The sequence below is a fragment of the Bufo bufo genome, chromosome 6 (assembly GCF_905171765.1).
Source record: "Bufo bufo chromosome 6, aBufBuf1.1, whole genome shotgun sequence".
NCBI classification, from domain to species: domain Eukaryota; kingdom Metazoa; phylum Chordata; class Amphibia; order Anura; family Bufonidae; genus Bufo; species Bufo bufo.
In genome coordinates this window covers 119,512,500-119,622,927 of record NC_053394.1, presented here as the reverse complement: position 1 = coordinate 119,622,927, position 110,428 = coordinate 119,512,500, and the positions used below count along the sequence as shown (strand labels likewise).

Here is a 110,428-nt window from a genome sequence, read left to right as displayed (position 1 = left end):
CTGACGTCACCAAAGGTCCTTTAGCCCACAGCTCATCATTAAAGAAGTAAAGAAGAGACCGGGAACTACGCGAACAAGAGGAGAAGGTGAGTTAATTTTTTAAATATTTTTTTAACCCCTCCAGCGCTGTTTTACTATGCATTCTGTATTCAGAATGCTATTATTTTCCCTTATAACCATGTTATAAGGGAAAATAATAACATCTACACAACACCTAACCCAAGCCCGAACTTCTGTGAAGAAGTTCGGGTTTGGGTACCAAACATGCGTGATTTTTCTCACGCGAGTGCAAAACGCATTACAATGTTTTGCACTCGCGTGGAAAAATCGCGGGTGTTCCCGCAACGCACCCGCACATTTTCCCGCAACGCCCGTGTGAAAGAGGCCTAAGTCTCTGTTCCAGTGATCTGCAACCTTGGCTCTCCAGCTGTTGCTAAATTACTACCCCCAGCATGTCCTGACAGCGCATGCTGGAGAGCCATAGCTTGCACCCCACTGCTATATTCCTGCCAATTGCATGCGAGTGTGCCATCTCGGGGACGACTGATGCTGAGAGTCACGCATTGCCAACTTTACTCATTGGGGTAAAATACAAATGATAATATGCGGTACGCGGTTATTACTTCATCTTTGTTCATGGTCTGGTACATACAATACTTCTCAAGGCAAGTATGAACACCATAAAATTCAAGACAGATATCATAGTTTTATTCCAGCCGCCTCTCGGCATGTTTGCCGTACAGCCGCTGGAACTCCGGCCCGCCCCTGTTATAATCAATGGGGCTGGAGCGGTAGTCCGGGGGCACGCGTGTTCACCCGCCGGGACAGCCTGCCGGAGTTCCTTGCCGCTAGTGTGAAACTACCTTTAGCCTGGTTTAAGACGGCCATAATACATCAGCATTTCAACACCTGCATCGATTCCTAACAATATACATGCTGCGGTTTGTTCTCCGGTATGGGAACACAACTAAACGGAACGGAATGCGTTTTGGAGCATTCCGTTTTGTTCAGTTTTGTCCCCATTGACAATGAATGGGGACAAGACTGAAGCGTTTTCGTTTTTTTTCCGGTATTGAGCCCCTATGACGGAACTCAATAACGGAAAACTAAAACGCTAGTGTGAAAGTAGCCTACACTTTGCTTTTTTTATTCCGTGCAGAAATTGACCTGCTGTGCAGACATTGCAATCCATAGTGTGTCAAATTCTTTGTGCGGTTCTTTTGTCCGGATTTCACCCATTTCAATGCAAGGGTGAGATCTGTGACAAAACCGCATAAAATCCGCACCAAAACCAGCAAGTAATATGTGCTATTTTTGGTACAGAAACGCACGGACATCTGTGCAAAATTTCTGCAGGTAACCTTAGAATGCCAGTGATCGCACATAAAATCTGCACAAATATCCTTCTGTGCGTTTCTGCAACATATCCGCACCAAAATCTGCGGATTAGATGCGCATTTGTCGCAGATTTCCCAAATCCGCAGCTCAACCCGCAAATATAATTGACATTTGGAAATCCACACGGCAGGTCAATTTCCTCATGGAAAAAAACCTCACACAGATGAAGGGAACAGAATTTCTGCCACAAAATCTGCCGCGTGTGAAGGCAACCTTAGGGCTCATTCACACGAATGTATTTTATTTCTGTGTCCGTTTTTTTTTTGTGTGGACCGTATGTGGAACCATTCATTTCAATGGGTCCACCAAAAAAATGGAAGTTACTCCGTGTGCACTCCGTTTCCGTATGTCCGTATTTCCGTTCCGCCAAAAAAATAGAACATGTCCTATTATTGTCTACATTACGGACAAGGATAATACTGTTCTATGAAGGGCCAGCTGTTCCGTTACGCAAAATACGGAATGCACACGGACGTCGTCCGCATTTTTTGCAGATCCGTTTTTTGCGGAATGCAAAATACATACGGTCGTGTGCATGAGCGCTTACATAGCCAAACATTCATTGTTTTCCTGCAGTCCTGGATAAAACCGCATTGTGGTTTCACAAGGAATTGTACCATATGACAAGCTCGGCTCTGCTGCGCTGGCAATGAGTGAAGTCTGTCAATCAATGGAGACTTTTTATTGGCCTGCATGTTAGAAAGTAGACCCAATTTCTTACTCATTTAGGTGGAGTTCACACTGCTGACACTTACTGGTGAGGGGACACTTGGCTGCAGCCTATAATGGGCTATTGATTTCCTGTCATCACGACACCATTATTGTAAGCGGATGCCCTGTAATGATCAGGTAGTAAGTGGTGCAGTAATAACTTTGTCATATTCCTAATGGACTGTGGGGCCAGCACTGTGGGGTCATTACTCTTCTCGTCAGGAGTCACGGGGCAGCGCTGGATGTGGTGATAACCCAGGTAAGGAGCCATATACGCATAATCAGCGGTTACTAGGGCCACCCCTATTCAATTAATTGGTTGGATGTCATGAGCAGTAGTTAAAGGGGTTATCCGCTTTGACAATCTTTTTGTTAAAAAGTTGTTTTTTTTTAAGATAAACCAATTACAGATTATCTGCTGTCATCAGTGAAGCAACTTAGCAGTAGGTGTTCAGTTCTGCTGCAGCGCCCCCGCAGGGAGAATGATGCATTACTCAATGCCCATTGAAATCAATTTTTGTATACTAAATGGGGCACGCATCTTTATATATTATATAAACAAGGCCTCTAATGTTAATTCTTAGAAAGCTGCTTAAAAGCTCTGACACCGGGGCGGACATATCACCTGTGCAGCCGGTTCAGCTGCACAGGGGCCCGGCGTGTTAGGGGGCCCATTCATACTAGTGAGCGCATCTAGAAGCTCCCTCTAGTATGCAAGAGAGAGGAGCTTACTTACCCCTCCAGCCTGACTGCGTACAGCGCGCACTATGACCTGACGCTGTACGCGCGGGCTGTTGGAGACCAGCAGGGCAGGCACTCACATCAGGACACCCCGGCGGACATGGAGAGTAGCGGAGCAGGAGAGGTAAGTTTTAATTATTTATTTTTAGTCTGATCTGAGGTCTGATGGGGGGGGGGGGTCGGTCTGTCACATCGATATGGGGGCCTGAATAAATAATTAAGAACTGATATTTGGGGAGGGGGGTCCTCCTCACTCTGGGGGTTCTGAGCAAGTGACATATGGGGGCCTGCCTATTTTATATACTGGTAGACATGGGGGGCACTATGGAGGGGGAAGAGCACTCTGGGGGCCCTATCTTGTATACTGGCACACATGGGGGGCACTATGGAGGGGGAGGAACAATATGGGGGCCCTATCTTATATACTGGCACACATGGGGGGCACAATGGAGAGGGAGGAGCACTATGGAGAGTGGGGACCCTATCTTATATACTAGCACACATGGGGGCAATATGGAGAAGGGGGGACAGGAGCACTATTGGGGTCATTATATAGCGGAATTATACTGGCACACATTATGGGGGCATTTTATACCGGCACATTGTCAGGCACCATGGGGATAAGGGGAGGCACACTATTGGGGCACGATATAGGAGTATTTTATACTGGTGCAAATTATAGGGCACTATGGGGACCTTGTCTCAACTGGGGGCACTAAAAGGTTTTTTGGTCACACAGTAGGGGGCATTGGCACACATTATGAGGGCACTATGGGGACATTGGCTCTACAGGGGGCACTAAGAGGAGGTATTTTTTATACTGCCACACAACAGGGCATTTTTATTTTTACTGTAACACATTATAAAGAGAATTATTACTACCGGGGGCATTATGGTTGACTTTATTACAGTTGAGGGACTATGAGGAACATGAATACTAGTATGAGCACTATGGGAGCATTATTACTTCTGGAACACAGTGGGATTTTATTACTGTAGGGGCACTATTATTACTATGTGCTGTCTGGTAGATAATTATTTCTGTTGGTGGTGGGGAGCAGTATTACTGTGGGGGGCACCCTGGCACGGTATCAGCTTAGCACAATTATTTTTGGGGAACATTATGTTTACACTATTAGTGTCGGACTCTTTTTTTCTGGGCACAGTTATTTTTTAGGACACTGTGTGCCAATAATTTTTGAAGGGGAACTATCTGTGTGTAACCTGTATAGGGAGCACAGCGGGCACAGTATTGGGGGTGGCAGGATGGGGTGTTCAGAGGATGATGGAGAAGTAGGAAACTAAGATGTCTGTCTGTCAAACTCTCCAGAGAGAAGGGATGGGTGAAAGAAATCATCATGGCGGTCTGGTCTGAAAGGAGAAGATGAGGACAGAGAACATCTACATCAGAGGAGACGTCACTAGATGTAAGAGGTATGGGGCGCTGTATTAGGCTACTTTGACATCTGCGTTAGTGATTCTGGTAGGCTGTTCCAGCAGAGAACAGACTGCTGGAATTCACTGGATCCGGCACTGCTGGATGCAGACAGAATGCCCGCCGGCCCCATTGACTATAATGGGGTACGGCAGAGATCCGGCCACAATCTGGCAAAAATGCAGAGAATCAGCGGGACTGCATGCTGCGGTTTGTGTCCGGCCGATTCCTTGCATTTTTTAGCCGGATCAGGTGGCCGGAGCGTAGTGCCGCAGGTGTGAAAGTAGCCTTACCCTATATGTTTTGTATTGCTCTAAGTAATGTTAGGACGGAATAGGTTAGGTTGCAAATTTGGCTTGGGGAAGGGGGGGGGGCAGGCACGCACATTCTTTGCACAGGGGCCCTCTGCTGTCTGTGTCCGCCCCTGCTCTGACACGAAGCCTGTCCAGTCTCGTTAGTATAATTACAGCCTACTGCAGCCCCTTTAGCTTGAACGCGGCATAGCTGCATCAGAACCGTGACATGTCCGCACCATACAGTCGTACCCTTAGTATTAAAGCCCCAGAAAAAAAACAACTTTCAAATATTTAGTGGGGAATTTACCACGCGGGGACTTTTGGAAGTCAGATTTACTTTGGGTTTGCACTGGCAAAAGTTGTGTCATATTCACGTTTTAAAACGGTGCGCATTGTTTAAGTTGGAGCATTTTTAATCCTAACACATTTGTCTAAAAATGCTAGTCCAGTATTTATAAGCCGCCCCACGGCTGGAGTGCGATTGGCAATTTTTTTGGCTATTTTTTTTGAAAAGGTCGTAATGATGATTCTGGAGTAAAACTAATTAAAGGGGTTATCTAAGACCTATTCAGATCGCCAGACATGGCAGACCCTCACAGTTGATGATACTGTCCCCGCCGCTGGATTCGGTCCGTGTGGCTCCTGCTCCAGTACTTCTGCCCCCCTCTGCGGAGAGCTCAGTGTAAGGCCCCTTTCACACAGGCAAGAATTCCGTGCGGGTGCAATGCGGGAGGTGAACGCATTGCACCCACACTGAATCCGGACCCATTCACTTCAATGGGGCTGTTCAGATGAGCGGTGATTTTCACGTATCACTTGTGCGTTGCGTGAAAAACACAGCATGTTCTATATTCTGCGTTTTTCACGCAACGCAGGCCCCATAGAAATGAATGGGGATGCGTGAAAATCGCAAGCATCCGCAAGCAAGTGCGGATGCAATGCGATTTTCACGCATGGTTGCTAAGGAAACGAGGGATGAGTTACCCGGGACCTCATTTACTTTATTATTTTCCATTATAACATGGTTATAATGGAAAATAATAGCATTCTTTAATTCAGAATGCTAAGGGTACTTTCACACTAGCGTTATTCTTTTCCGGCATAGAGTTCCGTCAAAAGGGCTCAATACCGGAAAAGAACTGATCAGGCATATCCCAATGCATTCTGAATGGATAGAAATCCGTTCAGTTTGCATCAGTATGCCTTCCGTTCAGTCACTGTCAGGCGTTTTGGCCGGACATAATACCACAGCATGCTGCGGTATTATGTCCGTCCAAAATGCCTGATCAGTCTGATCAGTCGCCGGAATGCCGGTATTAATTCCCATTGACTTGCATTAGTGCCGGATCCGGCATTGCAAAACAACTGAAGGACGGATCTGTCCTTCCAATCTGCGCATGCACAGACAGGGAAAACTGTGAAAAAGACTGCAAGACGGATCCGTCCATCCGCATGACAAGCGGAGAGAGACGGATCCGTTCTTGCAATGCATTTGTAGACGGATCCGCACCCGGATCCGTCTACAAATGCTGTCAGTTGTCACACTGATCAGCGGATCCGGCAGGCAGCTCCGGCGACGAAACTGCCTGCCGGATTACACTAACGCTAGTGTGAAAGTACCCTTAGTAAAAAGTCCATTGTGGGGTTAAAAAAAAATATAATGTAACTCGCTTCATCCACTTGATCGCGCAGCCGGGCTCGTCTTCTTTCTTCTTCTTCTTGCAGGACCTGGCTGGAAAAGGACCTTCGGTGACGTCATCACGCTCACCACGGGATGAGCGCGGTGACGTCAGCGCAGGTCCTGCTGAATGAAGATAGAAGGACCTTCTATCTTCATTCAGCAGGACCTGCGCTGACGTCACCATGCTCACCACGTGGCGAGCACGATTACGTCACCAAAGGTCCTCTTCCAGCCAGGTCCTGCAAGAAGAAGATCAAGTGGATGAGGTGAGTTACATTTATTTTTATTTTTAACCCCACAATGGACCTTTTACTTAGCATTCTGAATAAAGAGTGCTATTATTTTCTATTATAACCATGTTATAATGGAAAATAATAAAATATACAAAACACCGATCCCAAACCCGAACTTTAGTGAAGAAGTCTGGGTTCGGGTTTGGGTACCACAGTACGCAAAACGCATTGCACCTGCACGATAAAAACTAAACATCATAACCGAATCGCAGTCAAAACTGAATGCAATTGCGTAACTACTCGCACTATTTTCCCTGATCGCAGACGCAACGCATCCGGACCTAATCCAGACACGCTCATCTGCAAGGGGCCTAAAGCCTCATTCACATGTCAGTGTTCCACGGACACACACGTCCCCATTCATTTTAATGTGTTTTAGCACGGTCCGTGGGTCCATGTTTTTAGCACAGATGCATGCTCTATTTTGTCCGCGTTCACGGATCCATCACGCCCATTATAGTCTATGGGTCCATGAAAGCCACGGATGCAACATGAATGCCAATTATTTATTTTCCAGCTGTGCAGGGTCAGTGAAACACGGATCCTTCACGGATGCATCACTGACCACCTTCTCGCAGATTTGAGCACGGACACGGAGGTGTGAATGAGGCTTAAAATGGCAAAAGTTGTCCTCGAGTAGGCAGGGAGTGATAAGAGCTTATTCACACACCTGTGTCCGTTTTGCACCTGTCACCTCTCCTGACATGTCTTTTTTAATAAGTACTTGTATTCCACATAAAATAGCATCTTTTCTTATGACTGCGTCGTGTTCCTGTTAGGGCTCGTTCACATGACCGTTGGTGTGCTGTTCCCGTATTGTGGTCCGCGTTTGCAGATCCGCAATACATGGGCACCATTCCATTGTCATTCCGCATCACGGATGCGGACCCATTCATTTCAATGGGTCCGCAAATCCGGAGATGCAGAACGGAAGCACGGAACGGAAGACTACGGAAGCACTACGAAGTGCTTTCTGGGGTTCCGTTCCGTGCTTCTGCACCGCAAAAAAAAAACGCAATTAGACTTACCAGTAATTCCGTTTCCTTGAATCCACCATGACGGCCCACAATGAGATTGACCCTTGACCGCTGTAGGGGCAGGAACACATGAAGAGAGTTTAAATTCCCCCCACCCCTCCACCTCCTCAGTGCTTTACAAATTACCCAAAAGGTGGAACAACATAATAAAGGATATTGATTCATAACCCTTAATATATTATCATCTATATCTTCCCCGTGTATTATTATTATATACATATAAAAAAAAATTTTTTATTTTTTTTTGGGGGGGGGGGGGGGGGGGGGGGATGGGAATAGTACGGGCCGTCATGGTGGATTCAAGGAAACAGAATTACCGGTAAGTCTAATTGCGGTTTTTCCATTTCATCCACCACGACGGCCACAATGAGAGGTAACAAGTGACTAAGTGGGTGGGGATATCGCCTGTAAAACCCTCCGGCCAAAAAGAGTCTAATTCGAGTCCGGAAGACTAAGACGATAGTGTTGCACAAAGGTATTTACACGTGACCAGGTTGCAGCCCTACAGATCTGGTCCAGTGAGACACCTCCTTTCTCAGCCCAAGAGGAGGCAGTGGCCCTAGTGGAATGGGCTTTAATGACTCCAGGGCTGGCCTAATGTTCGCGCTCCATGCGCCGCACCTACTCCCTTGGCCGGTCACGTGACTGCAGGGAGGACGCTTAACACAGCGCACGAACCTCCATGTTAAGCCGGCACCCCGGACTGCTTCCCGATGGGAGGAAGGAGGTCTAGAGGTAAGGGAGGACCGTAGGCCCCAGCATAAGCCGGGACGAGGGTCCTTGTTGCTCCATGCTGTCCAGCCTTAGCCCCTGCCGCGGGAGGACAGCAGGAGATTCCTGTAAAAAAACTATATTGAGTTCGTTGTCACAGCCCTCCTGACAGGAGGGCTCTCTCCACATGTTGGCCCCTGTAGGGGCAGGAAAGCACTGAGGAGGTGGAGGGGTGGGGGGAATTTAAACTCTCTTCATGTGTTCCTGCCCCTACAGAGGTCAAGGGTCAATCTCATTGTGGGCCGTCATGTTGGATGAAATGGAAAGAGAGAACATGCTCTATCTTTTTGCGGAACGGAGGGATCGCCGACCCATTCAAGTGAATGGGTCTACGGTCCCCATGCGCCTGCCCCACGGAAGGTGCCCGTGCATTGCGGACCGCAATTTGCGGTTCACAGCACGGGACACCAACGGTCGTGTGAACGAGCCCTTATTCCTTTCTTGAAGTTTATGGATAAATGAATAACTTGCTGTTACCATTTCCCTGCATTGGACGTGTTGGGGGAGTACTCTCGCGTGAAGAATGGCACCAGTTCTGCCCAGGTAATTATTGCACAGCAAACCACACCCTCTTCGCCACCACTTGCCTTTGGAGTAATAAACAATACAAAATACTATCTGTACAGTCGTATCGTGCGAAGAAGTACAAAAACACTGGTTGGAAAATTGACAGAAAAGTTTCTATTTGGTTTTTGGTATAGCAGGCATTGTCATGCATATTTATTACAGAAATGACGATCCCATTAGAATATTTCTTCAGCAGGATGTCACTTTGTGGTAAGAGCGCTGATGTTTGTGAGGTAATAGGTTACTGTCCTCCATGCTCCAGGACCCGCTCCGCAGGCGCTATATACTGCTGGTCCTATAAGCCTAGGTTTTGCGCATACACATTTTCCCATAAGTAAAGATGAGAGCTCCTCCAGTCCAGCAGATGGCAGCAATTACATTGTCCTATATGTTCATTCCGCCAATTATAGGCCTTTCATGGGGGCGTTATAATCCAGTATGGATGGATCTTCTCCCCGCCATTCTTTGTAGCGCCACAGTTGGGAACAGAAGATAAGGCTGTATATATACTGTAATAATGGTATAGTAACAGTGCAATTAGGAAGACCTGCCCTGCTTCAGGAAGTCCATCGTCTTCAGGCTGATGCCATAATGTCCAGGCCCGTCAACATCCCACATTTTAAAGAGTTGCACAGGATTACGAAATCTGTTTCTTTGTCTGTCAGAGACAGTGCCACCCTTGTCCATGGCTGCGTTTAGTATTGCAGTATTTAAGTGAATCGGACTGGGTTGCAATACCAGGCACAGCCTAGAGACAAGAGTGGTGCTGTTTCTCAAATAACAAGAGGTCCCCTTTTTAATCTTATACATGGTGGCCTGTTGTACAGCTATTCCCACCCTTAAAATGTGGTCTGATGACAGCAACTTCCGGCGTCCCTTTGGTACAATCTGCTCAAAGCCCTGTAGTCAGCACCATGCCATACGCTTCATATAATTTATAAACCAGTTCTTTCTTTTCCTTCTCTGGTAGAAAGCTGGACATTGCTGCATTGATGTTCTGAAATCAGAGAGAAGGGTGAGCCAAGCATCCATGTCACGTAAGGAAATACAAAAAAACTCCTGACTTGGGCCTCATGCACACCACCACATTTTTCTTCCACGTCCGATCCGCATTTTTTTGCAGATCACACACGTACTCATTAATTTCTCTGGGCCGAAAATGTGCGGCCAGCACACATCTCCGCATCCATGTGGCGATTCCGCAGATTATAGGACATGTCCTATTCTTATACCAAACTGGATAAAGTCATGTGCATGAGGCCTTGGAAAAACAGGAGAACCCTTTCTGACTTTTCAGGACGGCGATAATACCGCAGCATGCTGCAGTTTTATCTCCGGTCCAAAAAACTGAACCAATGCCGGATCTGGCTCCAGCATTTTTTTTCCATAGGAATGTATTAGTGTCGGATCCGGCATTCAAATTGGCGCATTGACGGATCCGGTATTCCGGTCTTCGCAGGCGCAGACCTTTTAAAAATGTGAAAATAAATAAATACCGGATCCGTTTTGCCTGATAACACCGGAAAAACGGAACCGGTAATGCAATGCATTTTTCTGACTGATCAGGCATTTTTGTGATCAGGATCCTGATCAGTCAGAAAAAATTACATGCGTTTGCATAGTTTGCCTGATCAGGCAGGCAGTTCAGGCAACGGAACTGCCTGTCGGAATCAAACAACGCAAGTGTGAAAGTACCCTAAGGCCTCTTTCACACGGGCGAGTTTTCCACGCGGGTGCAATGCGTGAGGTGAACGCATTGCACCTGCACTGAATCCAGACCCATTCACTTCTTTGGGGATGTGTACTTGAGCGGTGATTTTCACGCTTCACTTGTGCGTTGCGTGAAAATCGCAGCAAGCTCTATATTGTGCGTTTTTCACGCAACGCAGGCCCCATAGAAGTGAATGGGGCTGCGTGAAAATCGCAAGCATCCGCAAGCAAGTGCAGATGCAGTGCGATTTTCACGCAAGGTTTCTAGGAGATGATCGTGATGGGGACCCGAACTTTGTTATTTTCCCTTATAACATGGTTATAAGGGAAAATAATAGCATTCTTAATGCAGAATGCTTAGTAAAATAGGGCTGGAGGGGTTAAAAAAATAAAATAAAATTGAACTCGCCTCATCCACTTGTTCACGCAGCCCAGCTTCTCTTCTTTCTTCTTCTTTGATGATCTGTGAGGAAAAGGACCTGTGGTGACATCACTGCGCTCATCACATGGTCCATCACCATGGTGATGGATCATGTGATGGACAATGTGATGAGCGCAGTGACGTCACCACAGGTCCTTTTCCTCAAAGAAGAAGAAAGAAGAGAAGCCGGGCTGCGCGAACAAGTGGATGAGGTGAGTTAAATTATTATTTTTTAACCCCTCCAGCCCTACTTTACTAAACATTCCGTTTAAGAATGCTATTATTTTCCCTTATAACCATATACAAGGGAAAATAAAATCTACACAACACCTAATCCAAACCCGAACTTCTGTGAAGAAGTCCGGGTTCGGGTCTGGGTACCAAACATGCCGATTTTTCTCATGCGCATGCAACGCATTAAAACGCTTTGCACTCGCGGGGAAAAATCCTGCATCTTTTCCCGCAACGCAAGGGTTTTTCTGTGATACACATGAGCTCCATTACTAGATTCTCCAGACTATGACTCTGCCTTTCCTGAGTCTGTAAAAGCTCTAATGACTGCCATATTGGTTGTCACGCAGCTTTTCCTGAGGGCTCATGCACACGAACGTATTTGTTTTCCGCGTCCGTTACGTTTTTTATGACTCCGTGTGCATTCCGCTTCCGTATGTCCGCATGGATGTTCCGCAAAAAAGATAGAACGTATCCTATTCTTGTCCGTTTTGCAGACAAGGATAGGCATTGTTACAATGGATCTGCAAAAAAAAAAAAAACGGATGCGATAAGGGTGTCACACGGACGTCATCTGTATTTTTTGCGGACTGCAAAATCCAAATGATCGCGTGCATGAGCCCTGAAACTTACCGTATACAGCATTAAAAAAAAAAGTGGATGGAATTTTTAACAACCCGACATATGAGGGCGACACTAGGATTTATATTTACTGCTATATACATAATATGGAGGCCCAACTTACCACTCGCTTAAATTCATCTTCAGTGAAGCCCATGTGTTTAGCTGCTATATTATAATCCACATCCAAAGTGGATCTGAAGATCAGCGGGTCGTCTGTGTTCAGGGAGTAGTTTGCTTTGTCTTTCATAAATCTGCAGAAAAGGGAGAAACGTCTCACGTGTATTTAAACATGCCGCCATACTACACAAAACGGTATAACAGATGCCATAGAACTTCCACTATTCACTACCTTGATCCCCGTGTCATAGACGCCATTGCGTTTAATCTTTTCCCTCTAGTTTATGTGACCAGTTCAGTAAGGTTTCTGGCGGTATTATTTAGGTTATGTATAGCACTGCAAAGTGGTATTTAGAGATGAGCGAATTTCATATTTTGAAATTCGTTCACGCTTCGTTTGGTGGTAAAAGCAGAATTGCGTTATGGATTCCGTTACCACGGACTATAGCGTAATTTTATGACGGAATGCATAACGGAATGCCTTTAAAGGCATTTCGTTATTCATGCCTTCATAATAGAAGTCTATGGTCTGCAAAACGGATGCGTCCCGTTTCTGTTATGCAGGGGAGTCCTCTCCTGCATAACAGAAACGGGGCGTATCCGTTATGCAGCCCATAGACTTCTATTATGACGGCATGAATAACGGAATGGCTCTAAAGGCATTCCGTCATAGAATTGCGTTATGGTCCATGGTAACGGAATCCATAGCGCAATTCACCTTTTACCAGTAAACGAAGCGTGAAAGAATTTCATAACATGGAATTCGCTCATCTCTAGTGGTAATGTTTGGGCACTGTGTAGAAGCTTTTACATGCCACTATATAGCAGTTATATTTGCACTGTACTGGCTGTGTCATGTAGGGTCTATATGTATCGGACACTGAATAGCTGTATGTGTATATGTAGACACGATATGGTGGTAATACAGTGCACTTCCTACACATGACTGCGGCATTCACTAGCCATGAAGCTGCAGGACTTACTGTTTCACAGGATGTTTGGTGAAGTCTGGGTCACAGGCCCCGGTGAGGTAACTGGACCATGGACAAGTCTATGAAGTACAGAAGAAGAGGGTCAATGGACATTTCAAGCTTTTAGAGAAAGATACATAAATGATGACGTGATTGTACAGTAGTACTGCACAATAGGCTCATACTACACTGTACGCTTCACTATCCCTACGTCTTCTATCCCATTCTGATGATAAGCGGAGCAGCACATTTCATTTTGCATTCCCCACCTTCAAGGAGCCATAACTCTTTTAATTTTCCATTCACATAGCAGTGGCAGTGTGTATTATAATGTCCCCATCCTTTTCCAAAAAGTATTGACAGGATTATATTCTACATATTGCACCTGTCGGAAAACGGCTTCTTAACCCCTTAAAGGAGTTGTCTCACTTCAGCAAGTGGCATTTATTATGTAGATAATAACAACACATTAGGCTACTTTCACACTCGCCTTTGGTGCGGATCCGTCATGGATCTGCATGGACGGATCCGTTCAGATAATACAACCGTCTGCATCCGTTCAGAACGGATCCGTTTGTATTCTCTTTAACCTAGCCAAGACGGATCCGTCTTGAACACCATTGAAAGTCAATTGAGGACGAATCCGTTTTCTATTGTGTCATAGAAAACGGATCCGTCCCCATAGACTTGCATTGTGTGTCAGAGCAGATACGTTTGGCTCAGTTTCGTCAGACGACACCAAACGTTTCGGTGTCCGCCTCCAGAGCGGAACGGAGGCAAACTGATGCATTCTGAGCGGATCCTTTTCCATTCAGAACGCATTAGGGCAAAACTGATCCGTTTTGGACCGCTTGTGAGAGCCCTGAACGGATCTCACAAATGGAAAGCCAAAACGCCTAAGTGAGAGTAGCCTGAGGCTGGGTTCACACTTGAGCGTTTTACAGCGCGTTCAAACGCGCTGTAAAACGCTCAACACATGAAAACCAATGCTTCCCTATGGCCCTGGTTCTCACTTGAGCGTTTTACAGCGCGTTTGAACGCGCTGAAAAACGCCCTACGCTCAAACAAGTTCTTGAGCTTCTTTGGGGCGTTTTGACGCGCGTTTGTGGCCATAGGACACTGCAGTCAATCACACAAACGCGCGTCTACTATTGTAAAAAACGCGCATAAAAACGCGCGACAAAAACGCGCGTTAAACGCGCATATCAAGGACGCTCAGGTCTGAACCCAGCCTTAGGCTCAATTCACACCTGAGCGTTCTCAAAGGAGCGCTCTGTATGCGCGATTGTACGGGCGTTTACAAACGCGCATACAGAGACAAGCGTACACACAGTGTCGCGCGTTCCCGAAAGTCTATAGTACGGGAACGCGCGACAAGCGCCCAAAAAAACGCTCCTGTACTTGTGTGAGCGTCGGGCGTTTTACAGCGCGATCGTACGCGCTGTAAAACGCCCAGGTGAGAACCATTCCCATAGGGAAGCATTGGTTTCTCCTTGTTGAGCGTTTTACAGCGCGTAGGAACGCGCTGTAAAACGCTCAGGTGTGAATTGAGCCTTAGTGAGTGGCTTGTATTGACTTCCTCTACATAATAAATGCTATTTGCTGAAGTGAGACAACCCCTTTAAGGAGCCAGCAATTTTTTTTGTTTTCATTTTGCACTCCACACCTTCCAGGACCCATAACTTTTTTTTGTTCCGTTCCCTTTTCCGTTCACGTAGCTGTATGAGGGCTTGTTTTTTGCGAGACAAGTTGCACTTTGTAATGCCACCATGTTATGAGGCATACAATTTTGTGGGAAGCTGGAAAAGCAATTCCAATTTGTGTGGAGTTGGAAAAAAATGTAATTTAGCCATAGTTTTATGGGTTTCATTTTTAGATTTTACCTTCAATGTCCGGGTCAATACGATTACAAGGATAACACAATTATATTGTTTTCTCGTGTTTAAATACTTAAAAAAAGAAATGCAAACGTTGAAAAAAAACAAGAAAAAATAACTATTTTCTTTTCTTATTTACGTCACCATACTCTGTCACCCCATAACTTTTTTATATTTAACTTTACTGAGCTGTGTGAGGGCTCATTTTTTGTTGGATGATCTGTAGTTTTTATTGATACCATTTTGGAGTGTGTGTGTGTGACAATCCATCTACACTGTATGTCATCCATATTCCACGTGGATTGCTAGACTAAAAAAGGGATTTCTGGAGCATCTCCTTCCAATAGGTGCCATCTGTGTTGTCAGTGGTTTTCACAGACCCTTAAGATGGATCTACAAGGCCCAATTTTTGGGCCAATTATTGGGATGACCATTCCTGTGAATGCTCATTCCTGACAATCTGCCCGTCTAAATGTGCCCCCGATGAACGAGCAACACTCATCAGATGATTCTGTCATTCGTGCAGGCACCACCAATTATGACTTCTGAGCAGCAGATCGTGCTGTCTAAACCGAGATCTGCTGCCCAGAAACAATGGTTCTGTATGAGGACGAGGGATGGCAATAGCGATCCCTCGTCCTCATACCGTGAAGGACATTGCTGCATGTCAATACAATCGGCTGTAACATTGTGCGGTGTAAACCTGCCTTTAGACATCAATCGGCATCGCAGACTAAAGAACTGCATGTCTGCTTCTTTTTTTTCGCTTCAATTTATAGGCCTAAGGCCTCCTTCACATGTTAGTAAATCATGGACGTTAATGGGAGTATTCACACATCAGTGGTTTTACAATTAGTACAATCCTTTTTGGCATTGACGTCCCCACCCATCCCTTGGTTGAACTTGATGGACCTATGTCTTTTTTTTTATTAACGATGTAACTATGAATACGGATGACAACACGGACCAAACACAGATCCGTCATGGATGTATTCCCGGTCCGATGTCATCACAGAGTCATGATGGCATCCGTAAATACGTCCATGAGGAATTGGTGGTCCTAACCTATTTCCCACTGGTCATAATTATTAGGAGGAAACAAAACATTTTAAGGATACATGGAGAAATGGGGAAAATTTAGCTTCATAAGGCGAAATTTTGCTCTGGTCACAAAGGCCCAAATGATCCCCTGGTCATAAAAGGGTTAAAGAAAGAGGACGCCCTGCGTGTCGGTGCTCCTGCAGAGATGCCATTACTTATGACAGTCCATGATTGTGAATACATTACACACCTCAAAATGCATCTTCTTATTGAGTAGCTCCTTGTATAGGTGCGGGTCTTCTATGGTGTGGTAGCCGTGTCCAATCCTTTCTGCCTTTAGCACCTCCACGGCCTGGAATACAATACATCACAGTGTCACCAAAGGAGCGGTCAGGTCCGATACGTCCCACACACCATTTACCTCTCCGTTCCCTTCTTTACTTTCTATTCTTACCTCCTTCACAACACTTGGGGGCCCGACTTCTCCTGCATGTACTGTTCTGTGGATGCCACATCTTACAGCTTCCTGCAACCAAGGAGAAGTTAAAGGGGCCTTTTACCAGCACAATATCCCATATCTTGACCCACATGAGAAGCACAGACGTCTTATTACGTTGGCGCTATAGGGGCGCAGACATATCAGCTGCACCTGATGCCTGAGGGGGGACGACGACAAAGGTCCCTCTGCCACCTATGGCACCGTTATTACAAATGGCACAGGGTAGGTGGAGGGACCAGGCGCTTTACTCTGGAGCTCATGCACACAACCGTATCTGTTTTGCGATACGCAAATCACGGATCCTGGCTGTGTACATTCCACCATTTTTTTTTTTTCAAACTTCAGTACAAATGTCCTATCCTTGTCTACAAAACGGTCAAGAATAGGACATGTTCTGTCTCTTTTTGCTGATGTATGGATGTGGACAGCCCACTGTCTGCATCTTTTGTGGTCCCATTGAAATGAATGTGTCCGCACCCGATCCACAAAAAAAGAGGATCGGATATGGACCAAATGTATGGTGGTGTCCATGAGCCCTTACACTGCTTTCCAGACTCAGGTTTTTGTGCCATAATATAGTGATTCCTGTAGATTGCCAATGAAAACCTTTGAACCATTTACAATTCGATATGTATTCAGGTATTATACATCATCAGCTCTTTACCCCGCTGTAAAATTCCTGCACTTATCTGTAACAAACAGAGAATTTACAGCCATCCCATAAAATAGGTGTTCCCAGCAGGTTGGAATGTAACCATATAGCCTTGTGTCAGCAGATATAGCTAATTGAAGGTTGGCACCCGCCGCGTACGCAGGTTTTCTCAAGGGGGGGTATTCTTGCCGATGCGACATGTTAGTCCTGGTGCAGAAAAGTCAGTGCGGGCCATTTATTAAGGGATTTACAACTATTTTAGTCGGAAAAATAGTCGCAAGTCAATTTTTTTTAACTGGCCGTGCGACAGTATTTACACCATGTTAGACGGGGCAGGGGCAGAGTGGGGCCATATCGAGGGCCGGGTCTACTAACATTTACCAATAGGCGTATTAGACAGGTCTTACAGTAGCGCAGGGGGGAAACTAAGACTGGCATAAGAAGCCAGTCTTAGTAAGCGTACCCCAGTCTGTTTGCTACTCGGTATCTGACATTTCAATTCAGCCTCTAGTTAAGTAAATGCAATGCCAGGCACAGCCTATGGACAGGAGTGGTGCGGTTTTCAAAAATAAGAGGGACCCATTTTCTAATCTGAGACAAACCACTTTAAATTTTGGATTATTAATAAAGAATTAAAGAGAGATAGTAATTCTTAATATACTGCAATGCATACAATGCACCACCAGGTGTCAGCATTGTTCTGATAAATTATTATATAGACAAGAGGTCAGCAACCTTCGGCACTACAACTACACTCCCAGTATGCACATCGGCTTTGCTGTTATTCCCATAGAAGTGAATGGAGCATTCTGGGAGTGGTAGTTTCAGAACAGCTGATCGGCGGGCAGGGTTGCCAACCCAATAATTTTTTTTTTTTCTGGACAACTTATCCCAAAATTACAGACAGACAGTAGTGTAGAGCAAATGGAAGTTCACGAAGTGGACTTCGATCCAAATTTCAGGAAAAAACAGATTCACCATTAAGCCGAATTTCCTTGTGCTTCGTGGTAACGTATAGATTTTCCCTGAAATGGCGGTAAAAAAAAATCATACTTACCTCATCTATTTGAACGGAAAGAGACCGCCGCAGCCACCGAGCTCGAAGATCCTGCGCGAAATCACATGCACAGTGATGTATGACGTCATCACGTGCCGCACAAGATTTTGCTCTGGATCTTCAAGCAAGATAACCGTGGCGACCTCTTGGCACTCAAATGGAGGTAAGTATGAGTAATTTTTTTTTTTTTTGTGGATCAACCCCTGAAAGGCCTTAATATTAGTCTCTGAGGCCGCAATCAGAGATAAACACGGCATCTGAGGGGTTCAATGACGAGGGGCGGGGCAATCGCCGTTCCCTGTCATTGCACTCGCTATTTACAAAGAAATGAGAATTGTGACAAAGTAATTAGTCACAAAGCAAATTTTTGGGGAAAATTCAGCGAAGCAGCCGAATCTAATTTTTGAGAACTTCGCTCAGCCAGTATCAGCTGTAAAATGATGATAATTACCACCAAAATAATCAACTCCACCACCACCACCCTCAAGAAAATCACGGACACACCTATTTTTTCCAGACACAGGAAAAAGGTCACCAATTTTTACAGACTGTCCAGACCATAGCTCCCAACTTTTTGGACGGTCAAAGAGGGGCACTTAATTGTGTGAAAGATCTATTTTTCCTGCCTATTTATACACAATAGCGCAAAAAAATTTTGAATACAGAAATTTCTAAAATCTAAATTGCATGGAATAATGAAAAAATATACAAGGCGGGCTTTAATATACAAGGTAGGAACCAGACCAACACTTTCTGGATCAATGTTATAAATGTCTACACCTCAGATGAAAAAGAGGGACATTTAAGGAGTAAGGAGGGACAGAGGGACTTCGGTAAAAAGTAGGGACTGTCCCTTCAAACGGACTTGCTGGGCACAAGAACCTAGAATAATAAAGCGGCAGCGTATTCCACAACTCTGAACAATCAGAGACCTTCAAAATGATAAATACTGTAGTACAAATGGCTGAAAGGAGAGTCCAAAGGGCACGGACCATAAGAGCTGACGATCTAAAGCTTTGCATTGATCAGTCTGTTCTTAGACTGGATGGATACCAGCTGCCTCCATGATGGAAACACACATTTGTTATGATGTTTGGTCTGGTCATAGGACACAATGTGAGAAGCTCCATCCAGAGACGAAGCTCCTGCACGCCCCCCCAAACACACACAACACTTTCATACCAGGGCCCATTCACACAGTGTACTTCGTGGCTTAGCTCTACTGAAAGGAGCAACGCCACGAGTGGACAGCACTCAAGAGGCGGCTGTCTACCTACCGCACCAAGAAAAGACATGTGCCATATTGGTGCAGTTGCGGCTTTAAATCACTGGCCCTGAAAGTACAGCGCCACCTCCCAATGAAAACAATGGGAGGCAGACACCATACAGCCAATGGCAGAAGTTTGGCGCAGCGTCCAGGCCAAAAGTCCACAGTGGGAACAACCCTTGAAGTAGTTTTTGACCACCTGGGTCTGGCTGTGACTGCAACTCTAGTGACATGATCTATCATACATGGTAACGTACCATATAAGCAGGGCTAGACCATAAGTGGGATTCAGAAAGAACATTTTTTTCTATTCACAAACAGCAAGCAGAGATCTGGTAAGGAATGGTTACACAAAGTTAATAGGAAGTTGCAGGACAGACTCGGTGACTACACTGCCTGTAAGTATTTCCCAGCGTGTAACTTCCGCGTTCCAGTAGTCTCTGTACAATAGACATGTACTAAGCTGTGTGTCACCCGTCCCTCACGGACACGCCTGTGCTCGCAGCTTACTATACTGTATAGTCAGTGGTAAAGCAGTCATCTCATTGTGTTACCACATACCAGGGGAGGGCTCTGCCCAGCACCCAGGACTGCATTACTATCCTCCTGCCTGAGCGACACTTTAGGGTGAAGTTCTCACATTATGTATTTGTTCCAAAATTTCTGTTGTGGAATCTGCATTGAAATTCTGCAACAACGTACAGAATACAATGGTAGCGACATCTCAAATCTCATTATTTATCAAAACTTGTGTCAATAGCAACCAATCAGATTCCGCCTTTCATTTTCTAAAGGACCTCTGAAAAATGAAAGGTGGAATCTCTTTTGTTGCTATGGGTAACAAAACCAGTTTTCCCTTACAACAGTTTTGATAAATGACCCCCTGTAAGTGAATGGGCAGCATGTCCCATGTCTAACCCGCAGCATGTCCTATCTAGGGTTGGGCGATATCAAAATTATTCCCACGATAATGATATATATATATCGCGATAAATGCCCATTTAGAATTAAAAAAAACCTCAAAACATGTACTGGTGTTTCCGTGTTGCCCCCATACATTATAATGTCTCCTTGATGTCCCCATACAGTAATATCTCTCAGTTGCCCCACCAAGAACAGGGTCACCGTCCCCCCCCCAATCTGATGTAGCGGCCGGTCGGGCATGCACCCTACTGCTCCATTCATTCTTTATGGGAGTGCTGGAGATGGCAGCTATCAGCTATCTCTGGCACTTCCATAGACAATGGAACATGCTAGCAGAAAACCCTGATAAATGGGTTGTTCAGAGTGTGCCCATCATAGGTGCACATTGTCAGGAAGGGCACACTGGCATCATAAACATGCCTTTCAGCCAAATAAAACTTTGGGGGGGGGGGGGGGGGTCATTTACTAAAGACCGGCGCTTCCCATATGGGTCTTAGTCCCTACACACTACAGCCATATTACCGCAACCCCAGAGCACAGCGCCTGTTATATCAGTCCCGGACTCTCCGCGCAGCAGCCACACGGAGCACAGCGACTGTTATCCAGCACCAGTCTCCTGACTCCGGGGGTTTACATCCGCTAGATGCCATTTCTTTGTGACCTAATGGACCTGAGATACTTTATTAGGCTACATGCACACAACCGTATTTATTTTGCATAAAACACGGATACCAGCCGTTTGCTTCCCACACTTTCCCATCCCACACTATTGTAAAAATGTCTATTCTTGTCCTCAAAATCAGTTTTTGAGGAACGGACATGCGGACAAATTGATACAGACAGCATCCGTATGACGTCCACGTTTTTGCAGCCCCCTAGAAATGAATGTGTCTGTATTCGATCCGCAAAAAATGCTGTTTGGATGCAGACCAAATATACGGTCATCTGCATCTGTATGTTTTTCCCTTTACGAAACTCTGCGCGTAAAAATCGCAAGTGATCCGCAATGTGTGCAGGTAGTCTAAGGAGCTCTACCATCATGATAACCCCTTTATACATGTGCTATCAGTGCCCGTGGGAGACCCGTCTATTGGCCAGGGCAGACAAGGAGCAGATACTGTGGAGGCATGGTTCATTTTAATACATCAATGTAGAACACTCTGTGGTCGCCCGTAGTTTCCCCCAATTACAGTATAACAGTTGACTAGTGGGGATTACAGCAGCCTGACCCCTAACTGATGTCCAGTCATTGCCACAATTGTCCAAGAATCATGAAGTAATGTGATACTGTAAGACGAGGTGAAACTTTGGCATCAGATAGTTATTAGTAAGGACACAAATCACAGAGGGGGATCAATGTGCTGTAAAATCCTCGTCCTCATACGTGTGCCAGGTCTGGCATCTACTCCAGGATCTTCATATCTCAAAATATTTCTTGTACAAACAACTCACTTATAAATATGAAGCCACAGAAGGTCAGAGGCAGCAGATGAACATGGTGTGGGCCTGTCCGAGCACAGAGAGCTCTACTGTTCCCATACTGGGCACTGAAATCCTACACAAACACAACATGGCCGTGGAAAGGAACTCAATGGGGGGAGGCGAGGAAACACCCACAAACCTCTACCACAGTCATCTGCACCTTAGGCTCTCCAGTTGTATTTTTGCGACAGCTGCTGTATACATTAAGTATACATTAAGTGATCTATGGTTCCAACCAGGCGGATGGTAAACATCCACCTCATTTTATACTGCTCACCTCATATGCCTTTCTGTGCCCTGGAGCCGCCTCAAGGTCCAGAGATTCATCACCTGCCAGGTCAATTGCTACTACAGTGTCGTTTTGATATTTCTTGCAGAGTTCTACCACCTCTAAGGACCAGTCTGTAAAAAGATCAGAAAGAAGCATTCAATGTCAAGGTATAATAGACTTCACACCACTGAGACTGAACGTAACATGGTGTCACATCATAGGGTCAACCAGAGCAGATTCCACCTTGGAGACCTAGTGGACCTCCACCACCCACCTTCCCTGGTCAGTTGTTATAATCATAGAGAATCGGGGATGGAAAACCAGGTCCCCTTTCCACACAGGTCGATGTGATGCAAGGCTGTTATCGCACCCACCTGGTTGGAACCATAGATCACTTGGAAAGGCTTGAGTCTGGCACTGCCTGATGCCAACATGGGTGTGACCAGCAGAGTGTGGGGGCAAATGTGGCTGCAATGAATACATGCGGCTATGGGCAGTGGGAATTTTCATGAAAATCAATTATGACATGACATCATAAGCATGTCAATATAATGGGCGACTAATGTCAACAACTGAAATTAATACCTGTTAATATAAGTTATATAAAAGTAGGAACTTCTGGTAAATATTATATTCCACTCCCATCATGCCTCTAAATATATCAAAAATGTAATTTAAAAGGGTATTCCTTTTTGGTTTATAGAATAGGAAATTTTATATATTTAAAACAATTTTCCAAATATGCATGTATTTAAAATTTTGCTTACTTTTCTTATTTCAGGTTGTCAGCCCCTATCTGTACAGTACAATGGTATAACCCATGTATCAGTCAGTCCTGTGTAATGCATCCATGGCCTAACTGAAACATGGCATCAGTCATGTGACACTCCACTGACATTCAGTAAGCAATATGGCATATATGTGCTGGGACATCACACAGGACACTTCTATGACATAGGAGTAATGGTGTAAACCATTGTGGCTATTACAACTACGTCATTGTATGTGTGTTTACATGGCTGCCTGTTTCCAGTTGATAAGTAAAATGGTTGCCTGTCTCTAGGCGATGTAGTCCTGTTGTTAAAAAGTTAACTGTAAACAAAGAAAAAACACATACAGGTGAGACAGAGAATGTTTGAAGTGCTTCTACACTGACACTGGCAGGCATGATGAGGAGCTACTTCTGGCAGTAGTACTGTATGTACTTTATTTACCATAATTTTTACTCTATAAGACGCACTTTTTCCACCCAAAAGTGGGAAGAAAATGTCAGTGTGTCTTATGAGGTGAATACTAATAGGTGCTTCTGGAAGCTCTCATTAGTACACAGTAGGAATGGGGAACTGTGAAAACAGCGCTCCTGGTGCTGGCTGTACTCACTGCTCCCTGGGTGCCACTCTGCACTGTGCCACGACTGCATACAGCGTCATGGTCACGATTCAGCGTGGCGCCCAGAGATCAGGGAGTGGGGAGTGCATGAAGAGAATGCTGGATCTGTGCGTGGTGAGTGGTAGTAAGTTCATTTATTTTATGTCTAATCTGAGGTCTGGTGAAGGTAGGAGGTATGATGAGTACTGGGGTTCTGATCTGAGGACTGATAACAAATGGAGGTCTGATCTGAGGTGTGATAACTATTTAGGGCCTGATCTGAGGTCTGTACTGAGGGTCTAAATATGGGGGTCTGATGAGTATTGGAGGCCTGATATAAGGCCTGATGAGGAATGGGGTTCTGATCTGAGGTCTGATAACTATTTAGGGCCTAATCTGAGGTCTGTATTTAGGGTCTGATTTGGGTATCTGATGAGTATTGGGGGCCTGATATGAAGTCTCATGAGGAATGGGGGTTTGATCGGAGGTCTGATGAGCATTGGGGGTCGGAGAAAAGATATCTTTTTTTCTAATTTTCCTCCTCTCAATCCTATGTGCATCTTATGGTCAGGTACAGCAAACAATACGGTATATGCATCTCAAGATGCTACTATTCACATGTTAGCTATCTAGACAGTAAACTGAATGCTAGAGGTCACACAACAGGATTGAGGGTCACATGACTGACACCATCTTTAGTCCTATTTCGACTTTATACAGATGTACTTTACAGGACTAAAATGGGGTGTACCATTTGTGCGATTATAATAAAAGTCTGAGAGCAAAATTTTTAAAAAACATGTATATTAGAAAATTGTATAACTGCCTATTCTCTAAACAAATAAAATCATCAAACAAATGTAATTATTAAAGCCGGAACATGGGCTCACTGATGCCCTCTGCTGGGGAAACATTTTGATTGATGATTTACCAGGAGGAATAGGGAAGAGGAATCGTTGTGAACATAATTCTGGTTTCTAAAATAGTTGCCGCTATTCATGCCCAATTAGCCACAGGTCTTACAAAGACAGATTACCGACCCTTATTCTGTTTGAAATAGGGTGTGCAGTTGTGGATGTTCCTCTCCAAGTCTGGAGAGGTCTCTGACAACCTGTGTGGTTCAAGGGTTTGTTAACAACCTTAAGTGAGGAGTTCTTCTAAATTCTTCATTTCGACGTCAACACTAATCCTGTTGCTGTTTAGAGCTGTTGATGTTCCTGCCCAACTCTATAAATGACTCAGTGTTGTTGCTTTCTTTGGACTTGTCCTGGTCCCATGAAAACAATTGCTGCTGACAAGTAGCGTTTTTGGACTCCTAGGTGGAGCGGGTCAGTCAGTGCAGCACCAGCCCTGGGACTGGATGACAGGTGGAATTACGGATTATATAGGAACTCCGCCTTGTAAGCGATGGGCATCATCCTATTACCTGCAAGTTATGTACGGTGTATTCATAACATCACTCACTGATTTCCAGTCAGTTAAAGAGATATTTATCCGTCAGCAAATGTAGCTTAATCCCTGCATAATAAAAGGTTACACAATGTCGGCCTTTGTGTATTGATTTCTCAGAGTTTCTGATATCTCAGCAACAGTAAGCAGAGGATGAAATTCTGTACTGGCCATCTAATTGAGCTCAGTCTTATAATTCTTCATTATAATTCATTAATAATCTCTGCCCCAGTCATATTTGACCAACTCAACAAAAAAATGTATGTGAGTACTTAAAGGGCATCTGTCACCAGGTTTGTACCTATAAACCTGGCTGACCTGTTGGCAGCTGAAGGCATCTGTGTTGGCCCCATGTTCATATGTGCCCGCATTGCTGAGAAAAATGATGTTATAATATATGCAAATGAGCCTCTAGGAGCAACGGGGGCATTGCCATTACACCTAGAGGCTCTGCTCTCTCTGCAACTGCTGCACCCTCTGCATTATGATTGACAGGTTCAGGTGTGATGACGTTTTCACCGCCTCTTTCGATCACAGTGCAGAGGGCGCAGCAGTTGCAGAGAGAGCAGAGCCTGTAGGTATAATGGAAACGCTCCTATTGCTCCTAGAGGATCATTTGCAAATATTAAAATACCATTTTTCTCAGCAATAAACATTACTGATAGAGCCCTAGTATTTAAGGATAGGGTCTGTTCCACAGGACCAGAGCATTGCAAATGTGGTGGCAATATTCAAAAATGGGTCGAAAGGTTATTCCGGAAACTATAGGCGAGTAAGTTTAACAGCTTTTGTGGGTAAACTGTTTGAAGGTTTTCTAAGAGATGCTATCCTGGAGTATCGTATTAGCATGGGTTTATGAGGGCTCAGTCCTGTCAAACGTAATCAGTCTCTATGAGGAGGTAAGTTGACTTGACCTGTGTGAGTCAGTGCATGTTATATATCTTGCCTTCTCCAAAGCATTTAATACTGTGCCACATAAAAGGTTAGTATATAAAATGAGAATGCTCGGACTGGGAGAAAACGTCTGTATGTGGGTAAGTAACTGGCTCAATGATAGAAAACAGAGGGTGGTTATTAACGGTACATACTCAGATTGGGTCACTGTCACTAGTGGAGTACCTCAGGGGTCAGTATTGGGCCCTCTTCTTTTCAATATATTTATTAATGATCTTGTTGAAGGCTTGCATAGTAAAGTATCAATTTTTGCAGATGACACTAAACTGTGTAAAGTAATTAATACGGAACAGAACAGTATACTGTACATATATCCTACAGAAGACAGTATACTGTACATATATCCTACAGAGGACAGTATACTGTACATATATCCTACAGAGGACAGTATACTGTACATATATCCTACAGAGGACAGTATACTGTACATATATCCTACAGAGGACAGTATACTGTACATATATACTACAGAGGACAGTATACTGTACATATATACTACAGAGGACAGTATACTGTACATATATCCTACAGAGGACAGTATACTGTACATATATACTACAGAGGACAGTATACTGTACATATATCCTACAGAGGACAGTATACTGTACATATATCCTACAGAAGACAGTATACTGTACATATATACTACAGAGGACAGTATACTATACATATATCCTACAGAAGACAGTATACTGTACATATATCCTACAGAGGACAGTATACTGTACATATATACTACAGAGGACAGTATACTGTACATATATCCTACAGAAGACAGTATACTGTACATATATCCTACAGAGGACAGTATACTGTACATATATACTACAGAGGACAGTATACTGTACATATATACTACAGAGGACAGTATACTGTACATATATCCTACAGAGGACAGTATACTGTACATATATCCTACAGAGGACAGTATACGGGACATATATCCTACAGAGGACAGTATACTGTACATATATACTACAGAGGACAGTATACTGTACATATATCCTACAGAGGACTGTATACTGTACATATATCCTACAGAGGACAGTATACTGCTACATAGGGATCTTGATAGATTGGAGGCTTGGGCAGAGAAGTGGCAGATGTGGTTTAACACTGACAAATGTAAGGTTATGCACATGGAAAGGAATAATGCAAGTCACCCATAGATACTAAATCGTAAAACACTGGGTAAGGCCTCATGCACACGACTGTTGTGTGTATCCGCAGCCGTTGGTCCGTTTTCCGTTTTTTTTTTCGCGGACCCATTGACTCTCAATGGGTCCGTGGAAAAATCGGAAAATGCACCGTTTGGCTTCCGCGTCTGTGATCCGTTTTTCCAGTCCGTGAAAAAAATATGACCTATCCTATTTTTTTCACGGACAACGGTTCACGGACCCATTCAGGTCAATGGGTCCGTGAAAAATCACGGATGCACACAAGATGGTTATCCGCGTCCGTGATCCGTGTCCGTTTTTCCTATCATTTTCAATGCAAACTTGACTTAGTTTTTTTTTTCACTTTTCATGTCCGTGGATCCTCCAAAAATCAAGGAAGACCCACGGAAGAAAAAACGGTCACAGATCACGGAACAACGGAAATCCGTTTTGCGGACCGCAAAAAAAAACGGTTGTGTGCATGAGGCCTTACACTGACATGGAAAAGGACTTAGGAATTTTAGTGTATTTTGCATGCAGGACTTTTGTCTCCGCTCCAAAATCATCTTCTGAGCGGAAACCTAACGGACCCCATTATAGTCTATGGGGGTCTATGAGGTCCGTAGGCTCCGTTCGGCTCAGTTATGAGCCGAATCCGTCCTTTCCGTTTTCCTGCTACTATAACGGAGCAGGAGAACGGAAAGGCTGAACGCTGATGTGAACATAGCCTTAGCAATATTCTTGGGATGTCTGGTGTGAATCGCTTTCTTGAGGTCATGCCACAGCATCTCAATGGGGTTGAGGTCAGGACTCTGACTGGGCCACTCCAGAAGGTGTATTTTCTTCTGTCTAAGCCATTCTGTTGTTGATTTACTTCTATGCTTTGGGTCGTTGTCCTGTTGCAACACCCATCTTCTGTTGAGCTTCAGCTGCTGGACAGATGGCCTTAAGTTCTCCTGCAAAATGTCTTGATAAACTTGGGAATTCATTTTTCCTTTGATGATAGCAATCAGTCCAGGCCCTGACGCAGCAAAGCAGCCCCAAACCATGATGTCCCCACCACCATACTTCACAGTTGGGATGAGGTTTTGATGTTGGTGTGCTGTGCCTCTTTTTCTCCACACATAGTGTTGTGTGTTTCTTCCAAACAACTCAACTTTGGTTTCATCTGTCCACAGAATATTTTGCCAGTACTGCTGTGGAACATCCAGGTGCTCTTGTGCAAACTGTAAACGTGCAGCAATGTTTTTTTTTGGACAGCAGTGGCTTCCTCTGTGGTATCCTCCCATGAAATTCATTCTTGTTTAGTGTTTTACGTATCGTAGATTCGCTAACAGGGATGTTAGCATATACCAGAGACTTTTGTAAGTCTTTAGCTGACACTCTAGGATTCTTCTTCACCTCATTGAGCAGTCTGTGCTGTGCTCTTGCAGTCATCTTTACAGGATGGACACTCCTAAGGAGAGTAGCAGCAGTGCTGAACTTTCTCCATTTATAGACAATTTGTCTTACCGTGGACTGATGAACAGCAAGGCTTTTAGAGATACTTTTATAACCCTTTCCAGCTTTATGCAAGTCAACAATTCTTAATCGTAGGTCTTCTGAGAGCTCTTTTGTGTGAGGCATCATTCACATCAGGCAATGCTTCTTGTGAAAAGCAAACCCAGAACTGGTGTGTGTTTTTTATAGGGCAGGGCAGCTGTAACCAACACCTCCAATCTCATCGATTGGACTCCAGTTGCCTGACACCTCACTCCAATTAGCTCTTGGAGATGTCATTAGTCTAGGGGTTCACATACTTTTTCCACCTGCACTGTGAATGTTTACATGGTGTGTTCAATAAAAACATGGTAACATTGAATTCTTTGTGTGTTATTAGTTTAAGCAGACTGTAATTGTCTATTGTTGTGACTTAGATGAAGATCAGATCACATTTTATGACCAATTTGTGCAGAAATCCATATCATTCCAAAGGGTTCACATACTTTTTCTTGCAACTGTATATTTAAAGAAAACCATAACTATTTCAGTATGGCACCTTTAAATATTTGCACTAGGGTTTATACAGACAGGGGCGGACTGGCCATAGACCCTACAGGGGGTCCGACCAAGCCCTTTTCATTTCTGATAGCCAGTTTGTGTTGGCACTGCCAAATTGTGTTGCGCCATTTTTTGGGGCCATAAATGTTTTTTTTTTTTTCTAGGGCCACTTTAAGTTCCAAATCAGCTCCTGTATACAGAACTAGAAGATCAAAATATATTGAGACAATCCTCCCAATATAGAGGATCCCAATATACAGCTCATGAATGTGTAGCCCTGGAGACTTTGAAGCTCAATACTGGAGGCAAAACTGCCCACAGCTACCAGTCAGATCACTATTGACTGGCGGTTTTCAGACCCTGTTTTTATTACATAGGGTTGTTGTCTTACTACTTCCAACTATGTAGACACATGGGTCTGCAAAGGAGCTGTATAGGCAAAACTGTAGACTTTTTTTTAATCAACATTTGCAAAGTTGCTTGATTTATCACTTTAGGTGAAATGTAATAATTTTAAAATGTTGTCTTCCTATCACATATGTCAATTTGCAAACCAAAATAGAATATTCTTCATCTAGACCCATGTACTAAGCAATAAGCCTAGCCTGTGACTGACACATGGGTTCAACATAGGGTATACTTTTCTGATATCTACAATACAATGTATGCCAGGATAGAAGATAAAACAGAGCAGCGGGGGTTGGAATACATTACTTGGCATGTGCCGCATGCAGCATAGAATAGACCTGGCTTTGATGTTGAAGGCTTTTTCTCCTTCTCGTAATCCTTGATTAACAAGGTTAACTACATCATCCGGTGTGATGTCCCCCCTGCGGAGACAAGAGCGGGTACAATGACAACATGGCATCAATAAGAGTATTGCAAAGGTCACGGAATCAAAGGGGTGCAGCTGCCACGGCTATGGCAGGCCCTAGGTGGCTCTGTGGATAACTATCTACTCTGTCTATTGGATGCACCAGACTTCTGTTTTAGACCAATAGTCATACACAAAGAAAAAGAATCGAGCATATTGCAAAATGGACCACCCCTTATGTCACCATCCCCCATGCCAGATATGACAATAAGGTAATTGTCTTTAGCATGTACGTGTGTGTGAAACAGGGAAATTAGGGAATCTGCATACAGCTCTACAGAATATACTATAAAGTGGTACATGAAATTAAATGGCTGGGAATATAGTAAATATTAGAAGGAGGTGGACATGCCATGAATCTTTGCGATAAGTCTATAGTAGGTCCATGGATATCTGCACCATTAGGTGAGGAATTGATACTGCAATCTAGAGGTTGGTTATAATATTAACCCAAACGCTATTGGAGGAGTCCACAAATATAAAAAAAAAAACATCACTTACTCTTTCTGTCCCCATGGGATAGGGTCCACTTTGGAGTTGGCCAAAAAGTGAGGGCTATATCTGACCTCCACATACACTACCCCTTCCTTGGCTTTCATTTCGAGAAATTCATAGGCGACCCTCTTAATGGCTTCTCTGTCACCTCTAAAAGAAGAAACAAATCGGTCACCACATATGGAGCATCGTTAAGTGTTTTTAAAAAGTACAGGATTCAATTTAAACTGCTCATTCTCACCCACAAAGCTCTCCACAGTGCTGCACCCCCTACATTTCCATCTACCATCCTACCTGTGCTTTACACTCTGCAGATGACTTATGATTAACATCCACCATAATTAGATCCTCTCACTCCCCTCTCCAAGAGTTCTCTGGAATGCCCTACCCCAAGAAATTAGGATAATTCATAACATCCACAGTTTTAGGCGCGCCCTAAAAACACATCTTTTTAGGGTGGACTGTCACATCCCCTGATCTAACTCTTCTCGGTTCCTCATCATTCCTCAGAGCCTGATCATCATCCAACTGTATCCACCACACTCCATATCGGCTGGTGAGGCTCATGCAGCTCTATATCTACTCCCCTATTCTAATATGGCCGGACCACTGTACAAAACAAACACAATTTACCTTTTGTGTCACCCCTATCTCCTCATAGATTGTAAGAACTTGCTCTCATTTTAATTGTTGACTTGTTTGTTGCTATGTAAGTTATGACTGTTTGAACATGAAAACCCTCATTGTAAAGCTCTGTGGAATATGTTGGGGCTATATAAATAAAGATTATTATCACTATTAAAGGGAATATATGGGATAAGAAAAGCAGGGCTGCAGTCTTCTAGAAAATGAAATGAACTGCAATAACAGGAACCGCAGAGGCGCAGCTATAGGAGGTGTAGTGGTAGCAGTTGCACCTGGGCCCTGAAGACTGGGGCAACCCAAAAAGTCTCACTGCCCTATAAGCATACACCAATATGCTAAATGCCACACAATGGGCTGGGCTCTTCTACAGATGGTCCACCAGAGTACCAGACGATCCTCTGGCGGGCCCAGGCTCTGACACAGTCATACATTCCTAATACAATAAGGCCCCTAAGGTCCACAACTTGAAGCTGACTTTACAGCCAGTCATTTACCACTAGTGTCTATTTTTTATGCAATGGAATTAAAAATGAATAAGCATATGTTCTGTATAACTTGATGGTGGACCTAAGGAACCCCTGTCCGACACTGATTGGCACTTCAAGTTAACCCACAGAAGCACAGTCTTCTGTACAGACGAGCCATTGTGCTTGTAAATAATAAAGGGGGCACAACTTTTTTTTATTTTACACACTTATATAGCGCTGACATATTCCGCAGAACTTTACAGACATTAGCATCACTCGCTGTCCCAATGAAGCTCACAATCTAAGTTCCCTATCAGTATGTCTTTGGAGTGGGAGGAAACCAGAGTATCCGGAGGAAACCCACGCAAACATGGGAAGAACATACAAACTCGGAGAGAACATACAAACTCCATGCATATGTTGGATTCGAATGCAGTGCTAACCACTGAGCCACCGCGCAACTTTCCTTTTCCTCTGTATCTTTCACTGTGTTCAAACATTAAAGGCCTGTGCTAAGAATAATCCATCAATGTTAAAGTTCTGGAGAACCCCTTTAACAGTGACAAACAAAATGGACAGTGACATTGCAGCCCTTTGGGATCCAAAAGCTTTACAGAGGGTCAGATAGAAGCTGCATAACTCAAGCCTAAGGTATCAACATCTGTTGCGAAAACAATCTTGTGGCCCTGACCTAATTTACCTCCCCTAGATTTTTCATTGCATTAATAACCCCAAAAATGACATAAAAACAGACCAATAATTTGCCCCGGATGTGTTTTCTTCACTGACCACTGGGAACATCTGGTGTTTAAATTGTTATTAATAAGATTTAAATGTAAGAGAAACTAGAAATTGTAATGACAGAGCAGAGCTGGTGAGTGACTCACGCTATGGCAGGCATGTAATAGTTGAACTTGGTCAGAAATTCTGTGAGAGTGAGAGGTTCATCATATGATACAATCCGAAGGAGTTCTTCTGCTGTGTCTGCTGGGATTTTGATCTGCCTCCGCCTGGATTGAGAAAAAATGTTGATTAGTAGAAAATAATAATACTTTCTGAAGCCTCAAGAACAGCTAAAACTGCTGTACAGTATGAGGACACCACGAAACACCTCACATCTCCGAAGCACCTCCATACCATGACCAATGCATTGCTCTGTACTGATAAGGAGCAAGAACCCCAAAACAGCTGTCTGCAGATGGGTGTCTCTTCATTTTGGAGGAGACCTTGGCTTGGCTAATATTTCTATTCGCGTTTCAAGGCTTTTTATTAGGTGAAGCATTGACTTACAGGATAGCTGCCCATGATTCACTTCAAAAAGACAGTTTTCCTCCTAGAGGATAGCTAATAGATTAACATTTTCCCACATTATTATATCAGTTTTGCCACCATGGACAGAAAGGCCTGCTATTAGTTTTCCCCATTCATTACTTTTGGGCCGATTCCTCACCCCGCCTTTGCTAAGTAAGAAGCTCTGGACCAGGTTTCCCCTAATCAAAAGCAAGAGGGTTAAAACAACTAAGTCCAAGTCTCTTCTCCCCAGGACCCAATAGCAGCTACATGGTCTACTTTGATGATATATGAGGAGGTGAAGCCTTTCTCAACTTACCCTCCTCTTTGAGCATGATGTAAGGATGTAATGATGTAAGGGGGGGGGGGGGGGGGGGTTAAAAACAAATCTGGTAAATAATTCATGAAACAAGGAAAAAGGTGGCATAAGTAGTACTAAGACACATAGCCCCATCTTAACTTAATACAAATTCACCAGTAAGGTAAAGATGTGAATAATCTCACACTGGTTGCAAGGGACTTATTGTCGGACAACCCTATAATAAAATATAGTGCATCCATAGCAACAAATCTGTCTCCAGTGGGTTCCTCTGCAAAAAGCTGGACTGAGAGCAGAAAAGGAAAAATTAAAATCAAGCTATGCCAATACATACCAGCTAAAAGTAAGCTTTTTCACAGGACTGTGACGTGAGCAGAAGGCAAAGAGATATGAGATTGGGTGAATATAATGGGATACTCTTTAGGGTACCGCTTAATTTGAAAACCCATATGTTGATATGTATTTCATTAGCAAGCTGCTATATAAATCAGATTATTCTAAAGTAAATGTAGGTGGAGAGCATCCTTATGGTTCTTCAACTTATGTTTCAAAATTATCAACTTTAAAAAAAAGAAAATTGTGAAGGGAGAAGCAGTTGTCCTTTAATACATAAAATAATGTTACTAATAACAGTGCACGGCATGATAGTTACTTTGCAAATTGCATGATTGTCTCTGGTTTGAAGCTTCCATCCAGGTGAACGTGAAGCTCAACCTAAAAAAAAAAAGAAATAATATAATAAGATTTTTTAAAAAGCACACAAATATAATTAAAACACTCTATGCTACAATACCTAAAAGCAAAGGGGGGCATTTATCAAAGTAGAACTGGCTTAGTTGCCCTTAGCAACCAATTAGATTCCACCTTTAATTTTTGAGAGATCCTTTGGAAAATGAAACGTGGCATCTGATTGGTTGCTATGGGCAACTAAGCCAGTTCTACTTTACACCAGTTTGATAAATTACCCCAAAAGTCTACAATGGCAACTCCGTACACAGAATGTATTGGTCATTTCCAAAATTGCAAACACAGTACCAACAAATTGGAATTCTACTGTAAGCTGCTGATCATTTCCATGTGGTCCTGAAATAAGTCTGGAGGACTGAACCAGGAAAACTGCACTGATGCTAGATTAAAAGTATTTCACTGTAATAAGTAAGTGTCCTCTCCAAACATTTGTTGCCCATTGGGTATGGCGTTTATATTGGTAGTGGTGCAGCCTCCCACTACGTGTGTGTGGGCACTGCTTAAAAGCACTTTTTATATTATTAAAAGCACTAGGTTGTAATGTATGATTTTGTATGTATGTATCTGCAAAATCCCTGTTAACAGGCCTATTAGGTGTAATTTATACATCCCAACACTAGATGGGGATATAGTTCAGATCCTATATATATACCTAGGTCAGGCCTAGTGAGGAAATTAAAAATGTAGTCAGAGAAGAGAGCAGATCTGAGGTAGTCAGATCAGATTAGTGGGAGGAAAGATAGAGTGAAGACTCCATAACACAGATAAGTGAGTAGTGTTATTCGCTAGGAGGTGATACTCAGATGTGAAGCGCAGAAGAGCATTTTCCTTCTGTGGCCGGACTATAGACTTGCATCCCTGACCAGTAGGAGAAGAGTTTGCCTCCCTGGAAAAGAAACAAGCATTCCTAGGAATTCATCGGTGATAAGAGCCATTATTGAGGGCCACAGACACCTTTGCATGGTGGAGGTTTATAGTATCAGGCAGCCACACCATACTTCTGAGAGACAGTTGAGTTTTCCTGTCTAAAATCTTCAGCTTGTAGGGAAAGACAAGGAATAGGATCCAACACATCTAAAGGAACCAGGTACACCTAACCCACTGCTCCAAAACCAAGAAACCTAAACAGCTTAAAACAGTGGATTTGCAGAATTAACTCTGTACCATCTAGAGACTGCATAATTGTACTGCTGCAACCAAAAGACATCCAAAGTAAAAGTTGTGAGTTGCATCTTACCACTGTCTACCTCATTATTACCATTATTGGTTGTACCACCATTAACGGTACTGGCGTCACGACAAAAAACAGCCATGGACTCAGCCGCAACAAGCACCCTAAGCACCCTTAACATCAAGGGCACCTCAACCACCATCTTGGCTGATGCTTCCTACCACAGAGCGTGCCCCGGAGGATTTCGTGCTGTCCACCTCAACACTGTGCTTCCAGCCCAGGGAGGCTATCTGCTAACCGTGAGTAAACTGATGAACTGTGTGTTATATCATTTGGCCCCTCATCGGTCCACCGTGAACCTCACGTGTTGCCCCTGTGACTGGCTGGCTGCAGTGGGACACACTTTAGTTGTTAAATGGTTCTCACCAAGCCACTAGCTGAACATGTCAGCAGGGTCCTCATCACTGGACTCACACAGTATGACTGGACAATATGTGCTACAACATGTGATGAAGATATACACACAATGGCATCAGTTCTCTAGTCAGTTTTTGTATTATTCATAGTATTCAAATTGAATAGTCATGAATGATGCTCTGTTGTTTTAAAGGTATTTCTTGAGGCTCTTTATTGAAGTAAAAGATGACTTTGGATGGCAAAGAAAACAAACAAGCCAGCCTTCCATTGTGGACATATTACAAAAAATAACCAACTCATTGGCGAAGACAATTTATATTTTAAAGAACTGAAGGACAGCCTGCAACAGGACAAATGGAGACATTGACGGAAACAAAAAGAAGGACATTGAGGAGCATGAAGACCCAAACAGAAGACAGGACATTCAGGAGAATGGTCACCAAGACCAGTGAGATTAAGGCCAGATTTAATCTACAAAAATGATGATCTACATAGTTATATTAATCATCCAGCTGCCCCTAATCTCCTAGCCTTCCTGCAGAAGTGGTAGCTGCAAATACAGTGAAGGAGTTTAAGCATCCATGGGATAGGCATAAGGCCATCCTTCATATAAGATAGGGCCAGGGGCTATCCATAGTACACAGTATATTGGGCAGACTAGATGGGCCAAATGGTTCTTATCTGCCGACACATTCTATGTTTCTATGTTTCTATTCCCCTTGATAGAACTTGGGCAAGTTGTTAATGCCGTGATGAATGACCTCCAGGAATATGATTTCAGCTAACAATTAGTCATAGATAAAATTTTTGTTGAATAACATTTTTGCCACTGAATTTCGAAATGATTTATTGGCCATGAGATCTATATTAAAACAGATGTTTGGGCTCTTTACTGCCAAACTGTGAGTTCTGAATCTGGTTCCACCTTCTCACTGGGGAATGCAGCTCTGCCATTAGAATTACATCCACAGCTCCCAAAGAGAAATAAAACACTCAGTCCATGGGGAGCCACTAACTTTCCATTATGAGCAACAGCGCAAATGGTCAAATTGTTTTCTACTAAACAACAAAACAGCTGTTTCCTATATAGCAACAAAAATAATACCGAAGATTGTGCATTCCCAGGTGGCAATATTTACCAATTTCTCATTAACATATAACATTACTAAGGATAATTTTGGTTGTGCAGTTCACTATGAGAAGTCTACCGTGTCTTCACGTGAAGAATGACAGCTGTGCAGAGACAACGAGAAAACTAAAGGGCCACATTTAGAGCATCTTGTTTAATATATGTGTGCTGTCCCAGCTAACAACTTCTGCACTACTGTACAGTTTATTTAATTGTATTAAGTGTTACCTACTATGCTTAGTGTACTTTGCTGCTATTTAGCGGCCATGGTTATTTTAGTTTTTTTTATAAAAATGTTATTTTTCTAAAGACAAAATACATTTCACAAAGACTTGAGAAACAGTTAAACATAAAATACAAAACATGTCCTGCAAAGGAAAATAGCATTAAAACCCATCCATGATCCAGTAAATAAGTTCTATAATCACAGTTATATCTTCAAACTAGTTATAACAGGGATCTTTTATGCATCTTAAGATTTGCAATCAATATAACATAGTGGCGAAGCATTGATACATCAGTGTTGTCCTTGTAGCAGTCTACCTAATGTACCATTTAGTTGCTCTGTTAAATACCACTGAGTAATTTTAAAGGGCTTCATTACACTCCCAATTTCTGAATCAGAAAGAATTTGTACTATAAAGCACCTCCATTTCTTGAAGAACATTCCCACCTTGCTCTCCTTACATCTCTCTGCTTCTCTTCGCTCTAGTGCCATCAAAGCTTTCATCTTTTGTAGGATCAATTCTCTGGAGGAACCTTAGGCTCAAGCCAATTTTGTAATATAGATCTCTTGGATACCATACTCAAAACATGGAAAAGAACTCGCAACCTCCCTTCTAGTGGACCCTCCCCTCTCATATTCTCCCAATAGTGGAATAGATAAATCATGGGTTGCATGGGGATTTCAAGGTCACAGATATCTTTAATAATATTCACTACTTTATTCCATAAAGAAGAGATCTGTGGACAAGCCCACAGACCATGATACAAGTCAGTCTGTGGTGTGTGACATTTCGGGCAACTCATCAGTCTGTTAGGTCTGCTAGATGCTGGTGGTAAGTTAAAAGTGTAAATGGCATTATGCATTATTTGAAAGTGGGTATCCCTCCAAGTTTCATTTAGTATAGACTTCCTCAGTGCCCACCAACGTTTTAATATCTTGTCACCTGCTTCCTGATCCTCCAATATCCATGCCCATGGACTGAACGCCAAAATGGGTAGTCCATCTCCCAAAGCACCCCTAACTTGGGAATATAGGAAAGATATATACTGAGGACCTCTGACATCAATAGTAGGCAAATTAATGGAAACCCTATTAAAGGATAGGATTGTGGAACATCTAAAATCCCATGGATTGCAAGATGAAAAACAACATGGGTTTACTTCAGGGAGATCATGTCAAACAAATCTTATAGATTTTTTTGACTGGGTGAATAAAATAATAGACGGTGGAGGTGCAGTAGACATCGCATATCTAGATTTTAGTAAGGCTTTTGACACTGTCCCACATAGAAGACTTATCAATAAACTGCAGTCATTGAGCATGGACTCCCATATTGTTGAGTGGATTAGGCAGTGGCTGAGTGACAGACAACAGAGGGTTGTAGTCAATGGAGAACATTCAAAACAAGGTCATGTTACCAGTGGGGTTCCACAGGGATCTGTACTGGGACCGATTTTGTTTAATATCTTCATAAGTGATATTGCAAAAGGCCTCGCTGGTAAGGTTTGTCTTTTTGCTGATGACACAAAGATATGTAACAGGGTTGATGTTCCTGGAGGGAAACGCCAAATGGAAAAGGATTTAGGAAAACTAGAAGAATGGTCAGAACTCTGGAAACTGAAATTTAATGTGGATAAGTGCAAGATAATGCACCTGGGGCGTAAAAACCCAAGGGCAGAATATAGAATATTTGACACAGTCCTGACCTCAGTATCTGAGGAAAGGGATTTAGGAGTAATTATTTCAGAAGACTTAAAGGTGGGAAGACAATGTAATAGAGCAGCACGAAATGCCAGCAGAATGCTTGGATGTATAGGGAGAGGTATAAGCAGTAGAAAGAGTGAAGTGCTTATGTCGCTGTACAGAACACTGGTGAGACCTCACTTGGAGTATTGTGCGCAGTACTGGAGGCCATATCTCCAGAAGGATATAGATACTCTAGAGAGAGTTCAGAGAAGAGCTACTAAACTAGTACATGGATTGCAGGATAAAACTTACCAGGAAAGGTTAAAGGACCTTAATATGTATAGCTTGGAAGAAAGAAGAGACAGAGGGGATATGATAGAAACTTTTAAATACATAAAGGGAATCAACTCGGTAAAGGAAGAGAGCATATTTAAAAGAAGAAAAACTACCACAAGAGGACACAGTTTTAAATTAGAGGGGCAAAGGTTTAAAAGTAATATAAGGAAGTATTACTTTACTGAGAGAGTAGTGGATGCATGGAATAGCCTTCCTGCAGAAGTGGTAGCTGCAAATACAGTGAAGGGGTTTAAGCATGCATGGGATAGGCATAAGGCCATCCTTCATATAAGATAGGGCCGGGGGCTATCCATAGTATTCAGTATATTGGGCAGACTAGATGGGCCAAATGGTTCTTATCTGCCGACACATTCTATGTTTCTATGTTTCTATGACCTGCCCCTCTCTGCAATATCTTGTCAAAGCTGTTCTGTTTCATTTCTTTTGAGGGGCCAGACAACCTATCGGTGACGAACTTATAAATTTGAGCACACTGAGTGTTTTTGAAGTGAGTCAATTTGTATTTACCTGTATCTTTTGCCCTATAAGATGCATTTTTTTCCCCCCGCGTTTTATGGGGCAAATACTAATGAAGCGCTTCCATTTTGGAAGCGATTCATTAGTACTGGAGGACCGGGAAGCGGTGAATGATCTGTACTCACCGCTTCCTGGCCCTCCGCTCGGCTGTCTGCTGTACAGGGCTGCGCACCATGTGACCTCACTGTGCGCAGCCTTCACAGCTGACAGCCGAGACCCAGGAAGAAGAGAGAGAGCGCTGGTGGTGAGGAGCGGCGGCATCCAGGAGTAGGAGAGGTAAGTTTTTTTATTTTTTTTTATTTGCTCTGATGGCTAACATGGGGGGCATGATGGCTGACATGGGGGCATGATGGCTGACAATGGGGGGCTCATGGGTGAAATGGGGGGCTCATGGGTGACATGGGGGGCTCATGGGTGACATGGGGGCATGATGGCTGACACTGAAAAACATTTTTATTATTATCCTCCTCTAAAACCTAGGTGCGTCTTATGGGCCGGTGCGTCTTATAGGGCGAAAAATACGGCATCTCTGGTTTCCTGGTATGTCAGCCACCTGTTCTCTAAGTCATTCATCATATGCTGAGCCGAAAGTATCCTTTTCGCTTTCCATTCCTTAAAAAGGCTATTGTGTCAAATGTGCTCAAATTCTGGATGGTTCCATAATGGCAAATATTTAGACATTCCATGACATAAAAGTTAAACTGCATTCTGATGGCTTTCCATGCCGCCCAGGTATGTCTAAAAAGAGCCGAGTTTCTAAGGTGCATGGGCACATCTTTCAATCTCAAATGCAGCAGGGTACCAGGATCCCACGGGGAGCAGAGATTTCCCTCTAGAACATAGTCTTAATGATGATTTGTGTGTCTAATCCAATCTATAATGTGCCTTAGAAGGCAGGCCAGATTATACAATCTAATATTTGGCATATTCATACCTCCCTTCCATTTGAGAGCCATAAGCTTTTTTATCCCTATTCTAGGGCGTTTCCCTTGCCACAGAAAATGCATCATCTCACTATGTAATTTGGTTATGTCTGTGTGTTTAATCAGTAGAGGTAGGGTTTGGAGGGGGTACAGGAGTCTCGAGAAGCTCATCATTTTAATTAAATGAACCCTTCCCAAAAGCGATAGAGGTAAGTTATGCCACCTACATAATTCTTGTGTTATTTTGAGTATTAAGGGCGTATAATTAAGTTTGTATAAAAAGTCTGTTTTATTTCCCACTTTAATTCCTAAATAAATTATGTAGTCTCTTTCTACCGGTATGCCACATAACATTGGACTCTGTAGAGCCCCATCCTTTTTTTTCTTTAATTGCAAGAGTGCGCATTTGGATATGTTAATTTTAAAACTGGAAAGTTTCCCAAAGTCATTAATGCTGTTCAGCACCTCTTGAAGATCCTCCTGGGGTTTTTCCAGAAATAAAATAATATCATCTGTGAAGAAGGCTACTTTTAACTCCACCTTCCCAATCTTAATTCCTTAAAATTTTCCCTGGGACCTTAGATACCTAACCAAGGGTTCCACCGCTAAATTGAATAACAAAGGAGATAGAGGGCAACCCTGTCTGGTCCCTCTATATAACTCAAAGGGATCAGATAAAAAGCCCTGAATACCTTTTCTAGCTTGTGGGCCTGAGTATAATTGTTCCAAGTACACCCTAAATGAGCCCTTCATCCCCAGCTTGTCCAGCACCGCCCTAGCCACTCCCAGTGGATGTTGTCAAAAGCTTTTTCAGTGTCCAGTGTGACCAGGGCGGGTGTTGAGGATCCCTCCTCCCTCCCAACCAGCACATCTAGGGCCGCTAAGACCCTACGAATGTTTGTGACCGCAGACTCCCTTTCACAAAACCAACCTGCTCTGGACTAATCAAAGTCGGGAGTACTTGTGCCAAACTGTTAGTCATTAGTTTTGAAAAAAATATTAGATCCTGATTGATGAGGGAGATCGGGCGGTATGAGGCTGGATTCTCAGCAGATTTACCCTCTTTTGGGATCAATCTTATATGTGCCATATTCATTTGTGATGTGAATCTCCCTCCCTTCAAAATTGCATTACCCACACAGGACAGTAAAGGTGAGATCTGTACTTTTAGTATTTTATAGAAGTCTCCTGGATAGCCATCGGGTCCCGGGGTTTTATCCCCTGGAAAATTGGTGATTGTGGTTTGCATTTTCTCTGCCGTGATGGGCCCATTAAGAAGGTCCATCTCCTCTGAAGATAGAGTTGGTAAATTTAAACCCTCCACGTAGTTTGTCTCACCTTCTCTGCAATCTCTAGGTTTGGAGTATAAGGTTGAGTAATAATCTCTAAATATTTTCAAGATTGCCGCCGGAGTGGATTTTAAATCCACTTCAGGGCTACGCAGCTGGTAAATAGGTTGCGTCAGGCGATGACCTTTAGCTAAATTTGCCAATAATCTTCCTGCTTTATTTCCATACTTATGTAGCTCTAGCTCCCATTGAGACCTATAGAAACCCTTCCGCCTCTCCGCCCAGATTTTAAACATCCTTCTTGCCTTAATTCATGCCTGTTTACATTGGGGCATCTGGGTCTGCACAAACTCTCTATAAGTCTTTTGTACCTCTTTGCTAGCTTTAACGTATTGCATCTTGGTAACCTTTTTAAGTCCCTCTACATGTGAGACAGGCGGCCCCTTAACACTGCTTTGCCCGCCTCCTAAAACAACAGTGAGTTCACGGCCTGCTCTTGATTTAGAGAGCTATATTCTAACCACCAACCCTTCACCAGCTCAGCGAAGTATTCATCCTTCGCCAGAAAGGACCGAAATCTCCATACATATTTTGTTCCCCTCGGGACCGCATCCAACAGGGTTTAAATGACTGGCGAGTGATCCGATATAACTAGATCCCCAATATATACCTCATGCACCCTAGGGAACAACTGGGGATCTGCCAACCACTAATCAATTCTAGACCAGGAGATCTGCGCGTGAAAGTAGTGGGTATATTCTCTATCATCAGGATGTGCGATCCTCCACACATCCAATATGGACGTATCTTCCAAGAAAGAAGCTAATATCCCCCCACCCCCCAATCTCACAGTGGTTTTCGACTTACTTGTCCGTTTGCGGTCCTCGCTAGCATGTACCACTGCGTTAAAGTCCCCTCCCAACAACTTGTCTCTAACAGGGTCTTGCAAAAGTCTGTCTCTTAGGGAAACAAAAAAGGTCTCTGGGTTACATTAGGGGCATACACATTATATATATTAAGGTCTCCACCTGGATCCTTGAGACTCACCACCAACAATCTACCTTCGTCATCTGTGGTCTGACTGTGTACTCTATGGACTAAATTTCTGTGTATCAATGTAAGCACCCCCGCTTTACCCTGGACTGCTAGAGGCCCAAAGACCTTCCCTACCCACAGCTTAGCCATTCGCTGAAAATCAGATTCCCCAAGGTGCGTTTCCTGCAGAAGGGCAATATCCGCGCCCAGTCGCTTGAGATGGCGCAACACCATCATGCGCTTCTGCAGGGAACGCAGGCCTTTAACATTCCAAGTAATTATCTTAACCATTATGCATAAAAAAGTATCCCCCCCACCCTTGCAGTAACGAATCATGGTGGTATACTATCTTACCGCAGGACTAACATAACCTGAACTCCAACTTGGTAAAGTAAACATAATACTCTTAAACTAAATGGTATTCCCAATATGATGTAATGAAATGTCGTGGCCTTCTCTTTTTTCTGGCATCTTGCGACACTCCATTCCCTCCCAGCTTAATCTCACTGGGGAAGAAAGCTTTCCAATGTGACTGATCCTTCATAGCTCCGTGACCATTAGAGGTATATCAATGTCACTTGACAAAAAGTACCTTAACGTCCATGTCTCCTGTGGTCCTTAGTAGACGTGGTTGAGCCGTCCATTACTCGTCTTGCTTGACCTGAAAGTGATTCAGATGGTTTCCTCTGTGCAGTACTTGGCTCACTCCTGACCGTCTCACCCCCATCCTCTCGTTCTAATTTATATGGGCCCTGGGCGAAGAAGGCCTCTGCATCTGAGGCAGAGTCTAAATTCTTGTAGGACCCATCTGCGCACCTTGCCCATAGCAATGCTGGATATAGTAATTGGAAGCGTATGTTGCATCGACACAAAGGGCTACAGATTGCGCTGAAGGTTTTCCTTCTTTTGGCAACCACTGCGGAGTAATCATTAAATAGCATAATTTTATGACCTTGATATTTCAAAGGTTCTTTGCGAGCCCGCTAGGTTCGGATGATATCGTCCTTGTCCGTGAAATCTAAATATTTCATAATGACTTGCCTCAGTCTCGGAGATCTATCCATATTATCCTTGGGGCCTTCTGCCGCATTCAGATTTGGGCCAAGTCGGTGCACTCGCTCCACTTTCCTCAGGGTTGCTGTTAGGCCTAATGCTTTTGGTATGTCCACTTTGCAGATGCGCCTTCACTCCGAGCCTGGAATTCCCTCTGGTAGGCATACCAGGCACAAATTGCTGCACACACAGGACATTTTTTCCACTGTTTCATTTGCTAAAAGTTGCTCCTTTATAGGGTAGAGTCCTGGCCAAGTTTTCACCTCCAGTAGGAGAGGAGATAATCCTAACTAAGACTGCGCCCCTTCTTGCCCTGGGCCCCATAGCAGTCGCATGGTCAGCCGCTATAGTAGTTACGCCCCTGTATTAGTATTTCCACTGCATCTCCATCTTTGGAACACCTGGTGTCACAATGGAAATGATTATAGCAAGTTTGTTATCTTCCATTGTGTGTGCAAGAGAAACTGATTGCAATTTTTTTTATAAAGGTTGCCATATACGTTAGTATAAAACGAACATTCGTTGGTTGAAATTTAACAATGAATGGTTGTTTTAGCTGAATATTGATAGACCATTATCATTTAAAATCAAATCAGCCATGTTTAATATTCATATCCAATAGTTGGACAAAAGATCTTTGAAAGAACGTTCCCAGAAAGGTCTTTTGTCCATCGCCCGATTTTATTGAATATGTATGGCCCCTTTAAACAACTGTAATGGCCAATAATAACTAAAATGTGAGGTATGAAGATGAAAGACGGTACTCTATAAAAGTCCAATTCTTACTTTATTGTTCCACATAGGTACAAAAATACAGGCAGACGATAGGGGTGCAGGACGCCACACAGACACCATGGTGAGTGCCGTCTTTCATCTTCATACCTCATGTTTATTTGACTCTATTGAGACTGAGCAGCACTGAAGTCTGTTTTGAGTCCTGGTGTCACCGCTGCAGAGTATGTTCCTTGGATGCCGTGGAGGAGAGTTGGAGCAGTGCCGTCCTGTCTGTTGATCTACTTGTGCACATAACTAAAATCTGTATGGCTGCATCTATGAAATTAACGTTAACCAGATGTCTGTTTGTTCAACCATCAACAAATGTCTATCTGATCTGTATGGCCACCTTTAACCCTTTTGGACTTGGTGGACTGGGCTTTGGGGGCAGAAGTACCAAAGAGGCAACCACTGAACGTAGATGCTGTTGGTTCTATCAAGTTTTATGCTAAGTTTGTTACCTCTGTCATGCACCTACCAAGGAAACCATAAGAACAGGCAAAGCATTTTTTGGGGGAAATGGAACCAACCATAGGTTTCTGCCAACCTTCTCCCCTACAATTAATGGTATAGATGTTAGTCTGTCTTTCCTAAAAAATAAAAAGAAGCAGCACAACGTAAATCCCATAGCCATGGGTATGAATTATAATATCCTCAAAGTGCATGCAGTGTCGGATCCTGAATTCTGGGTCCCGTAAGATAATATGTAGTGTTGAGCGAATCAAAGTATCTGAAGTGGACTTCGTTTCGAAATTCAGGTCGATTTGCCACAAAGCCAAATTTCCTCGTGCTTTGTGGTAACAAATCAATTTTAACAATTTGATAAATTTAACAAAAAAAATAAATGAAATCATACTCACCTCATCCATTTAAGTGCGAAGAGGCCGCCATGGCTATCTTGCTTGAAGATCCCCCAAAAATTAGTGTGCGCGGTCAGGGCCGGTTTTATACAAAGTGTGGCCCTGGGCAAAATCAAAAGTGAGGCCCTAAATCTTGTAATGATGTACCAACAACACAGATACATTCTGTCGATTCCGGCGCTCCCTCATAGATTTACAGCCCATAAAGCTCCTCACACAGTTCTTCACCCTCATGGTCCCAGAATATGCCACATGCCCTTCAGGGGATTCCTCTTCAGGTGCGCTTTCCCCCAGAAGAGATCAGGGAAAGCACCCTGTTCTAAAAATGAGTCGCAACCTGTACTAGGCTTCCAGGCTCATTGTTAGTATATTCCAGTTCAGGCCACTAAATGGCAGCACTGAACTGTGATAAAGTGATTTCTATACAGAATAATGGAGCAATTTACATCTAAAGATTATAAGTTGTGGTCCACTTGGGGGCCTTAACAAAAAGAAAAAAATATGGATATAAAAGACCATAAAAATTGTAATCACCCCCATTCCCCAAAATAAAAAGAAAGAAAACAAAGAACGAAAGAAACAAAAAAATATAGAATTATGGGCATCGCCGCATGCGAAAGCGCCCATACTATTAAAATATTTTTATAAAGTTAGCCCATATGGTGAATGGCATAACAGAATTTTTTTTTTAAAAAAGGCTGTTTGTAGTTTTTTTCATCACTCTGTCTCCCAAGAAAATTGAATAAAAAGTGATCGTCCCGCAAAAAATGAACCCCCACACATCTCCGTGGACATAACTTTAAAAAAGTATGACGGTCAGAATATCGCGATGAAAATAATTTTTTTTTTTTACAAAGTGAGTCCTGATGAGTCTTAGCTTGATGCAGTGAGCAGGCCTATAGAGGTCCTTAGTGGGAGGCTGTTAGGGTTGCCACCTTTCCCAACAAAATATACTTGTTACACAAGTTAAAAAGGTTAGTAGTGTGGGTTAATACGGGTGTTATTTGATCATATTTTACGTTTTGCTCCATTTTTTTTCTCAATAAAATCAAACTTTTCACTGTTGGGGACACTCTGTGTACTTAAGTTTCATTTATCCTCTATTTTTAAAATGTTTCTGTGGGGATTCAAACTCACAACCTTCTACATTAAGGGCAAAAACCTTAAAGAGGACCTTTCATCGGTCCAAACATTGTGAACTAAGTATCATGACATATACAGCGGCACCCAGGGATCTCACTGAACTTACTTTTATCCCTGGGCGCCGCTCCTTTCTCCCGTTATGTCCTCCAGTATGTTCGGGGACTTGGTTATAGTAGGCGGAGACTGCCCTTGTTCTGCTGGGCGTCACCTTCTCCTAGGCTGTAGCGCTGGCCAATCGCATCGCAGAGCTCACAGCCTGGGAGAAAAAAACTCCCAGGCTGTGAGCTCTGCGCTGCGTTTGGCCAGCGCTATAGCCTAGGAGAAGGAGACGCCCAGCAGAACAAGGGCAGACTCCGCCTACTATAACCAAGTCCCCTAAGTCTCCGCCTACTATAACCAAGTCCCCGAACATACCGGAGGACATAACGGGAGAACGGAGCGGCACCCAGGGATAATAGTAAGTGCAGTGACATCCCTGGGCGTCGCTGTATATGTCATGATATTTAGTTCACAATGTTTGGATCGATGAAAGGTCCTCTTTAACCACGGGGCTGTAGAGCTCAATGCAAAGTCAGTGGTGAAAAACCTTGTAGAAGTTTTTCTGAGCTCTATAGCCCAGAGGTTAAGATTCGTGCCCTTAATGTAGAAGGTTGTGAGTTCAAATCCCCACAGAGACATTTCAAAAATAGAGTCTAAATTAGATTTATATACACAGGGTGTTCCTAATCATAATGACAATGCTTAGGAATACCCCTTTCATGCTCATAACACTGACTCCATATATGGACATATGCATATATTGAGTCAGAGCAGGGACTCTTAGGCTATAAGCACACGACCATTGTGTGTTTTTCGGTCTGCAAATTGGCGTCCGTGTGCGTTCCGCAATTTGTGGAACGGCACGGACAGCCATTAGTATAACTGCCTATTCTTGTCTGCAAAACGGACAAAAATAGGACAGGTTATATTTTTTTGGCGGACCACGGAATGGAGCAACAGATGCGGACAGCACACTGAGTGCTGTCCGCATCTTTTGCGGACCCACTGAAGTGAATGGGTCCGCATCAAAGCCACAAAAACTGCGGTTCGGATGCGGACCAAAACAAAGGTTGTGTGCATGTAGCCTAAAGATGGGATATTCCCCACTCTGGATTCCCGGGAAGACTGAAGCAGGGGGCCCCTCAGAGGATCGGTGCCCTGGGCAATTGCCAAGTTTGCCCCCCTAGCGCCGACCCTGTGCACAGTGACGTATGATGCCACCCGCCAGCCAGCGTCATGATGTCATCCTGCACCTCACAATATTTCGAGCTGGATCTTCAAGCAACATGGCTGCAGCAGCCTCTTCATGCTCAAATGGATGAGGTAAGTACAATTTAATTATTTTTTAAAAGATTAACCCCTTAATATTAATCTCAGATGCCGGGATCAGCGATGAACGCAGTATCTGAGGGGTTCAATGATGGGGGGGCACAATCCCTGTTTCCCATCATTGCTCCCTCCAGGGGCATTGCTAGGTTTTGTCCCAGGCCCCAAATGTCCTGCCTGTCAGATAGATAGAACTGTATTGCCATCCTCATCCTTGAATCCTGCAAGAGCTGAAGGACCTGTGATGACATCACAGGTTATGTGATCAGTTCTAAATGCAGTAGCTGAAAAGGACCTGGGATTATGTCACCATCATGTGACTAGTGCAGATGAGGACCGCTCAGCAGTGAAGAGAAGTCCTGGTAAGAAGCTGTGGTCAGGTCTGCTACATGAGGAGAGGTAAGTGAAGGGGTACATTACTCAGTGTGAGAGGCAGAGCAATGTTGGGAGTTATTTAACTGGGGCTGTATGTTAGAGCTGAAGGGAGGGAAGTTATTTACATGGGATAGTGGGGTGGAGTGATGTTATTTACATGGGACTGAAAGTTGAGGGAGTGATGTTATTTACATGGGACTTTATGTTGAAGGCAGCTGTGGGACGGAGTGATGTTATTTATATGGGATTAAATGTTGAGGGGTAATGTTATTTACATGTATGTTGAAGGCAGCTGGGGAGGGGGTGATGTTCTTTACATGGGACTGTATGTTGAAGGCGGCTGGAAAGGGGGTGATGTTATTTATGTGGGACTGTATATTGGAGCTGGCTTTAGATAGAGAGGGATGTTGTTTACATGGGACTGTATAATGGGGGGGGGGGGGGGGGGGGAGAGATGATGTGATGTTATTTTCATGAGAATCTATGGCGGAGGGAGGGAAATAGTGTTATTTACATAGGACTATATGGTGGAGGGGCAAAGGAATTATGATTTCTGAGGACACTAAATTGAGGAATATAACTACAGGAGGCATTATAAATACTGGGGGCACTTCAGGGTGAGCATTATAACAGTAGGGGGTATTATAAATACTGGGGCACTTCAGGGTGAGCATTATAACAGTAGGGGGCATTGTAGGAGCATTTTTAATCCAGGGGACATTATAGGCATTCTTACTACTGGGGGCTACATAGGAGGGACTTATACTGTAGATCCAACTTATTTCTACTAAGAGCACTATGGGGGGGCCTTATTACTACCGAGGGGTCTGTAGAGAGCTTTATTGCCACTTGGGGAACAATAGGAGGGCTTTATTTCTACTGGGGGCTCTGTGAGGGCATTATTAATACTGGAGGGCTCTTGTACTAATGGGGGCACTCTTGGGGAGCGTTATCACGGTTGGGGGCACTGTAGTGGGCAGTATTACTAATGAGGGCATTCTAGAAGGGAATTACTATTGATGGGACTTGGAGGAGCACTATTACTATGGGGGGGCACACATTTTTCTTCAGGATAGTATTTGGGGGTATTGGGGAGCACAGCGAGCATCAGGATAACATTGTTGGGACTCGAGGTTGGGGGATGATGATAGAAAAGTTAGGAAGCTACAGTAAGATGTCTGTGTGTCACACTCTGCAGAGATGAGGCGGCTGAAAGAAGTTGTCCGGACTGAATGAAGAAGATGATGACAAAAAAGATCTACATCGGAGGAGACGTCACATGGGAGATACTGGATGTCCCAGGTATGTGCTGCTATATAGCTGTATAGCAAAATGTCTTCAGTGCCAGTGTTTGTGGGGGAGAGGGGGGCATCAGTGGACTTAGAAAACTGGGCCATATGCATTGGGGCTTGGGCGCTGGATCTTTTGAGACCCTAGCAACGCCCCTGGCAAAAGTAATTTGTCACAAAGCAAATTTGTCTGTAAAATTCGGCAAAGCAGATTAATTACATTTTTAAGAACTTGGCTCATCTCTAATAGTATGCAGAGAAGACTGCAGCACTCTTCACTAAATGCAGTGATAGTTCATTTATATATCAGAATCAAACATAGCAACGTTTCAGCTCCTCAGCATCTTTTTCAAGCCTTCCAGTCTTGGAATGGAGGAGTATAATGGGACCAGTATGGGGTTCCATTCTCATTCCTGTATACTCCTGTTAAAGATTATCTATGACTCAGTTTGTACAGGACTAGGGAGCATAATTAGTACATGGTGGTATTAGGTATCATTTAACACCTAATCATTATATGTCATAAGAAACCTGCCCAGTTTGCTGAGCCAGGTTCCAATTGAGTGGACTATGATCCATTCTGTCTTCAAAAACACATTATTATTTGCTGAATCACACAGAAATTAGCACTAGATGATTCGTTATTGATTAAGACCAAAGGGTAAATGATAATAAATAGGAGAAAGTCAAATGTCATCTGTGGAAGGTTGTGTCCTGTGTCCCCTATGAAACCCTATAACAAAGGGGTAACTGTGCTCCCGAAAAGCACCATTCCCCTTTATCTTCTGCCTCATCAGGTGAATGGGAGAGTTCCTATTATATACTCAGAGATACGAAGTGTTTGAAGAAGGGGCATGGTGCAAATATCTTATGCTTTTCTTCTAAGGAAATAGAAATCACTGTGAAGCAAATAAGCATTAATGATACCATTAAGGCTCCATTCACACGTCCGTAGCGTGTTTTGCGGATCCACGGATCCGCAAAACACGGACACTGCAATGTGCTTTCCGCATTTTGCAGACCGCTTATCGCCGGCACTAATAGAATATGCCAATTCTTGTCCGCTATTACGGACAAGAATAGGACATGTTCTATTTTTTTCGGGAAAGGAAATGCGGACCCGGAAGTGCGGGTCGGCATTTCCGGAGCCGGACTACACATCGTGCAGCCCCATAGAAATGAATGGGTCCGCAATTCCGTTCCGCAAAATGTGGAACGAAATTGCTGACGTGTGAATAAGGCCTAACAGTATTGTCCAGGGTCTGAATTTACTAGAAACTGCACCACTCTTGTCCATGGGGTCTGTCTGGAATGAATTGCAATCACTTCAATGAAGATGAGCTGCAATACCAGTGTAGAGGGAAGTGCATATATTGTATATATATATATATATATATATATATATATATATATACAGTCCTGATCAAAAGTTTAAGACCACTTGAAAAATGGCAAAAAATCATATTTAGCATGGCTGGATCTTAACAAGGTTCCAAGTAGAGCTTCAACATGCAACAAGAAGAGATGAGAGTGAGACAAAACATTTTTTGAGCATTCAATTTAATGAAAACAACGAATAAACTGAAACAGGCTGTTTTTCAGCTGATCAAAATTTTAGGACCACATGCCTTTAGGGCTGTTTCACACGAGCGGATGCCGTGCGTGACATCCACTCCGTGAATGACAGCCAAGACCCGATGCAGACTGCAGAAGCACGGAGCATTAACCTGATTGATAATGCTCCGTGCCTCTCTGTGATCTCTTTACGATGAAATCACAGTGGCAACTTTATCTCACTGTGATTTCATAGTAAAGAGATCACAGAGAGGCACGGAGCATTATCAATCATGTTAATGCTCCGTGCTTCTGCAGTCTGCATCGGGTCTTGGCTGTCATTCATGGAGCGGATGTCACGCACGGCATCCGCTCGTGTGAAACAGCCCTTAAAAGGCCAAATCTGTGCAAAGATGTGGATTCATTGTCATTTTCTGTCAGGTAGCCACACGTTGTGATGGCAAAAGGAAAAAAACCTCTCCCTTTTTGAACGTGGTCGGATTGTTGAACTGCATAAGCAGGGTCTCTCACAGCGCGCCATCGCTGCTGAGGTGGGACGCAGTAAGACAGTCATTTGGAATTTCTTAAATGATCCTGAGGGTTATGGAACAAAAAAGTAAAGCGGAAGACCCCAAAAAAAATTATCAGCACTTAGCCGGATGATCCAAGTGGCTGTCCGTCAAGACACTGGACGATCCTCGACCCAAATTAAGGCCCTTACTGGTGCTGACTGCAGCCCCATAACCATCAGACGGCATCTGAGACTGAAGGGCTTCAAAAACAAAAAACGTCTTCAAAGACCTCGTCTCCTTGAACGCCACAGAACTGCTCGTTTGGACTTTGCAAGAGAGCACCGAACATGGGACATTCAAAGGTGGAAGAAAGTTTTATTCTCTGATGAGAACAAATTTAACCTTGATAGTCCTGATGGTTTCCAACCTTACTGGCATGACAAGCAGATCCCACCTGAGATGTTTTCTACGCGCCACAGTGGATGGGGCGCCATAATGATCTGGGGTGCTTTTTCCTTCAGTGGAACAATGGAGCTTCAGGAAGTGCAGGGGCGTCAAACGGCCGCTGGCTATGTCCAGATGTTCTAGAGAGCATTCCTCATGACTGAGGGCCCTCGTCTGTGTGGTAACGACTGGGTTTCTCAACAGGACAACGCTACAGTACACAATGCCCGCAGGACAAGGGACTTCTTCCAGGAGAATAACATCACTCTTTTGGCCCATCCTGCGTGTTCCCCTGATCTAAATCCAATTGAGAACCTTTGGGGATGAATGGCAAGGGAAGTTTACAAAAATGGACAACAGTTCCAGATAGTAGATGGCCTTCGTGCGGCCGTCTTCACCACTTGGAGAAATGTTCCCACTCACCTTATGGAAACGCCTGCATCAAGCATGCCGAAACGAATTTTTGAAGTGATAAACAATAATGGCGGAGCTACTCATTACTGAGTTCATGTTTGGAAGTTGGCTTTCTGTTTGGGGGGGGTTTAGATTTTTTTTGGAGGTGTGGTCCTAAACTTTTAATCAGCTGAAAAACAGCCTGTTTCAGTTTATTCGTTGTTTTCATTAAATTGAATGCTCAAAAAATGTTTTGTTTCACTCCCATTTCTTCTTGTTGCACGTTGAAGCTCTACTTGGAACCTTGTTAAGATCCAGCCATGCTAAATATGATTTTTTGCCATTTTTCAAGTGGTCTTAAACTTTTGATCAGGACTGTATGTATATATATATATATATATATATATATATATATATACACTCACCTAAAGAATTATTAGGAACACCATACTAATACGGTGTTGGACCCCCTTTTGCCTTCAGAACTGCCTTAATTCTACGTGGCATTGATTCAACAAGGTGCCGATAGCATTCTTTAGAAATGTTGGCCCATATTGATAGGATAATATCTTGCAGTTGATGGAGATTTGAGGGATGCACATCCAGGGCACGAAGCTCCCGTTCCACCACATCCCAAAGATGCTCTATTGGGTTGAGATCTGGTGACTGTGGGGGCCATTTTAGTACAGTGAACTCATTGTCATGTTCAAGAAACCAATTTGAAATGATTCGAGCTTTGTGACATGGTGCATTATCCTACTGGAAGTAGCCATCAGAGGATGGATACATGTTCTCATTCTGTTTACGCCAAATTCAGACTCTACCAATGAATGTCTCAACAGAAATCGAGACTCATCAGACCAGGCAACATTTTTCCAGTCTTCAACAGTCCAATTTTGGTGAGCTCGTGCAAATTGTAGCCTCTTTTTCCTATTTGTAGTGGAGATGAGTGGTACCCGGTGGGGTCTTCTGCTGTTGTAGCCCATCCGCCTCAAGGTTGTGCGTGTTGTGGCTTCACAAATGCATTGCTGCATACCTCGGCTGTAACGAGTGGTTATTTCAGTCAACGTTGCTCTTCTATCAGCTTGAATCAGTCGGCTCATTCTCCTCTGACCTCTAGCATCCACAAGGCATTTTTGCCCACAGGACTGCCGCATACTGGATGTTTTTCCCTTTTCACACCATTCTTTGTAAACCCTAGAAATGGTTGTGCATGAAAATCCCAGTAACTGAGCAGATTGTGAAATACTCAGACTGGCCCGTCTGGCACCAACAACCATGCCACACTCAAAATTGCTTAAATCACCTTTCTTTCCCATTCTGACATTCAGTTTGGAGTTCAGGAGATTGTCTTGATCAGGACCACCCCCCTAAATGCATTGAAGCAACTGCCATGTGATTGGTTGACTAGATAATTGCATTAATGAGAAATAGAACAGGTGATATAATTCTGTATATCAGCCTAGTTATTATGCTCTTCACCACCTTCTGTTTAGGGATTGTTTATGTGTGTGGTGCCATGGTGTATCTGGGGGGATGCTCTCATTTACACCTTGGGCAGAAATTCCTTTGATTTCTTTGTCTGTACAGATCCTGAGCTAGCCTCAGGGGGCCAATTAGCAGTTATCTGTTACAGTCTGAGAGCATGCATTCCGTCACACACACAACATGATGTCATATCCCTGAGCCTTAGGGTCTATTCACACGTCCGTAAGTGCAATTTGCGGATCCACAAAACACGGACACCGGCAATGTGTGTTCCGCATTTTGCGGACCGCACATCGCCGGCACTATAATAGAAAATGCCTTTTCCACCGTTCCGGACAAGAATGTTCTATTTTTTTCGGGAACGTAATTGAGGATAAGGAAGTGCAGATCCGGAAATGTGGATGTGGACAGCACATAGTGTGCTGTCCACATCCGTTCCAGCCCCATTGAAAATGAATGGGTCCGCACCCATTCCGCAACGGACGTGTGAATGGACCCTTAGGCTGAGGAGGGGGAGGTGGGCTGCTATGGGCTTATATTAGCCCAAGCCAGGACAAAGGCTCATCACCACAAACAGAGGAAGGACACACATGCAAGAGTGGACCTGAGATGAGCTGAGTAGCCCCTCCTGAAACAGAGACTATGAACATTGGCTGAGTATCATTAACCCCTGTACCCTTGCATTTACCACTACCTTGCCATAACCCTGTATTATCAACCCTTTCCCACTGCCACCAATCCATCTATAATAACCCTTTCATCCCCTGCATTGCCCTGTAATCTATAACCCATGCAATAATCCCTGAACCCCTGCTATACTCCTGCCTTAACCCCTGCTATCCCTGCCTTGATTACAATATTCCCTGCCTTGCATTAACCCCTGCAATACTCCTCTCCAACATTGATATCCCTGGCCTGCATCGTCTTGTGATATTAACCCTTGCAGTGTAACCCTTAATACATTGTAGGGACTGTATATAGCCAGGTGGGTGGGTGGTATGTTTACGTGTGTATGTAAGTGTATGTCTAGATAGATTTTGGGGGTGGAATGGTAGTTGGGAGTGTGTTGTGTTAGTGTAGTTAGCTGTTGTATTATTATTAGTGCTGTTAGTGTTGTACTGGGTGCGTCTATATGTATATATATATTTATATAACCATTGATATAAATATATATATAGATATAGCGTAAATTATTGACTGTAAACTTGTAATCGTGTAATAAATATTTTATTGGTTATATACAGTTTATAGTCTTTTGTCGCCGTAACGCAATTAAAAGCACGTTATTCAGGTAGTTTGTATTTATAGTATAAATAGGTGGAGTCATCAATAGACGACTCAAACCTATTTATGAACATTAATTATTGATATTAACCCAAAATATTAATAATTAATATTTCCTTTAACAACCAGACACAGTTTCCGGGGAAATAAAAGCAGAATTAACATGACCCTGCCATTGCCATCTAATCTTGAGAGTCACTTGACAGGAGATCCGATGAATTTTGGAGTCCATCCCTATATTTTTAGAATGCCCTGTGATCTCTTGCCAAGAAGCAAATATTGAAATTGTGAAGATATGATTTAACATCTGAATCTAAAACTAATTAAACAACTGCTTGAAATGTATTTACTCATCACATTGGTAGTAACCTGGGGTCACACAGAGAATTCTTACCTTACATTCCATGATTTCCATCATAGATCTCAGTCACCTTCTTGGAGATTGTCCATTAAATTGCAAAGTTATACTAGGTAAGGGATATGCTTGACCTATGGGTGGTGTGTGCCGGGCCTGCTACAGTCAGTGCTGGGACATACTGTATTTAAAACATTACAACCTTACATTAAGAGCTCATACACACTGCTGAATTTTGACTCAGCAATCTCAGAGTGGTGCAGAGCTATAATACAGCAATCATAGAAGTCTATAGGACTCTACCACTTCTCCGAGAACCTCTAATTTCATATCAAGGAATAGTGATTTCTTATGGGAAAAAAAAATCATGCCATGTTCCCTTGGATGGAGTCCACAGAAGAAAACCCTAAATGGCAGTCATTGAAGAGTTTCTAGGGACTTTTTCTCCTTAAATGGGTTATACAGGGATAAAAAAAATGCTGCTGTCTACTATAAACAGCACCAATTAAACCAAAAAAGGTTACATAAGAAATGCGTGAAGCAACAAATGGCATAAACCCCTCTAGCAAAGCTAGCTCAGAAATACTGGGAAAACCTACAAACAAACACTGAGACTAATTAGCTATAAAAATATGAATTTTATTAAAGTACATGTTAAAAAGACATATAATGTGAGATGACAGACATATCAATATCAAAAGTGAGGTACAACCCTGGGAGATATATGTAAGGGGTATGACATAAAGAGGAGCCTGGGAAGAGGATGTAAGGATAAGTGTATAAGATGAGCATCATGATCAATAAAGTGCCAAGTGCCATATAAGTAAAGTGCATGAGCAAACCCTAAGTGAACAACAAAAATCGCATCCCTGCCCTACTAAATGGCTCACAGATGGTACATATTGTAAACTAAATAAAGGTATAAGTGGTCACATACCGTTAATGGGAATGATATCTCCACAGGAAGACCGCACACCCCGACGCGCGTTTCGGTGGAAACCTTCCTCTGGGGGTACCTATATAAACAGCACCAACCTGGTCCTTGAGTTGTGTCTTGTATTGCATCTCAGCATTAGTAAAGTAAATGGAGCAGAGCTGTAATTCCAGACGCAACCCATGGACAGGTGTGGCGCTGGTTTTTGGAAGAAAACCTATGGTACAGCACATTTGGCCAGATCATGCTTCCATTACTGTACCCTATGATTCAGGGGGGTCTGAGCTAATGTGTTCCCTGCGAAGCGCAATATCAGCACTATTAGTTTCTTTCAGACTCATCCTTTTATAGAGATGCATGTTTGTTCACTCCAGGTGTGCATGACCATGCATGGTGAACCGAAGCATTGCACCATGTACACAGATCATTTGCAAGACCTATTCAGATTAATGGTAGTGTTGCAGAAATTTCTGCTGTATGTGAATATCCTCCTCTAGATCCAGGACAATCTTCTAGTAGGCCAGTCGGACTCCAAAACTGGAATATTACCCTCAAGTCTTCTGACTTGGAGGAACAGCACATAGACATACTGAATTGGCAAGCATGGGAGCTGTCAGTTTAATTGTTAGCATTCCAAAATATACAGTATAATCCTGACCCTTGCACTGTTCCAGGTGCAGCATTGTGGGGGATGTCCTCTTACATGGGAATCACACTAAAAGCCAGAAGTGCTTCATGGGTAAAAGTAAATAAATAGGACATTCTTCTTCCAGACCTCTGGCTTGTGTACTGAAGGCTTTATGTTGTCAAGAACGTCAGGGTCAGCATGTTCAGAAACGACCCAGCTATGTAAATATCACCTACGTGTCTTTGTTCCTCTAAAATTTTCCTTCCTTGCAGCCACATTGCAAGAGCTCAGGCCACTATACTCTACCATGGCCTTTGATATGAAAGGGAAGAAATCTCTCTTTTCGCCCATTGGCCGCTATTTCTGATAGGAGTTGAAGCGAGACATTAACATTTACTCCAAATCCACAAAAAAAAATCTAATTCTTTCTTACGTGTATCCTCTATTAACAACATATACAAACAGGTTGCCATTCAACACTCATTTTGTCATACCTCCAGATTGACATTTACTCATTAACTTCTGGTGTCCCAACTCCTTGGTGACACATTGCCCAGTCCCAATTGACTTACTGGTATTGGGTACAGTAAATGATGAGCCAGTGCTATTACTAACTCAGAGGTGCTATGTTCATCCACTAGTGATAGAGTAGTGCTTATTTATCCCTGGTGACCTAATGATGTTAATTCAGAGCCCCGGTGAGCCAGTGGTGGTGTGTGCAGTATGTGGATATTCAATAGTGACCTAAAAGTCCTGCCCTAGCACTGCTGTGTTAAATCCGATGAAACCCAGTTTCCTTGTGTCCTATTTCTGAAGGCTAATTGTTCATGTGTCCTGGTGGACCAGTTGTATTATGCCCAAGTATTATTGACCTGGTAGTGCTGCAATCACTACCTATTAAACATTTCCTTGAAAGAAAGTGGTGCCCAGTAGTGTGATGACCATTTTTAAGTGTGGAGTGGCATGTGAAGACCATGGTGACCCAGTAATGTGATTTAAATCTTCCAATGCTGATTGGGGCTTTGTCTACAGTCTCTGATGATCCAGTTATAGTTCTGTATGGTTCAGATGGTGTTGTGTTAAGTCTCTGATGACCCGGTACAACAAAGTCTATTCAGCCAATTAATATAGCATTAAGCATATAATTGCAGCCTAACCTACTGAACTAAAGAACACATTCTTCTGCTGGGCCACTGCAACAAAAGTGCTTACTAAACATAAAAAACTACAACAAGTAAAAAAAAAAGAAGAAATATTTTGCAATCATGTGAGAAAAAGTAACCATAATCATCACTTTCCGGATATTTGTAGAGAACAACAATATGATAGCTTTAACAAACTACATATCTTGAAAAAAAATTGCAAACATAACAAAACATGAATAACCATAAAAATACTCAGTGTAATGTTTTCTGGGGTTGTCCAGATTAGTAAACCCTCTTGCATATACCCTATTGGGGAGTTATGAATCAATAGAAAAGGGTTCCCTGTTCAGGATCTGCATATCAGATCACATCTACCGCTTTGGAGGACCTTTCCTGTCCACACAAGACAACATATTGGTATAAATGGGCACATGCTCAAACTTTCCCTGTGGTGGAGCTGCAGGAAAATTGAACACTTACTTTGCTGTTCCTTCACAGATTAAAACTGACTGCTGGGGGGGTCAAAGCAGGAAGACATTTGTGTTGAGCTTATATTCAAGGGACCCATCTCAAAGTAGGTTTGTTCAAAGTAGACAACCCCTTTAATGATTAGTTTCAACTTGGTGGATATACTAGGTGTTGTTCCATCTGTCCAATTAAGGTGTATGGAGGTCATAGAAGGGGGTTTCCATTCCACCGAGGACAGCCCCTAAGGAGCCACAACAAAGAGTTATTCCAGCTTCTTTATTTGAATGATACCATGTTTGAATGATACCACTTCCTCCAACATTCTTGGGTACAAAGGATCCACCACCTCAAAACGCAAAATGTGATGACGAACCGGCACTCCACTTTCCGTAAAACTTTACTTTTATTCCAAAATGATTAAAAACTTACGTTTATAATCATTTTGGAATACAAGTCAAATTTTACAGAATGTGAAGTGCTGGATCATCTTCAAGTTGTGCATGTTTTACTACATCTCTGCCATAACAGCTCCTGCTGTGTAAAGATGTGGTCTGCTTCAGGATAACAGCTGATAACTGCGATGGATAGCAGCATTAGATTGTGCCTATTCAGATAAGGCCTCTAGAGCAACAGCTCTCCATGTCTGACTACTAGAGGGGAGCATCCCGAGCGAGCTCCCCTCCCTCTTCTGTCATATTCACTATACTCCCTAGAGCAGTGTTTGAGAAATGACAACTCTCAGCATACCCCAACAGCCAAAACAGCTGGAAAGCCACAGGTTGGGGACCACTGCCATAGAGTATATGAAAATGGATAGGGCCAGATATTCTCTTAAGCTGCATCTGGCATGGTTCTCGGACCTGGAAGACTTCAACAATCTACAACTGAAAACAGATGCACATTAGGTTCATCGGTGATCTGCAATGCTTCAAACTAAACTATATCTATCTCTCTATCTCATATTTATCTATCTCATCTATCTATCTCATCTATCTATCTCACATCTATTTGTCTATCTATGTACTAGGTATTTGCATTAGGTATTTTTATGCATGATATTTTCAGATCAGCGTATATTGCATTAGACTGTTTTATAGAAACATTAATTACCACTGTCATTCCTTCCGGTAATTAGTCCTGGCTAATACGTTCCTAGTCATTTTCTTGCTTCTGACAAGTCTTTCATTTTCCAGACGCACAACAGACCTTCAGGTGAACTTCAAGCAATATGACAGTATATTATGCTCCTATAATATACATTATAGTACTATAGTGAAGTTCTGGTGTTGAGTCTCCTCCCTGACCTCACCCCAGGGTGGTGTGGTAAAACACAGGGGTCAGCAACCTCTGGCGCTCTGTTGTGAAACTACAACTCCCAGCATGCCCCATTCTCTTCAGTGGATATTCAGCAGAGTAAGTGTGCATGCTGGAAGTTGTACAGTCGTGGCCAAAAGTTTTGAGAATTACATAAATATTGGAAATTGGAAAAGTTGCTGCTTGAGTTTTTATAATAGCAATTTGTATATACTCCAGAATGTTATGAAGAGTGATCAGATGAATTGCATAGTCCTTCTTTGCCATGAAAATTAACTTAATCCCAAAAAAAACTTTCCACTGCATTTCATTGCTGTCATTAAAGGACCTGCTGAGATCATTTCAGTAATCGTCTTGTTAACTCAGGTGAGAATGTTGACGAGCACAAGGCTGGAGATCATTATGTCAGGCTGATTTGGTTAAAATGGCAGACTTGACATGTTAAAAGGAGGGTGATGCTTGAAATCATTGTTCTTCCATTGTTAACCATGGTGACCTGCAAAGAAACGCGTGCAGCCATCATTGCGTTGCATAAAAATGGCTTCACAGGCAAGGATATTGTGGCTACTAAGATTGCACCTCAATCAACAATTTATAGGATCATCAAGAACTTCAAGGAAAGAGGTTCAAGTCTTGTTAAGAAGGCTTCAGGGCGTCCAAGAAAGTCCAGCAAGCGCCAGGATCGTCTCCTAAAGAGGATTCAGCTGCGGGATCGGAGTGCCACCAGTGCAGAGCTTGCTCAGGAATGGCAGCAGGCAGGTGTGAGCGCATCTGCAAGCACAGTGAGGCGAAGACTTTTGGAAGATGGCCTGGTGTCAAGAAGGGCATCAAAGAAGCCACTTCTCTCCAAAAAAAACATCAGGGACAGATTGATCTTCTGCAGAAAGTATGGTGAATGGACTTCTGAGGACTGGGGCAAAGTCATATTCTCCGATGAAGCCTCTTTCCGATTGTTTGGGGCATCTGGAAAAAGGCTTGTCCGGAGAAGAAAAGGTGAGCGCTACCATCAGTCCTGTGTCATGCCAACAGTAAAGCATCCTGAGACCATTCATGTGTGGGGTTGCTTCTCATCCAAGGGAGTGGGCTCACTCACAATTTTGCTCAAAAACACAGCCATGAATAAAGAATGGTACCAAAACACCCTCCAACAGCAACTTCTTCCAACAATCCAACAACAGTTTGGTGAAGAACAATGCATTTTCCAGCACGATGGAGCACCGTGCCATAAGGCAAAAGTGATAACTAAGTGGCTCGGGGACCAAAACGTTGACATTTTGGGTCCATGGCCTGGAAACTCCCCAGATCTTAATCCCATTGAGAACTTGTGGTCAATCCTCAAGGGGCGGGTGGACAAACAAAAACCCACTAATTCTGACAAACTCCAAGAAGTGATTATGAAAGAATGGGTTGCTATCAGTCAGGAATTGGCCCAGAAGTTGATTGAGAGCATGCCCAGTCGAATTGCAGAGGTCCTGAAAAAGAAGGGCCAGCACTGCAAATACTGACTCTTTGCATAAATGTCATGTAATTGTCGATAAAAGCCTTTGAAACGTATGAAGTGCGTGTAATTATATTTCACTACATCACAGAAACAACTGAAACAAAGATCTAAAAGCAGTTTAGCAGCAAACTTTGTGAAAACGAATATTTGTGTCATTCTCAAAACTTTTGGCCACGACTGTAGATTCACAACAACGTGAATGCCGGAGGTTACTGATCCCTAACCTATACTATAAAATCAAACACTGCAAACTGGGCTACACAGCGCCATGCTGTCACCTCTAGTCCATGGGAAACAAGCCACTCTAATGAGAAGCGATGTTATTTTTGGCAAAATTCTTATGTATTGATTGTATGGTATGTTACTTGGCACTCTATAACGGTATTATGTTAGGGCTGTAGAATGCTTTTACTTGGCAGTGTATAGTGGGTTTATTTACAGTAAGTACTAGTTAGTGCTGTTGTTTGCTTAGGCAGCATTTGTCTTTATTTCCTCTCTTTCAAAACGTTAGAGGAGGGGGGCTCCCCCAGATTTTGATCTGCCCTCAATGATGTCAGCGTATAGCAAAGGCCTATGATTATACAGCAATCGACCATGACATTAAAACCACTGACAGTTGAAGTGAAATGAATAACATTTTATTTTGTGCCAATGTGAGGGATACTTTAGGCAGCACATGATCAGTCACTCCTTATAGTTAATCTGAAGCATGAAAAATGGACAAACAAAAGGATCTGAGCAGCCTTTATAAGAGCCAATGGGCAATGGAAAGTGGTTTCCTAATCTTAAGAATCACGTTTTCTTTTCCGTCATGTGGACACTGGGTGCCTGTGCATCGCTTACCTGGGGAAGAAATGGCACCTGGAGGCACTATGGGAGGAACACAAACCGGCCGTGGCAGTATGGGCAAGGTTCTACTGGGAAACCTTGGGTACTGGCCTTCTTGTGAATGTTATTCTGACATGTACCACCTACCTAAATATTGTGCAAATGAAGTACCCCTTCCTGGTAATAGTATTCCCTTTCAGCAAGATAATGCACCCTACCACACTGCTAAATTTGTTCAGGAATGGTTGAGGAACATGAAAAAGACTTTAAAGAGTATCTGTCACCATTAGTGTTGGGGCGGAATATTCGAATTGTGAATTTTAATCGCGAATATCGCCACTTTGAGAATTTGCAAAGATTTTGAATATATTGCTATATATTCGTATTCGCAAATAATCTAGATTTTTTTTTCCATCTGAACCCATGATCCCTCCCTGCTTCTTGTTTGTGGGCCAATGAGAAAGCAGCAATGTCTTTGTCTGAGCTTAGCAACATCCCTAGCAACCAATAGGAAAGTTGCCTAACCCTTACTATATAAGAACCTCCCCAGCAGCCATTTTCTACTGTTTTTTAAAGTTCTGAGAGAGAGAGCAGTGTCAGTGCTGTGCTCTGTGCTTTACTGTTTAATTACATTAGATAGATAGTTAGCTTATATACACTAACCTAAAGAATTATTAGGAACACCTGTTCTATTTCTCATTAATGCAATTATCTAGTCAACCAATCACATGGCAGTTGCTTCAATGCATTTAGGGGGGTGGTCCTGGTCAAGACAGTCTCCTGAACTCCAAACTGAATGTCAGAATGGGAAAGAAAGGTGATTTAAGCAATTTTGAGTGTGGCATGGTTGTTGGTGCCAGACGGGCCGGTCTGAGTATTTCACAATCTGCTCAGTTACTCGGATTTTCACGCACAACCATTTCTAGGGTTTACAAAGAATGGTGTGAAAAGGGAAAAACATCCAGTATGCGGCAGTCCTGTGGGCAAAAATGCCTTGTGGATGCTAGAGGTCAGAGGAGAATGGGCCGACTGATTCAAGCTAATAGAAGAGCAACATTGACTGAAATAACCACTCGTTACAGCCGAGGTATGCAGCAAAGCATTTGTGAAGCCACAACACACACAACCTTGAAGCGGATGGGCTACAACAGCAGAAGACCCCACCGGGTACCACTCATCTCCACTACAAATAGGAAAAAGAGGCTACAATTTGCACGAGCTCACCAAAATTGGACTGTTGAAGACTGGGAAAATGTTGCCTGGTCTGATGAGTCTCGATTTCTGTTGAGACATTCAAATGGTAGAGTCCGAATTTGGCGTAAACAGAATGAGAACATGTATCCATCCTCTGATGGCTACTTCCAGTAGGATAATGCACCATGTCACAAAGCTCGAATCATTTCAAATTGGTTTCTTGAACATGACAATGAGTTCACTGTACTAAAATGGCCCCCACAGTCACCAGATCTCAACTCAATAGAGCATCTTTGGGATGTGGTGGAACGGGAGCTTCGTGCCCTGGATGTGCATCCCTCAAATCTCCATCAACTGCAAGATGCTATCCTATCAATATGGGCCAACATTTCTAAAGAATGCTATCAGCACCTTGTTGAATCAATGCCACGTAGAATTAAGGCAGTTCTGAAGGCAAAAGGGGGTCCAACACTGTATTAGTATGGTGTTCCTAATAATTCTTTAGGTGAGTGTATATATATATACAAACCGGATTCCAAAAAAGTTGGGACACTAAACAAATTGTGAATAAAAACTGAATGCAATGATGTGGAGATGGCAAATGTCAATATTTTATTTGTAATAGAACGTAGATGACAGATCAAACGTTTAATCCGAGTAAATGTATAATTTCAAAGGAAAAATACGTTGATTCCAATTTTCACGGTGTCGACAAATCCCAAAATAGTTGGGACAAGTAGCAATAAGAGGCTGGAAAAAGTAAATTTAAGCATAACGAAGAGCTGGAAGACCAATTAACACTAATTAGGTCAATTGGCAACATGATTGGGTATAAAAAGAGCTTCTCAGAGTGGCAGTGTCTCTCAGAAGTCAAGATGGGTAGAGGATCACCAATTCCCACAATGTTGCGCAGAAAGATAGTGGAGCAATATCAGAAAGGTGTTACCCAGCGAAAAATTGCAAAGACTTTGCATCTATCATCATCAACTGTGCATAACATCATCCAAAGATTCTGAGAATCTGGAACAATCTCTGTGCGTAAGGGTCAAGGCCGTAAAACCATACTGGATGCCCGTGATCTCCGGGCCCTTAAACGACACTGCACCACAAACAGGAATGCTACTGTAAAGGAAAATCACAGAATGGGCTCAGGAATACTTCCAGAAACCATTGTCAGTGAACACAATCCACCGTGCCATCCACCGTTGGCAGCTGAAACTCTACAGTGCAAAGAAGAAGCCATTTCTGTTCTGTGGTCAGACGAGTCACGATTCGAAGTTCTTTTTGGAAATCTGGGACGCCATGTCATCCGGACCAAAGAGGACAAGGACAACCCAAGTTGTTATCAACGCTCAGTTCAGAAGCCTGCATCTCTGATGGTATGGGGTTGCATGAGTGCATGTGGCATGGGCAGCTTGCATGTCTGGAAAGGCACCATCAATGCAGAAAAATATATTCAGGTTCTAGAACAACATATGCTCCCATCCAGACATCATCTCTTTCAGGGAAGACCCTGCATTTTTCAACAAGATAATGCCAGACCACATTCTGCATCAATTACAACATCATGGCTGCGTAGGAGAAGGATCCGGGTACTGAAATGGCCAGTCTGCAGTCCAGATCTTTCACCTATAGAGAACATTTGGCGCATCATAAAGAGGAAGGTGCAACAAAGAAGGCCCAAGACGATTGAACAGTTAGAGGCCTGTATTAGAGAAGAATGGGAGAGCATTCCTATTTCTAAACTTGAGAAACTGGTCTCCTCGGTCCCCAGACGTCTGCTGAGTGTTGTAAGAAGAAGGTTAGATGCCACACAGTGGTGAAAATGGCCTTGTCCCAACTTTTTGGGGATTTGTTGACACCATGAAATTCTGATTCAACATATTTTTCCCTTAAAATGGTACATTTTCTCAGTTTAAACTTTTGTTCCGTGATTTATGTTCTATTCTGAATAAAATATTAGAAGTTGGCACCTCCACATCATTGCATTCAGTTTTTATTCACGATTTGTATAGTGTCCCAACTTTTTTGGAATCCGGTTTGTATAATACAGATAGTTAGTGGGAGATAGTCAGTGTAGGTTATATCCTGATATAGTGTAGCTGATAGGTTCTGCTCTCCATACATACATGCTACAGACATAGTGCTCTGATGTCAACAATATGATGTCAACAATACTTAGTGCACCAATCAGTAATATGTAGTCAGACCTGCTAAAATGTGAAGTTGCACGTATTGTGCCAAAATATGCGCATCATTAATTGCCGATTTGCGCAATCGCGAATATATTGGAGCACTCTAACGGCATATAAAGCTATTGTAATGTTCTGCCGTGCCAACCATTTTCTCCAGTCCCAGGAAACTTCTAGCAGCTTGAAAAATTTTGCAAAAGTGACCCACACCTGTATTGCGCGCGCAATACGCGCATATTACATTGCCGATTTTTGCAATCAAGAAAATAATGGCGAATTCTCGAATTCGCAAATTTATGACGAATAGTCACCCAAATAATCGCGACTTCGAATATTGCCCCTGCCGCTCATCATTAGTCACCATGACTAACCCTATTAAACTAGGCATAGTGCCTGATAGGGTTGATCATGAGCACTTTTTCTCTGCCATCAGTATTATTGATACAGAGAAATTCTTACTCTCAGTTATATGTAAGTGAGGTGCTCAGAGCACTGAACGACTGACCCAACCCCTAGTAGCACCGCTTCATTTCCATCTCTCCTGTTGCCACTATCCCCTTCCAGTGAGATTGACAGGGCCAGGGATCCTCACTGCTTCAATGGCTGGGCCTGAAATCTTAGGCATGCTCAGACAACAGTACCATCATCAATGCGCCATAACATGTGTGAGATTTCAGGGCCAGCCATAAGGATGCCTTGGCCTTGTCTATCTCACTAGAAGGGAGAGTGGTGATCAGGGAGATTGTATATATGTAATAAGAATAGACGACGCCAAGGTGCAGAGAGAATGGGGGTGCAAAGGGTTAAAGAAAGTATTGCAGCCTGGTTAGAGTGGCACAGCCCGCAGGGTTGTTCTGGTTAGCAGGCTGGTAAGATAAAAGAGGCATTCCAGTAATCAATCTTCCCTCTCCCCCTTCAATCCTGGTTGGCTAAAAGGGGTGGTGGTGGCCATATGTTGAAAAGAAGGGGAAGGGGCAGAGGACAGCCTCTTTCTCCAGCACCTCAGTGAAAGCTTATCAAGCTGCATTAGGTATGGCTGACGAAAGGGCATTAATAGCGGCTATGGCAGCTCACTTACAAAACAAAGGACCGGCTTTTCTATCTCGCCTGCTGCATGCAGTACTTTTAGTCCGGCCACCTCTCATCAATGGGAATGGATCAGCAGTTCGGTGGCACACGTGAACTAGCGTCAGGACGGATCCGACAGGCAGTTCACCCGCCGGAACAGCCTGCCGAAGTCCCCTGCCACTAGAATGAAACTAGCCTTAGACCCTAGTTCCGCAATGGCGGCGCCCTCCGCACCTGCCCCTAAACCGGTTACGCTGCTTAGAGCTAGTGACCATAAGGAATCCCTGTTTTGTGGCCTCAGCCGTTTAGGTGCTCATTTAGATGAGGAGATAAGAAAAAAATATATGGGCGAACCAGTATGTAGATATTTGGTCTTTAATATCAGTCGATCAACACACGGTGGATAAAGAGCGTAGACCAAATTCTGATAGATTTATTAATCGTAGACCAAAAGTTGCCCATACTATAGGTAATTGGTTGCAAGCATTTTCCGTACTGGGATATATTATGGCCCTCCGCCACCCTGAACGGTCGACGGAACTTTTCGGATATATGGATTCTATCTATAGCACATATAAGTCTCACGGAGGCTCTGCATGGTGGCGGTATGACGAAGAGTTCTGTCGGCGCTTAGCGCTACATCCGGAGATAGGCTGGGGGGGTTAAGGAAACTGATTTATGGCTCCGCCTTATGATAGCGCAAAAAGCGCATCCCTTTCCTTCCATGGCCGCTGGCTCCTCTAACGTACAGGGGCCAGTGGCCGTATGCAGACCTTGAGCATGCTGGCTGTATGAGGGACATTGCAAATTTTTTGCCCCGTGTAAATACAAGCACGAGTGTTCTGTCTGCGTCGGATCTCATGCCGCAGTCCGTTGCTCACGCAACCCCCCCCCAGGTCCAAGCCCCCAGCTCAACTACTGGGAAAGACTCCGGTGAGCGTGGCCGCGATGTGAAAGTGTGGTTAGATCTGTACCCCAATAAAGAAGCCACGGGCCAAATTCGATGTGGGTTTTCTTTATTTATTTTTATACCATTCTATTTTTCACGTTCCCCTACTTTTGCTAGCAATTTAAAGTCTGCTAGATACAACCCCAACTTGTTGCGAAAAAAAAAAATTATAACGAAGTTTCATTAGGCAGGATCGTTGGCCCATTTTCACCCCCCCCCCCTTTATATAATATCCAAGTTTCGCCATTAGGCCTCATTTCCAAACGGGAACCGGGAAAATTCCAATTGATCCACCAGAGCGGCGGGACAAGGAGCCTTGCTGGCTAAGTCAGACATCGAAGCAGCTTTTCGTCTGCTTCTGGTGCACCCGGATAGCTACCATCTTCTGGGATGTATGGTGGACGACTTGTATTTCTATGACACTTGCCTACCGATGGGCTGTTCCATCTCCTGCCATTTTTTCAAATTGTTTAGTACCTTCCTAGAATGGGTTATCCATTATGAAACGGGTTCTCATTCTATCATCCATTATTTGGATCATTTCCTGTTTGTCTACCCAGGAGATTGCCCCCATTGTCAATTTCTGCTGGACATGTTTTTTCATGGCCCGTTTTGGCGTTCCCCTGTCTGAGGATAAGACGTTTGGCCCTACCACTAATGTCACATTCTTAGCCATCGAAATCGATACCCTCCTGATGGTTTTCCATCTCACTCAGGATAGGTTAGAGAAATTATTAAGTTTGATCAGCCAAGTCTGTCACGTTGCGTCAAATGCAGGGTTTGCTGGGCCTTTTAGTGTTTGCATGTCGAATAATGCCTATGGGCCAAGTTTTTTTCGCGTCATCTATCTTTATCCACCTGCGTCAATAAAAAACCTGAGCACCACATACGCCTCACCACATGCCTTAAGCGTGATTTGCTTGTCTGGATGGAATTTTTGCATTGTTACAACGGCCATACATGTTATCAAAGGTCGGAAGAGTCCTCTGTAGACCTGTCCCTTTTTACTTACGCAGCGTGATCAACCGGTTTTGGGGCCATATTCGGTCCTGAGTGGTGTGCCGCCCCTTGGCCAGAGGAGTGGCGCTCGGCAGGGTTCTGTTCCAATATTACACCCTGGAGCTTTTCCCTATTATCGTTGCCATTCATTTATGGGGCCATGAACTTAGGAACAAACGGGTGTGTTTCTGGACAGACAACATGGACGGTGGTTTACTGTATTAATAGGTTGACATCTTCATCGCCTCATGTGTTGGCACTGCTCCGACATCTCATACTTTGATGTCTGGAGCTCAACGTCTGGTTTCGTGCTCGCCAACACCTGGCGTACACAATGGCGCTGCTGATGTTCTTTCCCGTTTTCGTTGGCAGGAATTTCAGAACTTCTTGGCGGAGCCGGACCAGGAAGGCCTTCCATGCCCGCAACAGCTTTGGGACTTGCCGATCACCGCAGGATGTCGCTAGTGAGAGCATCTGTTATACCTGCGACTTGGACTGGACATAGTAAGCAGTGGGCGGAATGGGGGGCACGTGTTGGAGATGTAGCAGAAGGGGAGCCCCCGACTGCCTGGTTGGAGGTGACGATTTCGTATCTATTATGGCTGAGGGACCAAGAGGTCTCTGCTACTATGGCGCAGCGTACGCTTTCGGGCGTTAGTTTCTATTTTAAATTGTACGGTTGGCCCGACGTCACCAAACATTTCATCATTTGCCAAGCCCTTAAGGGCTGGCGCAAGGAGTATGTAAGTCGCGAGCATAGGCGCCCAGTATCTTATTCGTTATTGATCCGTTTATGCGACGTTTTACCTTCTGTTTGTCCCTCATTGGCGGAAGTTGTGCTGTTTCGTGCAGCTTTTTGCTTAGCATTTTTTGCAGCCCTTAGAATTGGGGAGCTAGTTTCTCAATCGCGTTTCCGGCTGGGAGGTTTGCAGTTTGAGGACGTGCTCCTTAGCGATCCTTCCCTCCGTATTTTCATCTGCCGCTCAAAAACAGACATTTTTGCCTGGGGCGCTTGGCTTCCTTTGTATAAGGTAGAGGGCCCAGCATGCGCCTATGCGGCGGTATCGGAATTATTGGCGTCCCCAGGGCGCCCCCCCCTTTTGCTGCACGTCGACGGCACTCCCCTCACCCGTTTTCAGTTTAAAGGGTATCTGTCATGAGAAATAACGTTATGTAGCTGACTGACATTAGCGATGTGCTAATGTCAGCAGTACATAACAGTATGCTTTATAACTCCCTGCCTGCCGCCATTCTCTTAAAATAAAGACTTTTAAAATAGGTCCAGTTGATTGACTTTTGAGTTCTTCTCAGTGTCCCGTAAATCCGGCGACTGCGCCGTCCCTTTTAGTATTCGGCTGTTGGCTACCTTCAGCTGCCGGCTTCCTTCCTCGAAAGTCAATCAACTGGACCTGGGCGTGCCAAAGGGTGCGTAGACCGAGCTTCTAGGTACAGAAGCAAAGCCCCAGTAGCACTTAGAGGCTCATTAGCATATTTTAAAAGTCTTTATTTTAAGAGAACGGCGGCAGGCAGGGAGTTATAAAGCATACTGTTATGTACTGCTGACATTAGCATATCCCTAATGTCAGTCAGCTACATAATGTTATTTCTGATAACAGAAACCCTTTAAGTCCGTTTTTACCTGTTGCCTCGCGACCATAGGTCTACCTAGCTCGGACTTCGGCACCCATTCCTTCCGCATGGGAGCCGCTACGGAGGCAGCTAGAGCCGGTTTCCCAGACTCTGAAGTGCAACGTATTGGCAGGTGGAGGTCAGCGTGTTTCTCCTCATATGTACGCCCCCACTTATTAGTTTGATTTTCTTTGCAGACCCTGTCCAGCCGACCATCTGCTTACTTAGACATTCTTATGTATTTTGGGCAGATTCTTATGTATATTCGGTCTGAATATTGGCCTAGTGGTCGCAGCCTCGGCTTCCAGAACGTCCAGGTCTCTTGGCGTGGCATTCGGTGTCTACGTTGGTTTCAAGTCTTGCCTGAAGCGGTCGACATAAGTAGAGCAGTCCGTTCTCCGGTCGTCTTAGGCTACTTTCACACTCGCGTTTTGTGCGGATCAGTCATGGACGGATCCGTTCAGATAATACAACCGTCTGCATCTGTTCAGGACGGATCCATTTGTATTATCTTTAACATAGCCAAGACGGATTCGTCTTGAACACCATTGAAAGTCAATGGAGGACGGATCCATTTTCTATTGTACCAGATTGTGTCAGTGAAAACGTTTGGCTCAATTTTATTAGATGGACACCAAAATGTTGCAAGCAGCGTTTTGGTGTCCGTCTCCAAGGTGGAATGGAGACTGAACTGATGCAAACTGATGCATTCTGAGCGGATCCTTTTCCCATTCAGAATGCATTAGAATGCAAACTGATCCGTTTTGAACCGCCTATGAGAGCCATGAACGGATCTCACAAACGGAAAGCCAAAACATGAGTGTGAAACGGATGACTTCGTCATACATGGGGAAAAAAAGAGGGGATTAGTCACAGACTCCTTAGGGTAAAAAGAGTCTGGGATATCCAGGCAGGGCGCCAAAGGGAAGGACCGTTGGTAAATGGTTTAAAATTCGGGTGTAATACGGGTGTGTTTGATTACTGGAGAGGTAGTAGGCAGCCACAGGTCTAGTGTCCAGACAGGGGAAAGCCTGAAATGGACATATTGTGAGTATAGGGAAAAAAACGTAAGAAAAAATAGACCTGTATCGGGCGCCAATAACCTCAAAAGTAATAGCCTGCTTGCGATAAAAATGGTCAATAGAGTGGTAACTTTGATATAGTGGTTTAAAAACACGTTTGTAAAAACGTGCAAAAAACCTTAATTAAAACAGTAATGCTAGTTGATTAAAATCACAATGAGAATAAAAAAGGTATTTTGTGGTAAAAACTCACTTCACCCAGGAGGGGCAGGGTGGGATAAAGCACATAACACCCACTCTGCTTCCTCCTGCGCCTGGATCGCCTGTAAGATCGTCCGGAAATAACGGCAGTCACACTTGGAACTTCTGGTTATTTTCTTTTTATTGTGTTAGCACAGGGTAGGGGTAGGAGTAGGCTCAACGCGTTTCGGGGTCACTGGGATCCCCTTCATCAGGAGCATAAGTGCATCATGCATAATGGCAGGTATTTATACAGGGAAAAAGGCGCCAAAGAACGCCAGAAAAAAGCGCCAAAAAACGTGAGGTATTGGCGTCACTTCCGGTTTGCGTTCCAGGGTGGAACGCATTGTGGTAGGCTAACCTTGGAGTGGTTTCCGGTTTGCGTTCCAGCGTGGAACGCATCAAGAAGCATCTCGGCCTTGTGGTGGACCAGGAGGGGAAGCGACGTCACTTCCGGTGTGCGTTCCAGCTTGGAACGCATCGGCACCGCTGTAATGGATTGAATGTGGACCAGGAGGGGAAGCGACGTCACTTCCGGTATGCGTTCCAGCCTGGAACGCATCGGGACCGAGACGGCTGGGGGATCAGCACATGAGTAATTTAACTTCTTGTCAGATATTATGGGTGGGTGTGGCGATGTTTAGGAGGGGTATCTAGTTTTATTTATGTATAATATAATATGGTATGCTGGCCAGGGAGAGGGAATTGGGTGTGGAGAAAACCGGAAGTGGTATAGGTTCCGGTGTGCGTTCCAGGGTGAAACGCACCACAGCTTCTCACGGAGATCGTGGTGGAGAATGTCTGTGTATGGGAGGGAGGGGCAATATAGCTGTTGGTAATTGTAAGTCTGAAGGGAATGGCAGAGAAACACATTATGTATAGTAATATATTTTGATATATTCTATTATGTTTTGACCAGGGTATTCTAACCGGCAATGACTGGTTTCTCTTATCCCATAGGGATATGAGGAGAATCGGGAGATATATGGTTTTATTTTCATTTTTAGATATTATATGGATCAGCAAGTAACATCTCCCTAAGTGTATATTTGCATATATACACACGTACACAAATATGTGCACAGGGAGGGGGGGATTTGTTCTATAGGTGGAAACGATGGGAAATAAAGATGGTTTGTAAGGGCATTTAGAAGAGATGAAGAAGTTAACAAGGAAATTAGAAAATACTGTAGAAATAAAAATTAGAAAGTGCTGTAGAAATAAAAAAGAATGGAAAATGGAGGTCTGATGAATAAAATGTGTGTGTATTTTGCGGGATCGGGGAAGGAGGGTTACATGGATTGTATAAAGATCGTGCAGAGATTTAAAAAAAAAAAAAAAAAAAAAATTATTTTTATTTTTTATTTATTATTTTAAATTATTTTTAAAAAGGCAATCTGTGTGTCGGTGTCTTGGAACAGACGAGTATATTTTTGTTCCAAGGAAGGACATGTGTGTAAATGAATGGAGTGGTGTGCCCTAAATAATTATTGTCGTGGAGCTCAATAAAAATATCACTCGAGGAGCGCTGTATAATAATGATAAAATGTATTAAAAGACAGAGTGGATAGAGGTTGCTATAGAAAGTATAAAAAAGTATAAAAAATGTAAAAAAATAAAATAAAAAATAAAAAAATAGAAAATGGGGATGGATAAATAAATGAATAGGAAAAAAATTATTTCGGATGTTATTTCAATATTATTATTTTATTATATTATGAATTTCGTCCGTGGGTTAATCGTAAAGATGTGTTGGTGATGTGCGGAAGGACCTATGATGGTTGTTTAAGGGATAATATTTTATGTATATGGGTTTTTTATAAAAGGTTTTATGGTGTGTTGTTATGGTGAGTGGTGATTGGAGGTACTGGTTAGTAATTTGAATATTCCATTGATTCGTTGAGTCCGAAGGGTGTTAGGGTGTTAAAGCGGTAGATCCAATGCATTTCCTTCCGGCAGAGTTGTTGGTATGAGGTGGTTATATGTTCTATGGGTGAAACTTTTAGTGTAGATGGGTCCTTGTTATGTTTTTCTGAGTAATGTCGGGACACGCTGTGGGTTAGAACGCCTCGTCTGATGTTAGAGCGATGCTCGTTCATTCTTTCCCTGACTGTTTGTGTGGTTCTCCCAACGTATTTGAGTTTGCAGGGACAGGTGAGTAGATAAATCACGTTTTTTGTGCCGCAATGTAGATCTTGTTTTATGTTCCATATTTCCTTAGGGGCCTCTTTTGGTCCATCAATAGATAGTTCTTTTGTGCCCTGAGTGATCATGGTGCAACATAGGCATTTTTTGAGTCGGCATTTCCGTATTCCTATCAGACTTGTCTCTTGAGTGATCCCAAGAGGCAAAATCAATTTTTTTGTTTCTAATTTAGGGCAAGATGGGGCGATTAAATTTTTCAGAGTTTGGGCTCTTCTGAATGTGAGGGATGGTTGTCTGGGTAAGGAGTCTCTTAAGATTGGATCCTTTAGGAGGATGTCCCAATGTTTATTTAGTATCTGCCTGATATTTTTGTGTTTTGCATTAAAACGGGTGATGAGGTTGTATTGATATTTCACGTCGGTTGTGGTTTTGGGTCGGGTCGATGTAAGAGTGGCTTTCTGATTAAAGGTGCAAACCTTCTTTGCAGTAGCATTGATTAGTTTTTTGGGGTACCCCTTTTCCTTAAATCTGTTTTTGATGATCTCTAGTTGTTCCTTCATTACTTGGTCGCTTGAGCAGTTTCTTCTGATTCTTTTCATTTGACCAAATGGAATGTTATTTTTCCATTTGGAGTAGTGACAGCTGGAATATTCGAGGTAGCTGGTCGCATCGACTTTTTTGAAGTGCGTTTGGGTGGTGATTTTATTTGTTAGGGTTTTGATATGGATGTCTAAAAAAATGGCTTCCTGGGGGTCGTGTTCAGAGCTAAATTGTAGGCCCCAGCTGTTGGTGTTAAGGTCCTTGATGAAGTTAACTAGATCCTCCTCTCGTCCATCCCAGATCATTATGATGTCATCAATATATCTTTTGTAGAATATAATCTGGTCATGGGAGAGGAGGCCCAGCCTTTCCTCAAAAAGGCCTACAAATAAATTGGCATAAGAGGGCGCAAATTTTGTCCCCATTGCTGTCCCCTTGGTTTGTAGGAAGAATTTTTTATTGAAGGTGAAAAAGTTGTGGTGAAGAATAAAGTGGATGGATCGGAGGATAAATTCTTTTTGAACCGAGGGCATTTCTTGATCAACAACTAGAGATCATCAAAAACAGATTTAAGGAAAAGGGGTACCCCAAAAAACTAATCAATGCTACTGCAAAGAAGGTTTGCACCTTTAATCAGAAAGCCACTCTTACATCGACCCGACCCAAAACCACAACCGACGTGAAATATCAATACAACCTCATCACCCGTTTTAATGCAAAACACAAAAATATCAGGCAGATACTAAATAAACATTGGGACATCCTCCTAAAGGATCCAATCTTAAGAGACTCCTTACCCAGACAACCATCCCTCACATTCAGAAGAGCCCAAACTCTGAAAAATTTAATCGCCCCATCTTGCCCTAAATTAGAAACAAAAAAATTGATTTTGCCTCTTGGGATCACTCAAGAGACAAGTCTGATAGGAATACGGAAATGCCGACTCAAAAAATGCCTATGTTGCACCATGATCACTCAGGGCACAAAAGAACTATCTATTGATGGACCAAAAGAGGCCCCTAAGGAAATATGGAACATAAAACAAGATCTACATTGCGGCACAAAAAACGTGATTTATCTACTCACCTGTCCCTGCAAACTCAAATACGTTGGGAGAACCACACAAACAGTCAGGGAAAGAATGAACGAGCATCGCTCTAACATCAGACGAGGCGTTCTAACCCACAGCGTGTCCCGACATTACTCAGAAAAACATAACAAGGACCCATCTACACTAAAAGTTTCACCCATAGAACATATAACCACCTCATACCAACAACTCTGCCGGAAGGAAATGCATTGGATCTACCGCTTTAACACCCTAACACCCTTCGGACTCAACGAATCAATGGAATATTCAAATTACTAACCAGTACCTCCAATCACCACTCACCATAACAACACACCATAAAACCTTTTATAAAAAACCCATATACATAAAATATTATCCCTTAAACAACCATCATAGGTCCTTCCGCACATCACCAACACATCTTTACGATTAACCCACGGACGAAATTCATAATATAATAAAATAATAATATTGAAATAACATCCGAAATAATTTTTTTCCTATTCATTTATTTATCCATCCCCATTTTCTATTTTTTTATTTTTTATTTTATTTTTTTACATTTTTTATACTTTTTTATACTTTCTATAGCAACCTCTATCCACTCTGTCTTTTAATACATTTTATCATTATTATATAGCGCTCCTCGAGTGATATTTTTATTGAGCTCCACGACAATAATTATTTAGGGCACACCACTCCATTCATTTACACACATGTCCTTCCTTGGAACAAAAATATACTCGTCTGTTCCAAGACACCGACACACAGATTGCCTTTTTAAAAATAATTTAAAATAATAAATAAAAAATAAAAATAATTTTTTTTTTTTTTTTTTTAAATCTCTGCACGATCTTTATACAATCCATGTAACCCTCCTTCCCCGATCCCGCAAAATACACACACATTTTATTCATCAGACCTCCATTTTCCATTCTTTTTTATTTCTACAGCACTTTCTAATTTTTATTTCTACAGTATTTTCTAATTTCCTTGTTAACTTCTTCATCTCTTCTAAATGCCCTTACAAACCATCTTTATTTCCCATCGTTTCCACCTATAGAACAAATCCCCCCCTCCCTGTGCACATATTTGTGTACGTGTGTATATATGCAAATATACACTTAGGGAGATGTTACTTGCTGATCCATATAATATCTAAAAATGAAAATAAAACCATATATCTCCCGATTCTCCTCATATCCCTATGGGATAAGAGAAACCAGTCATTGCCGGTTAGAATACCCTGGTCAAAACATAATAGAATATATCAAAATATATTACTATACATAATGTGTTTCTCTGCCATTCCCTTCAGACTTACAATTACCAACAGCTATATTGCCCCTCCCTCCCATACACAGACATTCTCCACCACGATCTCCGTGAGAAGCTGTGGTGCGTTTCACCCTGGAACGCACACCGGAACCTATACCACTTCCGGTTTTCTCCACACCCAATTCCCTCTCCCTGGCCAGCATACCATATTATATTATACATAAATAAAACTAGATACCCCTCCTAAACATCGCCACACCCACCCATAATATCTGACAAGAAGTTAAATTACTCATGTGCTGATCCCCCAGCCGTCTCGGTCCCGATGCGTTCCAGGCTGGAACGCATACCGGAAGTGACGTCGCTTCCCCTCCTGGTCCACATTCAATCCATTACAGCGGTGCCGATGCGTTCCAAGCTGGAACGCACACCGGAAGTGACGTCGCTTCCCCTCCTGGTCCACCACAAGGCCGAGATGCTTCTTGATGCGTTCCACGCTGGAACGCAAACCGGAAACCACTCCAAGTTTAGCCTACCACAATGCGTTCCACCCTGGAACGCAAACCGGAAGTGACGCCAATACCTCACGTTTTTTGGCGCTTTTTTCTGGCGTTCTTTGGCGCCTTTTTCCCTGTATAAATACCTGCCATTATGCATGATGCACTTATGCTCCTGATGAAGGGGATCCCAGTGACCCCGAAACGCGTTGAGCCTACTCCTACCCCTACCCTGTGCTAACACAATAAAAAGAAAATAACCAGAAGTTCCAAGTGTGACTGCCGTTATTTCCGGACGATCTTACAGGCGATCCAGGCGCAGGAGGAAGCAGAGTGGGTGTTATGTGCTTTATCCCACCCTGCCCCTCCTGGGTGAAGTGAGTTTTTACCACAAAATACCTTTTTTATTCTCATTGTGATTTTAATCAACTAGCATTACTGTTTTAATTAAGGTTTTTTGCACGTTTTTACAAACGTGTTTTTAAACCACTATATCAAAGTTACCACTCTATTGACCATTTTTATCGCAAGCAGGCTATTACTTTTGAGGTTATTGGCGCCCGATACAGGTCTATTTTTTCTTACGTTTTTTTCCCTATATTCGTCATACATGCCAGGGGCAATAACCTCTGCCTGCTAAAATTGTCCTAGCTCATTGTAGCTGGCTAGCTAAGACCTGTGCTAGGTAGCTTATATGTTTATACAGCTAGACCTCCAATAACCTTAATACAGTTCATATGTTTGTGTGTTAAAGACAAAAGCAGAGTTATTTAGAGTGACTTCATGTTTGGATGTCATGTAATAGATATATTTTGTGTTCACAGAAGCAGAAAAGATAATATGCCTTTAAGATTCATTATATAATGTAAGGTAAGCTCAATGACACAGCATGTGTTGCTAAGCAGGAGTCTTGACCAATCCTAGCTAGCCCAGGAGTTTTGACGAAACTCACACACAGCTTGTGTGGGAAATTCCCAAGAGCTGCTGGAATCATTATTCACCAGAGAGAGGAGCTAAACAGACACACACTCCACTAAGAGCTGTGTTTTATGGAAGCAAGAGGCCAAAATAGGTATTTAAAACAGTTATATAATGTTCCTACTGTTAATATAGTGATTAGAACTGTATACTGAACTGGTTATATGTGTGTTTGCTTACAGGTCCACCATACAAACGAATTACTGAGCCATACAATCCAAACAAATTGCATACAAATGCGAACTGCTCCTACCAGATCATAAGCAATTGTATAGAGAAAACTGAAAACCAAGTAGAATAAGTGAACTATTGGTTAACCTCAGATATACCTCTCAGAGAGATCATAAAGTGCATAAATAACTTAAAGTGAGAGTACAGATACTCAAGAGAGAAAAATATATCCACCATTTTATGTTGAATGACAAGATTGAACAGTTGAACCACCATCTTATGCATACCGCCATTTTATGATACTTTATTCAACACATGTTTTGTACATGGACTATCTGCTGCGGAGGCGGCATTGTTATATATGAAGAAAAGTTGAAGTTAATAAAGAAGTTATTTCAAGCATTTGGTGTGCTCTTTAAACCTACTGCTTTCATCGAACTTCGCTAGAGGAATTACAGAGTAATAGACAGTCTGGTTAGACTAAAAGTCAGAGATATCGGAATTCTTCTAATTCAACAGCGCAAAAGGCACTTCATAGTGCTGCGCCTGCCACACTCATTACTCTCATTAGGGCACACCTGCAATGACTCCCTTCCTTTTTCCACGAAGTCGTAATTGTCTGGTCGGAGATTATCCCTAGAGTAACTTGGCAGGGAGCCAGGGATGCGCAGGCTAAAGAAAGGGCCAGGAGGACGGTCAATGCCCGTATTGCTCGCTTTGTACGCTTCAGGGCGGGAATTGTGGTGCGTCACAGACAGTTGGAGGGCGATAATATGGGCCTCATGAGGCCCGATGGTGTACATCTCAACTATATTGGTCTCGACATCTTTCTCTGTGGCTTGCAAGATGGCGTGGAGCAAGAGTTGTTCTTGTTGGGTGGGGGTCGGAGCGCCGTGTAGGAGTACACGGGCTCCTCCGTGGAGGTCGGTTGAGTCATTTAAGAGGGAGAAGAAGGCGGACTTGCCCACGGATTAATTCTCTGGGGCATACTGCTTCTTATACTCCGAGGCAATTTGTTTGGTATTATAAGAGTTGAATGGTTGGAGAAAAATAACTAATAAAGCTGTGACCGACCCTCACCCAACAAGATGGTTGTCAAGTGTTGTTATTTATTATAGTCTGCAAGACAGCCAAGGTGTTGGGGGGCAAGGGTATAAGTCTCGGCAGTCTAGACAACACCAAGGTGCATAAATGCAGGCGTCCTTGATTGCAGAGAGAATGGCGGTGCAAAGGGTTAAAGAAAGGATTGCAGCCTGGTTAGAGTGGCACAGCCCGCAGGGGTGTTCTGGTTAGCAGGCTGGTAAGATAAAATAGGCGTTCCAGTAATCAAGCTTCCCCCCCCCCCTCAATCCTGGTTGTCTAAAAAGGGGTGGTAGTGGCCATATGTAGAAAAGAAGGGGAAGGGCCAGAGGACAGCATTTTTCTCCGGCACCTCAGTGAAAACCTTGTTTCGTTGTTTTTCCGTTATTGTTCTTTTCACTGCTGGTGTTCAGTTTTCAGATCTACTCCTGTTCAGAAGTCACAGCGGAGGTCAGTTGAGTCATTTAAGAGGGAGAAGAAGGCAGACTTGCCCATGTATGAATTCTGTGGGGCATACTGCTTCTTATACTACAAGGCAATTTGTTTGGTATTATAAGAGTTGGATGGTTGGAGAAAAATAACTAAGGGTACTTTTACACTTGCGTTAAACTTTTCTGGTATTGAGTTCCGTCCTAGGGGCTCAATACCGGAAAAAAACTGATCAGTTTTATCCTAATGCATTCTGAATGGAGAACAATCCGTTCAGTATGCATCAGGATGTCTTCAGTTCAGTCACTGTACGGTTTTTGGACGTCCAAAATTCTAGAACACTTGCCGGAATGCCGGATCCGGCATTATTTTCCACTGAAATGCATTAATGCCGGATCCGGTCCTAAGTGTTCCGAAAAAATGGATCCTGTTTTGCGGTCTGCGCATTCGCAGACCTTAAAAAATGTGAAAAAGATAAATACCGGATACGTTTTTCCGGATGACAACTGGAGAGACGGATCTGGTATTGCAATGCATTTGTGAGACGGATCCGCATCCGGATTAGTCTACAAATGCTGTCCGTTAGCATCCAGATTGCCGGCGGAACTGCCTGCCGGAGTCCAGCAACGCAAGTGTGAAAGTACCCTAATAAAGCTGTGACCAACCTTCACCCAACAAGATGGTTGTCAAGCGTTGATATTTATTATAGATTGCAAGATGGCCAAGCGTTGGGGGGCAAGGGTATAATTCTCGGCAGTCAGTGACAAACACGTCCAGTCATAAGTGTAGTGTGTACAAAGAGCAAATGGGTTCTCAAAGAGTTTGTAAAACATAAAGAAAGGCCATAATATAGCTTTAACAAGCGCTCTGGTATAAACACTAGTTGTTTGTTCTCCTTATAAGTACACAGTCATTTGGCAGGAGAACGCAATAGCACAAGGTCTCACTATGCAGGTTCCTATACAGAATATGGACACATTAACATCAGGATGGTTTGATGATGGAAGACTCCCATACATCAAACTTCATTGTAGAGGGGGCACATTTCCAGTAATCGAAGCCCCTTGATTGTTCATACTTACATTTGTCACCCTCAGGGGCGTAGCTAAAGACTCATGGGCCCTGGTGCAAGAGTTCAGCTTGGGCGCCCCTTCCCTCAGTGCTTTGTGGCCAGGGGCAGGGGAACACATAGCCTTCCTGCTGCCTGATGCAAAAATTGAAATGGCACCCCCCCTCCATGCCAAATTCTTGACCTAACCCCTTCCCTCAAGCCAGAGGTGTAAATTGACTAGCATGCAGTTTCTATAATACCAGTGTCCTGTTATGCGGCACACGGGTCTTTAGGCCCCTCAGGCTCTTGACCTTGATAGCGACTGCTACCTCTGCACCCCCTATAGCTACGCCCCTGTCCTCAACCCTTGTAAGGGAGATTTGGCATCAACCTCAGGCATCACGTTTTTGGAGAATAGGGCTAGTCTGAGATATGGTCTCCCTGCCATGGGCCCAATAGCAGCACATGCACCATAATTATTGGGTGATTATGTATCAAGCCTTGCGCAAAGAATAATGGGAGATGTTACCTATACCAGCTAATTGGGTCTTTTAATTTTCCAACCTACAGTATAAAATGAGATAGAAAATCGAATTGGTTGCTGTGAGCGAGCTGCCATTGATCATACAATCGGCATTGGATGCGGTCAAATTTCTGACACCTTGTAGTCAAATAAATACAGAATACGAAAATTAATGACCCTAGTTATTTCCTCTATAATAGATATTTTGCGGTCTATGACCCTTTGATTAACCTTGTCCTGATGTACTCAAAATTCAGTTTACAGCTACCATAGCTTTATAACCAAATACCCTGTACAAGGCTTATTGTTGCCCCTACATCACCAAGCAGCCGGGGCACACGCTCGTAAGCCTCCCCCAGCTGCCACCCCACACATAGCACTATTCCAGCTATGTGCTTTATACATGAATTACAGCTCCAAATACTGAAATTTAATGTTCTCAGCAGCATCTGAGGAATCTGCCAGCTCTACATGAACAGGTCCTGTACTAATCTATTCTGTACTATCTATAAAAAAATCTCCTGGCCACTCACCTGCCCGGAATATTTCTATCAGGAAATTCTGACTACGATTGGTATATGGAGGAGGATGATACATACTGAGCAATTATCAAGACAGAAGCATATCAATGGGATGGATCTGATGACATCACTAAAACATCATCGCCCTCCCACTTTTTAGACAAATGGAGAGCACAGCATAAAAGGGGTAAAAGTTAAAAATTATTCTCTGCCAGAAAACGGACACGCGGGCATTAATAAATTCCCTCCAAAGAATACAACTATTCAGGACTGGGACTTCCACTCCCAGGCAGTTAGCTGATGGCGAGGAAGAACAGACACTACCGGTTCTTCTACTAAGTTCTGATTGCCATGAGCAACAGCATTGACTTTTTGACAAATACTTCATCAGATGCTGCAGTCATGTCGCATTTTTTGCTAAATTATGACAAAACCACATTATGCTGATGTGATTATGCAAACAACGTGGAAAAGAAAACCATGATATGACTGCTACGTGTGAATACTCCATAAGAGACACGCCATTATAATGACTTGCATTAGGGAATTCCCACCTAAGACAATAAGGAAACATTGCGGCCATAAATGTCATAGATGGAAAAAAATAAAACACAATAGGACGCTGACACTTTTCTCAGTTCACCCAGAATTACAAACACTTTTATGTTGTCTAGTGCTACGCTGTAGTAGGTGCTGTAACATGGCAGACCTGGGGCATTCAGAAGGCCTCTGGCTGCCATAGACACTGATCAGTACCCATAGACACTGATCAGTACCCCATGATTATGTTGCAAGGGTGCGTATCGGTGGACGCAACTGCTCAGATGACGCAGTCACTATTGACTGTGGAATCTGAGGGGGTTAAATGGCTAAGATAGGCATTATCTATGATCTCATTGCTGAGGGTTTGAAGGGGTTGTGCCAAGTTTTAATGTTATCCCCTATCCACAGGTCCCCTCTCCTAATAGAACAGCCGATTGAGCATGCGCCCTGCTGCTCCACTCAATTTATGTGGGACTGCCATCGAGAGCCAAGGTCTGTACGCAGCTGTCTCTGGCAGTCCCATAGAGAAGGAATGCTTGACCTACATCTCCATCAGGATGGGGGAACAAAACGAGGGTTGGACTGACCAGATGATCACAGTCCCAGGCTGTTGCAATAGTGGACACCAAAAGTCTAGGAGAAAAAACCCACTTGGAGCTGCCTCTTGAGTTAATCTCTTGCTGCCACGGTCTATTTCTTTGATTCAAAACCAGTTAGACTTCATTGGTGATATAGGTATTGGGCACCGAGAATATTTTCCTCTGGTGAGCCAAAGGAACCCCAGTCTGACACTGAACAGGACCCCCATTCTCGGACTTGGTGGGGATCCCAGCAGTCGGTCTCTTGATCTATTAGTTCAATCCCTTTAAAGGTGTATTGTAACCACAATCCTAGATTAATAGGGTTCCTACTGCTGGGGACCTCCATGTCTGCTGTGATCTGACAAATTTGAATGAGGAAATTCATTGGGACAGATTTCCTCAAGCACGGTTAAAATGTACAGTAATTGTATTAGGTAATGCTGCCAGCAGATACAATGCTGAGTGTATTCCAGAAATATCATATGCCATTATATAGATTTGGTATTTCCTCATTTCCCCTGGACGTTCCCGCATCTGTACAGTTACCAGCACGAGACCTGATCCCCAGCCCAAATATTACTTTTTCTGTTACAGCATTAGGCTACATGCACAGAAGCCGCCCGTGTGCCTTCCGCAATTTGCGGAACGGAATGGGCGGCCCATTGTAGACATGCCTATTCTTGTCTGCAAAACGGATAAGAATAGGACATGCTATATTTTTTTGGCTGGGCCTCGGAACGGAGCAACGGATGCTGTCGTGTGCATGAGGCCTAAGTTTAAAGTGCCAAATATAATTCACCAAAATAACACATAAGTCTGACAAGAAAAAACAAAATAACCCTCACACAGAAAGGGAAGCAAGATCATACAATGAGACAAAACTTACCCATGTTGTTACTGTCAAGCTCAGAATGACCGCACACCCCGACGCGCGTTTCGTCAAAACACCTTCTTCTCGGTGTTCTGGGTGTGCGGTCCTTCTGAGCTTGGCAGTAACAGCATTGGTAAGCTTTGTCTCATGGTATGATCTTGCTTCCCTTTCTGTGTGAGGGTTATTTAGTTTTTTTTTGTCAGACTTGTGTGTTATTTTGGCGAATTATATTTGGCACTAGGCACTTTAAACTTATGCTGTAACAGAATATGTCTGAAAATTACATATATCATGGTGTTTAATATTGACCCCACACAGTCCCTATATGTGACCTAATAATACACTGCTCAAAAAAATAAAGGGAACACTTAAACAACACAATGTAACTCCAAGTCAATCACACTTCTGTGAAATCAAACTGTCCACTTAGGAAGCAACACTGAGTGACAATCAATTTCACATGCTGTTGTGCAAATGGGATAGACAACAGGTGGAAATTATAGGCAATTAGCAAGACCCCCCCAATAAAGGAGTGGTTCTGCAGGTGATGACCACAGACCACTTCTCAGTTCCTATGCTTCCTGGCTGATGTTTTGGTCACTTTTGAATGCTGGCGGTGCTTTCACTCTAGTGGTAGCATGAGACGGAGTCTACAACCCACACAAGTGGCTCAGGTAGTGCAGCTTATCCAGGATGGCACATCAATGCGAGCTGTGGCAAGAAGGTTTGCTGTGTCTGTCAGCGTAGTGTCCAGAGCATGGAGGCGCTACCAGGAGACAGGCCAGTACATCAGGAGACGTGGAGGAGGCCGTAGGAGGGCAACAACCCAGCAGCAGGACTGCTACCTCCGCCTTTGTGCAAGGAGGAACAGGAGGAGCACTGCCAGAGCCCTGCAAAATTACCTCCAGCAGGCCACAAATGTGCATGTGTCTGCTCAAACGGTCAGAAACAGACTCCATGAGGGTGATATAAGGGCCCGACGTCCACAGGTGGGGGTTGTGCTTACAGCCCAACACCGTGCAGGACGTTTGGCATTTGCCAGAGAACACCAAGATTGGCAAATTCGCCACTGGCTCCCTATGCTCTTCACAGATGAAAGCAGGTTCACACTGAGCACATGTGACAGAGTCTGGAGACGCCGTGGAGAACGTTCTGCTGCCTGCAACATCCTCCAGCATGACCGGTTTGGCATTGGGTCAGTAATGGTGTGGGGTGGCATTTCTTTGGAGGGCCGCACAGCCCTCCATGTGCTCGCCAGAGGTAGCCTGACTGCCATTAGGTACCGAGATGAGATCCTCAGACCCCGTGTGAGACCATATGCTGGTGCGGTTGTCCCTGGGTTCCTCCTAATGCAAGACAATGCTAGACCTCATGTGGCTGGAGTGTGTCAGCAGTTCCTGCAAGACGAAGGCATTGATGCTATGGACTGGCCCGCACGTTCCCCAGACCTGAATCCAATTGAGCACATCTGGGACATCACGTCTCGCTCTATCCACCAACGTCACGTTGCACCACAGACTGTCCAGGAGTTGGCAGATGCTTTAGTCCAGGTCTGGGAGGAGATCCCTCAGGAGACCGTCCGCCACCTCATCATGAGCATGCACAGGCGTTGTAGGGAGGTCATACAGGCACGTGGAGGCCACACACACTACTGAGCCTCATTTTGACTTGTTTTAAGGACATTACATCAAAGTTGGATCAGCCTGTAGTGTGTTTTTCCACTTTAATTTTGAGGGTGACTCCAAATCCAGACCTCCATGGGTTGAAAAATTTGATTTCCATTTTTTTATTTTTGTGTGATTTTGTTGTCAGCACATTCAACTATGTAAAGAACAAAGTATTTCAGAAGAATATTTAATTAATTCAGATCTAGGATGTGTTATTTTTGTGTTCCCTTTATTTTTTGAGCAGTGTATATTGTCCCTCAGTGATACCGCACCTTTGTGGTTGTGTTTTTCATCTTTTTATTGTATTGTTATGTATTTAATAAAGAATATTGTTATTTTTATACATATGGCTATTTAAAGACTCAGTTTTTTGTAGGTTTAAACAGTGTGTGTTATGCTTAGTGCAAGAAGGGAATATATAGGATGCACCAACCCCTGATTTTCACATGTGGTGGATTTTTTTACACTGCAGCACTCAGCGCAAATCCACGGTGAGTCTGAATTCCCCATGGATTCCACCTCTCTACATTCAAGGGATGAAATTCGTGATGGAAACCTGTAGCAACCTCGTTTTTTTCTGTGCTACATGTGAATCCATCTGTATGGTACTGTAATATGTGGTGCGGAATCCTCAATGCAAACTCGCCACTGTTGCACAGGCTCAGTTTTGCTCAGTTAGCTCTTATAGGATACATCCCTGGCGGCACTATGTTCACAGTACAAGAGGAGCTACTCTTACAACCCTTTTTCAGAATGCAAGCCACCCAGACTAGGGCATATTTTGTGCACGAGACATGCAGAATTTTGTGTAATTGAAGCAAAACCACTGCACATTTTACAAATATTGATTCAGCTTTTGCAGCAAAAAAAAAAAAAATAATTGCAGAACAAAACTGGAAAAAGTCACATTTAGAAACTGGTCATTGGGTTCCTCTGTCATCAACTATTAGCTCCAAAGAAACTGAATTCACATATATTACACAATACAGATGAAACTCGAAAAATTTGAATATTGTGCAAAGGTAATTTATTTCAGTAATGCAACTTAAAAGGTGAAAGTAACATGTGAGATAGACTCATTACATGCAAAGAGAGATATTTCAAGCCTTTATTTGTTATAATTTGGATGATTATGGCTTACAGCTTATGAAACCCCAAAGTCACAATCTCAGGTCCCCTTTGCTCAGGGGGTATGGGTTAATTAGCTGACTAGAGTGTGACACTTTGAGCCTAGAATATTGAACCTTTTCACAAAATTTTAATTTTAAGCTGCATTAATTCAATTCCTTTTAATTTGCATTACTGAAATAAATGGACTTTTGCACGATATTCTAATTTTTCGAGTTTCACCTGTACTCAATAAAATCAGCACGGTGGCTCAGGTGTTGCCTTGCAGGGCTGGGGTCCTAAGTTCGAATCCGACCAAGGACAACACCTGCATGGCGTTTGTATGTTCTCCCCACGTGTTTGCGCGGGTTTCCTCCGGTTTCCCACACTCTAAAGACATACCGATAGGGACCTTAGATTGTGAGCCCCATTGGGGACAGCTGGATGCTAATGTCTGTAAAGCGCTGCGGAATATAGTAGCGCTGTATAAGTGCGTAAAATAAAGAAATAAAATCACTTACCATCCATGCCTTTTCTCTGTCCTGCACAACTTCAACTTAACTGGAGGAAACCCAAGCAAGCATAGAGAGAACATACAAACTCAATGCAGATGTTGCAGGAGGATGCAAACCCAGCGAGAAGCACTGAGCATCCGACCTGGCCGTATTCACATTGGATAGGGCTGATCTTCCAAAGCAGCCAGCAGGGTATAAATCAGGACTCTTCCACCTATCAGGCAAATAAAAAGGGGCGACTAACAGACCATCCCTTCCAGATGATGCAGTTGTTGTGCCTGCAGTCCTATGCAAAGCCACAAAGTGAGATGACAACGTACCTAATTTACCGATGAAATGGTTAAACACATCTGCTATAACTTTGCAAAGGTGCTCAAGTAATACCGTAACCCAGTGATAATACTTCCATCTGTTAGGTGGCCAGCACTAGCCATATTTGCTCTCACCATAGGCAGTAAATGCAGTCCATGCGCTCTCACCAGGGCTAATGCCTATTTCATTCTTGCTCCTGTATAACATTGCCCTGATAGTGCCTTTGTATTAGGCACACGCTTTGCTGCAGTCCTATGCAAGTGTGAGAGCACAAAGCAGAAGCAACGGAATAATGCTATTACCTTGGGTCTATTCAAGTAGCAAGCCTTCCCTTCCATTCTGCTAGTAGAGTTTCCTCTTTGTGCTGGCTGACAGATAAGGCTGTCAGGTTTCTCCAGCCCTCCCTCCCCTGTGCTGGTCCAGCCCATTCTAGGCACCGACAGCCCACAGTGCTGGGCCTATGGAGCATGGGCTCTCTAGAACACAGCCCATCCTGGGCAGAGATAACCTGCATGGATCAATGTGAGCGCTGCACAGGGTTTATAGAGGGTAATTATAGCTGATCATTAATAACCTCGCTGCAGCATTATACAGCGATTACGTTACATGACTCCAGAGATTAGAGGCACAAGCCTCTGTCCCTGAACGGTCACAGACAGTGTAAGGTGCAGATGTAGGCAGTGTGCTCCTGGGACTTGGAGATTTCTAGCAGCTCCAGTATGGGGAGGGTTACGTATTAAAATAAGATAACTCAAGAATTTTGTTTTAGAAGGTGAATAATTACACCAGTTTAGTTTAATCTTCTGGGAATGATTGTTACAATGTCTGAAGCAGATAGAAAGAGACTAATGAAAAAGAGGGTGAAGGAAAGAGAGCGAGGAAACAGAAAAGAGATAGAAGAGAGGAAAAGAGAGGAAAGACGAGAGAGAAGAAAGAATAGAGAGAAGAGAAAAGGAGAGGGAGAGAAGAGAAAGAAGAGTGAAAAGAGAACAGAAGGCAAAGAGAAAGAGTGGAGAGAGAAATGAAAGAATGGAGAAGTGAAAAAAAAAAAAAAGTAGTAAGGAAAACATAGAAGGAAAGAAAGAGAGGGAAAACACAAAAGAGAGAATAAAAAAGACAAGAGGGAGAAGAGAGGGAAGACAGAAAACAGAGAGGAGATGATAGAGAACAAAGGGAACACAGAAAAGAGAGAGGAGAAATCAGAGACAGATAGATATAGATAGTTATATAGATATGGGAGGTCACACCTAATATTGATTTAATTTAGATTTATTTTCTTGTACATTCACTTTGCATTTTGTTAAAAATAATATTTTATTTCATAAAAATAAACATTTTTTCCCATATTTTTTCCCTTTATTATTAAAGCAGTAGCATTATATCACATATATTAAACATCTGGTTACTCAATTAAACCCCCTGCCAAATAAAAACCAGCTCATAAACGTAACCCCATAATCCCCCTGGTGGAGCGAGGTAAAAAAAAAAAAAATGTACTGCAACCATACAATCTACCATAAAGACCATATTTTGGACCATTCTTCATCTCATCTTTTCATAGGCATTCACTTTATTAACCAGATTGACCCAGTTATTCATTTCTGGGGGAACTCTTGCCATCCACATAAACACCATGGAAAGGAGTTTAAACTTATGAGCCGAACCCTGGTCTTTCACAATATCCCCTAATATGGCCACTTGAACATTAAAAGGCAGCTGCACCCCAATCCTATTTTTAACAATTCCATATACACCTTGCCAAAATACCTGAACATATCTGCAGTACCAGCAGAGACGCATGAAGTTGGCAAACTCATGGTCCTCCCTAGGGCAATCCGAGTTAGGGCCCCCATGCAGCCCCGCTATTCGAGCAGGAGACAAGTATAGCCGATGTACAAAATGAAATTGTATTACAGTATGATTTATATTGTAGGGATTTGCTCTGGTAGGCAGGGTAAGCGGACGCAATACGGAGACAAGACCACGGTTGAAAAAACAAAAGTCCAGTGTTTATTCACACAGAAAAGAAAAACAATGCTTTACAGGGTCCTGGTGCTAGTTCACACAGCAAGAGTTCCCAAAACTAACATAAATCACCTGGCAGACCACAGCAGGCTTTAGGGCGCCTGACTCCCAGCAGGCGGCTCTCATTCAGCTCCCAAAAACACAGCGCTTCCACATCTCCACTATCACTTGGAGGAACATGCCACTCCCAGCTGAGCTGCTGGCTGAGTTTTTAAACCCCAGCCCAAAACCTGGCCTGGACGTGGGGAACGGCCACCCACCCTGCTCTTTGGCTGCTCCCAATAAGAACCGGCCCGGATCGGCTTTACAGCCACACTAAGTAAAACAGTGTCAGCGAGCACTAGCTGCCGCTGACACACAAAATTACCGGTTCTTATCTCACCGAGGCCAGGAACCTCGGTGACACATACATTCCGTCAATGACGGACCCTTGCGCCTTCCTACAGTATTCACTGGGCATCTACTCATATTCCTATAAATTCTAACCCAATCTATCTGTACTAATCCAGGAGTCTCACGTCCCCACCTTAGCCAACTAGGAAAAAACACCTGTTCTACTATAAACCTTCCCCTGTGTATATATTATATACCGATATATATATATATGTATATGTATAATTAGAGGTGCACTACTGTAAGTCTCACCAGTCATAATGTGAAAAGTGTATGGTACCATATTAACTGCCATACACAGGTGTCCATATTTTAGGGTCTGTGGCTTCTGCAGGTGTTCAATGCACTCAATTTCTCTCCTCGAAAACAGGAAAATATGTCTTATAGAAGAAAAGAGTTGACAGAATGAAGCCCTAATAGGAAGTCTGAGAGGTGTTACCTAATGTGATAGAATAGAATGGAAGTCCTGTTCTCACCCCTCGTGGACTCTCTGCAGAGACTCAGGGGCCTTTGTCCCTGGCATATGCTCACACAAAACACATTCTGTCCCAAATAAATGGTCTACGCCACGTGATTGCTGTGCCCATTGACACACAGGAAACATCTGGAAGGTTACCGTCTCCAATAATATTCTGTTTGCTGAAATCCTGATTGTGCTGATTGAAGCCTAGTGTCACTCATTGTGTAAGATATCAGATATAAGCCTACTACTCCATACTGTGAATATATTCACATGCAGCTAAGTAATGCTATTAACAAAAGTGCACTAAGGCTACTTTCACACTAGCGGCACGGACCTCCAGCAGGCTGTTCCGTCGGGTGAACAGCCTGTCGGATCCGTCCTGCCTCTAGTGAACTTGGGCCCCCGGACTACCTCTCCGGCCCCATTGACTATAATGGGGGCGGGGCGGAGTTCCGGCGGAGGCACGGCAGCGCACAGCGAGAGGCTGCCGGAATAAATGTCGGACATGTCGTAGTTTTATTCTGGCAGCCTCTCGCTGTGTGCTGCCGTGCCTCCGCCGGAACTCCACCCCGCCCCCATCATAGTCAATGGGGCTGGAGCGGTAGTCTGGGGTTACACGTTCACTAGCGGCAGGACGGATCCGACAGGCTGTTCCGTTGGGTGAACAGCCTGTCGGATCCGTCTTACCGCTAGTGTGAAAGTAGCCTAAGCAATAATCCTGCAGTACCTCAATGCAGCCTACTGCTAAGGGCAAGTTCAAACACTATGCTTTTGTGATAACTACTACTAGTACTACAGCGATACAGCTTAGTTAGTGAATGCTATTAACCCTCCAAACCAGAAGACCCTTTAACCCCCTCAATCCTGGAGGATGTTTATTTTCTTTTTACTTCTGGTCTTCCCAGAGCCATAACATTTTTATTTTTCCATTCACAGGACAAGTTGTACTTTCTAGTGGCACCATTTATATTCGCATACAATGTAGTAGGAGGCTGTAAAATTTCAAATGGGGTGGAATTGGGAAAAAATGCAACTCCGCCACAGTTTTATGGGTTTTGTTTTCACGGTGTTCCCTGTGCAGTAATACTGACCTGTTCCCTTCATTCTCCAGGTCAGTACCAGTACGGCGATACCACATTTGTATAGTTTTTCTTGTATTTTAATACCAAATTTTTTATTTGCATCACCATATTCAAAAAGTTAACACAGATAACTTTTATATTTTTACTTCTACGGAGTTGTATGAGGGCTCATTTTTTTGTGGGGTGAGCTATACTTTTTAAGGATATCATTGGGGTGTGTATGGCTATTTGATCACTTTTTATTCAGTTTTTTTGAGGGGGAGGTGAAGTGACAAACCAAAAACACTGAATCAGACACTTTGAGGTTTTTTTCCATTATAGATGTAGGAGAAAAATATTTTTATATTTTATTAGAACGGGCGTTTTTGGACGCAGCAATGCCCATTATGTTCTATTTTTTTTATTTAAAAAAATTCTAGGGGAAGAAGGGTGATTTGAATTTTTATATTTTTTTAAACTTTTGTAATTCTAAGTCAAGTCACCCTAGGTGACTATAACATGTAATCATTAGATTGCTAATTGTATTCTGCCACCTGAAGACAAGCATTGGAAAATACTAGGGCCTATTACTACCATGGAACGCCTTCCCCAATCTCAGCCAGAGGAAGGTGTCCGGGGCTGAGATGTGCACACTTCCAGTTTTTAGCCCCTTTCACACGGGCGAGAATTCCACACGGGTGCAATGCATGATGCGAACGCATTGCACCCGCACTGAATCCGGACCCATTCATTCACGTTCATTCATGTTTTTCACGCATCACTTCTGCGTTGCGTGAAAATCGCAGCATCTTCTATATTCTGCGTTATTCACGCAGCCCTGGCCCCATAGAAGTGATTGGGGCTGCATGAATAACGCATTGAATCTGGATGTCATCTGCACGGAAAAAACGCTAACACTGAACTAAATCGCGCGTTTTTAACCGAACGCATCCGGACCTAATCTGGACATGCTCGTCTGCAAGGGGCGTTAGTGCTCTCAGACTCTGTTGTCACATTAGACCACTGTATCTGAGGGGTTAAATGGCTGCAATCAGTGTTATTGCTGACCGCGGACATTAGCCCCAGGTGTCTGCTGTTTAAAACAGCAGGCACCCGGTGGCTATGGGGTCCACTGTGCTCAGGAGCGGGCACCATTTATAAACCCTGCACTTGAGCTGTACATATATGGTGGAGTAAAAGACTAATATATGCTCAGGGACATATACTTTGCTGTGGTGTTAGAGTTCCCCCCAAAAAAAGTTTAAATGGGTAAAAAGGGTGTGTGGTTTTGGGGCTTGGCTTAACCACTTCCAGAACGGGCCATTTGCCCCCTTCCTGACCAGGCCTAATTTTGCAAATCTGACATATGTCACTTTATGTGGTAATAACTTTGGTACGATTTTACTTATCCAAGCCGTTCAGAGATTGTTTTCTTGTGACACATTGTACTTCATGTTAATGGTAAATTTGAGTCACCTTTATTTATTTAAAAAAAATAATCAAAAAGTTTTCTAAATTTGAATCTCTCTGCCAGTGGCGTAACTAGAGTGTTATGGGCCCCAGTGCAAACTTTGGATCGCCCCCCCACCTACATTTATGGGCACATAAGAGGTGCCAAATTCACTAAGCCCAATGCACGGCTACGCTCACCCAGTCCTAACTAATAAAATCTGGTCCTACCTCATCCAGGGTGTCACTGGCGTCGGCGTGATGTCCACTGGATCCAGAACAAGGTCCTTGTGGTGAGAAAAATAGAATAATCACATAAGGAAGGGATGGTGACTGCCACTGTGATATCACCAGCAGGGGGCGCTGTGCTGGCCTGTAAGACTGAGCGATGCCAATGTATAGCAGGGTAATCTAGGACAGTGGTGCCCAACCATTTTTCGTCAGAGGGCTGCACTAGACTTGGTATAAATTTCGCAGGCCGGAACCAGGTAGCTTTGCCAGAAAGAAATGCAAACGCTATGAGGGGGCACGTGTGAGCATTACTACTGTGAGGGGGCACATAATCTGACATAACTACTGTGAGGGAGGCACATATCTGGGCATAACTACTGTGAGGAGGGCACATATCAGGGTATAACTACTGTGAGGAGGGCACATAGGGTATAACTACTGTGAGCTGTGAGGAGGGTACATATCAGGGCATAACTACTGTGAGGGGGCACGAGTGAGCATAACTACTGTGAAGAGGGCACATATCTGGCATAACTACTGTGAGGGGGCACATATCTGGGCATAACTACTGTGAGGGGGCACATATCAGGGCATAACTACTGTGAGGAGGGCACATATCAGGGCATAACTACTGTGAGGAGGGCACATATCAGGGCATAACTACTGTGAAAAGGGCACATATCTGGGCATAACTACTGTGAGGGGGCACATATCTGGGCATAACTACTGTGAGGGGGCACATATCTGGGCATAACTACTGTGAGGGGCACATATCTGGGCATAACTACTGTGAGGGGGCATGTGTGAGCATTACATCTGTGAAGAGGGCACATATCTTGGCATTATTACTGTGAGGGGGCACATATCTGGGCATAACTACTGTGAGGGGGCATGTGTGAGCATTAAGTCTGTGAAGAGGGCACATATCTTGGCATTATTACTGTGAGGGGGCATGTGATGTATACATGTGTGTAATGTATGTAGTGCAGTATGTGATGATCACACACTGCACTACATACATTACACACATGTATACATCACATACTGCGCTGTCACCTTTTTCTGCAGGTCTACCTTGATGTCTGGTCTTTAGGCTTCAGTCAGATCCTCCACCGCCATGCTTGCGCCGTGTGCCCGACACCACCAGGAGCTGGCCCCTCCTCCTTTCATCTCCCGCCGGCTTCTCCTACAGCAGGGCGCTCTATCGCTCCAGTGCCCGCCCAATCTTAACAATTAGGGGCGTAGCTAGAAATGACTGGGCCCCATAGCAAAAATATTATGGGCCCCCCCTCCCAGATCTCCCACCCCAACATACCTATTGGACCTCCCACCCCTTCCAGTGCTCCCACCCAAACACCCCTCCAGGACCTCCCACCCCAACATCCCCCTAAGTGTCGTCCACAGATCCCCCCCTTCAGTGTCGTCCACAGATCCCCCCCTTCAGTGTCGTCCACAGATCCCCCCTTCAGTGTCGTCCACAGATCCCCCCTTCAGTGTCGTCCACAGATCCCCCCTTCAGTGTCGTCCACAGATCCCCCCTTCAGTGTTGTCCACAGATCCCCCCTTCAGTGTCGTCCACAGATCCCCCCCTTCAGTGTCGTCCACAGATCCCCCCTTCAGTGTCCTCCACAGATCCCCCCTTCAGTGTCCTCCACAGATCCCCCCCCTTCAGTGTCGTCCACAGATCCCCCCTTCAGTGTTGTCCACAGATCCCCCCTTCAGTGTCCTCCACAGATCCCCCCTTCAGTGTCCTCCACAGATACCCCCCTTCACTGTCCTCCACAGATACCCCCTTCAGTGTCCTCCACAGATACCCCCCCTTCAGTGTCCTCCACAGATCCCCCCCTTCAGTGTCCTCCACAGATCCCCCCTTCAGTGTCCTCCACAGATCCTCCCCTTCAGTGTCCTCCACAGATATCCCCCCCCACCCAGAGCCGCTTCCTAGCTAATTTATTCACTGCACTTGCCTCTGTATAATTGAAGAGAAGCGCCGTTTTCTCGCACAGGCGCACTGGCAGAGGCCAGAAAGACGATGCATGCGCACTTCGATGCCTCTGCCAGTGCGCCTGTGCGAGATTACGGCTCTTCTCTTCAATTTCCCAGAGGCAAGTGCAGTGAATAAATTAGCTAGGAGGCGGCGCTGGGCGGGGAGATTGCAGGCACAGGCAGCATCGCTTTGCTGCCTGTGCCGTTCGCAGCGCGCCCTGCACTGATAAAGTCCGGTCACTCCACAGGCCGCATGACACTGCTTCGCGGGCCGCTTTGGCCCGCGGGCCGTAGGTTTGGCATCACTGATCTAGGACATTTCCACTAAGTGCTACCACACAGTACTAATGCCCACATTGTGGCGCCTCACAGTACTAATGCCTACCTTGTGGCCCCTCACACTAATTAAGCCCACGTTGTGGCCCCTTCAAAATAGTTATGTCCTCCTTGTGGCCCCTCACTGCAGTTATGTGCACCTTTGTCTCTGTCACAGTAGTTATGCCCACTTTTGTGTCTCCCTCACAGTAGTTATGTCCAGATATGTGCCCCCTCACAGTAGATATGCCCAGATACTGTATGTGCCCCCTCACAGTAGTTATGCCCAGATATGTGCCCACTCATAGTAGTTATGTCCAGATATGTGCCCCCTCACAGTAGTTATGGCCAGATATGTGCCCCCTCACAGTAGATATGCCCAGATATGTGCCCCCTCACAGTAGTTATGTCAGATATGTGCCCCCTCATTGGTTATGGCCAGATATGTGCCCCCTCACAGTAGTTATGCCAGATATGTGCCCACTCATAGTAGATATGCCCAGATACTGTATGTGCCCGCTCACAGTAGTTATACCCAGATATGTGCCCGCTCATAGTAGTTCCATCCAGATATGTGCCCCCTCACAGTAATTATGCCCACATATGTGTCCCCTCACAGTAGTTATGCCCACATATGTGCCCCCTCACAGTAGTTATGCCCACATATGTGCCCCCTCACAGTAGTTATGCCCACATATGTTCCCCCTCAAAGTAGTTATTCCAAATTAGGCACCCCCTCAGTTGTTACCCCTCTTTTGCCTCCAGTCTGCAGCTTTGTGAAAAAAACAAAACAAAAAACACATACTTACCTTCTTCCCTGATGACGTGCTCCCACACTCACATTGCGCTGCTGGTTGTGCTGGAGGCCGATTCCTGGGCTTTAAGCACTCCTCCGATAGCCACAAGCGTGATGTGCGGCCTGCAGGGGGAGCGCCGGAGCTTAGAAGAACAGTGAAGCAGGGAGCAGAGAGGGCTCCCTGCTCCACTCTGGAGACAAACAGCCCGACAGTTTTACATAATAAGGGTACTTTCACACTATCGTTTAAGTTTTCCGGTATTGAGTTCCGTCATAGGGGCTTAATACCGGAAAAAAACGCTTCAGTTTTGTCTTAATGCATTCTGAATGGAAAGCAATTCGTTCAGTATGCATCAGGATGTCTTCAGTTCAGTCCCTTTTACGGTATTTGGCCGGAGAAAATACCGGAACATGCATTGAAATGTATTAACCGCCTCCGGACCGCCTAACGCAGGATTGCGTTCCGGAGGCGGTCGATTCATTCCTCCTGGACGAGCCGGCGCGTCATCTCGCGAGAGGCGAGATTTCCTGTGAACGCGCGCACACAGGAGCGCGCGTTCACAGGAACCGAAGGTAAATGAGTGGATCTGCAGCCTGCCAGCGGCGATCGTTCACTGGCAGGCTGTAGATGCAATTTTTTTTAACCCCTTAAAGGTATATTAGACGCTGTTTTGATAACAGCGTCTAATATACCTGCTACCTGGTCCTCTGGTGGTCCCTTTTGCTTGGATCGACTACCAGAGGACACAGGCAGCTCAGTAATAAGTAGCACCAAACACCACTACACTACACCCCCCCCTGTCACTTATTAACCCCTTATTAACCCCTGATCACCTCATATAGACTCCCTGATCACCCCCCTGTCATTGATAACCCCCCTGTAAGGCTCCATTCAGACGTCAGTATGTGTTTTGCGGATCCGCGGATCCGCAAAACACGGACACCGGCAATGTGCTTTCCGCATTTAGCGGATCCGCACATTGCCAGAACTATATAGAAAATGCCTTTTCTTGTCCGCAATTGCGGACAAGAATAGGACATGTTCTATAGGCTCTACAAAAAACGCAGTGTTCGCCCGATCAGGCCTGATCTTGTGCGCACACTTGCGTTCAGTCCGCCCCACCGCAGTGATAGAATTTTTTTTTTTCTGGTCACTGCAAAAACACAGTAAAATCGCTGCGGCGCTATAAAAAGATCACTTTTGAGGGGCATGGCGAGTTCATAGAAGATTTTTTTTTTTTGTCACAAGTTAGCGGAAATTTATATATATATACAGTACAGACCAAAAGTTTGGACACACCTTCTCATTCAAACATTTTTCTTTATTTTCATGACTATGAAGGCATCAAAACTATGAATTAACACATGTGGAATTATATACATAACAAACAAGTGTGAAACAACTGAAAATATGTCATATTCTAGGTTCTTCAAAGTAGCCACCTTTTGCTTTGATTACTGCTTTGCACACTCTTGGCATTCTCTTGATGAGCTTCAAGAGGTAGTCCCCTGAAATGGTCTTCCAACAGTCTTGAAGGAGTTTCCAGAGATGCTTAGCACTTGTTGGCCCTTTTGCCTTCACTCTGCGGTCCAGCTCACCCCAAACCATCTCGATTGTGTTCAGGTCCGGTGACTGTGGAGGCCAGGTCATCTGGCGCAGCACCCCATCACTCTCCTTCATGGTCAAATAGCCCTTACTTTCAAAGTTTTCCCAATTTTTCGGCTGACTGACTGACCTTCATTTCTTAAAGTAATGATGGCCACTCGTTTTTCTTTACTTAGCTGCTTTTTTCTTGCCATAATACAAATTCTAACAGTCTATTCAGTAGGACTATCAGCTGTGTATCCACCTGACTTCTCCTCAACGCAACTGATGGTCCCAACCCCATTTATAAGGCAATAAATCCCACTTATTAAACCTGACAGGGCACACCTGTGAAGTGAAAACCATTTCAGGGAACTACCTCTTGAAGCTCATCAAGAGAATGCCAAGAGTGCGCAAAGCAGTAATCAAAGCAAAAGGTGGCTACTTTGAAGAACCTAGAATATGACATATTTTCAGTTTCACACTTGTTTGTTATGTATATAATTCCACATGTGTTAATTCATAGTTTTGATGCCTTCAGTGCGAATCTACAATTTTCAGTCATAGTCATGAAAATAAAGAAAACTCTTTGAATGAGAAGGTGTGTCCAAACTTTTGGTCTGTACTGTATATATATATATATTTTTTTTTTCTTACAAAGTCTCATATTCCACTAACTTGTGACAAAAAATAAAATCTCACATGAACTCACCATACCCCTCACGGAATCCAAATGCGTAAAAATTTTTAGACATTTATATTCCAGACTTCTTCTCACGCTTTAGGGCCCCTAAAATGCCACAAGTGACCCCATTTCGGAAAGAAGACACCCCAAGGTATTTTGTGAGGGGCATGGCGAGTTCATGTAAAATTTAATTTTTTGTCACAAGTTAGTGGAATATGAGACTTTGTAAGAGAAAAAAAAATAAAAAAAATATCATTTTCCGCTAACTTGTGCCAAAAAAAAAATATTCTAGGAACTTGCCATGCCCCTCACGGAATACCTTGGGGTGTCTTCTTTCCAAAATGGGGTCACTTGTGGAGTATTTATACTGCCCTGGCACTTTAGGGGACCTAAAGCGTGAGAAGTAGTTTGGAATCCAAATGCGTAAAAAATGCCCTGTGAAATCGTAAAGATTCTCATTGGAATTTGGGCCCCTTTGCACACCTAGGCTGCAAAAAGTGTCACACATGTGGTATCGCCATACTCAGGAGAAGTAGGGCAATGTGTTTTGGGGTGTATTTTTACATATACCCATGCTGGGTGAGAGGAATATCTCTGTAAATTGACAACTTTGTATAAAAAAAATTAAAAAGTTGTCATTTACAGAGATATTTTTCTCACCCAGCATGGGTATATGTAAAAATACACCCCAAAACACATTGCCCTACTTCTCCTGAGTACGGCGATACCACATGTGTGACACTTTTTTGCAGCCTAGGTGCGTAAAGGGGCCGAAAGTCCAACGAGTACCTTTAGGCTTTACACAATTTAGCCTTGCCCAAAATGCCAGAACAGTAAACACACCCCACAAATGACCCCATTTCGGAAAGAAGACACCCCAAGGTATTCGCTGAGGGGCATATTGAGTCCATGAAAGATTGAACTTTTTGTCACAAGTTAGCGGAAAGGGAGACTTTGTGAGAAAAAACAAAACAAAATCAATTTCCGCTAACTTGTGCCAAACAAAAAAAACTTCTATGAACTCGCCATGCCCCTCACTAAATACCTTGGGGTGTCTTCTTTCCAAAATGGGGTCACATGTGGGGTATTTATACTGCCCTGGTATTTTAGGGGCCCTAAAGCGTGAGAAGAAGTCTGGAATCCAAATGTCTAAAAATGCCCTCCTAAAAGGAATTTGGGCCACTTTGCGCACCTAGGCTGCAAAAAAGTGTCACACATGTGGTATCGCTGTACTCAGGAGAAGTAGGGCAATGTGTTTTGGGGTGTCTTTCTACATATACCCATGCTGGCTGAAAGAAATATCTCTGTAAAATGACAACTTTGTATAAAAAAATGGGAAAAGTTGACTTTTACAGAGATATTTCTCTCACCGAGCATGGGTATATGTAAAAATACTAGTTCCTACCTGTTTATGGGCCATGACAGCCACACAAAGTCCAGGGAATGCAGGTCAGCATGCACGCCAAGCACACTCTGCTTTTAACCCCGTCCGGTGCCATTACAGCTTTCATCGGATCCAGGGATGCAAGTACCAACATGCATGCTGAGCCCATCATATACTTCTCCTGGAGCCAAATGGCTACTGGTAGGTTCTATATAAGCAGACTCAGTTTTATACTGACTTTAAAACCAGCCTCCAGGACAGATTGACTGGTCAGGTGTGCATGACTGCATGGAGATCGCCACGCCTCCAATATATACTACAAAGAAAAAATGTGGGTGATTGAGTCAGCACAACCCTGTATGTGGTGCACATCACTATGGCGAAATACATATACAAACGCAAAATACAAATGTGATAGCACTCTGCAACCAGCCTTCTGCCCTGACTCTATGCTGGATGAGGCATTGGTGTACATTTTGGCCAAAGCGTAATAAGCCACTCACCACGTCAAGGTCGCCTCTATGGAGTGGTCCCTAACACCAGTTCCTACCTGTTTATGGGCCATGACAGCCACACAAAGTCCAGGGAATGCAGGTCAGCATGCACGGCAAGCACACTCTGCTTTTAACCCCGTCCGGTGCCATTACAGCTTTCATCGGATGCAGGGATGCAAGTACCAACATGCATGCTGAGCCCACCATATACTTCTCCTGGAGCCAAATGGCTACTGGTAGGTTCTATATAAGCAGACTCAGTTTTATACTGACTTTAAAACCAGCCTCCAGGACAGATTGACTGGTCAGGTGTGCATGACTGCATGGAGATCGCCACGCCTCCAATATATACTACAAAGAAAAAATGTGGATGATTGAGTCAGCACAACCCTGTATGTGGTGCACATCACTATGGCGAAATACATATACAAACGCAAAATACAAATGTGATAGCACTCTGCAACCAGCATTCTGCCCTGACTCTATGCTGGATGAGGCATTGGTGTACATTTTGGCCAAAGTGTAATAAGCCACTCACCACGTCAAGGTCGCCTCTATGGAGTGGTCCCTAACACTAGTTCCTACCTGTTTATGGGCCATGACAGCCACACAAAGTCCAGGGAATGCAGGTCAGCATGCACGCCAAGCACACTCTGCTTTTAACCCCGTCCGGTGCCATCCAGCATAGAGTCAGGGCAGAATGCTGGTTGCAGAGTGCTATCACATTTGTATTTTGCGTTTGTATATGTAAAAATACACCCCAAAACACATTGCCCTACTTCTCCTGAGTACGGCGATACCACATGTGTGACACTTTTTTGCAGCCTAGGTGGGCAAAGGGGCCCACATTCTAAAGAGCACCTTTAGGATTTCACAGGACATTTTTTACACATTTGAATTTCAAACTACTTCTCACGCATTAGGGCCCCTAAAATGCCAGGGCAGTATAACTACCCCACAAGTGACCCCATTTTGGAAAGAAGACACCCCAAGGTATTTCGTGATGGGCATAGTGAGTTCATGGATGTTTTTATTTTTTGTCACAAGTTAGTGGAATATGAGACTTTGTAAGAAAAATAAAATAAAAAAAATCATAATTTTCCGCTAACTTGTGCCAAAAAAAAATAATATTCTAGGAACTCGCCATGCCCCTCACGGAATACCTTGGGGTGTCTTCTTTCCAAAATGGGGTCACTTGTGGGGTATTTATACTGCCCTGGCATTTTAGGGGCCCTAATGCGTGAGAAGTAGTTTGAAATCCAAATGTGTTAAAAATGCCCTGTGAAATCCTAAAGGTGCTCTTTAGAATTTGGGCTCCTTTGCCCACCTAGGCTGCAAAAAAGTGTCACACATGTGGTATCTCCGTACTCAGGAGAAGTAGGGCTATGTGTTTTGGGGTGTCTTTTTACATATACCCATGCTGGGTGAGATAAATATCTCTGTCAAATGACAACTTTGTATAAAAAAATGGGAAAAGTTGTCTTTTAGAGAGATATTTCTCTCACCCAGCATGGGTATATGTAAAAAGACACCCCAAAACACATTGCCCAACTTCTCTTGAGTACGGCGATACCACATGTGTGACACTTTTTTGCAGCCTAGGTGGGCAAAGGGGCCCAAATTCTAAAGAGCACCTTTAGGATTTCACAGGACATTTTTTACACATTTGAATTTCAAACTACTTCTCACGCATTAGGACCCCTAAAATGCCAGGGCAGTATAACTACCCCACAAGTGACCCCCATTTTGGAAAGAAGACACCCCAAGGTATTTCGTGATGGGCATAGTGAGTTCATGGAAGTTTTTATTTTTTGTCACAAGTTTTTTGTGTTGCAATTTTCTTAGAGCCATATTTTTTAAATTTTTCTGGCTATGGTCTTGTGTCGGGGCTAATTTTTTGCGGGATGAGGTGATGTTTTTATTGCTACCATTTTGGAGTACATACGACTTTTTGATTGATTAACATTATGTTATTTGGGAGGTGAGGTAACTAAAAAAGCTGTTTTAGCTAATGTTTATTTTTTAATATTTTTTTACGGTGTTTACCCGATGGGGTAGATCAAGTGATGTTTTTATAGAGCCAGCCGTGACGGATGCAGCAATACCAAATATGTCTATTTTATTTATTTTTTAAAATAAAAAATAAATATTTATGACTTAATTGGGGATATTTTCTTTTTACATGTGAAACTTTATTTTTTTTTTTTTTTACACTTTGTGTACCCCTTAAGGTCATACAAGAACTCTGGGGGACATTTAACTTCACTTTTTTCCCCCCACTATTTATTTCTCCTGTAACTGGGGCTGACATAGTAGCCCCAGTTACAGGGGAAATACACCCCCCACGGAGGCTGTACAGCAGAATACTATGCTGTACAGCCTCAGTGCAAGGCTTATCGAGGTCTATGGAAGACCACTCCCCCGCCCCTGGCGGTCACACGACCACCGGACCGGGACAGGAAGCGGCATAGCGCTTCCTTGCTGTATACACAACTCTCGTTCAGCGCTGTGTATACAGCGATCTAGAAGGCAGGGACACGCAGGAGTGGAAAAAGCAAGGAAAAATACATCTTGCTTATCTAGCTCACTGCTGCCCCTGAACTGTGCTAACCCTATACAGCCCAGTTTGCCATGGTTTGTCATACTGATTTGTTTTGCAAAAGACGAATTAAAAATTATCGTTTATGGTGACAGCCAGTGATAGAAAATGTCTTGTCTGATGGACGGAAACCTTTTCTCTGTGTCAGAACTATATTAGTTTCCTCTCTGGTGATAATAGTTATTGCTATTACTGTAGCATGTAACAGGTATCAGCATGGAAGCGGTCAGCATATTATATACTAAAGATCAGGTATGGACAGGAGGACAGTGTAAAATGGAGACTTTAGTGATGTCTGTGTGACTAATCTGGACACTGGTTAAATGTCTGGGTGTCAATAAAACGGCCTAATTAGGTGCAGAGGGGATTAGATGGGCAAGTAATCATCTTCTCACTTCTTTTCTGGAAAAAAGACCTAGCGTACGTGCTCTGGTTCATGGATTAGGCTGAGTACACATCTGAATTCCTTGATACAATAAAGCAGCATTCTGTACTCTTTTGTCCATTAAAAGCCGGGTTTTCTAATTCCATTATAGCCAGTGAGGTCTGTCAGGTGGCGCTAGTTTCCAACATTTGACAGAAACGTCTCTTCTATTATTTTCATTGTTCTGCTTCTATAATGGGAGAGAACAATGGAAATGAGAATGTTAATGTGAATCCAGCCTAACCCCTCCCATGGAGTCATGTGCAAATACATAGGGACAGGATGATCTATACCTCTCCTTCTGTTCTTGCAGCCTGCCAGCACTGAAGACTGCTCTCCTTCTCCGTGCTAGCATGCTGAGGGGGGCTTCTTCAACCTGGAATATCTGAGGCTGTATAGCAACTACAGATAGGAGCCAGGTCTTGTTTTAAAGCTAAGAATGTAAGCTTTGAAACAGGAATGCACCGCTAGCCACCGTAAAGCCCAATATATAACTCTTAGAAATCAGGTTGGGTGTGAGATCTGGTTTGTTTTCAAGCCTAAATTCCTAGGTCTTATTCAAGACCCCAATTATGGGAGCACTCTGAACCGCAGCGTATCTGACTTCATGACAAAATCAGGTGACCTCTAGTAGCCTACAGAAAACTCTAAAACCTAGAAAGAGACAGATTTTTATAGAGTTGCCTGCAAAAAAGATATACTCTACAGTGCCTACGTGTCACGGATGAGGTATAGAAGGAAACACCAAACTAACAACCAGGAGGAAAAGGGAAAGCCACTAGGCCTCAACACTTGGGAAAGGAAAAGGTGACCTCCTAGTAACCCTACTCTTGGCCCTGACTCCTAACTGTATGGGCACCCCCGAAGGTAGAAATGCCCATACCCTGGGACCCTACAGATCCCTAAGAATATTGTCAGGGCTGAGGCAACCTGTTCCTTCCCCAATAAAGGAACAGGCGTCTCCCTGAGACCTAGTAACAAAAGGCAAGGAAGGGAAAACAAAACACAAACAAACGCGACACTTAACTTCTGTAGTGATGGAAGAGCAGGAACACCAGAGACAACCTCACACCAGCTCTGCCAAACCCAAATGAAGCTATCTACCACACAGTCAGAAGGGTGGGGCAACACTAAATAGGGTGGAGTAATGAGTACTAAGCTACACCTGAAACAGGGAATGAGGTCACAAACAAACATTGAATAAAGAGTAATTAAAGAGACTGTTAGATTCCTCCCTGCTCTGCCAGTCTCCTTGATCTCCTGACATCTGTCACAGAAGGGACCGTGACAGTACCCCCCCTTCTACAGGTGACCTCCGGGCACCCAGGACCGACCTTATCAGGATGAGCTCTGTGAAAGGCCTTCACAAGACGATTAGCATTAACATCGGCCGCTGGAACCCACAACCTCTCCTCTGGTCCATACCTTTTCTAGTGGACGAGAAACTGGAGGGATCTATAGAGAACACGGGGGTCCACAATCCTGTTGATCTGAAATTCTAAATTACCATCCACCATGACAGGAGCGGGAGGCAAGGAGGACGGCTTCAACACATTTTTTCTACGACGACTTATGAAATACGTTATGAACTTTCAAAGCCTGAGGAAGTTCAAGACGGAAGGCTACAGGGTTAACAATGGCAATGATCTTATATGGACCAATAAATCTTGGCCCCAACTTCCAAGTAGGTACCTTAAGCTTAATGTTTCTTGTGGACAGCCACACAGAATCACCCACTCTCAGGTCCGGACCATTCATACGTCTCCTGTCAGCCACAGGCTTATACTTGTGTTGCCCATCTTTTTCCGGTTATTTAGAATTTTCCTCCAAACAGAAGACAAAGAAGAGGAAAATCTTTACTCCTCAGGAATATCGGAAGTTTGGGAACCAGAAAATGTGCCAAACTGCGGATTGAACCCATATGCCCCAAAAAATGGCGACTTATCAGTGGACTCCTGTCTACGGCTATTAATGGTGAATTCAGCTAACGACAAGAATTAAGACCACTCCTCCTGATACCCCCGAAACAAAACATCTTAAATAAGTCTCCAGATTCTGGTTAGTGCACTCAGTCTGTCCGTTCGAATGAGGATGATAAGCCAAAGAAAAGGACAATTGTACCCCTAGTCGAGTACAGAACGCCTTCCAAAATCTGGACACAAACTGAGTCCCCCGATCAGACACCACATCAGAGGGAATGCCATGTAGTTTCACAATGTTATCAATGAACACCTGTGCAAGAGTTGTGCATTAGGTAGAGCAGATAATGCTATAAAATGCGGCATCTTACTAAAACGATCAACTACCACCAGAATCACGTTTTTTCCTGCAGAATTCGGTAAATCCGTGATAAAATCCATGGACAAATGAGTTCAAGGTCCGGACGGGATGGGTAACGGAAGAAGGGATCCGGAAGGCCGAGTATGTCACCTTAGCACGGGCACAGATACAGCAGGCTGACAAATAATCCTTAACACACTTAGGCCTCTTTCACACGGGCGTCACGTTTTGGCTCAGGGTGCGTCCCGGGTGCATTGCGGCAAACCTGCACAAGTAGGTACGCATTTTCAGTCACCTACTCACGCGGGTTTGCCGCAATGCACCCGGGACGCACCCTGAGCCAAAACGTGACGCCCGTGTGAAAGAGGCTTAAGTTATAATATGGTTATAAGGGAAAATAATAGCATTCTTAAAACAGAATGCTTAGTAAAATAGGGCTGGAGGGGTTACATTTAAAAAAAAAATAATTTAGCTCACCTTAATCCACTTGTTCGCGCAGCCCGGCTTCTCTTCTGTCTACATCTGTGAGGAAAAGGACCTGCTCTCATCACATGGTCCTGTCATGCCCCACTCTGACGATGTGCGGAGGTCAGCCAGGATTGCAGCACGAGTTTAGTTTTTGTTTTGATGCCGTGCTGGATCCGCCTCGCATCAGGTACACTGGGTGGAGTCATTAGTTTAAATGGTCTCCAGCTAAGTACTCTGAGCGGATTATACTGTTCATTTTGGTCTGGGAAGTTTGGCGGGAAGGTTGGCTGTCAGTTCCTGCTCTTAGCAGATAAGTGTCATTTCTTGTTTGGTTGTTTATGTCATCTATCCCATCCAGGTTCTGTGCAAGCAGGCTGCTCCTTTCTCCCCACTTCACCATCTCAGGGAGTTCAGGGTTCTGTCAGTACAGGCTGGAGGACACAGCAAACCTACCTTTAAGGTCTGTCTGTGGGCTGAGCAGTGCAGGGAAAGAGGTCAGGGATAAACTAGGAGGTGACCCTTCTCCTGTCTCTCGTCCCAGGGCCTGGTTGGAGTGTTATCTGTTATACTGTGCACGTCCGCCGTGACAGGTCCGTAACATGATTCATCACCGTAATAATGATCGGGTCCCTATCCCGATCGTCTCCTAGCAACCGTGCATCAAAATCGCACCTCACGCATTGCACCCGCGCGGAAATCCCGCCCATGTGAAAGAGGCCTAACGCGGCCCCGGCCACCAAAATCTACGAGAGATGTGATTGACAGTGGATCTGCTCCCAGGGTGTCCAGCAAGCACCGTACAGTGATGTTCCTTGAACACCTTGTGATGTAATTTGGAGGGAACAAACAATTACCCCGGAGGACAATAGTCCGGTGCATCCTCCTGGGCCTCTAACACCTTTGCCTCAAGATCAGGATATAGGGTGGAAAGGACTACCCCTTCAGACAAAATAGGACTATGATGCCCTCCCCCCCCAGGAAAGCTGCTTGACAAAGAATCCGCTTTGACGTTCTTAACCCCAGTGCGGTAAGTGACAATGAAGTTAAATCTGGTGAAAAACAATGACCATCTGGCCTGCCATCGGTTGAGTCGTTTAGCCGACTCCAGGTAAGCCAGATTCTTATGATCAGTAATCACCATAAAAGGATGAATTGCTCCTTCTAACCAATGACGCCACTTCTCAAAAGTCACCTTAATGGCCATCAATTCTCTATTACCCACATCATAATTTCTTTCAGCAGTCGAGAGTATTTTGGAGAAAAAAGCACATGGGCGCCATTTACTAGGTGAAGGACCCTGCAACACAACTGCTCCCACCGCTACCTTGGACCCGTCAACCTTTACAATGAATGGCACGTCCGGTTGCACCAGAATAGGGGCTGAAGCAAAACATTCCTTCACAGCAGAAAAGGCTTGTAATGCCGCCTCAGACCAAACAGAGAAACCGACCCCCTTCCTAGTCATGTCTGTTAAAGGTTTAACCACAGTCGAATAGTTCAAGATGAATTTACTGTAGCAGTGGCTGAACCCCCAAAACCGCATAAGCGCTTTCAGATTTTCGGGTCGATCCCAGTCCAACCTGGCACGGACTTTCTCGGGATCCATACGAAAATCTGAGGATGAAAGCAGGTCCCCCAGGAATTGCACTTCCTGAACTGCAAATACACACTTTTCCATCTTAGCATACAACTTATTCTCCCTTAGGATCTGTAACACCTGTCTCATATGATCCTTATGAGTCTCCATGTCTGGAGTAGGGTTGTTGCGGATATCGAAATATCGATACTCAATTGATACTTTTGTCCCTGTATTGATACGATAACGGGATTTGACATTTATCGATACTACACCTGAGGGGTTAACTGCCGCTGATCTGCTGCCGGCACCCGCCTCCTGTATTAAAGGTTAACTATCATTGGTGGCGCAGTGCAAAGTGTTGAAAAACTGCTGGAGCATTGGTTAACCCAAAGGGCATGACTAGATTCTCAAAATGACCCTCAGGGATATTAAAAGCTGTCTTCCATTCGCCCCCTACTTGACCCTTACCAAATTATATGCCCCCCTCAGATCCAATTTAGAGAACACCTTGGCACCGACAATCTGATTAAACAAATTCGGAATTAAAGGAAGGGGCTAAGGATCACGGACGGTAATACGGTTGAGCTCACGGAAGTCCAGACATGGCCTAAGAGTACCATCCTTTTTTTTTTACACAGAAAAACCCACTGGGGATTTGGATGGTCTGATATGTCCCTTCACCAAACTCTCGGTGATATACTCTAGCATGGCCTTTCTTTCGGGTTCTGAAAGATTATACAACCGAGATTTGGGCAGTTTAGCTCCAGGAATAAGATTGATGGGACAATCATATTCCCGACACGGAGGTAACTCCTGGTTACCACTCTCAGAAAATACCTCAGAAAATTCGGAAATAGAGAAAAACGCATTAAGACAGTTGTCCATGCAAAATTTACTCCAATCGAGAATCTGTCTCGCTTGCCAGTTGGTGGTCAGGTTATGTTTGCTTAACCATGGTAAGCCCAAAACCAACGGAGCAGGCAGACCCTTTAACACATAGTATAGATAGGGTTGTAGCCAGCTCACCTCAACGTCCTGCACGGCGGTGCACGGAGCGGACTCAAGCCAGTCCTTTTGGAAACAGGAGAAAAATGAAAGAAATGCTCCAGCACTACGGTAGATGGTATAAAAGTCCCGGTCTTTATTGTCACCAAGAATCCAGGTGAGTACAGCAATCACAAAAAACACTGGTGTTCCCCGGTTCCCCGGATCTACGCGTTTCGAACAGTCGTGTTCTTAGTCATGATCCTAAGTGTGTCTCATGTTCCAAGCTAAAATACTGTTCACCTGCCACCATCACCGCTTAGTAAGGGAGGAGTATGGTGAAGCAAGGCGGGCAGTACAATCAGCTGGGTCCATGGGAGACACCTGTGTAAACCCAATCACATGTTAAATAATTCAAATCCCAATAGTGCTCCATACAAACATTACAAAGTTGCATAGAAAAAGTATACACAAAAAAACATCTTTCAATGTACATAAATAACCAATATAAAATCCTCTATAATCCCTCTCTCCACACATATCCAAAACAGCGCTTTTATTTCGTGCAAGTAGTATAACAATAGGTATAATGTCAAAAAACGTGACGGGCAGAAAAACTCCAAACAAAGTTCAGCGCCACAGAGCAGTTTTCATAATTTTATATTCCTTATTTTCTTGTTTAATCAGATTTTCCTATAACTCCATATGTCCGTCTGTTAGTTTCACTATCCATCTGATGTGTCGGTATAGGATAATTGTCTGTCTCCGTCACATTTGAAAGTCGCATGGTGTGAACTAAGACCAAACTCTATGCTAAAAAAGAAACTTTTTTGTGATTGCTGTACTCACCTGGATTCTTGGTGACAATAAAGACCGGGACTTTTATACCATCTACCGTAGTGCTGGAGCATTTCTTTCATTTTTCTCCCCTTTAACACATAACATGAGACAGATTCCTGATGGAAATCACCCACTCTTAAATGGATGTCATTCACCACCTGCGGCAAGCATTTTTGGGTAAGAGGTGCAGATTCAATTGCAAAGACAGAAATACTTTTCTCTAAAGCACTAGCAATCAACCCATGAATATGAACAAAACCCTGCCCCACCTGTCGATAAATACCTTGATTTCCACAGCTTTGGACTCTAGTGCCACCTCGGCAGACAGGAGAAATAGGGTACTACCAGTAAATGACAAAAGTAAGATTTCTTGCCCCCCACCCACACCACCAATAGTAATTTGGGGATTAAGCGTTTTTTTTTTTGTTTGTTTACACCTTGACGCTGAATGTATGGACAAATATTCACGAAATGTCCCTTTTTTTCCACAACAAAAACAGACTCCCTTCATATGACCAGAGCTCTTACCAGCAGTCCCAAGAGTAGCTCCCGCCAACTGCATCACAAGGCGTAACCACAGGTGTCTCTTTACTGCAGGGTGGATAAAAATCAATGATTTAAAAAAAATATATAAAATCAGATTTTTTTTTTATTTAAATCAGATTTTTTTTATATATAAAATGCTTTTTGAGGAAAATATATTACCATCCAAAGGTTATTCCATCATGAAATAAAGATTCGTTTTTTAATTATGTAGAATAAGGCTGCAACTTGCAGGATAACAGGCCAAACTGGATGGACAAATGTCTTTTTTCGGCCTTATATACTATGTTACTATGTTACTATGTTACAATGTCATGCACTTCCAGAGGTTTTTG

At 43.7% G+C, this 110,428-nt stretch overlaps 1 protein-coding gene across 1 annotated transcript; it reads right to left on the bottom strand.

Moving 5' to 3' along the window:
* Window positions 1-9,024: 9,024 nt before the first annotated feature.
* ADA (adenosine deaminase) lies at window positions 9,025-87,889 on the bottom strand. Its single transcript, XM_040435795.1, has 11 exons — window positions 87,812-87,889; window positions 33,785-33,846; window positions 32,411-32,533; window positions 30,418-30,561; window positions 29,757-29,872; window positions 22,081-22,205; window positions 16,377-16,448; window positions 16,173-16,274; window positions 13,017-13,084; window positions 12,038-12,167; window positions 9,025-9,927 (listed from the first exon to the last, which is right to left on the bottom strand). Exons 1-11 carry the CDS (start codon window positions 87,845-87,847, stop codon window positions 9,823-9,825), a joined length of 1,083 nt encoding a protein of 360 aa, XP_040291729.1. The 5' UTR covers window positions 87,848-87,889; the 3' UTR covers window positions 9,025-9,822.
* Window positions 87,890-110,428: the final 22,539 nt, after the last annotated feature.

Excerpts from the sequence above, each read along its gene's own strand:
- ADA (XM_040435795.1), bottom strand. The coding sequence starts at position 87,847 with ATGGAAGGGAAGGCTTGCTACTTGAATAGACCCAAG. Across the intron at positions 22,206-29,756 it reads CTGCATGCGGCACATGCCAA|ACTGGTCCTTAGAGGTGGTA; the intron begins GTAATGTATTCC and ends ATCTTTTTACAG. Across the intron at positions 16,449-22,080 it reads GGCACAGAAAGGCATATGAG|GAAGCTGTAAGATGTGGCAT; the intron begins GTGAGCAGTATA and ends CCTTGGTTGCAG.